Source organism: Oncorhynchus gorbuscha, linkage group LG14, assembly GCF_021184085.1.
Source record: "Oncorhynchus gorbuscha isolate QuinsamMale2020 ecotype Even-year linkage group LG14, OgorEven_v1.0, whole genome shotgun sequence".
Taxonomy (NCBI): domain Eukaryota; kingdom Metazoa; phylum Chordata; class Actinopteri; order Salmoniformes; family Salmonidae; genus Oncorhynchus; species Oncorhynchus gorbuscha.
In genome coordinates, this window is record NC_060186.1 from 22,389,167 (window position 1) to 22,532,560 (window position 143,394).

Sequence of the window (143,394 nt, forward strand, 5' to 3'; positions counted from 1 at the left end):
TAACCCAACCAAACTCAAGTCAAACTAAACCAGACCCAGCCTGACTAACCCAACTAAACTCAAGTCAAACTAAACCAGACCCAGCCTGACTAACCCAACTAAACTCAAGTCAAACTAAACCAGACCCAGCCTGACTAACTCAACTAAACTCAAGTCAAACTAAACCAGACCCAGCCTGACTAACCCAACCAAACACAAATCAAACTAGACCAGACCCACCAGAAACCAACCCAGACCCGTTCCAGTGTCCTTACCTTGAACAGCCTCAGTATATTGGCAACCATGATGGACACAGAGCTGGCCGCCGCCCCGATCACCCCCACGATCTTATCAGGCTTGGCGAAGATGGGCAGGTCGCCGTTGGCACAGCGTACATCCGAGCCGTCCTTCTCGATGAGGGCCTGGACAAAGGTCAACGACTGCTCCAGGGCGTAGGTGTCTCTGGAGCAGGTGTCCAGGATCCGGGCCCCCAGGGTGATGTTGGGGAGCAGCTCCGTGTCCTTGTTGATCAGGTCGATGGCGAACATCATGGCCTCAAGACGATGGATCCCTTTCTCCTTCTTCAGTTCCCCGCAGGGCATGCCACCGCCCCCCCGGGAGTGCACCGGGAACAGGCCACCCAGGATGATGTCGCCTTCCAATCGGATGGAGTGGGCGTACTCCTGATTGGGCGCAGTACCGATGGCGGGGTCCGTGATTCGCTGAGGAGAGGCCAGAGGGAGGAACCAGGAACATGAGGCAAGGAAGTGGAGAACGAAGTGGCGTGTGGCGAGGAAGGAAGGAAGGCGTTGGGATTCCGGCAACGCCATGGTAACAGTTGAGTGGCGGTTGTGGGAGGAGTTACTGAGGAGTTACTGTGGAGTTTGTGGGCGGGATCATGGGTGAAAGGGCGTCAGTGCCCCGGGGGAGGAGTTAGCAGGCAGCTCTAAGATGTCCCAGGCCCATGAGGCATGCATGTCCCAGTAGAGGAGAGAGAGAGAGAGAGAGAGCGAGAGAGAGAGAGAGAGAGGAGACTTTGGCGGCGAGTGCAGCTGCAGCGATTGTAATCCTGAACTCACATCTTCAGCAGACCCTGCAAGGTACACACACAGAGAACACGTAGCAGTCAGTGCCTCAGTTATCTAGCACACACAGTCTCTCCCTCCCTTCCTCGCTCGCTCGCTCACACACACACACACACACACACACACACACACACACACACACACACACACACACACACACACACACACACACAAATCACTGTTCATGCTGCAATGCCTGTCTGTCAGATTCAAGAGTAGAGAGATGAGCATTGGCCACACACACAGTACAGCCCCCCCCCTCTCTCTCTCTCTCTCACACACACACACACACACACACATAACCGCCAATCCTATCCCACTGATAAGTCCATCCTATCCGTCAGTGCCAAGCCTGTCAAACACAAAGTGCCAAGCCTGTCAAACACATCAACAATGGTCCAGAAGGCATTATTCACGTGGACAGAGTGAAGGTTACTCAGTGTGTAATCATTCAGTATAAACATCTACTGGTTCTACACCTGTTTGACTGACAGCTGCATGGGAATCAACACCTGGAAGGTGTCACCTCAGCTACCTAATCATTGTCATCAGAAACAGTAGAGTAATGATGTAGCAAGCCATCCTAGTACGTGAGTCAGTGAGAAGAGGCTTTCATGGAGCAGGTTCGGTTTAACGCTCTTAGTTTTCTTGCTGGTGTCCTTCACGAATGAAGTGATGTCATTGCTGGCCAATCAGATTAGGCTACTGGGTGCCCTCTTTGCCTCAAAGTATAATATCCACTGGCGGCCTAGTTTATCTGTAGCCCACTAATAAACTTTTATCATTCATATCACCACTCTATATTCCTCAGACAAAACAAAGGCATGAGGAAAAGACCATCATTGAGACAGACGAAGAGGACCTTCCTAATAGTGTTTGATCTGTTCTGGTTTGACCACACCCGCTTCCCCAAAATAGTCAAATGTGTGGATACTCTTCTGAGATAGATAGAAGAGCATATTAATAACACTAGAATGTGAAAATATCAAAGACATTCACATTCGTAGCTATAATGTATTGGCTCACTAAGTCTAAACTTCCCGCCGAGCGCCATGACCACTTTTGAGCGCGTCCGTGTGCGTTCCAAAAGGCACAGATGCTGCGCAGTATGCTTGTGTGGGCTGAACCGGCTGCACAATTCTAGGATGCTGAGATGCTAGGGGACTGCTGCATCATTGCATATAAATATCCTAATGTTTATTCGGACATCGTGGCAATATTTCTCCCTCCCTCCCCATCTATGTACCCATATTTCAAAGACGCTCACCTTTCCACACAAACAGCACTTTCAGATACATTACCCCCCCCCCTCTACCACCACCACCACAACCACATTTTACCCTCAGAACAGCCTCAATTCCTTGGGGCAAGATGTCAAAAGCGTTATACAAGATGTCGAAAGCGTTCCACAGGGAAGCTGGCCCATGTTGACTCCAAAGCTTCCCACAGTTGTGTCAAGTTGGCTGGATGTCCTTTGGGTGGTGGACCATTCTTGATAAACACAGGAAACTGTTGAACATGAAAAACCCAGCAGCATTGCGGTTCTTAACACAAACCGGTGCGCCTGGCACCTACTACCACACACCCTCTGAACGGCACACATACACAATCCACGTCTCAATTGTCTCAATGCCTAAAAATCCTTTGTTAACCTGTCTCCTCCCCTTCATCTACAGAGATTGAAGTGGATTTAACAAGTGACATCAATAAGGGATCCTAGCGTTCACCTGGATTCACCTGGTCAGTCTGTCATGAAAAGAGCAGGTGCTCATAATATTTTGTACAGTGTATAGTTCCTATGGTTGTCAATTATACACCTATAAAATACATGAATCATTTACCTTGAAAGGATAACATTACTATAGCACTTTACCAAGCACTTTAACAATTTAAAAAAATGTCTAACGCAATTGGGAAAGGCACAGGCATATTAATATAAAACCGTTCATCTTTGTGGTTAGGTTATATTCCTAATTGGCTATTCAGGCTCTATTCATGCATACACTTTAAACCCCAATGTGCTGTCATGTCAGAGACATGGTTGTTGAATTGATTCATTTTCAGTCCTGTGGCCTTCACCGAGTAAGTTCCTCTGTGAATGTTATCATTAAACTCTTTATGACAATACATTAAGTATAAGGCCTTATTTTGAGGTCAAACCAAATTCCAGTAACTTTCCCAGATTTTCAAAAAGGTCCGAGTTGAAGTATTTCCAGGAATCTTCCGACTGCAATTTCTGGAAAACCTGAGATATTTACAAGAATTTTGCGTCCCTAACTGCAAGTCATATAATGCTGGCTTGCAAAGTGATGTGTAATTCCTATTGGAATCCAGACAGAATTAGGACATCGAACAGCTGGAATTCACATTCACCTACAATCTGTATTCACAATGACTTGCAAGGATTCGGGAAATTATGAGGACTGCATTTAAACTGGAACAGTAATTTCAATAAGGGGTTGCAAAAATCAAGATCAATTATTAGATTAGTTTATAAAAAAAACAATGTTATTTATCTCTGTGTAGCATAAGATTTATGTATCCATCCCTGAAGGTACATGCAAAAAGGCTCGGGTTGGAACTTTTGACTCACTAATAAGAGATAATTGACAGAATGGTGGAAATTCCAGCAGTGTTATCATTATTGTTGACAGTAAGAAAAAGGGAGTATTACCCTGCGAGGCAGAGCCCGGCCCATTTAACTTTTTAATTTACACCAATCGCTATGTGTCAGTCTGCACCATCCTCTCTATTGGTCATGATATTAGGTGTCCTCGTGTGCAGAGACGTTCACTGGGGAGCGCACTGCTCTTTTCACAAAGTGATAGCTTTTCTCTCTTTTTCGCCTCTCTCTCTCTCTCCCTCCCACTGCTATTTTATCCCCCTCCCTCTGCTCGTTTCTCTCTCCTATCTCCCCGCCCGTTCCTCTCCCTCCTCCTGCTCCCCCTCCTCCTTAGTTTCCCCCTCTCACCGCACCCGTTGAATATGACATTTTTTTTTTTTTATGCAATTCCGATCACAGGCAGGTAAAGACACCAACCAACGGCAACGAATCAAACACATCCCAAATCCCTCCAACGGTTCCCCCCTAAATTGACTTGTGATCCTCACAATTCCCTTGACCCGTTCTCGTGGATGAGAGAAGCAACGGAACTCCTCACAGAAGACGTGGTGGAAGTGGTGTGTTAGTATGATTGCGTGGGTTTGTTGCGGGGATAGATGGGGATCCATGTGGGATACACCACCACCACCCTCTGATACATACGGATGATTAAAGCAGTGGCATGAAGCAGGAAGCTGCGCTATACAAATCGTGGTTGTGCTCCAAAGAGAAATAACCACCTAATGACGTCTTCATGGTAGGCTACATATAATTAGATAGAAACATTATCAACCCGTAATGTTTTTTAATTCAAGTTCAATATAACATTTCGTGTCTATAGATTGAGACAGCATCCTTCATGTGCGTGAAATAACGCGTCCCTTTTCAGTGAGCTCTCTGAAAATCACACTGGTGATATCCCAATTATTTTCATCTAATTGTCCCATATTAATTAAGATGAATTAGATCACAAAATAAGACGTTTGTGCTCCGGACGAGATCAGATGTATGGATCATTCCTAAATGCCGTCAGAGCGGATGCTGTTTCTTGTGGCGCGCGGAACAGAGCAGAGAGCGCATTCCTTTGGGTCAATATCGGAACTTCATTGCGGAGCTCAGCAGTTTCCTTTCCCAACACTGAACCCTTCTCATTTAGCTACAGGTCACGACTCTGATTAACGATACCGTGGACTGTCAACATCAACTATGCATGTCGATAATGAAAAGATAAATAGTTATTTAAGGATGATTTGCAGAACCATCGAGGGTAATTAATTTAACAATGAGGGAGAAGAAAAAGCAGATGGACGAAGAGCGATGGATTCTTCAGATAGAGGGAGAGAGGGGGGGAAGAATTATGTTTGATGGGACCTTCTCAGACATACGAAAACTATTGAACTAAATATGTAATTTTCAAAAATGCCTACCTGCTTTTCCGTGACTTGATTGAGTGATCCTCGCTCCTTCGCGTCCCACTCATAGATGCACGCGCCTCGGGTTTTCGGTGCTGAAAGGGACAGCGCATGCAGCCGTCCAGCCAAGCAGTCAGCGCGCGTCTCCGCCAAATGAACCCCCCCCCCCCAAAAAAACACCCACACAACAGCGATTGGTCTCCCTACTCTCTCTTTTTTCTCTCTCTCACTCTCTCTCTCTCTCCGCATATCCCCTTCTCTCTTTATCAGCATCGGCACCTTTTATATGTAACATAAATGACACAGAAACGGTTTGAAATGCAACATTTAAGCAGTCATATTCTGATGCATCTGCCCAGACAGATTCCCATTCAATTAATCCGTTATGATTGAGATCAATGTCTTAAAACAAGACGACACCAATAGGCCTACATCTACTTTCTGCATAATAGCCAACACAAAAACGCAGCCATTGGTTCCTCTCTGACGCTCACACCAACATACATGTGTTGCTACATGTCAATAGGTTCTTTCTAATCAATAGGCCTACTGGTTGCAGTGATCAATCTATAACTTGACTTGTGCAGATATATTGCAGATAAGCCGATGCTATATATTGGTGATTAACAACCAAAATTAATACGGACGGGGGTACGATCAAAAGTCAGACAACTGATTCATCAAGAAGAAGAAAGGCTTTCGCGTTCAAATGACGGTGATGTGCGAGACGTGATAAAATGGTGTCATGACTTTAGGAGCGAGCGCCTCACTAGATAGAGCACTACCGCCATCTAGAGTCGATTCCCGGGACCACCCATACGTAGAATGTGTGCACACATGACTGTAAGTCGCTTTGGATAAAAGCGTCTGCTAAATGGCATATATTATTATTATTATTATTATTATTAGAGTAACGTAGCCTACAGTAGGTCCAGAAACGAAACACCGGTCATGTCAATTTAGGGAAACTATTGACTCTGTTTAAAAAAAAAAGCCCATAGGTTGAATCAACCAAAGCATACTTGTTCAGTAATAGACTAACAATCCGCAAAAGCACTACAAATCCACCAATAATAGGTCTACTTAAATCCGAGCCTCAAGATCCACAGTAGCTTGGCCCGGTGGTTCTTAATAAAATGGGGTTCGGGGACGCCTGTGGGTCAGAGGAGGTACTGCAAGGGGTCCGCAGACTGATCGCAAAATACTGTATAACATTTTTTATTTTATTTTTTATTTTTTATTTCACCTTTATTTAACCAGGTAGGCTAGTTGAGAACAAGTTCTCATTTGCAACTGCGACCTGGCCAAGATAAAGCATAGCAGTGTGAACAGACAACACAGAGTTACACATGGAATAAACAATTAACAAGTCAATAACACAGTAGAAAAAAATGGGCAGTCTATATACAATGTGTGCAAAAGGCATGAGGAGGTAGGCGAATAATACAGTTTTGCAGATTAACACTGGAGTGATAAATGATCAGATGGTCATGTACAGGTAGAGATATTGGTGTGCAAAAGAGCAGAAAAATAAATAAATAAAAACAGTATAAAAAACAGTATGGGAATGAGGTAGGTGAAAATGGGTGGGCTATTTTCCTATAGACTATGTACAGCTGCAGCGATCGGTTAGCTGCTCGGATAGCTGATGTTTGAAGTTGGTGAGGGAGATAAAAGTCTCCAACTTCAGCGATTTTTGCAATTCGTTCCAGTCACAGGCAGCAGAGTACTGGAACGAAAGGCGGCCAAATGATGTGTTGGCTTTAGGGATGATCAGTGAGATACACCTGCTGGAGCGCGTGCTACGGATGGGTGTTGCCATCGTGACCAGTGAACTGAGATAAGGCGGAGCTTTACCTAGCATGGACTTGTAGATGACCTGGAGCCAGTGGGTCTGGCGACGAATATGTAGTGAGGGCCAGCCGACTAGAGCATACAAGTCGCAGTGGTGGGTGGTATAAGGTGCTTTAGTGACAAAACGGATGGCACTGTGATAGACTGCATCCAGTTTGCTGAGTAGAGAGTTGGAAGCCATTTTGTAGATGACATCGCCGAAGTCGAGGATCGGTAGGATAGTCAGTTTTACTAGGGTAAGCTTGGCAGCGTGAGTGAAGGAGGCTTTGTTGCGGAATAGAAAGCCGACTCTTGATTTGATTTTCGATTGGAGATGTTTGATGTGGGTCTGGAAGGAGAGTTTGCAGTCTAGCCAGACACCTAGGTACTTATAGATGTCCACATATTCAAGGTCGGAACCATCCAGGGTGGTGATGCTAGTCGGGCATGCGGGTGCAGGCAGCGATCGGTTGAAAAGCATGCATTTGGTTTTACTCGCGTTTAAGAGCAGTTGGAGGCCACGGAAGGAGTGCTGTATGGCATTGAAGCTCGTTTGGAGGTTAGATAGCACAGTGTCCAATGATGGGCCGAAAGTATATAGAATGGTGTCGTCTGCATAGAGGTGGATCAGGGAATCGCCCGCAGCAAGAGCAACATCATTGATATACACAGAGAAAAGAGTCGGCCCGAGAATTGAACCCTGTGGCACCCCCATAGAGACTGCCAGAGGACCGGACAGCATGCCCTCCAATTTGACACACTGCCTGTCTGGCTGCTTTGTAAAGTAAGCCACGGTCACGTGACTCACTCACTCTGTACGAGCGAACCATTTTCCTGATCGGGGTGATGTACCTAATAAACTAAAAGGCTAAACAAAAGCCTTTAAATTCCTTAATCAAATCCACTTCAATCATTGTAGATGAAGAGGAGGAGACAGGTTAAAAAGTGACATCAATAAGGGATCATAGCTTTCACCTGGATTCACCAAGTCAGCCTGTCATGGAAAAGGCAGGTGTTCCTATTTCTTTTGTACACTCAGTGTGTAATGCACCAATTTGTAAGTCGCTCTGGATAAGAGCGTCTGCTAAATGACTTAAATGTAAATGTAAATGTGTATAAAACGTTTACATTTTTTATGAATATACCTAGAAACAACAAGTTGAATGAATTTTGGGCAAGGAGTCCAAGGAAAAAAATTTGAGGGCGCAAACACAACATAATGTAATATTTTTCAACCAAATTAAATATTTAACCCATAGATGCACAACATTGGCCTGGTTCACACAGATATTGGTAGCCACATTAAACAGAGGCTGCTAGGGGGAGGAGCTATAGGAGGACAGCTCACTGTAATGGCTGGAAGGAAACAACATCTTTGACTCCAATGAGCCCATCCTCCTATAGCTCTTCCCACCAGCCTCCTCTGACACCAGTGATCAACTCAATTCGTGTATTACCTAAGAATGTTGTTTTGAACATAAATGCACTGTACTTTATGCTTTACACTGCAAAATTCTCTCTGGCCCATGGACAAGAAATGAGCTTTAAACGGCAAAAATATCTCTCTGATGCCAAGTGGGGAGGCCTTCAAAATGTTCGTTTTTTTCCTCAGGGCTCTAGACTTGATTTATCTGGCCATACACTGCAGAAGTCATAATAAAAACAGCTTGTATGCTATTTTTGTTGCACTCTAAAGCAGGGGTTGGAACCACAATTATTTTCCAATCGTTCTTTTCTTAGCCACAGAAACTGTGTGATGCCATCGCCTCAGCATGGACCAACATCCCCGGGGAACATTTCCGACTTGCAGAATCCATTCCCCTGAGTATTCAGGTTGTTCTGAAGGCAAAGGGGTTCTGACCCGGTACTAAATGGGTGTACCTAATAAACTGAGTGTATACTGATGAGAGGTCGAAGGAGCATGGCAAGAATCGTGTAAGTTAACAGGCGAGCCACAAACAGACGAATAACGACTCAATATAACAGTAGTGTGCAGAACGCTATCACATCGATCCTTGTCACAGATGGGCTATTGCAGCAGACGACCACACCGGGTTCCACTCATCGCCTGGTCCGACAAATTGTGGGTCCTCATGCTGAGGATGCTGATGGCAGAGATAGGATTTGGCGTAAGCAGCATGAGTGATGACTGGATATGATGCACCTGATAGGGAATCCTTGGTATGTTGCTAAACCCTAACCCCTACACTTACCTAACGCTAACCTTGAACCCTAACCCCTACCTAACGCTAACCCTAAACCCTACCCTTACCTAACGCTAATCCTACCCTTACCTAAACACAAACCCTAAACCCTACCCTACCCTTACCTAACACTGAACCCTACCCTTACCTAACGCTAACCCTAACCCCTACTCTTACCAAACACAAACCCTAAACCCTACCCTAACCTAAAGCTAACCCTAAAACCCTACCCTTAACTAACACTGAACCCTACCCTTACCTAACGCTAACCCTAACCCCTACTCTTACCGAATGCAAACCCTAAACCTTAACCCCTACCCTTACCTAAAGCGAACCCTATACCCTACCCTTACCTAACACTAACCCCTAACCTTACATAACACTAACCCCTAACCTTACCTAACACTAACCCTAACCTTACCTAACCCTAAAATGACCTAACACTAACCCTACATATCGTTAACCCTAACCTTACCTAACACTAACCCCTAACCTTACCTAATGCTAAACCTTACCTAACGCTAACCCCTACCTAACGCTAACCCTAACCCTACCTAACTCTAACCCTAACCTTACCTAACGCTAACCCCTAACCTTACCTAACGCTAACACTAACCCTACCATATCGCTAACCCTAACCTTACCCTAACCTTACCTAACACTAACCCCTAACCTTACCTAACGCTAACCCTAACCTTACCTAACGCTAACCCCTACCTAACGCTAACCCTAACCTTACCTAACGCTAACCCCTACCTAACGCTAACCCTAACCTTACCTAACGCTAACCCCTACCTAACAATAACCCTAACCTTACCTAACGCTAACCCTAACCCCTACCTAACACTAAACCCTACCCTACCCTTACCTAACACTAACCCTAACCTAACGCTAACCCTAACCCCTATCCTACCCTTACCTAAACTAACTCCTGACCTTACCTAACACTAACCCTAACCTAACGCTAACCCTACCCCTAACCTTACCTAACGCTAACCCCTACCCTTACCTAATGTTAACCCTAAACCCTTACCTAACGATAACCCCTACCCTTACCGAATGCTAACCCTAAACCCTAACCCAAAGCTAACCCTAAACCCTACCCTTACCTAAGGCTAACCCTAAACCGTAACCCATACACTTACCTAATGCTAACCCTAAATCCTACCCTTACCTAACACTAACCCTAAGTCCTAAGCCCTACCCTTTCCTAACCCTTAACTCCTACCCATACCTAACGCAAACCCTAAGTCCTAACCCCTACCCTTGCCTAACCCTTAACTCCTACCCATACCTAACGCTAAACCCTAAGTCCTAACCCCTACCCTTGCCTAACCCTTAACTCCTACCCATACCTAACGCTAACCCTAATCCCTACCATTACCTAACGCTAACCCTAAACCCTAACCTAATTCTAACCCTAAACCCTAACCTTAACCCCTACCCAACGCTAACCCTGACCTAACACTAACCCCTACCTAACTCTAACCCTAACCCCTACCCTTATCTAACACTAACCCTAATCCCTACGTAATCCCTACCTCTACCTAACACTAACCCTAAACCCTAACCTAACGCTAACCCTAAACCAATGCTAACCCTAACCAAATGCTAACCCTAACCCAACGCTAACCCTACCTTTACTGACCGCTAACCCTAACCCCTACCCAACACTAACCATAACCCCTACCCTTACCTAATGCTAACCCTAACCCCTACCCAACACTAACCATAACCCTAACCCAATGCTAACCCTACCCTTACCTAATGCTAACCCTCACCCCTAACCTTACCTAACGCTAACCCATATACAGTGCATTCAGAAAATATTCAGACCTCTTGACTTATTCCACATTTGGTTATGTTACAGCCAGCCTTATTCCAAAATGGATGATTTTTTTGCCCTCATCAATCTACACATGACAAAGCCCCAAACCCTACCCATGACAAAGCAAAACAGTTTTTTAGAAATGTTAGCAAATTTGTTAAAAATAAAATATTACATTTACATAAGTATTCAGACCTTTTACTCAGTACTTTGTTTAAGCTCCTTTAGCAGCGATTACTGCCTCGAGTCTTAGGGATGAGGCTACAAGCTTGGCACACCTGCATTTAGGGAGTTTCTCCCATTATTCTTTGCAGAACATCTCAAGCTCTGTCAGGTTGGACAGGGCGCTTCGCTGCACAGCTATTTTCAGGTTTCTAAAGAAATATTAGATCGGGTTCAAGTCCGGGCTCTGGATAGGCCACTCAAGGACATTCAGAGACTTGTCCCAAAGACACACCTGCGTTGTCTTGGCTGTGTGCTTAGGGTCGTTGTCCTGTTGGAAGATTAATCTTCACCCCAGTCTGAGGTCCTGAGCGCATTGGAGCAGGTTGTCATCAAGGATCTCTGTACTTTTCTCCGTTCATCTTTCCCTCGATCCTGACTAGTCTCCCAGTTCCTGCTGCAGAAAAACATCCCCACAGCATTATGCTGCCACCACCATGCTTCACTGTAGGGATGGTGCCAGATTTCCTTCAGAAGTGACACTTGACATTCAGGCCAAAGAGTTCTATCTTGGTTTCATCAGACCAGAGAATCTTGTTTCTCATGGTCTGAGAGCCTTTAGGCAAACGCCAAGCAGGCTGTCATGTGCCTTTTACTGAGGAGTGGCTTCCGTCTGGCAACTCTATCATAAAAGCCTGATTGGTGGAGTGCTGGTTGTCCTTCTGGAAGGATCCCCCATCTCCACAGAGGAACTCTGGAGATCTGTCAGAGTGAACATTGGGTTCTTGGTCACCTCCCTAACTAAAGGCCCTTCTCCCCCGATTGCTCAGTTCGGCAAAGTGTCTGAATTATGTAAATAAAGTATTTCTGTTTATTATTTAAAATAAATGTGCCAACGGTGAAGTTCACCACTAGAATGCCCTATAATCTTCCTCTTTTAAGAGTGGCCATTAACTACTTTCAAAGGTGTTTTTCCACGACTGCATTAAGAATGTTGAAGGCTACAATGACTGAGAATGCATGTTTCTCTCCCTGGGCGCCACCTGCAATTTGAAAGCACTGAGAGGAATATTATTTTTCCAAATAGAATGCAAAAGCTGACCAATTGAATAGGCAAACTATTATAATATGGGGTTGTATGATTTTGCTGTTGCTTAATCGTGTCGTTGGCTGAGAAAAATTACATAGATAATAAATATAAAAAAGGTACTGTGTCTCAGCTCCGCCTGGCTCTCATTTGGATCATAGGTCCTGGCAGAACCTGAACCAATTTAACCCCTGGTATAGCCTACTTTCTCTGAATTGGTGGCTTCTACGATTGTGGCTAGATGGAGTTCAGCTATGGACTTAAAGTAAGTTAGGAGAACTAACACAGCAGGTTAGGAGAACTAATGTAGCAGGTTAAGAGAATTAGATCAAGGTTAGGAAAAGGGTTAGGCTTAGCTAAATTCTCCAGTTGTCCCTGACGCGACAACTAGATGGAGATGTGCTAGCCACAACCGTAGAAGCCATCATTTCTAAAAAAACAACAGTATCATAACACCGTCATAATGAATTAATGAGGTGTGTGTGTGTGTAGGCCCCATGACAAGCAAAGCTGCATAATATGGCCTGGGTTTGAGACAGGGGGGGGGGCTATAACTAGTTCAAATGGAATAACCATGAACTGAATAGTTAATTCACAGCTTTCCTGACAAATGCTGAGGGTTTGATTATCTCAATTGATTCTTGCTGAAATACTGGTGGAAATGTCAATTTCACAACTACAAAATAAAAACACAAGAACACATTTTCCTTTTGGGCTGTTTATTATTGGGGTAACAGTTGATTTCTTCCAGATGGATTAATGGGTTACGTTATTTTCAACAGAAAACCTAACTGATCTACTCTTCTCCTTATCCTACGGAGGTGCTTCAGGTCAGCTAGTAGGCCTGGAAAAATGTCTCCACTCTTTTATATCTGAATGTAGAGGACCAGTAAGGAAAATCAGTCATGAAAAGGAAAATCACTTCATTTCCCTTCTTCTCGGTCGCCAAAAACACACATCTTCTCCTTTAAAGAAAGAAAGAAAACTCCCTACGCCATTTCATCATCTGGTTTTGACACAGTCGTATGAGTGAGAGTCTGAACGTAACAAATTCTTCAGTGCTTTGAACAAATAGAGGAAAACAAAATGTCTCACTATTCAGAGATACTGGAGCATATGCAACCAACAGTAGGCTATACAATATATCTACTTTTCAGGGAGATTGAAACAAAAACTATACATCACCTATACATCTGCCAATATATCTATTGTTTATACCATCCATATGATATTTTAACAAGCTTTTCCGTTAGAAAAATACAATTTGGTCTGTTTCTTTTCTACTGTGCCAAGGCTTTCTGACTGAACAAGACATAATTCAGATTCTACCCCCCCCCCCCCTCACTAATTGATTTCTTGACCAATCGGATCTTTTCGCATCATGGTTTTCATGAAACCATTTTTTTTTTAAAGTCTGTAGCAAATTGAGCTACAAAACCATGATGCATCTGCAAAAATTAACTATCATTCTGAGGACTAAGATATCTAGTTATTGGAAAGGTAACATTTTCCCTGAATTTTGTACATTTTCACCCCAAATTCTAATTTCCGAAATGTGTCCGGATTAAATTCTCAGGTGATTATAAATGTTCTTTAGAAAACCTAACACAAAATATGTTGCTGTACATATATCATGCATTTGTCCATAAATCATAAAAATGGATTAGTAGTTGAAATTTACATTAAACTATAATATTACATACAATACATACAAACAGTGTCTGTCTGAGGACGCGTTTCATTACTGTAATTACCGAATCAGCTAAAGAGCTCAAATTGGAAAGTCTGATTTAATTTTATAATAACTGAACAATTTCATTTGCAATATTTACATTTTCAGTGTTATGCTTAACTCAGGCCTTGTCATTAGGGGAGCAATATTAACAAATATTATAAATATATATAACTTTTTGGGACTTCAAAAACTGTTACGGTAATGAGAGTTTTGTGAAAAGTCTAGTCAAAATGCATAATATCTGATTTAAAAAAGTCGAATAATTATGAAATAGATAAGCACAGATCCTAATCTCAATGATTCAAGAGGAAATTCTGTGAAAAATTACACTTTAAATCATTTTTTTTACAGTTTCACGAGAATTGCCTATCAGAGCTTTTTCAGAGCTGATCTGATTGGTCAAAAGTCCAACTAGCGAGAAAAAAAAAGAAGTCAGAAGTGGGCTGCCTGTTTAAACACAGCCATAGCCACTCAATCAATCAATCAATCAATCGGTCACCGTCTCTTCAATGTGCCAGAGTATCGCTAGTCAGCTATCGACTTGTCTTTCTCTGTCAGATAATCACCCAAACTATATCTCTTGGAATGCCAGAAAAACTCAAGCCTATCTGGATGAACTGAGTTCATATGGAGTCCTTCCCAGTGGATGGATAGCTTACTATGAGTTGAGGAAATAAAACCACTAACATCACTACTGCTGGCTCTGGCTGGGCCAACTTCACAGCATACACATGGGGAGGTCTCTCCAACCCGTCCTGTAGGTTTTTCACCCCAACCCTAATCTAGCACACCTGATTCTAATAATTAGCTAGTTGATAAGATGAATCAGGTAAGACACCACTGGGTTTGGCGTGAAAACATACAGGAGGATAGCTCTCCGGGAACAGGGTTGGAGAGCCCTACCTTAAAGTCTAATCCTATAAAGCAGAACTGGAGCACCCTCTACTGGTCAGATATGGGACATCTATGGTGTGCTAAGAGCGCTCCCAACCCTGCCCTCTTCTCTTCTCTCCCCACCCCTAAGGTTTATACAGGCTCAAGTCTAGACCAGGTTCAGAGGTGTATATATATATATATATATGGATCTACATGTACATACAATGATGGTAACCTACACACAGCAGTGTGATAGCATCAGTGCCTCCGCAGATGGCTCCTAGTGTCCACTGACTCCACTCCTCTGGCATCACGTTGGCTCCCATCCCTCCTTCCAGTGTGGGGTTCCAACAATACTTTTGGTCCCTTAGATGTGAAGTCTCTCCTTCTTTCACCCCTTCTCCTCCCTCTCTCTCTCTGTTTCGCTTGCACCACTTTCCCAGCCCAGCTACTTTCTTCATCATCGTTAGCGGTGCTCTTTCATCCGTTGAGTCTCTCCTCTCAGGATGGAGGCTCCCAAGAACCAGGAGTGAGACGGGACTGGGGATCTGAGAGAGAGAGAGAGAGAGAGAGAGAGAGAACAGCAGCGGTTAGAAGGCGCTCGCCAGTCAATTAGAGCAGGTTTAAACACGGTTTCTGTGCTCTCTCCTCTGCTGTATCACTACCCCAACGACCAGCCTCCTCCCAGACATAAACACACTAATCAACTGTCTGTCTGGACACTCTCTCACACACACTTTAATCAGGTGTCTGTGCACGCTCCCTTTGATTGAAACCGTCAGTCGTCAGTCATCCGGGGGAGAAAACAAGTTCAACTCTCTGGAAGAGACGTGACACCTGAATCAGCCTGTGTGTGTGTGTGTGTGTGTGTGTGTGTGTCGTAGCAGACTGACCAAAGGGTTTAAATGATGTGTAATGTGTTAAAAAGAGAATGTTCTTCCCCTCTCTGTGGTCTCCTGACACCCCACTGAGCTACACACACAGTGACTGACACTGAGCTACACACACACACACACAGTGGTGGGGTTAGTTTAATCACAGCTAAAGAGGCTCATCCTCAGACAGACCACACAGAGCCCGGGGGAGTAAACCTGGAGGAGGACGGATTCGGCCTCATATCCGGGCCTGGCTACACAATCCATATTTTACTAGACAGAGTGAGTGAAGAGAGGAGGAAGCTTGAGGACATCTGTACTCATAAAACATTGTGATATACGATGGTATCGCCGCCTATTGGACAAAGCCCCCCCAACCCCCCTAAAGAACACTAAAAATCCCCCGTTGGGCTATAGCGCGAAATCACATGCTACAACTGGACGAATCATGACGTAAGATAATGTTGCGGAAAGCCCGGGCAGAGGCTGAGTGCGGGAAAAAAAATTCTAATATTATTGTCTGGTGGAGCTTTTGGCATGGAATGGGTTGGAGCACAGTGACAGTCAACTGATCAGGCTGTCTTGCCGTAGTTTGGTTCTAAATAACGGGCAGGAAAAGAAGCAAAGTCTGTCCTCTTCAGACCTGGATAACGTCAGCTCTATTTGGCACGTCCTCCTCTCTTAATATTGTTGGTTCGATCTCATAAAGCTGTGACCGAGAATAGCCCTTGCCTATAGACTCCCACTTCCATTAACTAACCTTTTAACTCACCTTCTTAGGCTGTTTCGAACATTTGGGAAAATCGGCTACGGTTCGTAACTTCAACGAGCAGGAGGATTGGCGTCGAACGGATTTCTCTGCGTCGCACAAATTATTTCTTCCTCCGTAAGCTTAAACTCGATTCAACTCGTCATTCCATTTCTCTATATTTGTATTCCCATTTCTCTATATTTGTTCTCCCTCATTATTACCCCGGCTACTTACGTTTCTTAGGCTATTCAAACAACTTTTTGAGATGAAAGCGTAGCCGAGCCCAAAGCATTATGCAGAGCCTGTCGAAATGGGAATACAGCCAAAAGAAACAGCAAGATAGATGAGGACTAGCTGTCATGTAATGTGTACAAAACATTAAGAACACCTGCTCTTTCCATGACATACTGACCAGTTGAATCTGGGTGACTTCGATCAGTGTCGATGAAGGGGAGGAGACAGGTTAAAGAAGGATTCAGAGGGTGAATGGGCAAGACAACATATTTAAGTGCCTTTGAACAGGGGTATGGTAGCAGGTGCCAAAGGACAACCAGCCAACTTGACACAACTGTGGAGTCGAGATGAGCCAGCATCCCTGTAGAATGCTTTCGACACATTGTCAAGCCCATACCCTGATGAATTGAGGCTGTTCTGAGGGCAAAAGAGACGGAGAGAAACAATATTTGGAGGACTTCTCCACTCTATATAACATATTGAACTAGGCTATACCCGGAATAGGATATTACTCGGTAGGTCACTCCGTGTGGTGCCCTGCTGTGCACCCCCCAGTCAAGTTCAAATAGGCTAAACCAAGTTCAAATAGGCTGTCGATCATCGTCAATAGATGTAATATCGCCCCAACCCCACTCTCCTGGCTCCATCTCTATTAGTCCGCCCCCACCCCTCCCTCTCTCTCTCATAACAACCCATATCACACAGAACAGTTCCTCTCAACAACAAGATATCGACAAAGACAACCATATGTGTAGTGAGGCTCACCAGAGCAGTGCCTTGGACCGAGTGCTGACCCCCTTAGCCCTGGCGCCGCTGGGCGGCGTGCTGACCGGTGGCGTGGCATTCCGGTGGCTCCTCTTATGGGACTCCAGGTAGAGTTTCTTGGCGAAGGCCCGGCCGCACACGTCACACGCGTGGAGCGAGAAGTTCTTGGTGACACGCACCTCTGTACTACTGCTGCTCTCCTGACGCGTGTGGAGGGGCGTCGGGGCGGAGGTGTCGGGGAGTTGTTTGTCGTTCTTACGGGAGACAGGTGACCCGGTTTGGGCCTCCTGCTGCCTCTCCTGTCTCTCCTGGTTGCGAGTGACCGGAGTGGAGGAGGTGGAGGAGAGGAGGTCCTGTTTGCGTGTGACTGGGTAGGAGGAGTTGTTGAGGAGCTCCTGTTTGCGTGTGACCGGGGGCGTAGGGGGAGACGAGTGGCACCCATTCACCTCCTCCTTGACCGTTGTTCCTCCTCTCTTGTTGTTGTTGGCATTGGGGGCAGAGTTGAGGACCACCTCAGCCGGCCGCTTGACCGCACGCGACTCCAGCTTGGGCACGATCTTGGCCAGGTAGCCCGTCGACTTCTTGTGCACCACCGTCACGTGGCGCAGGACGTCGCGCTTGCGCCGGGACTCGTAGCGGCAGAGCGGGCAGCGGTAGAACTTGATGAAGATGTCCGTGCCGTCCGTGTGCAGCTCGATGTGCTTGGTGAGGTTCTGGCGCGAGCTGAACTGACGTTTGCACAGCTTGCAGAACAGCTGCTTGAAGTCGAAACCCACCGAGAGCTTCTGAGGGGGTCTCCCAAGAGTCCCACTACTAGTACCACCGGTGCTGTTGATGGACGTGGAACGAGTCCATGTCTTGGGGCTGCCGCCACCCTCTTCCTCTTTGATCTTTTGACCTGCCTTGGTTGCCACGGCAACGCCCTTCCTGTCCGTGTCCCTCCCGTCCGTGTCGCCTGGCGTCGAGGCGGGGCTGGAGTCGGGGTCGTCCCAGGGTTCCACCGCCTCCTCCTTCACGCTCAGGCTGTTGATAGGGGTTCTGTTGCTAGGGGTGCTGTCAGTGTTGGTCGCTGTTTTGCTGCTGTTGTTTTTGTTGGTCGCCGTGGTTGCGGCCGTGGTCATGGAGACGGAGCTAGCGTTCTTGAGGTTCTTGAGATTGTAGATCTTGTGGACGATGCGCATGTGTCTCTTTAACATGACCTGGGAGCTGTACTTCCTCTTGCAGAGCAGACAGCGGCAGGAGGCCAGGTTGTACAGGGCCGATGCCAGGAGAGAAGGGGCAGGGGGCGCCGCGGTGGAGCTTTTGGGGGGCTGAGGGGTGGTAGCAGCCGCGGCTCCACCGCTCTTTGGGGTGTGACCTCTCGTGGGTGAGGAGTTGGCGCTCTTGCGGGGAGGCGTGGCCTCCAGGGACAGAGGCTGGCCGGGGCGCGTGGCGATGTCCGGCGTGATGGTGTCCCGGCGCAGGCCGCGGTGCACCTCGTCAAAGTGGCGCCGCACGTTGGCCTTGGTGGCGAAGGACTTGAAGCAGACGGGGCAGGACTTGCCGCTGGGCGTGTGCATGGGGCGAGACCGACCTTTGACCATGGAGAGGAGGCTGATGGGAACGGTGCGCGTCTCTGTGAACTTCCGGAGCTCCTCCAGCTTGGTCTGGTGCATCTTGCGACAGTGGCGGCGGATGCTGCGGCGAGAGTTGAAGTCCTTACCACACAGGCAGCACGAGATGGTAACGTCCTCCACCTAGGGGGAGAGAGACAGAGGGAGAGTATTACAGTGAGCGTTGGTGTGTGTGTGTGCGCGAGCATGTGTCTGCTTGCAACCTTTCTCCTGTATGTACCCACCCCGCTCGTAGACCCCTCCTCCTCGGGCTGCGCCGCCTCCTCTCCTCCCTCCTCCTCCTCCTGGTCACTCCTCCTCCTGTCCTCCCCAGTCTGTCCATTCTCCGGCGTCCCTCCCTGCTCCCCCCAGGGCTCAGGGCTGTGTGTGTGGGTCCCTCCAGGGGTGTGTGGAGCCCGGGGGAAGTGGGCCAGCTCCTCCTCTGAGGACATGAACTGGAACACAGCGTTATTGGAGGTCTGGATTGGCTCCAGGCGCATCACGTAGTCCGGCCGGTCCTTCCTGGGGTAGATGGCCTCCAGGAGGTCCTTCATGGCCCCGCTCTGCTTGTCACCCTCGCCCGCTGGATCTAAGAGGTCAGGGGGGAGGAAGAGAAAGGCATTAGGAAAATAACGTTTTCAACCAGACACCAATATTTGCTCCCAAACGTGATGTGTTTTGAGCCTAGATACGTCACAACACTAAGGAACATTCCGACAGAAGGAACATTTTTTAACTTGCCAAAGGGAGAAACAAAAACACATCATTTCTTCTGTTTCCAAATAAGATATGTAATGAGCACATTGTGGCAACAGCAACCACGTTTCAACCATATCATTAAATAGCAATTGAATGTATCTTTGTGTTTTCACAGACATGGTCTTTTTTGTCGTTGTAGTTCAATACACAGATGAGATAACAAGAGGATTTTCTACATGACTGGTATTTCTACATATAGACAGAAGTCAGAGAGGAAGAGTAGTGGCTAATGAGGCTGGATCAAAGACAGAGGCTGGCGCATGAAAGAGAATTTAGTTAGTTAGAGTATAGGAGGACAGGAGAGAAAGGAACCAACTACATTAGGGAGAGACAGAGACATGGAGAGACAGGGAGAGAGACATGGAGAGAGACAAAGACATGGAAAGACAGGGAGAGAGACAAAGACATGGAGAGACAGGGAGGGAGACAAAGCCATGGAGAGACAGGGAGGGAGACGTGGAGGAGAGACATGTCGCTCTGGATAAGAGCCTCTGCTAAATGACTTAAATGTAAAAAATGTATGTAGAGAGAGAGAGAGAGAGAGTGAGTGTAGACCAACGAAGACCGTGAGTGAGTGAGTGAGTGAGTGAGTGAGTGAGTGAGTGAGTGAGTGAGTGAGTGAGTGAGTGAGTGAGTGAGTGAGTGAGTGAGTAAAGTGGGTGACAGAATAAAAGAGACAAGCATAGGCATTAAGTGGGAGACAAGCATTGACAAAGAGGGAGAGAGACAGACAAGAGAACAAGAGAGCGAGATGTAGCCACGTACCGTCCGGCTTGGACAGTCTGGTGAGGCAGTAGTACTCTTTGTGGGTGATGAGGTTGGGCAGGCCCCGGAACAAGCTGCGACATGTCTTACACTCAAAGATGGTGTCCACCTCATTCAGCAGCATGTGCTTCAGCTGGGCAGTACCTACACAGAGACACCACCAGGGGGCAGTGTTAGGGAGCGCTGGCGGAGACAGACAGACAGGACAAATAGGACTGGGCCATCATCAACTCCTAGAGCCTAAAACCCTTCGGTGTTTGCATATCGGAAGGAATATAATAGGTGTGATTAAATAGATTTGGTTTGCTGGTCGAGCGATCACTATTTTCCTTCAGATGTGCAAACATTGAAAGAGTAGAAGCTAGGTGCTGCACTTGAGTCATGTTTCATCACAAAACGTACGACTGTGTCGTGATTCCTGATTAAAAGACCTCGGTGCAGTCGGAGTAGCATGACTAGATGTTACCTGAGCGGAAGACCTCTGTGATCTGCTGGATGCCAGACTTGGAGGTCTGGAGCTGCAGCTGCAACAGAGGAGGGTCACCCGGCTCCACGCAGTACCCTGCAGAGGTCACACACTTCAATACAACACTTCACTCTGCCCTCAGCCATGGAGTGTGTGTGTGTGTGTGTGTGTGTGTGTGTGTGTGTGTGTGTGTGTGTGTGTGTGTGTGTGTGTGTGTGTGTGTGTGTGTGTGTGTGTGTGTGTGTGTGTGTGTGTGTGTGTGTGTGTGTGTGTGTGTGTGTGTAGAGAGTGGCTATTTCCTATAGGAAGTGACTAGGATGGGTTTGCTGCCAGATCCTGGGCATATAAGTATAGAAGTGGTGGCAGCCCCTATACAATGACAGTGGTGGGTGCAACGTGTGTGTCAATGAGAGTCAGAGTGTGTGTGTGTGCAAAACGTTTACTCCAAGCGGAAAACGCAAACAAATAATTTGGTTAGGTCCCTCCCAGTTTTACTCAGTTTGCTTCCGTTTGGTTCTTAGCGGTTTCCGTAATGAATACACTCCAGTTCACCCCTTCCGCCCCGCTAGAGTCGGACAAACAGGAAATATGCGTGTGTGTGTGAGAGTTTTATGCAACAGACAGACAGTTGATGCAACAGATATTTCACACGTTCGCTACAGTTAGTGGGGTCTCTCTCTCCAATCCCAAATGGACCCCTAAGAAATATGGTGAAACTTCCACCTAAAATATCCGAGGTGGAAGCTATTGCCACATTGCTTACACCTGTCAAATCCTCTCAGATCTCCACAAGTACATAGGGGTCCATCTGGGATTGGGCCCTGGACTGAGGCTTCACCTGTCTCCGGCTGCACGTCAATACTCCAGCATATCTTCCTCTCCTCTTCTCCTCCCCTTCATCTGACGTGAAGGATGTGGACAGGCTTCAGCCATACTGCTTTAGGGCTTTTCCATGGAAAAGGAGCCACGAGCACCAACACGAGAGGTCAATAGGAGCGAGTGTCAAATGAAAGCTAAGAGTCTGTTTTTGTTTCGACACCGGATGTCCGCAGACATTGAAAAGTAGTTGACATTTGGTGGCCTTGATTTCAACGTCCACAGATGTTTCTTTTGAAACGTTCCGGATCGGCTTTCATTTCAACGTCCACGGATGTTGTTTCTTTTGAAACGTTCCGGATCGGCTTTCATTTCAACGTCCACGGATGTTGTTTCTTTTGAAACGTTCCAGATCGGCTTTCATTTCAACGTCCACGGATGTTGTTTCTTTTGAAACGTTCCGGATCGGCTTTCCTTTCAACGTCCACGGATGTTGTTTCTTTTGAAACGTTCCGGATCGGCTTTCATATTAACGTCCACTGATGTTGTTTCTTTTGAAACGTTCCGGATCGGCTTTCATTTCAACGTCCACGGATGTTGTTTCTTTTGAAACGTTCCGGATCGGCATTCATTTCAACGTCCACGGATGTTGTTTCTTTTGAAACGTTCCGGATCGGCTTTCATTTCAACGTCCACGGATGTTGTTTCTTTTGAAACGTTCCGGATCGGCTTTCATTTCAACCTCCACGGATGTTGATTTTTGGTCCGGTCCCGACCGGCCTTCATTCGGCCCAATAGTCGTCCATGATTATTCAGATTTGGTCAAGTCTGGACCAGACCACACTAATGTACTGTACGGCCTTGGTCCCTCTCCTCTCCCCGGTCCCTCTCCTCTCCCCGGCCTTGGTCCCTCTCCTCTCCCCGGTCCCTCTCCTCTCCCCGGCCTTGGTCCCTCTCCTCTCCCCGGCCCCTCTCCTCTCCCCGGCCCTGGTCCCTCTCCTCTCCCCGGCCCCTCTCCTCTTCCCGGCCCCTCTCCTCTCTTCTCCTCGGTCCCTCTCCTCTCTTCTCCTCGGTCCCTCTCCTCGGTCCCTCTCCTCGGTCCCTCTCCTCGGTCCCTCTCCTCTCTTCTCCTCGGTCCCTCTCCTCTCTTCTCCTCGGTCCCTCTCCTCTCTTCTCCTCGGTCCCTCTCCTCTCTTCTCCTCGGTCCCTCTCCTCTCTTCTCCTCGGTCCCTCTCCTCTCTTCTCCTCGGTCCCTCTCCTCTCTTCTCCTCGGTCCCTCTCCTCGGTCCCTCTCCTCTTCCAGTCTCCTCGGTCCCTCTCCTCGGTCCCTCTCCTCTTCCAGTCTCCTCTATCACTCTCCTCTATCACTCTCCTCTCCCTCTCCTCAGCCACTCTCCCAGTCTCCTCAGTGAGGACAGACTGGCCAACAATGACTGAATAAATATATTGTATCTAGTGCTCCGCAGTGTGTTTGAAGGACTTCAATCAAACTAACGGTAGGTTGGTGTAGACAAGCGGGCAGTCTTACCCGGTGTCCTGGGGGCTGCGTCGGGGCCTGGGTTAAGGTCAGTCATTGGGTTAGGGCTGCTGGGCTGGGGCTCGTCTGTCTGGCAGCACTGGTCTCTGGTAACGTGGCTCTCAGGCTCAGGTTGGGGCTCGTCCTGTAGGATCTCCTCCATCTCCACCTCCATCCTGCTGGAACTCTGATACGTAGACAGACAGAGACAGAGAGAGAGAGAATGGTGAAGTTTACCTTTTAAACCTCACAGACGTTCCTGGGCTATACGATGGTCAGGGAAACACTGGGACAGAGGGTATGGGGTGCAGAGTTGGAAAAAGAGGTATGGATAAATTCAACACAGGTGTGGCGCCTGAGTTAATTAAGTAATTAACATCCCATCTTGCCTACGGCGATGTATAAAAATGACCAGTTGCCCATTATTTTGACTACCATGGCTAGAAGAAGAGATCTCAGTGACATTGAAAGAGGTCTCAGAGGAGCACAGGGGGTTTAAAGCTGTTCTGGTTGCTCGTGGTGTCCCAATGCCCTAATAAGACACATTATGTTGGTGTTTCCTTTATTTTGGCGGTTACCTGTACATCTACAGACACTCTCTACTACTCTACAGACACTCTACTAGCCTGTGTAACACCAAAGCTATAAGTGTTATGGGAGAACCCTACTTATATAGGAGACAGAAATACTGCACACGGCACTACGGAACCGCCTCTATAGCTGCATAATTGGTCTGAGTAAAGATACCTAATGACTCATTATGCCAAACGCTATTTGATCAGCAGTGGTGTTGCTGATCTCGACACCTGCGGTGTCACGTGGCATTGTTTGGTTGGGTCTGATAAGGGCGGGTGGTGGTTCCACTACTGGCTGGGTGAGACTCTCGCCTTGTCTGTCTTTCTGTTTCTCTCTCCAGGGTGATGGAGATGTTTCCCAGCACACCCAGCTAACACACACACACACTAGGCTGTCAGAGATAAGGGACTCTACACTGACCCTTGGCTTCTCTCTCTCCCCCCTCCCCTCTGAATACTTTCTGAAGGCACTGTAAGTCTGAGGAGAGAGAGAGAACTTGTCATCTCTCTCACTGATTGATGAGTAAACAGTGAGGATGACTGTCTGTATTCAACTGCTGCATGACAGACGCTGTGAAAAGGAAAAGGGGAAGACGGAGTGGGCTGGAAACAGGGAGGAGTAGAGGGATGGTACCTGGACTCAGTGTGTAGATTGGGAGTCAGGATATAAACATAGTACACTGGGGGTGAGGGGCTATTGTTTAGGAGAGGAGGGGATAGTATATATTTGGGGTTCTATTGGGACTGTGTACTGGTAGGATATATACGGGGGGGGCTGTCTTGTCTCTACCTTAGTGTGTTGCTGAGAGGTCTTCCTCGGAGCGGATTTGGCCTTCACCATGCTGCTCTCCCTCTACACAAACACCTGCAACAACACTGGAATGAGCCCATGTTTCAGTGTGCGTGTTTCCCCATCATCGCCAAACCATGTTTCCATGCCGTCACAGAGGTGAAAACAGAGGTAAAGCCCCCTCTAGTGGTGGTCCCAGGCTAGTGCAGTTCCATCCATCACATCCACCTGCCTGACTGTCGGCACACTTCCAAGTCTTCATGTATTATTCCAAGTAAAGAGTGTGTGTGTCTCTCTATCAGAAACAGCCCAAACCCATATACCACCCCTGAAGAGTCAACCCCCCCTGTCCCGAGTCTGGTTCCTCTCTAACTCCCTTCCAGGTAGTTTTTCCTGGTCACCGTGCTAGTGCTTGCTGACTCACTTTGGGTGACCGCAAGGCACTTTGCAAATGTTTTGGTTAAGTCGGTGAACCGGTCCTCAATTTGCACCGATTCGATCAAAACTAGGTTTTCAGATTTCTATTCTTTACAAACCTATAGCCTAATGCATTAGGAGGAAGATGGTCATCGCCGTCTCAGAGCGGGGAGAAACACGAGAGCATGTTCAATGAAGGGCTCAGCGGTAATGCTCTCTGACAGCATCAGAACGGACGGCCGGGTATCACTGGAGTCAACCCAAAGTCGTGAGGCTCAATCAGAAAACATGCAGCTATCATCAGAGAGGTGACCTGGTGGCGAAGACTTGGTAACACGCGCGGGCGTTTCCATGGAGACAGAGCCAGAAGTAGTTGTTCCTACTCAGGTAATATGATGAAGTGTGTATTTATCAGTGGGCCTGTAGAGACAGACACTGCTACCAGAACAAACTCACCAGAGAGTCATTTTAAAACGGGAAATCTGTGATTGCTACATCATTATTTAGTTTTTTGCTTTTAAAATTCATGACATACAAGTGCCCCATTGATTCTTGAAGAATACAACTCAATTATCTCATGACCGTAGTTGGCTGAATTGTCTTACCCCATCAGAAACCAAAATATACGCTCGTTTTACGCTAGTTAACAATGTTTCGTAGACAAACACGGTATAGCTTCAAAACATGGTTAAAACTACAAACAAATGTTGTTCTCATGGATGGTCAGTCCTTGCACCTATAGCTTTGTTTATGATTTTAAGAGTGGTCACATTTCTCCAGCCCTATCCCTAAGCTATTTACCGAATCCGTGGCGGGGGTCATCGATGTGTTATTTATTTGAACTGCAGATTGCCCCTTTAACGTGGTCTGATAAGATGTACACTGATGTGAAAGTACTGAACCCACACCTGCACGAGACTCCTGCAGCAAGGCAGTGAACATGATTGAATGAAGAAATGACGGGAAAAGTTCACAGCAATTATTTCTGTGTGTAAAAGGGATGAGTGTATAAGAGCTGGAATAAAGAACGGATGCCTTGGTTCACGTTGTAACCCGTGTGAGACACTATAACCTCACATGGAGACTGGCTGCTGCCCTCATAATCACACCCACTAGATAGACCACCAGCACACCATAACCTCACATGGAGACTGGCTGCTGCCCTCATAATCACACCCACTAGATAGACCACCAGCACACCATAACCTCACATGGAGACTGGCTGCTGCCCTCATAATCACACCCACTAGACAGACCACCAGCACACCATAACCTCACATGGAGACTGGCAGCTGCCCTCATAATCACACCCACTAGACAGACCACCAGCACACCATAACCTCACATGGAGACTGGCTGCTGCCCTCATAATCACACCCACTAGACAGACCACCAGCACACCATAACCTCACATGGAGACTGGCTGCTGCCCTCATAATCACACCCACTAGACAGACCACCAGCACATCATAACGCAGGTCTGCCCTTATAGTGAGTGATTCTCAACTTCCTCAATCTAAACCCTATCTGACCATAACAATAGGCTGGCCTTGGGATGTTTACATTCAGTTGTTAGGCGACCCTCTCCTGATCGTTTTAATTCATCTGAAGAAGAATTTGACAAAAAAATATACATCATAATAGCTTTATATAGGCATACTTTCTCTTGCCCTCGGCTAGTCTTCTTAAAATGGGCTAGAAATCCGTTTCTAAAGTGGGCACTGTAGAGGCATATACTTTAAAAGCATAACCCACGTAACCCAACATTACCTAAATATCTCCACATGCTAAAAACGGTCAAATTAATATGCATTCAGGTGATTTTCATTAAAGTCGATGAGAAAATAAAATACTACTTTTTGTTTGAAAGCAGAAAATCACCCGAGACAAGTGTAACTAACATGCGCAGTGCCCAACGGGGCGCAATAACAAAACCAAGCGTTCAGTTGGACAATACGCCCCACTCGGGACGAAACCAGAAATGGCACTGCTTTTCCCCCGCTTTAATCAGAAAGGATGCCTTATTTGTATGATTCATTATCTAGAATTTTATGTATGCGCTATTCGTAAGGGCTTTACGGTCGAACAAAATGTACGTTTACCATACTGTGGAAAAATATACCCATATTTTGAGAAGTCGCGAGATATCGACACCAGCGACTCCACAATGGGTCTCGTCAAACATGAGGGACGAAGTGAACTGCCCTCGCTGACTAACAAAAGTCCCTGTGAGCCTGCCAGCCACCATCCCCTTACGCATTCCACGCAAAGGGGGAAGAAATTTTGCCATTCCGTAAAATAAAACACCATAAAACGATGCCTACACTGTTCAATTTCATCTCCAATTGCAACTCGTCTCCACTAGCAAGCGCGCATTGATTGTTGGCGTTTGGTTCACAGTTATCTTTCAGCGGGTAGCAGTCTCCATTAGCAACTCCATATCCCATGGGCGTGCGAGGGCCGCGGGCTGTGACGCAAATGCCACTTGTGAATTGCAAATTTGACATATCTAATTCAGTGTGGCTGGATGACTATTCACCCCGCATTTAAAACTATAACATCCCCCCCTGCCCCCGTGCTGGGAGATGTGGCGATGCCAATAGCCACTAGCCAGCATATTATGTTAGGATTCGTTGCATAACTCGCCAGCCCAACTTAATAAATTGTGCACCGAGAGCGAACGGGTGCAGTAGCCAGTCAGGATATTGTTACGTTTTGAATATGATGGCACAATCAACACAATTGCATTACAATCTGCGCGAAATGACACGGCGACTTATGCGATGTGTACACGAGACATGGAAAGCGAGTGGCCTCGGTAAACGTGGATCTATGGTAGCCAGCACTTGGCTACGTTCTGCTAGGACGCATGCAGCTGACAATCGAGAGGAGGGCAGGGCAGCCAGCGAGTGGAACTTGGGACTGCATTCATACATAGACCATACGGCCGCCCGGATAAAGGGCTGCATGAATACTGTATTGTGTGCTCCTTTCTCCAAAAGTACCCAAGTATTTACAAAAGGTTCGCCCCAAAAATATTGTGGCGAAACACAGGTGGTTTCAGCAGCTGCCGATATATATGGAAGCCCGTTCCCGCCACCGAACATTTTTTTAAAGTCTACCATCTCAACATTTTGAGAGATACCTACATCAACATTTTGAGGTAGATCATACATATATAGGTCATTTTTCTTTATTTGTTGCATTGTGTGGCGATTTCCATCTATCCACGTTGCAGAGACCGGAACAGCAGGGACACCAGCAAGCTAATGGTCAGCTGGCATTTGCTTATCACTTTTGATTTGGTTTAATAACAAATATTGCACAAAAAAAGCACTGAAAAGATGGGACAAAGTAGCCTACTGTTGTTTAGACTGATTTGCCTCATGATTTGTCAACTTTTGCACAATTCCTCGGTGGTTCAGTCTGATCAACTGTAGCCTACCCACTGGGCACACGCTGGTCGAATCAACACCGTTGAAATGACGTCGAACCAACATGGAATAGAAGTTGAATTGACGTCTGTGCCCAGTGGGTACTGATAACAACCACCACCACAGCACACATTTGGTTAATATGCAAACTTTAGCTGGCTAGGCTACCTAGACATTTTCAATTCAAAATGATTGATTGGAATGTGATGTGTGATTAACTTTTCAATTACACATGAAAAGGGCTACATGATGCAACCCTGTTCGTTGTATTGTCCAATTGCAGTTGTGTTTGTCTGTGTAAAGGACTTCCCATAGTTCATTTAAAAAATACATAATTCATCTTAACAAGTACAAGGTTGCTGCAGTTTGACAGCGTTTTGATAGTTTCATCCTCACTAGGGCCCAAAGTTTAAAAAAATATAATAAAAAAACACATGACCTGATTAGTCCCATCATAGCCCATATAAAACTGTTTTACAGTTGATTTATTACCAGATCATACCCTACAACTAGGGTCCAGAGTTTTACCTATTTAGGTTTGCCTACCAGATCACGCAGCACATACGCTAGCTGTTAGAGCTTTGGACCAGTAATTGAAAGGTCACTGGTTTGAACACCCAAGCAGACAAGGTGAACAATATGTGCCCTTGAGCAAGGCACTTAACCCTCATTTGCTCCAGGGGTGCTGTACTACTATGGCTGACCCTGTAAAACGTTTCACTGCACCTATCCAGTGTGTGTGTAAAATAAAACTTTTTCTTCTAAGAATCATTCTATATAGGCCTCGGGATCTATCTCGAAATGTCAACTTAGCATCTCAAAATGTTGATTTATTTAGGCCTATTTCGAATTAGTAGCTGAACATATTGAAATATCCAATTGTTCAGATACTATCTCATTTGTTGTGTATAGTATTTTGAAATGTTGAGATAGTAAGGCCGCCTGTTGACATTGTGGGAATGGGCTTCCATAGATATGTGCAACGCAGCATATCGTTGCGCAGCACTGAACTTTCCCAGTTTAGTGCAAACTACGTGATGTTCCAAAGGACCATTTTATTCAGGCTGTCCTCACTGGCAATCTGGAAGCCAGAGCGCAGGGCATTTTACCGTTCTCATGGCACGATTTGCATTGCCTCATTATCCCCGAAAATCTCCTTTACACGGTTATATTGTCAGCCTCAAAACGCCAGTATGTTGAGCAACAAAAGACCAGCTTAACTTGATCAAAGCAGAAGCCAAGTACAAAATGCACCTTTCAAGCCGTAAAAGAGAGAGGCCCCTTCTACATTTTGCAGCATGGCAGGGGAGTGCGGCGTAAAAACGGGCTAACCCATACAAAATAAATACAACGAGAACGTACAACACTCACATAAACACATCCATCACCATTTTAGGGAAATCCCTAAACCACTCTCAGATATTTGGCTTTGTAAAGACTCTCCCGAGTGGACGATATTACGAATGTAAAACGCTGCGCTTTGCGGCTCTGTGCCACCTTTTCCAAGAAGCAGCTTGGCGCACAGACCGGTGACCCTTCCGGCTTTGCGCGTCTTTATAACGACTAGATTTTTACCAACAAATCTAATTTTAGCAATGAAATATGACTAAATACATCTAGTTGTAACTATCATCGTATTTGAGGCCCTGGAAATATTATTTAAGGGCGAGTTTGAGTCGCCGAAACCAATTCCTCTCCCCTCCATGGACAGGCAGAACAAGAGAACGATGACGCCATTTTCTGCAAAAACAACCACGTTCGGGGAGCCAAGGCGAGGGCTTTTACGCTTCCATAACGCGTTCCAGGTCTTCGATTAGACATTTAGGGCGAATATAAATGTGTTAAGAATAGTTCTTACCTGTATAAGTCTTAACCTGACGATGGAATCCGGTTTCACGGAGTAAAGCTACGGGCTTGGGCCGGGGAGCGACTTCGAGTCCGCGTCCCTGTCTGTAGCTAGCCGGGGGTTGTTTATTACGCCTCTCAGCGCTCGTCTCTCGCACTGAACAGTTCCTCCAGCAGCTGCCTTTGTGCACTCAGAGGGGACCGTTCAGCTAAAGGCGGCCGCTGCGCAAAGGTGCAGCACTTCTACTTTTCTTTATAAATGCCAGTCTCGTTGGCACTTTGGGGGGTAGGAGAGGAATAGTTGACCCCCCCCCCCCTCGTGATCGAGGAACACTGTTGCCAAATTCAGGCCGTTTAGTGCTCCATTTACTAAGCGCGCGCACAGGCTTTCCAGAATCCAGGACACACAAATTAAACCGAAACGTTAGGTCGTTTTGTTCTCTTCTGCGCATTTTTGTCGTTGATAAAAGTGCATTATTCCTTGGGAAAAGTCGTAAAACGCTAAACGCAGAATGTAAAATAATAAACTGATGATTTGGAACTGTTGGAAATGTTGCACCATGGCCATTTATAATTTCTGTGTTTTGAGTTTATTTAATAGTAGGGCAAACAGAACAATGCCACAATTTTGAGGAAAAAAAACATTTATTTCAATAAATCTAAGTTAATTATCTTGCCACCAAAACGCAACCTACAATTGTTCACCTGTGGGTTGAAGTGAACGAGTAGCTTCATATCATGACCAAGACTTGGCATCTATAAGGTCTTATTTATGCATACATGTAAGCAATGACATGAGAAATATATATATTATATATTAGATACACACACAAAACTAGTCAAAAGTTTGGACATCCAGTGATTCATTTGTTTCATTAAGGATCAAATATATTACTTTCATAAGTGATAAGATAGGCCTATATTATAATAATGATACATTTATATATTTCAACATTTCCCTTGATACACAGGAAGACAGGATTTCCCCTAAAGCACGCATCATCTACAGCCCTTTTGATAATCTCATTTAATTAAAAAAAGTTTAGTCTAGAACATTCCAGTAGCCTATTAGATAAGCCTACATTTTCGTATTGCATAACTAGTCCTACAGCATAGCCACAATTAGTCAATGCAGATTATGAATTGTCGTGATATGTTAATATTGGTTGCAATAACGCATGGCCAGCATCGGCACCAGCCTGGTCTCATAGACTAGACACAACATAGTAAATCCGGGACACTCAAATTGTGATATGTTATGTTTGGTATGGTTACATAAGACAGAAGGTTACTAAAGGCAAAAATAATGGGGTGGTTGGTCGGGTGGATGGGTGGGCATATAACTGGATAATCTAGCAACCCAAAGGTTGTGTGTTTGAATCTCATCAAGGACAACTTTAGCATTTGAGCTAATTAGCAACTTTGCAACTACTTGCTACTTTTTAGCTACTTTTCTACTACTTAGCATGTTAGCTAACCTTTCCCCTAACCTTAACCCTAACCCCTAGCCTAGCTAACGATAGCATTAGCCACCTAGCTAACCCAGCTAACATTAGCTACAACTAATTGGTATTCGTAACATATCATACATTTAGCAAATTCGTAACATATTGTATGAATTGTAATTTGTAACATGTTGTATGAAAGGGATGATGGACATCCACAAATTAATACATTCTATATAAAACACAGTGGAGGCTGGCGGGAGGAACTAGAGGAGGACGGAGTCATTGTAATGGCCACGTTTGACTCCATTCCATTAATTCCATTCCATCCATTACAATGAGCCCCTCCTCCTATAGCTCCTCCCACCAACCTCCACTGATGAAAGGTAACATATCATACTAACTCTAGTGTTACGGATGTACTTTTACTCTGTTACGTCTACCCTTGTGTCCAGGTTGCCGGCACACAGTCTGTGAATTTTTGTTTTCATGGATAGCCAAGTAGAATGTTGGCATAAAAGCAACCTTGCCAAATATGGATTACCCATATGGATTGATAAAATGTTGCTCAAATGTAATAAAGTTTCTACAACATTTGGTAATTCATCAAGGAAAATATGATTTTCAGCATTAAATGTTCTAGTGTGCTTAATAGTGAAAGAGCTAGAATAGGTGGAGAGACGGGGCTACTCATAGGTTCCATGGAATGCCTTCTCGCAGGTGCTGCAGCATTTTGTTGCTATGTTACCGCAATCTGTCGTGAATGCCGAAAATGTCGCTTAGCTAATCACGTGCTGAATAAACATGTGGACATGGCAAACAGTGCACTCTAGGCCGAATACCACGAAGATTTGCGCAAAGATCGTCTATTATTCACTATAAACTCGGTGGTTCGAGCCCTGAATGCTGATTGGCTGACAGCCATGGTATATTTGAGCAATAAGACATGAGGGGGTGTGGTATATGGCCACGGGCTGTTTCACAAGACGCAATGTGGAGTGCCTGGATTTACAGCCCTTAGCCATGGTATATTGGCCATCTACCACAAACCCCAGAGGTGCCTTATTGCTATTATAAACTGGTTACCAACATAATTAGAGAAGTAAAAATTAATGTCCGCAACTCCGCAATGCGTCATGCCTAAGAACAGCCCTTAGCCGTGGTATATTGGCAATATACCACACCTCCTCACGCTTTAATCGCTTAATTAACTCATAAATAGCAATAATATTACGCTAATCATTCAAACATAGGTCTACAAGTTATGGCTGTAGGCCTGCAATATCTCACCATGTGATGTGTGTTTTAGACATGATTTTAGATTCAGTAGAACAGGTATTATAGGCCTTCATATTGTTTAGCCTACTTCCACATAATACAGTATTAATCACCAGTCTAAAAGTAGTCGGAACAAACTTCTAGCGTAGGCTACAAATTGGGGCTTCTGAAAAATATAGTTGTGGTATTTGAGTAGACCTCTAGAGTTATAATCCCCGAGACCAGACCCTGTCCTTTAGGCCCAGTGAGAATTACAACAAAAGGTGGCCACCGCTATCGGCCAGACAATTAACCAAAGGACCAGCATTAAACCATTATCATAAGAATGCTGTTTGCGATGGGGGGGGAAAGCCCTCGGAATTCATTGACATGCTGCATAGTGTTGGAAACCTTTTATGTCATCAATTACATGCAAGCTGCCTTTCCCATTTTACCTACTGACATCTTTTTGACATTTTGGAGCGCTAGTTTCTCTATTTGTGTTGCTATAATAACCACTTTACAACACACAAATAGGCCTACTTGTGGGCAGTTAGGAACTATTCCCTTTTGATTTTAAAAGTGAACAGAAAAGGCTCTTGTGAGGCCTTCCAGCAAGCCTACCAATTCTTGCGATGTGGCGGCACCTGTTGCTACACTAGACAGTCTATAAGCGCAGAACTTTTTACAGGTGGACGGATAGGCTACTGTGAAGAATAGGATGAACACAGCTCTGTAGTAGCCATCCCTACACACCAGGACTTGTTGTTCACGCAATGTATTACGAACAGAAGGATGCTCCCTGCTGAACACAGTTCCAGATGCCAGTGTTTGTTCACCAACATAATGATCAGGTCTGGTTTCAAAATGGATTCTGGCTCACCTACTAGACTGTATACCAAGTGATCGTTTGTGGTCATGTGTACAAGGGGACTCAAAGATATCCTAAACATCAGCACTACACCCACCCTGGCCTTTACTCACTGCACCAGTCCATGTGGCACAATCCATTTTTATATTAGGTAGGCCTTTAAAAGTGCCACCCTTGCAGGAATGAGGGGAATGGACTTTGCAAGTGTACAGAGGATGAATTCAAGTAAATGGAAATGTATGGGTGTCTGTCCCTCTTTCAGGCATAATTAATTGTGTACATCTCTTGCCGCCCCCCCGCGGGAAACAAAGACATCAATTGCATCCTCCTCGCATCCTCTCTCCTTTCCTCCTTCTAAAAACCCATTGGAGGAGAAGGTCAGAGGGGTGGGACCTCTGACTTCTTATCCAAATGGGTATTGAGGAGGCAAGGAGAGAGGACGCGAGGAGGATATAATTGATATTCTCCCACGGAATTACTATCCTGCTATGCTGAATCATGCACCTGGGTGAAGTTATTCCATCAAGAAGGGACAGGACAAAACAGCAGGTAGAAAACATTTTATATATCCTTTTTTAATCCAAAACATAGTCAAACCTGAAAATACACATCTAAATGTGTTCAAAACACCATGGTGACAACAGGATAAAAGAGTCACCCAGGAGTAGAAAGCACATGATGGACGCCACCACAGACTGATAAGGTGAACCAGTGACTATTTCATAGTAAGATCTCGACAAGGACCAGGTTCTGCTTTATTTACAGTGAATACAAAAATAAGGCCTTACTTACAGAGAGACATCCATGTCCTGGGTGAGTAGCGGGGAGACTGCACTGAAACACTAGTCTACGTCATTCCCTATAGTGCACTACTTAGGCACTGTATTCCCGATACAGTGCCCTTGTTTTGCCCAGGGCACTTATATTAGGGCATTGGTCAAAAGTAGTGCACTACAGGGAACAGCGTGCCATTTCAGACCAACACGTAGGGAAGACCTCAATTGTATTCTCCTCGTGTCCTCTCTCCAGCCGTCATTCTCACAACCCATTGGAGGAGAAGGTCAGATGGGCGGGACTTTTGGCTTTCTTATCCAATGGGTTTTGAGAAGGAGACGAGGAGCGAAGAAGCGAGCCGTATGCAATTGAAATCTTCCCATAGTGTACTGCTACTCCCCATAAACTTGAGTCAGCCTCTGAGGCAGTTGAACTAGATGGCATATTTGCTGCTCCACACTCAGTGAAAATAATGAGGGGAGGAGAAGCAAAGTTAACATTCAGGAATACTACCTAGTCAGTCACGTGCCGTTTGTGAACCTAAATGACTGGAGAGGGGCATTGCTGCCTCCTGACGGGACTAACCATTAGAGCAGTGCACACATTTTTCAGTGATCGAACAGTAACTGGTAATTGATGGGAGTTATAAACTGATATTCTGTAAGCCTAATACTATGTTGGGAAGAAGTTACATGTCGACATTGACCACTTGCAGAAAGCGAGCATATCTGACCGAGATGGTGAAAAAGAGACAATACCTTCACCTATGAGCACTTATAGAAATATGGAGGGCCTAAGGACTTGGAAGAGTGTGCACTCCTGCAGAGGCAGGGTCTGAAGACAAAACGGGCAGGCATAGAAACCTTCCCCCACGGTACCTCCCCCTGGACCAGGCAGATAGTGTTTGTGACTTCCCTTAGCCATGGTGACAGACACATTCTGTCTTGAGATTCAGATAGCCTACACCTTTCAAACCTAATCTCTGGACCTCAAAGCCAGTTTCAATGCATTGTTTTTCCCCATCAGTCCCTGATTTAGACCTGGGACACCAGCTGGGTGCAATTACTGATCAGGTAGAACAGAAAACCAGAAGGCTCCGGCCCTCGTAGGGTCAGAGTTGAGTACCCCTGGCCCACACTACACAGGTTTATAGAGGGGATTGACGTCACAAGGAATACAGGCCTAGTCTTTATATTTACTGTTGTTGACAAAACACCTTTACAAATGTATACAGTGCCTGGTGAAAGTCTACACACCCCTAGCAGTCTTCGCATTTTGCAGTCTTACAATTCCCTCTAAAAAAAAGGGAATACATTGGATTTTTCCCCCTGCCGATCTACAAAACCGTCAACATTTTCAAAGTGAAAGAAAAACAAAAGAGCATTTTCGAAATTCATTAGAAATACAAAAAAACAAAAAAAATTGTCTTGATTGTGCGCGTCCTCCCACCCCAGAGTTCATACTTGGTGGCCAGCAAATATCTATAGAAATGGAAGTAGATTTAATGACCTGGGCATATGAGGAAAAAGTGCGAAAGAGAGGATCGGAAAAAGCAGTATTCTACCTTCAGGCAAACACTGAACAGACTTCCCCACCTACACTATGCAACAGTACCACTGCCACTGTTCTGAAATACGCATCGAAGTAATCTAAAGTAACTTCCTACCGCAAGAACTCGCTAGACAGAAGTCTTAATTCCTGTCCGGCAACCACCACATTTGTTCTAAAGGCCACCGTCGTTTTCAGATCAGGAAAGACAAAAAAGGAGGAGACGAGGAGAAGATGCCACTTAAGACTATTGAGATGCAGCCCATGTCAGTGACATCCCTGTAGTGTGTCCATCCTTGACAGAATAGAAGAACACAGCGCAGTGGACCCAGCGATATTCAAAGAAGATGATCATCATTTCTGTAATGTACATATCATATAGAAACATTGGAAGAAGTGTGAAACGAGAGAACCACCGGCAGAGGACCCTTGAAAATACTAAGCATCGTATTAAGAGCGCACACGTCACCTGGCAGGTAAAACACTATAGCTTCGGTTCTTTTAGTAAGGGGAGACTAATAATAAATAATAGAATATATGTACACATTTTCAACAATAACTATGATTATAATAATACTTTTTAAAATTGACATACAAATATAATTTTGCTCAACGTTTGTAGCTCTACTCTGGTCAGTAAGAAAATGAAGTAATTATAAATTATTATACATTTTTAAAAATCCAACACCATCATTTTTTCCATTTAGGGTGTAGGTCCTGACACTCTGTGTCGCAACATTTGAGACGAATAGTAAAAACAATCCTCGATAACCTGAATTGTTCCTATTTTGCAAGCGATTTCATGAAAAAGTGTCGGTATGAAGTCTTCCCTTGTGTGACAGACAGGTTGTTGTGTAGCCTCCAGGAGGAGAGCAAGTGCACTTTGAACTCTGGCATGCTGGAGAGAAGGGTGTGTGTGTGGTGAGGAAGGGAGGTCTGCTGGGGCTGTCAAGACAGGACTGTCTGAGGAAGTTTTTGGACATGGGAATTCCTTCCTGGTCACCTGACCACACAGGAACAGGAAGCTACAACAACAAATGTCTAAATGCATGTAGAGTGGTGATGAAGATGCCAAACTAAAGCAGGTTCCCTTTTCAGTGGGCAGTTTGTGATGATGAGTGTCTTGATTCATGGAGACTACCTCTGCAAAACCGCCCATTGGCTGATCAATGTGTGGGCGGGGTGACGTCACTGTTCAGAGGTGCAGGACCCTGTGTTACTGACATTGGGTCAAAGGTCACAGATTCTAGTCCACGCAGCTGCCCAGCATTCTGTCCATTTCTCCTGTTATTGTCAATGATGCAACTTGGACTGCAAGAGGAAAGAGAGAAACAGGGGGAGAGGAAGAGCAGAGGGAAGGCAAGAAAAGGAGAAAGATACAAGTTGACAGTCAAGCTCTACCCATATCCAGAAACTACATCAATCTGTATAATCCGTGACAGCAAAAATAAATATGAGGCAGTCTATTTGTATTTGAGCCAAGCTAACGTGAAGCTGTCAAGTGAGGTGAACTACCATGTCAGTAACCAGGTGAGTTAGTTAGGTGTGTTTACCTGTCGAGGTGACTCGGGGCCTGAGGCCAGAAGTCCAGTGCTGTTCCTCCTGAAGATGCCGTCCAGCCCTGCTGCTGCTTTGGTCACCTTACTGGGCTTCCCTCCTCCTCCGTACGCACTGGGGTTCCTCCTCTTTCTCCCATCCACCCCTCCTCCGTGGGCCAGGGGGCTGGGTGGAGGCAGGGGGCTTTGGTGGTCCGTAGTGAGGGGGTAGGGTGTGGTGGTGGTTGGGTCAGGGTTGGAGTACCAGTCCTCGGCCCTGACCCCCACCTCACTGGCACTGTGTCCTAAGGTCTTTCTCCTACCACTAAGGGGGGGCAAGCCAGAGCTGAGCATGGGGGTGGGAGTCAGAGTGTGGTAGCTGCTGTTGTTCCCCCTGAGAGTGTCAAAACTAGATGGAAGGGTGGTCCTCCTCTTCTTGGCCGCGACACCAGTGGCCCCTGGGGGCCTGATGGGTTTGGTGGAAGTGCCGTTACGTGGTTTCCCTAAGGCGGAGACAGGGGCCAGGGAGGGGTCCCTGATGCCAAACAACCCTGCTGCTGATTCATTCTGGGGCAAGGCTGTGGTGTAGGATCCAAGGGAGAAGGCTCCGTTGGTGGAGGGAGGGAAGGAGGGGGAGGAAAGGGGGGGAGGAGGGGTGAGAGAGCTGGGGGAGGGAGGGCTCTCAGCAGCCAGGGGCACCTTTCTGTAACACAGCAGAGGACAGAGACAAGCAGAGGCAGCGCGTTAGGAAAACCAGAGCCATAATGAAATACTGACCCGTAGATTTACAGGGGTTCAGAGACATTACTGTCTAGAATTTGAGCTGACGTCCTATTCCAGAGCCTCAGCAGATCCAGGTCATACTAACATCTGCCATTCCACACCTATTAATAGTGTCTATGAGTCTCTGTGTGTCTTCCCTAGACAGCTGAACCCACTTTCTCCATAGGGCATCTCAGAAGTCTTAAGCTGGATGTAAATACATTGGAGTTTGTCCCAGAGCCCCAGAACACGGGCCGACAAATCATTTAGACTGGTACAACAACAGACCCCCCCCCCTCCTCACCTCCACATCTGAGCGTTGACATGTTTCTCCACCATGCAGTGTAACGCCAGCCTCATCCTGTCCCACCGCCGGTCAAACACATAGTGACCACGCCCCATCAGCCTGCTGTTGAACGCACAGCACTGAAACATGGAGGGAGGGGTTAACACAGTCGGAGAAAAGAGATCAAATCAGCCTGTATGGATGGGCTTCAAGCTAAGGGGTGTAACGGTTCACCAAACCCATGGTTCAGTACGCATTGAGGTTTTTAGGGGTCATGGTTCAGTACGCATTGAGGTTTTTAGGGGTCATGGTTCAGTACGCATTGAGGTTTTTAGGGGTCATGGTTCAGTACGCATTGAGGTTTTTAGGGGTCATGGTTCGGTTCGGATTTTCAGGGACAGTGGGAAGATTAAATGCCATTCACACTGTTCCGCATTCACACTGTTCCGCATTCACACTGTTCCGCATTCACACTGTTCCGCATTCACACTGTTCCGCATTCACACTGTTCCGCATTCACACTGTTCCGCATTCACACTGTTCCGCATTCACACTGTTCCGCATTCACAATGTTCCGCATTCACAATGTTCAGCATTCACACAATGTACAGCATTCACACAATGTACAGCATTCACAATGTTCAGCATTCACAAATGTTCAGCATTCACACAATGTACAGCATTCACAATGTACAGCGTCACAATGTTCAGCATTCACAATGTTCTTGGCATTGTCTGTCGTGACAGGATTGTTATGTCGGGCCTCTCAGGTTTCCACTCTGACGCTGCGTTTGTGACCATGTGGGAGGTGGGAATTCACCAGTTGGATGTGTTCATGTGATTTGAACTCACTGAGAGACGCAGATTGGCTAATGGCTAAACTAAAAGTACAGCTATTATACAGTTCCAAATCCACATGAATAGCTTATTATTATTTATTTTTTAAAGCAATATTTCGTTGTCGTATTGAACTGCTGAAAATGCCGTTAGGGGTCATTTCCTTAGTAGGTGAGGTCAAAGGTCAGTATGCGGGAGAAGTGGGAGCTCAGGAGTTTCCCACTAGTAATAACCAGTTGGAGGGTCGTTCAAGTGGCAAATTCCAACTTCCATCTTGGTAACGAACGCACCATGACACTGCATCCTTCAGTGCCAGATACGCACTTGTGGCGCTCATAAAGGGGGCGTTTCTGTAGCACGGTACATCTCCCACTCCGGGGTTATGCGATGTGATGACACTTAAGTGCCAATTCATTGAACACTATTGGTTTTTGTATGCTTATATAGAGCGGGTGCTACCTGTTTGCTGAAATGGGTGCAAGAGGGAAGTTTGTAGTGTGGCTCGAGCACTATCACGAGGTTCTGAAACCCTCTGTTCTCAACCACCGAGAATAGGCACATATCCGCGGCTATGAACCGAAGACTGTAAAAAATATAAACATAGCCTACCTCTCTCTTGGTCAGGTCAGAATCTGCTCCCAAGGGCTGCTTGCATGCGGTATACTGAGGTGATGTCAACATATTTGAGGTGTTGCCAGCTGCATAAGCTATTCTCGTTGAGCGTGGCGACATACTGTTAACGTTTTACCCACAACTCTATGTCCATCGCTGTTGTAATCTACTAGGAAGCTAAAATGTTCCCAAACGGGAGATTTAAACGATGGAGGATCCTCCAATTCTGGTTTATCGACCCCACCATAGAACTAGTTCCCCGGCTGCGCCTCAGAAAATAGCATTTTCAAATGCCCCAATTAAGATTTTGATTTTGATTAACAAGCGCATAGCTTGTTTTAACGGAATAGCCTGAAATGTTGTTTTTCCCGTTAATATTTACTCAAGAGGTGTAGGCCTGTAAACAAAGCGTACGTATCATATCTTCCGGCGCCAACAGAGATGGTCGCTTCGTTTCGCGTTCTTAGGAATCTGTGCAGTATTTTGTTTTTTTTATGTATTATTTCTTACACTGTTACCCCAGGAAATCTTAAGTCTTATTACATACAGCCAGGAAGAACGATTGGATTTAAGAGCAACGTCAACTTACCAACATTACGACCAGGAATACGACTTTCCCGAAGCGAATCCTCTGTTTGGACCACCACCCGGGACAATGGATCGGATCCCGGCCAGTGACCCAAAACAACGGTGCCGCAGGAGGGGCAGGAGAAGCGGTCTTCTGGTCAGGCTCCGTAGACGGGCACATCGCGCACCGCTACGGAGTTTACTACTCGCCAATGTCCAGTCTCTTGACAACAAGGTAGACAAAATTTGAGCAAGGGTTGCCTTCCAGAGAGACATCAGAGATGGTAACGTTCTTTGTTTCACGGAAACATGGTTCACTCAAGACACGCTATCAGAGTCGGTACAGCCACCCGGTTTCTTCACGCATCGCACCAACAGAAACAAACATCTCTCTGGTAAGAAGAAGGGCGGGAGGGTATGCCTTATGATTAACGAGTCGTGGTGTGATCATAACAACATACAGGAACTCAAGTCCTTTTGTTCACCTGACCTAGAATTCCTTACAATCAAATGTCAACCGCATTATCTACCAAGGGAATTCTCGTCGATTATAAATCACAGCCACATCAAGCAGACATGTCGATGGCCCTGAATGAACTTTATTGGACTCTATGTAAACTGGAAACCACATATCCTGAGGCTGCATTCATTGTGCTGGGGATTTTAACAAGGCTAATCTGAAAACAAGATTTTATCAACATATCGAATGCGCTACCCGGGCAGAAAGAATCCTGGACCATTGTTACGCTAACTTCCGCGATGCATACAAAGCCCCGCCCTACTTTTGGAAAATCTGACCTCGACTCCATTTTATGCTCACGGCCTATAGACAGAAACTAAAACAGGAAATGCCTGTGCTCAGGTCTGTTCAACGCTGGTCCGATCAATCTGATTCCATGCTTCAAGATTGCGATCACGTGGACTGGGATATGTTCCGCATAGCGTCGGACAATAACATTGATGAATACCCTGATTCGGTGAGCGAGTTTATAAGCAAGTGCATCGGTGATGTTGTACCCACAGCAACTATTAAAACCTTCCCCAACCCATCTGGACAAGAGGAATAACTATGTAAGAATGTTGTGCATCGACTACAGCTCAGCATTTAACACCATAGTACCCTCCAAACTCGTCATTAAGCTCGAGACCCTGGGTCTCGACCCCACCCTGTGCAACTGGGTCCTGGACTTCCTGACGGGCCACCCCAAGGTGGTGAGGGTAGGAAACAACATCTTCACCCCGCTGATCCTCAACACTGGGGCCCCACAAGGGTGCATTCTCAGCCCTCTCCTGTACTCCCTGTTCACCCATGATTGCATGGCCATGCACTCCTCCAACTCAATCATCAAGTTTGCGGACAACACTACAGTGGTAGGTTTTCATTACCAACAACGACCAGACGGCCAACAGAGAGGAGGTGAGGGCCCTCGGAGTGTGGTGTCAGGAAAATAACCTCACACTCAACATCAACAAAACAAAGGAGATTATCGTGGAATTCAGGAAACAGCAGAGGGAGCATCCCCCTATCCACATCGACGGGACAATAGTGGAGAAGATGGAAAGTTTTAAGTTCCTCGGCGTACACATCACGGACAAACTGAAATGGTCCCCCCACACAGACAGCATGGTGAAAAAGGCGCAACAGCGCATCTTCAACCTCAGGAGGCTGAAGAAATTCGGCTCGTCATCAAAAACACTCAAACTTTTACAGATTGCACAATCAAGAGCATCCCATCGGGCTGTATCACCGCCTGGTACGGCAACTGCTCCTCCCACAACGGTAAGGCTCTCCAGAGGGTAGTGAGGTCTGCACAACGCATCACCGGGGGCAAACTACCTGCCCTCCAGGACACATACACCACCCGATGTCACAGGAAGGACAAAATGATCATCAAGGACAACAACCACCCGAGCCACTGCCTGTTCACCCCGCTATCATCCAGAAGGCGAGGTCAGTACAAGTGCATCAAAGATAGGACCGAGAGACTGAAAAACAGCTTCTATCTCAAGGCCATCAGACTGTTAAACAACCAACACTAACATTGAGTGGCTGCTGCCAACACACTGACTCAACTCCAGCCACTTTAATAATAAAACATTGGATGTAATAAATGTATCACTAGTCACTTTAAAACTATGCCACTTTATATAATGTTTACATATCCTACACTACTCATCTCATATCTATATACTGTACTCTATACCATCTACTGCATCTTGCCTATGCTGTTCGGCCATCGCTCATCCATATATTTTTATGTACATATGCTTATTCATTCCTTTACACTTGTGTATAAGATAGTTTTTGGGGAATTGTTAGATTACTTGTTAGATATTACTGCAAGGTCGGAACTAGAAGCACAAGCATTTCGCTACACTCGCATTAACCGGTTACTCCTACCCCCTACTTTTTAGAACAATCGCGCAACATTTCAGCGCCCTGCTGCTCATGCCAGGAATATAGTATATGCATATGATTAGTATGTGTGGATAGAAAACACTCAGACGTTTATAAAACTGGTTAAATCACGGCTGTGACTATAACAGAACGTGCGTTTCATCGAAAAGCGCAGGAAAATCTGATCACTGAAAATGGGAAAATATATCAATGCGCCACTTGCATGAATTGTCTATGGGAAAGCAAATTACCTGGAGCCGAGATTGCAATTCCTACAGCTTCCACACGATGTCAACAGTCTTGTCATTTGCCTAGGCTTTTTTTCTTGGTCAAACGAAGAAGAGACAGCCGATTTCTTCAGGTCTCGGACCGGATATTTTGGTTGAGATTTACCCGGACATTATTTCCAGACATACCCCTATAGAATACACATCGCCTCGTGATCAATTTGATCCCTTATTAACGTTTACTAATACCTAAAGTTGCATTACAAAAGTATTTTGAAGTGTTTTGTGAAAGTTTATCGTCGACTTTTTTAATTTTTAAAAATGACGTTACAAGACGCTATTTTTTTCAGTTTATCACACAGTCTTCATAGATCGATATCTAGGCTATATATGGACCGATTTAATCTGAAAAAAAAGACCCAATAGTGATTATGGGACATCTAGGAGTGCCAACAATGAAGATGGTCAAAGGTAATGAATGTTTTATATTTTATTTGTGCGGTTTGTGTAGCGCCGACTACGCTAATTATTTTGTTTACGTCCCCTGCGGGTCTTTTGGGGTGTTACATGCTATCAGATAATAGCTTCTCATGCTTTCGCCGAAAAGCATTTTGAAAATCTGACTTGTTGCCTGGATTCACAACGAGTGTAGCTTTAATTCAATACCCTGCATGTGTATTTTAATGAACGTTTGAGTTTTAACTAGTACTATTAGCATTTAGCGTAGCGCATTTGCATTTCCAGATGTCTAGATGGGACGCCTGCGTGCCAGGTGGGAGCAAGAGGTTAACATCTGCTAACCATGTGTATGTGACCAATAAAATTTGATTTGATAGCCTATAGGTTTAGTGTTTACATTTTGTCACATTTGTATGTATTCATTCGTGTTCACAGTGCGGACCGAACTGAGGTCCCCGTACCAAACGGTTCAGTACAAATATGCGTATCGTTACACTCCTACTTTTTCACATTTTTAAATGGAACCTTTATTTAACCAGGTAGGCTAGTTGAGAACAAGTTCTCATTTACAACTGCGACCTGGCCAAGATAAAGCATAGCAGTGTGAACAGACAACAACACAGAGTTACACATGGAGTAAACAATAAACAAGTCAATAACACAGTAGGAAAAAAGGAAAAAAAGGAATCTATATACATTGTGTGCAAAAGGCATGAGGAGGTAGGCGAATAGTTACAATTTAGCAGATTAACACTGATAAATGATCAGATGGTCATGTACAGGTAGAGATACTGGTGTGCAAAAAAGCAGAAAAGTAAATAAATATAAACAGTATGGGGATGAGGTAGGTAAATTGGGTGGGCTATTTACCGATGGACTATGTACAGCTGCAGCGATCGGTTATCAGTACAGCAGTACAGCGCCCTTAACCACTGCGCCACCCTTAACCACTGCGCCACCCTTAACCACTGCGCCACCCTTAACCACTGCGCCACCCTTAACCACTGCGCCACCCTTAACCACTGCGCCACCCTTAACCACTGCGCCACCCGGGAGGCCCTTCTTTGGATGTTTTTGTTCTAAAAACATTATTTTGTCAACAGTAATGTCCGTTAACGTGCTTTCTGCAATGAAAGTACAGTCTCTTCCTAGTCCCTGTTTTCGCTACCCAGTTTCACTCCCTTTCCCCACCAAGTCAATGGACAGGTGCTTTCTGATAAGCACAGGCATACAGCCACTCATCAACATTTCAAAATGTCATTTTTGGGGAAAACAAAGTTTTTAAAAACGTATTTTGCCGTTGTTAAAAAAAAGGACATTCTCAGCTTTATGTGAGCATATTTGTTCCTCAGCACTCAACATTGAGGAAATAACAGCACTTTGCAGACAGAGTATGTGATTGAGATGATGCGCCGACGGATCGTGCCGTTTGCAGTCAATACATCAAGTCGTCTATAGATGCCTGCCAATGGAGAGTTTTTGTTGAGGCATTACATTTACTGTTAGGTCCGTTACATGGCCATCTAGCAACAATGTCATATAATTAGGGTTAGCAATGTGTGTTTTGACTTCTTACTTCCTCAGGTGGTGAATTATGTGTCATATTAACGAGGGCAATATGCACCAACAAAAAAAAAAGATGCAGGCCAAATAATCTATAAATAATCTATAAATAATCTATAAATAATCTATAAATAATAAATAAATAAGAAGAAGAAGAAATCTGATCATTCTGGATCCTATTTTGACCGGTTGCACATCAAAATACCCCTCATGCATTCACTGAACATGTTAGATGAAACATTGTAGCTAACTTTCATGTCGGTCTTGGCACTGGCAAAGTCGAGACCCCTGCCACTAATGGAAAGTGACTGTGTACTTATCGTTATCGAGCAAAATGGGTCAATTTATTGCACACACACACACACACACACACTGTAGAGATTTGATTGTGTAAGCAATATTGTGGAAACCTCAGCCGGCATGCCTGATGATAATACTATAGGGCTATGCCTTAGTAATGACTGAGGAGCTATTGCCATGTCACCGTACTGAGTGGCACAATGGTCTAAGGCACTGCATCCCAGTGCAAGAGGCATCACTACAGTCCCTGGTTCCATCCAGGCTGTATCACAACCGGCCATGATTGGGAGTCACATAGGGCGGCCAAATTTGGTCCAGCGTCGTCTGGGTTTGGCCAGGGCTGGCCATCACTTGCCTAGTTAAATAAAGGTGATATATATATATTTTTTTAAATAATAAACTACAGCGCCAGCTGTGCCACCAGAGACTCTGGGTTTGCGCCCAGGCTCTGTCGTAACCGGCCGCGACCGGGAGGTCCGTGGGGAGACGCACAATTGGCCTAGCATCGTCCGGGTTAGGGAGGGCTTGACAGGTAGGGATGTCCTTGTCTCAGCGCGCGCACCAGCGACTCCCGTGGCGGGCCGAGCGCAGTGCGCGCTAACCAAGGTTGCCAGGTGCACAGTGTTTCCTCCGACACGTTGGTGCAGCTGGCTTCCGGGTTGGATGCACGCAGTGCGGCTTGGTTGGGTTGTGTATCGGAGGACGCATGACTTTCACCCTTTGTCTCTCCCGAGCCCGTGCGGGAGTTGTTGCAATGAGACAAGATAGTAGCTACTAAACAATTGGATACCACGAAATTGGGGAGAATTTAAATAAATAGAAAATAAAAACATCCAAAGTAACGTTGTGTAGCATATTCACCGAAAATTACAGATGTAACCAAAATGCGCCGGTAAGAGGGCAATGTCCAAGTCGGTAGTTTTCTGTTTATCTTCCTAGCTCTAGGGAAGGGGCGTAGGGTTGATTTCAGTCGGGGTGTTAGACAGATAAGGGAACGTTTTATAAAGGATTTACAAGTCCTTTATTAGGTTTACAGATATTTTAGAAGCAGCTGAAATGTAGCAATTTCTTACACACCCTTTGTACTAATTATACATATTTTTGCACATAGCTACCTTAAATGTTAAATGTTGTGTATACAACGCATTTAACCTACATTTCTCCTGTAAGTGACCCTGGAAAAGAGCGTCTGTTAAAAGGCTAAAGGTACATACCCCCAGCGGTCGAGGGTGGTGAGGGGAGTAGTGGCAGGATGGTCGGTCTCCGTCTATGTCTCTGTCAGGGTCCTCCGGTGTTCCTGGGTCGCCCTCATAACTGGACAAACGACCGTCCCTGTCCTCTCCTGCCCTCTGCCAGACAGGGGCTGGGGGGTCCTGGGTCGAGTCTGGAGGGACGGGGGTGGAGGATAGGACAGCAGCACCCCCACCACCTGGTACCCTGCACACAGAGGGGGAGAGAGAGAGAGAAAAAGAGAGAAAAGAGAGAAAGAAAGAGGAGAAATGTTGAAAGGTAGAACATTTTTAGAACTTGACACTAACATGACCTACAAAACGAACAAGTGTCAAAATCCCCTTGTTTCATTTGAATTCTGGATTCTTCTATCAACAGTAGCTTACATCACCCCCTAGTGGTGTGAGTTTGAACTGAGTGATTAAAAAAAGAATCCAATCAAAGTTCATTGGTTGCGTACACAGATTTGCAGGCGTTATAGCAGGTGCAGCAAAATGCTTATGTTACTAGCTCCAACAGTACAGTACAATGTATTGCAAATATGCAACTTTGGTCTAACTTCGGTCTAATGTTCCTGAGAAGCAAACACAGCATCTTTATTGAACAAATATCCATAACAAGTATACGATTCCATTGAATGAATAGAAGCTATACATTGACGTTGGCCTCAGTGCTGCCCCCTACCTGGGTATGTGTGCATTAGCCAGCCGCAGTTTGAGAGTGGAGACTGTTCTGCCATTGTGGCAGTGGGGGGGCAGGGTGGAGGGGGTAGTGTCATTGGCAGGGCTGCTCTGACTGCCCCCCTGTGACTCCCTCCTCTGCCCTCCCTCCTTCTCTTTCTCCTTCGCTCTGCCCTTGTGTTCTGCCAGGAGGATATCAAACTCTTTCTGCCTGCCTGGGACGGCCCGCCGGTGGATCAGGGAGTGAGTCTGGAACACACACAATATAATAACAAAGACAAGTGGGCATAAGAGGGCAATAAAATCACATTTAAATGAGACTTCAAATGTAGCTTTCCCTGGTATCAAGGAAAATAAAGCACACTAGGTAAAATAAAGTAATGTGAACTGGTGGTCAGAATAAGCTGTGTAGCCAATGGGAAGTGAGGTTAGAGGTCAGTGTGTCTCACCTTGCAGGTGAGTGATCGCGTGCAGGACCGTTTGCTCTCCGGGTCCTGGACTCCACAGTGCTTGTTCGGGTCAAACACCCTCCCTGTAAACACCAGACGGAGAGAGAAAAAAACAAACCAGGTCATCACGGCTGATTTCAGAATTTTGTCTTCCGGAGTACCACGAAGACATCTTTTGCCAATATATTGTGAATGACAGGAGAGAAGTGTCTTACAAAGTGGTGTTATAGGACCTACAGTAGACTGTTGTTCGACTGAAACTTCCCAAATTCTCCTGAGAAGTTTTCCCCCTGAGTTAAACACTTCAATTGTCCCTGTAATCTTCCACATGTCATCTCTATAATCTAGCTAGGTAGTCTGAGTTGTGGGAGTGGTTGGGAGTGTGTGTGTGTGTGTGTTTGGGAGATGAGTGTATGTGAGTATGCGGGAGATGAAAAGTGTCCGTGTGTGTGTGTGTGTGTTAGTGCGTGTGTGTTACCGCTTGTGTGGGAGATGAGAAGTGTGTGTCTCTCTCTCAGGAGTATGTGTTTAGGAGATGAGAGTAGATGAGGCCAGTTGGGAGTCCCAAGCGGTGGGAAGGTTTTTAAGGAGCAGACGCCTTGGCAGCAGTAGCTCATGAATTACACTTACTTCTAAATCATAGAGTCGGAGGGACGCACAGAACAGAGACAACAACATACGGAGAGACTGGGACGAGAGAGAGAGAGAGACTGGGACAAGAGACAGGAGAGAAGAGTAAAGGAAGAGCGGAAAGAAAGGAGAGAGAGGAGAGAAGAGAGAGAGAGAGAGAGAGAGAGAGAAAGAAAGAGAGAGAGAGAGAGAAAGAGAGAGAGAGAGAGAGAGAAAGAGAGCGCAAGAGAGAGAGAGAGTGAAAGAGAGCGAGAGAGAGAGAGAGCGAGAGAGAGAGAGAGTGAGAGAGAAAGAGAGAGCGAGAGCGAGAGCGCGCGAGAGAGAGAGAGAGAGCGAGAGAGCGAGAGAGCGAGAGAGCGAGAGAGCGCGAGAGAGAGAGAGCGAGAGAGAGAGAGAGAGAGAGAGAGAGAGAGAGAGAGAGAGAGAGAGAGAGAACAAAGACATAGGAGAGCTGGAGAGAGAGGTACGAGGGAAGTCTCCTCCACAGTAGAATTAGCAAGGCCCCAGTGCATAGGATTAGTGTTGAGCAACAGCCTCCAGTCTCTCTTCTTTCAAAACAGCCCCCACCCATGCAGAGTTCCTAACCCATCAGATGAATCTGTTCATGCCCCATCACTCCCATGACTGGGCAGCTTTCAAAGGTTAGGGGAGATAAGGAATATGGAGGACTTGTACACTTGGAAACATATTTCCAAGTGTCGCCCTGGGGCGGCAGGGTAGCCTAGTGGTTAGAGCGCTAGACTAGTAACCGGAAGGTTGCAAGTTCAAACCCCCGAGCCGACAAGGTACAAATCTGTCGTTCTGCCCCTGAACAGGAAGTTAACCCACTGTTCCTAGGCCGTCATTGAAAATAAGAATTTGTTCTTAACTGACTTGCCTGGTTAAATAAAGGTAACATTTAAAAATATATATATATATATATATATTTATACCAAGACCTTTTATGGTGCTTAGCCGACAAGGTACAAATCTGTCGTTCTGCCCCTGAACAGGAAGTTAACCCACTGTTCCTAGGCCGTCATTGAAAATAAGAATTTGTTCTTAACTGACTTGCCTGGTTAAATAAAGGTAACATTTAAAAATATATATATATATATATATTTATACCAAGACCTTTTATGGTGCACAATCCTGGTGGAAGAGTTTAAGCTGATACACATTGCATACCAGATGAAAAGGTACATTAATACATTGTATGTTCTCTCCATCGGTCGTTGTATCTATTCACCTTGGAGGAGGATGAAGTTGGCTGACCTCTGGTCAGTTTTGATCCCTGATTATAATACTGTAGATATAATGTATGCCATTTAGCAGACGCTTTTATCCAAAAAGCAACTAACATCATGCATTAATACAATTTCCGTGTGGGTGGCCCCAGCGGGAATCAAATCCATGATCACTGGCGTCGCAAGCACCATTCCACCAACTGAGCCACACAGGACCATGATAATGATTAAAAAGGTAGGATTGGGAGTAGGGTAAACTGATCCTAGATCTGTGGTTAGACTATGTTCTCACCTGACAGTCTCCTGTGAGGCCTGGGGGTCTTGGTTCCATTCTGCTGTTTCCTGTCCAGGGGGCATGGGGTTGCAGGGGTCCGAGGGGAGAGGGAGTGGGAGTGGGAGGCGGAGGGTCTGCGGTGGTCCAGGGGGGAGAGGCTAGAGGGCCGTTTATCCACGGGAAAGCGTGCCGGGCTGGGCCGGCGGTCCACCGAGGGGGGTGTGGAGGAGCAAGGGGCGGTGGGGCCACGACCGTTCACCAGCATTTCCTGAGACCCCCTGAGGGGAGCTGGGGGGGTCAGGGAGGGTTTGAGGGAGGAGGGAGAGGAGCAGGAGGGGGAGGAAGAAAAGCAGTGGCCTCTGACATGTGTTCCGCTCTCTGCCCGGCCCAGACATGGCATCTTCTCCAGACTCACTACTGGCAACGACACACTGGAGAGAGAGAAAGAGGGATGGAGCGACAGATAAAGCAAGAGAGAGGGATGAGAGAGAGAGAGGGGGGGGTGCTAATTGATTGAGTGGAAAGTTCAGGATTTTTTAAAAATTTAAATAAATTAATAATAATTAATAATAACCATGACAGGGTTCAATGCAAGAAATTCAATGCAGGAAATTCAATGCAGTAAAATTCTGGATGTTCACAAGATTTGGCCAGTGTGTGTACTCACCATGTCTTACTGCGGACACCCTTGGGAGGGTAGACAGCGAGCGGGGCCTTGTTGAAGCGGGAGTGCGGGTCGTCTCTGGGGACCCTGAAGGGCAGAGGGGGAGAAGGACCCGGGGTGGGGGACACTGCCACATTGGGCTTCACAGAGGCCACTGGACCTCTGGAGGGACATGGGGAGCCGTGCCGACGCTCTGAGAGACACACACACACACACACACACACACACAAAGAGGGTCAGGAGAAATACAGACTGAACATACACAGCGAGAACACATCTTGTAAACACCCAGCACCATGAGAACGTCTTAACGCTGTAGATCACGGACTAGTCAGTTATTCACACAATGGATCTGTGATGTTTGCAAGTGATCCATGGCTCCATTTGACTAGGCTGTACAGGTTGACCTTTACTAGTCGTCGCATCGGTGCGAGTCGCACATTCTACACTGTCACTCACTCAAACCTTCCTCTTTTGTTGGGCAGCTAAAAGCACAATTTGGTCAAACAGTAAAGTACATTATACAGTAAAGTACATTATACTCATGATTCCTATAATGTAAGTGTCTGTTTCACTGGGACCTATGACGTGATGAGCAAGCCACTTTCCTCTCCAGAAAAAAAAAGTGTTTTCCGATTGTAAAACATTTCAAAATCCAATTGCAGGAACAACACAGCTTTAGAAGCAATTACGGTTGTCCATGTTGAAGAGAGTCTCAGCTTTTTATAGAAATCATTTTGTTGGGTTACAGCCTGAATTTAACATGGATTAAAATGTAACAAAAATTGACACTGGCCTACACAACATAATGTCAAAGTGGAATAATATTTAGCAAAATGTTTACAAATGAATTAAATGTGAAAAGCTGAAATGTCTTGAGTCAATAATTATTTAACCCTTTGTTATGGCAAGACTAAATACATTCAGGAGTGAACATAATAACAAGTGTCATGAACTCACTCTGTGTGCAATAACAGTGTTTAACATGATTTCTGAATGACTACCTCATCTCTGTACCCCACACATACAATTATCTGCAAGGTCCCTCAGTCGAGCAGTGAATTTCAAACACAGATTCAACCACAAAGACCAGGGAGATTTTCCAATGCCTGACAAAAAAAAAGGGGCACCTATTGGTAGATGAGCAAAAAAAAAAGCAGACATTAAATATCCCTTTGTTGATGGTGAAGTTATTAAATTACACTTTGGATGGTGTATCAATACACCCAGTCACTTCAAAGATACAGGTGTCTTTCCTAACTCAGTTGCCAGAGAGGAAGGAAACCACTCAGGGATTTCACCATGAGGCCAATGGCGACTTTAAAACAGTTAGAGTCTAATAGCTGTGATAGGACAAAACTGAGGATGGATCAACTGAGGATGGATCAACAACATTGTAGTTACTCCACAATACTAACCTAAATGACAGAGTGAAAAGAAGGAAACCTGTACACAATACAAATATTCCAAAAATTATGCATCCTCTTCACAACAAGGCACTAAATACTGCAAAACATATGGCAAAGCAATTCACTTTTTGTCCTGAATACAAAGTTATGTTTGGGGAAAATCACATTACTCACCATTTTTTCAAGCATAGTGGTGGCTGCATAATGTTATGGTTATGCTTGTAATCATTAAGGAACGAGATGTTTTTCATGATAAAATAAATAAATAAACGGAATGGAGCTACGCACAGGCAAAATCCTAGAGGAAAACTTGGTTCAGTCTGCTTTCCACCAGACATCGGGAGACAAATGAACCTTTCAGCGGGACAATAACCTAAATCACAAGGCCAAATCTACACTGGAATTGCTTACCAAGAAACAGTGAAAGGTCCTGAGTGGCCGAGTTCCAGTTTTGACTTAAATATGCTTGAAAATCTATGGCAAGACCTGAAAATGTTTGTCAACTTGACAGCGCTTGAAGAATCTTTTAAAGAAAAATTGGTAAATGTTGCACAATCCATGTGTGTAAAGCTCTTAGAGACTTACCCATAAAGACTCACATCTGTAATCGCTGACAAAGGTGATTCTGACATGTATTGAGTCAGCGGGTTGAATACTTATCTAATCAAGATAGCATCATATTTTTTTTTTTAAACAAATGTTCACATTTTTCTTCCACGTTGACAGGCTATTTGTTGTAGACAATTAAACCCATTTTAATTCCACTTTGTAACAACAAAATGTGGAAAAAGTCAAGGGGTGTGAATACTTTCTGAAGGCACTGTATCCCTCTCATTATTACCTTAGGCCTACCATATTTGTAGTTTTTTTTTTTTAAACGTAAAACTTTGAGATAGCCTAGAACTCTGTTAGATATATGAATTGCTTGAACATGAAATAGCGGGGTGGGAGAAATCATCCACTATTGGAGAGAGAGAAAAAATAATCACATTTTCTGACTGGACATTTAGCGCGCTTTGGTGAAACTAGGCGATGTCTTCATTGTTCTCTTTCATTCTGTAAATATAAGGTATTAATTGAAATAGACTACAGCAAATAGGAATATAGACAGTTTCCTCGGAATGTCACCTACGCACTGCCCTGCACCACCGGACTCCGCTTCTCTCTTTAAAACGGCCAGTCAAGTTGAAATAGGTTAGGCATCGTCTGTCACATTATGTCGTCGTCACCATAGACAATGGCTGTCGATCATCCTCGATAGACGATACTATCATAATATCGCCCAACCCTAGTTACAAGTGCATCCTTAAAAGCTGCCTGGGTTTAAACTCCTTCTCTTGTACAAAAAGTGAATAGCTCAATTGATAGCAAGAGAGTTACACATTGTAGGCCTACTCGATTACCTCCCTAGCAAAGTACATTTTTTGACTTTGAGGCTATAGAAATTCGTAGCTCAGCCTCTGAATATCAGAGGCAAACGGAAGATATTCCCATACCCAAGAGTCTCGTCTTTCTCGTGCATTTTGTGGCTCGTTTCTAGCATCAGAGGAAAGCACTGTTAAAGATCAGTTTTGACTTCTTCAAAATCTTAAACTAAACAAAGGGGTAGGCTTTTTGCAATTTTCTTTAACAAAGTAGGCTATGGTATACCCTCACATAGACCTGCCCCCTTCATGGTTTTAACTTAACATACAAAGTCCTTGACCGACACAGAGGTATTGAAGGAGTGGTGACACAATTGAAGGAATTGTCCGACAAATCTAAACATAGCGTATAATTGTCGGCCAAACAGGTAGGCCTACCTCTTATTTCTTAAATAGGAAGAAATAGGCTCCAACACAAAGCATTCGTTGTTAGTTAATTAGTGAAAAGTTTTTTATTTTATTTTTACAATTACTCAAATTAGCGTAATTTCAGCACCATGTGCTTTCCACCTCCCGATTGATTGCACAGCGGCTGCAGCTTCCCATTACAGCACCACAAAGCTGTCATGGAAGTTACTCGACACGGGTTTATTGTGAGGTCAATTACGCTGATAAAAAGCCTCATCATGGGCAATGAAACATGTTGTTTCGCGGCGTTTGGAAAATATGAAGTGTGACGAATAGGAGCCCGGAACAAAGCAAAAAAAAAAGTTACCCCCACCCCCCAGTAATTTTCTAACTGTCCCCTAATGCATATAGAGATGTAGACAGATTCATCTCCATAAAATGAAAAATAACATCTGAAGCCCTATTTTGCCAGTAAAATATAACAATATCCTAATAAATCCATGACAATCACTAGATTAGGTTGCACATGAAAATATCTTGAAATCATGCATCCCTGCTTGGACATGTTGAATGAAACAGCTTATTTCTTCAATAGTAGTAACCTATTACATGTATTAATAAAGCACTGGGAATTACTTGATACAATTACTATAAAAATATACAGCACCAGTCAAAGGTTTAGACACCTACTCATTCAAGGGTTTTTCTTTGTTTGAAATAACACATATGGAATCATGTACAAACCAACAACAAGTGTTAAACAATATATTTTAATTTTATTGACGTTTTCAACGTTTGCCGTGACAGCTTTGCACACTCTTGGCACTCTCAAAACCAGCTTCACCTATGCTGAGCACTTGTTGGCTGCTTTTCCTTCACTCTGCGGTCCAACTCATCCAAAACCATCTAAATTGGGTTGAGGTCGGGGGATTGTGGAGGCCAGGTCATCTGATGCAGCATTCAATCTCTCTCGTTCTTGGTCGAATAGCCCTTACACAGCCTGGAGGTGTGTTGGGTCATTGTCCTGTTGAAAAACAAATGATAGTCCCACTAAGCGTAAACCAGATGGGATGGCGTATCGCTGCAGAATACTGTGGAAGCCATGCTGGTTAAGTGTGCCTTAAATTCTAAATAAATCACAGACAGTGTCACCAGCAAAGCACCCCCACACCTCCTCCTCCATGCTTCACGGTAGGAACGGAGATCATCCGTTCACCAACTCTGCATCTCAAAGACATGGCAATTGGAACCCAAAATCTCAAATTTGGACTCATCAGACCAAAAGGACAGATTCCCACCAGTCCAATGTCCATTGCTCAAATTTCTTGGCCCAAGCAAGCCTCTTCTTATTGGTGTCCTTTAGTAGTGGTTTCTTTGCAGCAATTCGACCATGAAGGCCTGATTCACGTAGTCTCCTCTGAACAGTTGATGTTGAGATGTGTCTGTTACTTGAACTCTGAAGCATTTATTTGGGGTGCAATTTCTGAGGCTGGTAAATCTAATGAACTTATCCTCTGGAGCAGAGGTAACTCTGGGGCTTCTTTTCCTGTGGAGGTCCTCATGAGGCCCAGTGTCATCATAGCACTTGATGGTTTTTGTGACTGCACTTGAAGAAACTTTCAAAGTTTCTTGACATTTTTAGTATTGACTGACCTTCATGTCTTAAAATAATGGACTGTTGTTTCTCTTTGCTTATTTGAGCTGCTGTTGCCATAATATGGACTTGATATTTTGCCAAATAGGGTTAGCTTCTGTATACCACCACTACCTTGTAATAACACAGCTGATGGCTCAAAAGCGTTAATGAAATAAATACCACAAATTATGGCACACCTGTTAATTGAAATGCATTCCAGGTGACTACCTCATGAAGCTGGTTGCGAGAATGCCAAGAGTGTGCAAAGCTGTCATCAAGGCAAATGTTGGATACTTGGAAGAATCTCAAATATAAAATATATTTAGATTTGTTTAACAGCTTTTTTTCCATATGTATTATTATATTGTTTTGATGTCTTATTCTACAGTGTAGAAAATAGTCCAAAGAAAGAAAAATCCTGGAATGAGTAGGTGTGTACAAACTTTAGACCGGTACTGTAGTCATGGCCAAAAGTTGAGAGAATGACAAATATTAATTTCCACAAAGTTTGCTGCTTCAGTGTCTTTAGATATTTGTGTCAGATGTTACTATGGAATACTGAAGTATAATTACAAGCATTTCATACGTGTCAAAGGCTTTTATTGACAATTACATGAAGTTGATGCAAAGAGTCAATATTTGCAATGTTAACCCTTTTTTTTCAAGACCTCTGCAGTCTGCCGTGGCATGCTGTCAATTAACTTCTGGGCCACATCCTGACTGATGGCAGCCCATTCTTGCATAATCAATGCTTGGAGTTTGTCAGAATTTGTGGGGTTTTGTTTGTCCACCCATCTCTTGAGGATTGACCACAAGTTCTCAATGGGATTAAGGTCTGGGGAGTTTCCTGGCCATGGACCCAAAATATGGATGTTTTGTTCCCAGAGCCACTTAGTTATCACTTTTGCCTTATGGCAAGGTGCTCCATCATGCTGGAAAAGGCATTGTTCGTCACCAAACTGTTCCTGGATGGTTGGGAGAAGTTGCTCTCGGAGGAGGTGTTGGTACCATTCTTTATTCATGGCTGTGTTAAAGGGCAAAATTGTGAGTGAGCCCAGTTGGCTGAGAAGCAACCCCACGCATGAATGGTCTCATGATGCTTTACTGTTGGCATGACACAGGACTGATGGTAGTGCTCACCTTGTCTTCTCCAGACAAGCTTTTTTCTGGATGCCACAAACAATCGCAAAGGGGATTCCTCAGAGAAAATGACTTTACCCCAGTCCTCAGCAGTCCAATCCCTGTACCTTCTGCAGAATATCAGTCTGTCCCTGATTTTTTCCTGGAGAGAAGTGGCTTCTTTGCTGCCCTTCTTGACACCAGGCCATCCTCCAAAAGTCTTCCCCTCACTGTGCGTGCAGATGCTCTCACACCTGCCTGCTGCCCTTCCTGAGCAAGCTCTGTACTGGTGGTGCCCCGATCCTGCAGCTGAATCAACTTTAGGAGACGGTCCTGGCGCTTGCTGGACTTTCTTGGCCGCCCTGAAGCCTTCTTCACAACAATTGAACTGCTCTCCTTGAAGTTCTTGATGATCCGATAAATGGTTGATTTCGGTGCATTCATACTGGCAGCAATATTTGCATTAATTTCATGGCAAAGAGGGACTTTCAAATTAATTGCAATTCATCTGATCACTCGTCATAACATTCTGGAGTACAGTGGGGCAAGAAAGTATTTAGTCAGCCACCAATTGTGCAAGTTCTCGCACTTAAAAAGATGAGAGGCCTGTAATTTTCATCATAGGTACACTTCAACTGTGACAGACAAAATGAGAAGAAAAAAATCCAGAAAATCACATTGTAGGATTTTTAATGAATTTATTTGCAAATTATGGTGTAAGATAAGTATTGAGAAACTTTTGTTATTGACCAAATACTTTGTTATATACCCTTTGTTGGCAATGACAGAGGTCAAACACACACACACACACACACGGTTTTCACACACTGTTGTTGGTACATTGGCCCATTCCTACATGCAGATCTCCTCTAGAGCAGTGATGTTTTGGGGCTGTTGCTGGGCAACACAGACTTTCAACTCCATCCAAAGATAATATAATATAATAATATATGCCATTTAGCAGACGCTTTTATCCAAAGCGACTTACAGTCATGTGTGCATACATTCTACGTATGGGTGGTCCCGGGGATCGAACTAACACTAAGATGTTCTATGGGGTTGAGATCTGGAGACTGGCTTGGCCACTCCAGGACCTTGAAATGCTTCTTACGAAGCCACTCCTTCGTTGCCCGGGAGGTGTGTTTGGGATCATTGTCATGCTAAAAGACCCAGCCACATTTCATCTTCAATGCCCTTGCTGATGGAAGGAGGTTCTCTCTCAAACTCTCACGATACATGGCCCCATTCATTCTTTCCTTTACACGGATCAGTCGTCCTGGTCCCTTTGCAGAAAAACAGCCCCAAAGCATGATGCTTCCACCCCCATGCTTCACAGTAGGTATGTTGTTCTTTGGATGCAACTCAGCATTCTTTGTCCTCCAAACACGACAAGTTGAGTTTTCACCAAAACATTATATTTTGGTTTCATCAGACCATATGACATTCTCCCAATCTTCTTCTGGATCGTCCAAATGCTCTCTAGCAAACTTCAGACGGGCCTGGACATGTACTGGTTTAAGCAGGGGGACACGTCTGGCACTGCAGGATTTGAGTCCCTGGCGGCGTAGTGTGTTACTGATGATAGGCTTTGTTACTTTGGTCCCAATTCTCTGCAGGTCATTCACTAGGTCCCCCCGTGTGGTTCTGAGATTTTTGCTCACCGTTCTTGTGATCATTTTGACCCCTCGTGGTGAGATATTGCGTGGAGCCCCAGATCGAGGGGGATTATCAGTGGTCTTGTATGTCTTCCTTTCCCTAATAATTGCTCCCACAGTTGATTTCTTCAAACCAAGCTGCTTACCTATTGCAGATTCAGTCTTCCCAGCCTGGTGCAGGTCTACAATTTTGTTTCTGGTGTCCTTTGACAGCTATTTGGTCTTGGCCATAGTGGAGTTTGGAGTGTGACTGTTTGAGGTTGTGGACAGGTGCCATTAATACAGGTAACGAGTGGAGGACAGAGGAGCCTCTTAAAGAAGAAGTTACAGGTCTGTGAGAGCCAGCAATCTTGCTTGTTTGTAGGTGACCAAATACTTATTTTCCACCATAATTTGCAAATAAATTCATTAAAAATCCTACAATGTGATTTTCTGGATTTTTTTATGATGTAAATTACAGGTCTCTCTCACCTTTAAGTGGGAGAACTTGCACAAATGGTGGCTGACAATACTTTTTTGCCCCACTGTATATGCAAATTGCCATCATACAAACTGAGGCAGCAAACTGTGAAAATTAATATTGGTGTTATTCTCAGAACTTTTGGCCACAACTGTATATTGCGTGCCAACGTTTTTTTTATGGGTGCGACAGAATCATGAGCTGGTGCCACCAAGTGAAAAGCTTTGTCTGAAACGCTGGGATCCATATTGCAGTAGAGTGCATTGGAGAGGAGAGGAGACTTACGGTTCTGGCTATGCATGTCTTTGGGAGGGGAGGGTGAGGAGGAGGAGAAGGAGGGTGGGGAGGTCCTTTACTCTCTCTGCCTCACTGGGACTCTACTCCCCAGACACCTAATCAGGACAGAGGGACATGTCAAAAACACAACACAGCCACACGGGCACTCCCACACACACACACACACACACACACACACACACACACACACACACACACACACACACACACACACACACACACGCACACACGCACACACGCACACACGCACACACGCACACACGCACACACGCACACACGCACACACGCACACACGCGTCCTCCCACCCACCACAAACGTGCTCTCACACACCCACACGTGCGCGCGCGAGAGCACACACCTCATTAAATGCTTGTTGTAGATCTACTACTCATGCAGACTTTGCACTAAAGTTTGTGTGGAAAGCTTGTGAACTGTGCAGTGGGGATACAATAATGCATTATATCACTGTCGGCAAATAAAAATATTTGTGATTATTCATTTTGGAATCAACATCTTTGTTCTGCCCTGGCAATTTCCTAAATAGACTTGGCCCCGGCAACACAGCCATCCTGCCAACTGTCCTCAGCCAACTACTGTCTGACAGGCTGCATCACCCACACCACAGAACCTGTCTCATTGGTCACAGCTTAGTGATTGACAGTGTGAGGAGCCAATAAGATGACAGTCTGTGGGAATGACAAGGAGATTGCCTTACCCAGCCAATGAGTGCTGAAATACCAACAGCTCGTTAGAACAATACGGATGACTGAGCACACAGATTAAGCAGGCGTCAAGGCCTCTGTGTGTGTGTGTGTGTGTGTGTGTTCCAGGTGTGTGTGAGCGTGTAACTGCGTCCGTCAGGCAGGTGAGTAAATAGGCAAGGTAAAGCAGAGGGGGCAGCTGTATTGGGAGCTAGGATTAAAGTCCACCTCATTCAGATATGTAGTAGTAGTAGCAGCAGTAGTTACACAGCAGCCCATCCAGATTGGTTACTTACAACTGTAGTTTAGCGTACATCTAACAATGCACCCAAGTCTATGTCTTGTGCTTCTGCCCTTCCAAGGTACAAGTTACCACATTTCATTTTTTACATTTTTAATTTAACCTTTATTTAACTAGGCAAGTCAGTTAAGAACAAATTCTTATTTACAATGACGGCCTACAAAAAGGCAAAAGGCCTCCTGCTGGGACTGGGATTCAAATAAATAAATAAATAAATACAATGTAAATATAGGACAAAACACACATCACAACAAGAGAGACAACACTACATAAAGAGAGACCTAAGACAACAGAGACAACACTACATAAAGAGAGACCTAAGACAACAGAGACAACACTACATAAAGAGAGACCTAAGACAACAGAGACAACACTACATAAAGAGAGACCTAAGACAACAGAGACAACACTACATAAAGAGAGACCTAAGACAACAGAGACAACACTACATAAAGAGAGACCTAAGACAACAACATAGCAAGGCACCTAACATAGATCTAGGGTCAAAATACCCTATCCTAACCTTAAAAACATGATTAAGGGCTTTTAAAACTAGCTGACCCTGTATCAGTGGTTAGGGGCAACAACTACCTAGTCCCTCAAGCCTGTTGCCATGACATTGCCAAGCGAGCGAAACGGTGGCTAGCGTGAGAGCCCTGTGAGGCTAGCAACCACAGGAAGTAGGAAGCTCAGCCTCAGCTTCTCAGAGCTCAGCTGGGTTTGTTTACATCCGCACCACCAACGCTAGAGGAAGACACCCACCAGAGAGAGAGGAGAGGAGAGAGTAGAGAGAGAAGAGGAGAGAGAGAGAGAGACAAAGAGAGGAGAGAGAGAAGAGAGAGACAAAGAGAGAGGAGAGGAGAGAGAGACAAAGAGAGAGGAGAGAGGGAGTAGAGAGAGAAGAGGAGAGAGAGAGAGAGACAAAGAGAGGAGAGAGAGAAGAGAGAGACAAAGAGAGAGGAGAGAGAGAGTAGAGAGAGAAGAGGAGAGAGAGAGAGAGACAAAGAGAGACAAAGAGAGAGGAGAGGAGAGAGAGAGAGGAGAGAGTGAAGCGCCAAACCCTTCTGCAACAGCCAATACCTTTCATATCGCGACACAGACAACGCAGCACATTACTAAACTACTCTACACAAGTCAGCACTACACTAAACCACACACACAATCACTGCCGCTCCTTCAACACCACACACAACAGCTGCCCACACTGGAACCAAAGCAAGCACACAAACAACTAGCTGCCTCGCCAACACACTGCACTGCAGTGAGTGCCAAGCCCACACATCAAAGTCAGGAAACGAAACTAAGCTGAGAGGACAGAGCCTGCAAGGAGTTCAATTAATCCAGGACCATACGAGCAGAGTCACCAGACAACAACACACACTATGAATAACAGTCTAGCACACAGACATTCTCGGAATGACACACACCCCACCTCTGAATAACACACAAAAGCTTTTCCGTTAAACTGCTTAATCAGCCTCCGCCGCCAGCTACAGATGTGTCTGTCTGACTCCTGCAGCCTGGCTGGCAGAAAGAGTATTTCTCCACACACACACACACACACACACACACACACACACACACACACACACACACACACACACACACACACACACACACACACACACACACACACACACACACACACACACACACACACACACACACAGGAGGAGCATAGCTGAAAGGCATTGACCCCTGAGCAGACCTGACCTATTCAGAGCCTGTCAATGAGCAGCTGTTGTGAGAGGAAGCTTTCCTGTTTCCCCTAAGCACAGATCTAAGGTCAGATGTACATGCGTTATAACAATTTAGTGGTTAGGAAAAAGTCTAGGTCCTGTCTGAGAGGACTGCAGCTGGAGGCAGCAACCTGCAGGGGGCAGGAGAGAGCACTCAAAGTGGGTCGTGTGTGTGTGTGTGTGTGTGTGTGTGTGTGTGTGTGTGTGTGTGTGTGTGTGTGTGTGTGTGTGTGTGTGTGTGTGTGTGTGTGTGTGTGTGTGTGTGTGTGTGTGTGTGTGTGTGTGTGTGTGTGTGTGTGTGTGTGTGTGTGTGTGTGTACAGACAGACTCCTCTCTCTAGGACATGAGCAGCCAGCAGCAGAGAGCAGATGTAAGCACGCTCCGCTCACTGGGGATCAACGAGAACGTAAGCAGAGGGACAGACAAGAGCTGGTTTTCAATTATTATTTTTAAAAATTTAACTTTAACTCTGCATTTTAGGAAAAGGACCCGTAGGTAACCATTTCCCTTTTAGTCTATGAAGCATGTGACAAATAAAATGTGATTTTAATTTGGTCCAGCACTGACCAATGTTTAAGGGGCTCTGACTGTGATGGGTTAGAGTTAGGGGTCTTACTCTCGTGTGTAGGGGTTAGGGTTCTTACCGTAGTGGGTGAGGATGCCCTGGGGTTTGACCACTTGGTTGCAGACATTGCAGACGACGAGACAGAAATCCTCCTGGTTGGGAAACTGGCCAAACACGTGCATCTCTGCAGGACACAGAGACGGGAACAGGGACAGGGGGTGAGCTAGGAGAAGGACCAGAAAGCTGCATTGATCTAAGGGCAGCTTGTTGTTTCCTCCCATGGTTAATGTTGGGAGGGGGAGGGGGTTCAGCTGATCCAATCAAAATGTCTCTTCCTACTTCCAAACAGGCATGCTTGGTGGGTATCTAACTGAGGCGGTACTCATGCTGTCCCAGACCGTCCGGAGATCTTTGGCTGTACACTTTGGGGAGAAGGGGATGCTGCCTCAGAGCCAGTCAAGATCTCATGGAAGCGAGGACTGAAGCATCACTCTGGCTAACACTAAACATACAATCAATCAGCAGGCATTATTGTATGTCTTTGTATTTTAAGATGTGCGTGACTGTGCTTGTCCACCTGTGTATCAGTGTTGTGTTACTTGTCATGCTCTGTGATTTGTGTGGACCCCAGGAAGAGTAGATGGTGCTTCTGCAAAAAACGAAATGGGGATCAAAATAAACTAAATCGAGTGGATCTGGTCCAGATTGTTGCTTAGACATAATGGTTAAAGGTTAGGATTGGCGGAGGGTTATTCTGATGCTAGATCAGTGGTTAAGGGCAACCTTGACCTCCATGGTCCAGCCCCTACACTGTGTGGAGCATCAGACCACTCCGGTAGACCAGCCGCTCTGCTCCAATGAAAATAGCCCATCTTATATATTTTTTTTAACCTTTATTTTACCAGGGAAGACATCTTTTTCAAATGTGCCCTACAAGTAAAACATCACAAATCACGTAGAAAAACAGCTACATCCCTCCACAAATAAATCCCCAACCAATACTCTAAACTGTACCAGAACATCAAGACCTTTCGGTTACTGGCCCAACGCTTTCAACCTATTTATTTACAAATTAACAGTGAAAATGCTTTACACGTACATGTAATTATCCACGTGACATTGTTAAATACAAGGATGACATTGAAAATGGTTTCATTCAATGAAACAAGCAACTTTTTAAAAGTAGGGTTCATGGCGTTCACCCCCAAAGACGTCTATGTTGGCAGCCCACACACCTTTCACGCTTGGTGATTTTTTTGTCGGCCAATCAAAGCTGCTCCACAGTCGGAGGTTCCGAGTGTAGCAAGTGAAGTGAGAGATCTCTAATCAATGCAAACATGGAATTAAAATGACAGAATTCAAAGTGAGCTAAATAAGAAGGAGTGGGCTACGACAAACAACCAAGAGGTGGGCTGTTGTTTAATCTGAATCACGGTGTTATCCATTTCTTTACAAGGACGAGGAGTGCAGTAACTGTAGCCTCGGTTAGCTCGTTACCTAGCTAGTCACCTAACGTCGATGTGACGCAGTCAAAACAGGCTCTGTCGTGTCATGATGAATAAGCAGCAGCTAACTGGGCCAGCTTGGCTACTTTGTAGTCTCTCGCACGCACGCACGCACGCACGCACGCACGCACACACACACACACGCACACACACACACACACACACACACACACACACGTCCTTCCTCCTACAAAAAACAAAACAAAAAAACACGTATTCCAACCCTCCAGATATCCAAGAAAGAAAATCCTGATATTATTCTAATAGTGAAATTATTTCAAATGTCCACATCCCTAAACCAGAAACAACAAGTATAGCACTTAAAAACTGGTGCTTTTATTTTCATCTGTCTCTGCCAAGACAAATGAGAACAGTGTGTAGCTTACTGCCTCGCTCGCCTGCCAGAACAACAGAAACTGCCAAAACACTGCTGCTAAAACAATCTTGTCTTTCGTGAATGAGCGCTACCAAGGCAGAGAGAGAAACACACTGTCTGTCAGACACCCACTGAGAAAATAGTTTCAAGCGGGGATAACATTTTTCTATATATTTCTGCATTGTCAAGTCTCACTTATCCTCTAAACAACATTGTCAGATAATGAATTGAATTATAGACTGCATCAGCTGTTGACCTATGTAGCGGAGAGAAGGCATAATGCTGAGTTCACCATATGACTATGGGCATAATCGCTGTCTGGCACTAATCTCAGAGATGATTAGGCATTGGTCTGTAATGACGTCACCCAGTTAGCTATTACTGTCTGCTTGACACATGGTGTGACCTCATCGGCTGATGGTGTGACTGACTTGAGTGTGTGTGTGTGTGTGTGTGTGTGTGTGTGTGTGTGTGTGTGTGTGTGTGTGTGTGTGTGTGTGTGTGTGTGTGTGTGTGTGTGTGTGTGTGTGTGTGTGTGTGTGTGTGTGTGTGTGTGTGTGTGTGTGTGTGTGTGTGTGTGTCTCACAACCTGCCTGACTCTTGGCCGGGGAACAACAACACTGGGAGACTCCATTCTGACTGAGTGAGTGGATCTCCTTACCTTATCCATTATGGGGTCCAGGGCAAACACAACTGGCCTTAGATCAGTGTCTAAAGGGCAAGTCAATCTTCCTCTGTCTCAGTGTGTTGGCCTGGGATCAGCAGTCAGAGCATGTTGGTGATTCCAGTCTGGCTGGGACTGAGAGAGGCTGCTTTGGCACTCAGCCTGACTGAACTGAAGACGGGGTAGTTAGTACTGAAGTGTACTGCACTTGAGTGTAGCTCCTGTCTGTCACTCTGGGTGGCCCACCAACCCACAGTTATCAAATCCCCTCATTTGTACATTGTAGGTGGAGCCAAGAACCTCTAGAGTACAAACTCGTAGGTAAGCAGGAAGGGAACATAGTCATGCACGTGACATTTCCTGCTTGACCAATATCATGCCACTAGATATCAATTAGTTTGTAATTAACAAAATGCTGGAGTGACACCTGGAGCGTCATCAGTCCACAAGAACGAGGCTCAGGTGACAGTCACCACAGCACGTTTTGATCAACCTCACCTTCTTTGCTGAGTTTAGTTCCTTCCCAGTTGTTGTACAGCTCTTTCAAGCGGTTTCCGACGAGCGAGTCTGTATTTGAATAATATCAGAAAATAAGGTTAATATTGGAGTTAATGTACTAGAGGTTAGTTGGTGCTTGAATTAGAACATACATCTCACGCACGCCACGCTGGAACGTGTCATGACGTCCAGCTCGATAACTAGGTCGCAGCTGTAACGTTAACTGACGAGGTGCCTTGACAAATCAAGCAAACTGTCACCAACAAGCAACGGAAAGTTATCCTGGCCAGACAGCAGTAAACTAACCCATGTACATCACGAACATGTTGAGAATGCATCAGAGAAATGAGTACACAGCATTTGCAAAATATGAGTTTTATCGATCTGTTATGCATTTGGTAACTAACTTAATGTGGTTGTTATCTTCCAGTTTTGACAGATGCATGGAGGACACGGCTGGCTAACTCAATCTCAGTTCAACAACACTGTTCGCACGTGACATTTTTATAGAAATGGACGACAAAATCGACGTGCACTTACTGTCAGAATAGTGTAATTTTGCTGCGCTGATAAAAGTCGACCAAGGTTTGCACAGGAACGTATCCGGATTTGGTAGTTGGCGATCCAATGTCGCCATTGCACTTCCTTCTTGTTGCTTGCTTTTTTCCCTCTCCTTCGCAGTACGCTAAACGAGACAAGCGGAGCACCTGACGTCATTTTCGTCACGTTCCGTCTTCACTCGGGCTCTGGCGGCAAGGAGTTGAAAGGTTGCAAAGGGGTGTGTGGGCCTCTGAAGTTCAAACGTTTGTTTTTCTGATACATAAATGACACGTGTGTTGTTGTTTTTCTCAAAATTGCATTTCACCCATTGTTGATTTGCTGAAATATATTCCGATGTCTTATATATTCAATATGTTTTAGTTAATATTTCAGTAATAGTTGACGATTTTAGGCTTTGCAATAGCCAAATTACAGCACATTTGACCAATATATGAGCAATATTACAGTATAATACATTACAACAACGTGCAGTCGTTGTGAAGCAGCAATATCCTAGTCGGTCAATAATACTTTTTACTACAGACAAGAATATTGTACACTTTTGCACTACACAAACAAAATACCTTTTGCTGCCCATACACATTATTATATAAAATATCACTTTTGCTGATCACAAATTTGCCATAGGAATCCTATACATTGTTCCAAGAGCTCTTCAGCGCAACAACAAAATATGACTCAGCATTGACCTCTTGTGGTTGGAATTGAAAATTGCGTCTCTACTCAATGATGGACAGACAGTGGCCTACAACATTGGCTCATTGGTATGGTGATGTCGATGTTTGTGAAAATATCCATACAGTCAGTACCCATACATCATTCAACAAGTGATTGTTGGAGAAATGTATGGAAAAATGTGTGGATGAGTGGTCAAACTTGTGTTATAGCTGCAGACTGTGTTATAACATTAGTTATAGGTCAGTGATAGTAGGCTGGTGTTGAACAGGAACCAAAGCCAATAGGGCCGCATGACTTCAGCACGTGTCAGTTTGGACTACCACAGACCACATGACTGAGCATGTAACAGTGGTTCTCTAGCTGCAGGACATCACTGGGAGGAATACTTGAGCCATGTTCCAATAGGCTACTATAATATTGCATAATTTCATCCTTCCGTGAGGTAATTGTCACCCTCAAAGACAGTCTGGTAGGTCTAAGCAATGATCACATAGATTTAAATTATCCAGTCATGTCAGATGAGCACTTAAAGGAAGGGAGGAATGATGCATTAAGGGTGCCAGTGATCAGCTCAGACACACCGGAGCAGCATTACCAGATCATATCCTGTTTGTTCTTCAGACAAACGGTAAACAGTGAGGTCACTAGACAGACCATGAAACAAAAGCTGCATTATGTCTTTGGGGTCAGAAATCTCCCGCAACCTCCCCAGTATGGCTTGTAAAAGAAGTCAATATTACCAGAGAGAGAGAGAGAGACCTATTCTATTTTTATACAAAAAAGAGAGAATGTAGGAAATGCATTGTTTTTTATTCCAAAAGAAAGTAGACATTCATGATTCGCATGTTGTGGAAAGGACAGCTCCGTCTCTCTCCACAACAGGGCAGATACATACAGATCCTCCATGAAGCTAAAGTTGCTCTGATGACTACAAGAGGAAGACAGAGGCATAACCAGGATACCAGACATTACAAACACACATGCACACACGCAACATGGGTCTTCCATACACAAGCACCTCAAGTTACACTTTTATTAGATCAAAGGTAATAACAGAAAATAGATCAGAAATGCAAAGGTAATGGCAGGGACTAATAATTCATTAAGCAATCTAAAAATGTTTTTAAAAAACAGGAGATTTCAAAACATAAAGCCAGCACATGCACACTTTCTTAGTGGCTGAGGTTCAACAAACAAGATAATACGAAGTACAAAAACCATGGCAGACTAAAGAACATCATTTTTTTTTTTAAATCAGTCTTCGCAACAGAAGATGATATTGAAAGATACACGATCAAGACTGAAAAGTTCTACTTATTTTCAAGTGAAACAAACATTCAAATGTGTGTATATATATATATATATATATATAATTTAAGAAAGCATATGGCCAGCAGTACAGTCAGAGACACATGCATCCTTGTGTAAACGGTGTGAAATGGCTAGCTAGTTAGGGGTGCGCGCTAGTAGAGTTTCAACTGGTGACGTCACTCGCTCTGGGACCTTGAAGTAGCTGTGGAGCGATAGATAATGATGCTTCGTGGGAGGCAGTTGTCGATGTGTTCAGAGGGTCCCTGGTTCGAGCCCAGGTTGGGGCGAGGAGAGGGACGGAAGCAAGACTGCCACACTTAGCAAAAAGAGGCAAGTGAGGACAGATCAGGATTCCTTCTAGGCCATGAGGCGAAAGGACACATTGTTTAAGAATCTGAATTATCCCAGGTTAGGGTTTGGTAGAAATGCCCAGAACAAAGACACTGTAGTTGCCGGTCAAAGTGCACAAATGCTGTCAATGAGTCTGTACCACAGCTTAGGAGAAAATACCAGCGGTTCGTGAGATTTACTGGTAAGAGAAGGCACCGGTTTAGAAGTTAAAGAAGGCACGAGGAGAGAAAGCATTAGCATGCAAAGACACAGAAAGGCATGGCCCAAAATTGGGACCGGTATTGAAGGCACAGATATATTCGACAAAGCATAGATATTGATAACTATGGCACAGCAAAAATATTGGCGGTTTCCACCCAGACAATCAGCAGGCAAGATGAAGCTGCCTATTACCATAAAATGTATAGTGTATCTATCCAATCCTCTCAGAGCTACAGGAGTACTTAGGGTGTGTAGGGGCTATTTTGGCCATTGGAAGTGGAGTAGAGTATTAGATAGCAGCAGGGACTTGTTGACCACGCCCGGCCCCGGCCCCTGCCGGGCAGTGTACTTCTGAGAGTGGCAACGGGTCTCCTTGTACACAATCCAGGCATTCCCAGCCCACACCATCAGATTCAGGTACCCAAACACCTAGAGGAGATGAGACCAAGAGTCAGAGTGAGACCAAGAGTGGTCAAACAGAAGTGAGCATGGCAAACACAGTATTTCTGTTGGATGTGCAGAAAAACTGTTACATTTCACCTCTTTTTTTACATCTATGTGCGTATCATGCAATTCAAGTGAATGTGAACTTGATACATTCTGATGAACAAGCATCGTCTATAAGAAGTTTTTTTTTTTTAAACGTTCGAGTTACTCACCACAGAGACATTGAGGGTGCGCATGTTGGCGAAGTCAGTGACCTCGCAGGACACGTCGCTCTCCTTGCAGAGTGCCAGTGTGGAGGTGATGTCCGCCGTCCCGGTGGCATCCTTCACGTTCTGCAGCCCCTTGGCCCATGCTGACGAACACACGAGCCACAGGAAGGCAATCGCTGCCGTCAGGCCAAAATCCTGGGGGAAGAGAGGGAAGAGGGAACCCAAGTCAACCTCCTTCACTTTGTCCCCGTGTGAACCACTTTGCTTCAGCATGGTTTCAAATGGACAAGGGAGTACATTCAATTGTAGCCTGATCCCTGATCTGTTTGTGATGCCTTGCTTGGCGTGACAATGACCAAAAGGAGTTATCAAGACAGAATAAACAGTTGTAGGTCCACGCCAAATTAATTGTTCACATCCTACTGGAAGATGTGCATGAATAACTCAAGAAATTGGCTTAAAACACAGCTCGGCGGTCGTCGTCACAGGTCTACTAGCTGCCACAGATTATTTTTCCCTTTTCTGTTGGTTTTGTCTGGATTGTTTTCACCTGTTTCTGGTTAACCGTTTATTCAGGGCGATTTAAGCCTTCAGGTCTGCTTTTGGGGCGGCTTGTATATTTTGCTGTCGTGTTTTATGGCTTACGGTTTGTTTTCGTTCCTGTTTTTGTGGTCATGTGTGCCTGTTGTTTTTGGCTTGACCCATATTTGGAATAAACATTCTCCTTTGGATCGTTGCTCTCTGTGCTTGACCCCACACCCACCAATCCTAGCTATCCTGACACATGTGACTAACAGAAATGTAATAATGTGTTCCTAAACAAAGGGGGGGGTCAAAATCAAAAGTAACAGTCAGTATCTGGTGTGGCCACCAGCTGCATTATGTACTGCAGTGCATCTCCTCCTTATGGACTGCACCAGATTTGCCAGTTCTTGCTGTGAGATGTTACCACACTCTTCCACCAAGGCACCTGCAAGTTCCCGGACATTTCTGGGGGGAATGGCCCTAGCCCTCACTCTCCGATCCAACAGGTCCCAGGCGTGCTCAAAGGGATTGAGATCCGGGCTCTTCGCTGCCCATGGCAGAACACTGACATTCCTGTCTTGTAGGAAATCACTCACAGAATGAGCAGTATGGCTGGTGGCATTGTCATGCTGGAGGGTTATGTCAGGATGAGCCTGCAGGAAGAGTACCACATGAGGGAGGAGGATGTCTTCCCTGTAACGCACAGCGTTGAGATTGCCTGCAATGACAACAAGCTCAGTCCGAATATGCTGTGGCACACCGCCCCAGACCATGACGGACCCTCCACCTCCAAATCGATCCCGCTCCAGAGTACAGGCCTCGGTGTAACGCTCATCCCTTCCACGATAAATCCGAATCCGACCACCCCCCCTGGTGAGACAAAACCGCGACTCGTCAGTGAAGAGCACTTTTTGCCAGTCCTATCTGGTCCAGCGACAGAGGGTTTATGCCCATTAAGCGACGTTGTTGCCTGTGATGTCTGGTGAGGACCTGCCTTACAACAGGCCTACAAGCCCTCAGTCCAGCCTCTCCCAACCTATTGCGGACAGTCTGAGCACTGAGGTTTTGTGCGTTCCTGGTGTAACTCGGGCAGTTCTTGCCATCCTGTACCTGTCCCGCAGGTGTGATGTTCGGATGTATCAATCCTGTGCAGGTGTTGTTACACGTGGTCTGCCACTGTGAGGCCGATCAGCTGTCCTTCCTGTCTCCCTGTAGCGCTGTCTTACGCGTCTCACAGTATGGACATTGTAATTTATTGCCCTGGCCAGATCTGCAGTCCTCATGCCTCCTTGCAGCATGGCTAAGACACATTCACACAGATGAGCAGGGACCTTGGGCATCTTTCTTTTGGTGTTTGCCAGAGTCAGTAGAAAGTCCTCTTTAGTGTCCTAACTTTTCATAACAGTGACCTTAATTGCCTACTGTCTGTAAGCTGTTAGTGTCTTAATGACTGTTCCACAGGTGCATGTTCATTAATTGCTTATGGTTCATTTAACAAGCATGGGAAACAGTGTTTAAACACTTTACAATGAAGATAAGTTATTTTGATTTTTACGAATTATGTTTGAAAGACAGGGTCCTGAAAAGGGGATATTTCTTTTTTAGCTGAGTTTACATACATCAGACATAAAAATAACAGAAGTCAGGACATACAGTCACATTTTATTGATGTCAATGGGAGACTTCTGTTTCAAAACTGATTAGCAGTATATATTCAGGAACAAATTACCATGTCGAATCAACCAAATCAAGGACAAACGTTTTCTAATACACTTGGAAAAATGGACAGCTGATATTTGTTTAAACCTAAACTTAGAACCAGGGGTTGGAACCGGTTCAAGGAACAGAACCCAAAACGGTAAAATAATGACATTTTTCAAGGAACAGAACCAGAACCGAGAACGAAGGTCATCTAATACGGTTCCGGAACAGAACTGTTATTTTAAAAGCATGGGAACCAGTTAATAATGTTCTGGGCATTTTTCTTCAGTTCCACAAAAATCGAAACAAAGTGCCTATGCAAAGCCCTCACTCTGCTACTCATAAATTCAGTGTCTGCCTGCCTGCCAGCTGAAAATCTTTGCGTGTGTGTGTGTGTGTGTGTGTGTGTGTGTGTGTGTGTGTGTGTGTGTGTGTGTGTGTGTGTGTGTGTGTGTGTGTGTGTGTGTGTGTGTGTGTGTGTGTGTGTGTGTGTGTGTGTGTGTGTGTGTGTGTGTGTGTGTGTGTCGTCTAACTGCCCCTTCCCTTGCTTCAAAACATAGTCTACTGTAGCTACTGACGTTACACGAGTGTTTCAGAAATTAGGGAGAGAGATTTTTAATTTTCAATGCTAGTTAAGGATACTATAGTTATCACGTTTCACATTGGATTTATTAACAAAAAAGGTAAGATCTGTTCTTGTGCCGCTCTGCTACACAAACTTGTCTAGCTCTCAAAAACTCTAGGCGGCATTATGGGTAATGTATTGGAACTGAGAGTCATGATCAAGTGCTAGCTCTGGCCCAACGTTAGTCCAACGTTAGTTAAGCCAACTCTTTGAAGTTCAAAGACATTCAAAGTTCCTTCATAGATGTCACTCCTCCTAGGTATAATTCTGTGGGCCTAATTCAGATTATACATGTCGTAACAACAAGATGCCGAGCGCTTTATGGCCAGCGCTCTTCTCACGGGTAAAGTTTCAGTCGTATATTACACCCTACTTGTCTGTTCCCTGCATGTACATATTGTAGATGCCTGCTCCATAACAAGCTGCTCTATCTATTGGTGAAGTCATTTAAGGTCAAGCTAAATATAGATTTAAAAATGATTTCAGAGGTTTAAAAAGAAATGTGAAAAAACTATACAAACCCTAACTTTTTTGGCTGTTCGAACCGGTTTAGAACTGTATTTTGTTGGAACAGTGGAACGGATTTTTTTTTGTAATGGTTCTGTTCAGAACGAAACGATTGGAAAAATATTTTTTTGTTCAAACCCCTGCTTAGAATGTCAACTCTCATCAAAGAGAACTACACCCTTGAACCGTATGTCTATCTGAATCTAACAAAAAGCCAAAGGTCAGTTCCAGCCCCCTCCCTCTGGCTATAGAGATGGGTAGATCTAACAGATCGCCTGAAGAAAAGAGCACTTGCCTAATGTGTGATCTTGGGGAAATCTAAAACAAAATCCAGGTTGTGTTTTATTGCCGTCTGTATATTAATCTCAGATGTTCTGAGACATTCTTTTTTGTAACATTTTTGGTGATAACCGTGAAGTATTCTGGCTACGAGACAAGCAGAGGCTTAAATTTAGTTTCAGACAGGATGTGTTTGAGATTGAAAAGTTTGTTCACAATGCCTAGAGGAGAAGGAGAAATGTACTGTTTGTGTAGTGTGGCTGGATGGTAGCTGTACTTGCTATGATTATTGTATGCGTATAATTTGTTAAATATTATTTTGATTTGAGTACAAGGAAAATGGTACTCTGTATAGTAGTGTCTTGTAAGCCCATGTGGGCTGGGCAACAGTAGGTGTATGACACTTACATACAGTGCCTTGCGAAAGTATTCGGCCCCCTTGAACTTTGCGACCTTTTGCCACATTTCAGGCTTCAAACATAAAGATATAAAACTGTATTTTCTTTGTGAAGAATCAACAACAAGTGGGACACAATCATGAAGTGGAACGACATTTATTGGATATTTCAAACTGTTTTAACAAATCAAAAACTGAAAAATTGGGCGTGCAAAATTATTCAGCCCCTTTACTTTCAGTGCAGCAAACTCTCTCCAGAAGTTCAGTGAGGATCTCTGAATGATCCAATGTTGACCTAAATGACTAATGATGATAAATACAATCCACCTGTGTGTAATCAAGTCTCCGTATAAATGCACCTGCACTGTGATAGTCTCAGAGGTCCGTTAAAAGCGCAGAGAGCATCATGAAGAACAAGGAACACACTAGGCAGGTCCGAGATACTGTTGTGAAGAAGTTTAAAGCCGGATTTGGATACAAAAAGATTTCCCAAGCTTTAAACATCCCAAGGAGCACTGTGCAAGCGATAATATTGAAATGGAAGGAGTATCAGACCACTGCAAATCTACCAAGACCTGGCCGTCCCTCTAAACTTTCAGCTCATACAAGGAGAAGACTGATCAGAGATGCAGCCAAGAGGCCCATGATCACTCTGGATGAACTGCAGAGATTTACAGCTGAGGTGGGACACTCTGTCCATAGGACAACAATCAGTCGTATATTGCACAAATCTGGCCTTTATGGAAGAGTGGCAAGAAGAAAGCCATTTCTTAAAGATATCCATAAAAAGTGTCGTTTAAAGTTTGCCACAAGCCACCTGGGAGACACACCAAACATGTCGAAGAAGGTGCTCTGGTCAGATGAAACCAAAATTGAACTTTTTGGCAACAATGCAAAACGTTATGTTTGGCGTAAAAGCAACACACCATCCCCACTGTCAAACATGGTGGTGGCAGCATCATGGTTTGGGCCTGCTTTTCTTCAGCAGGGACAGGGAAGATGGTTAAAATTGATGGGAAGATGGATGGAGCCAAATACAGGACCATTCTGGAAGAAATTCTGGAAGAAAACCTGATGGAGTCTGATGGAATCTGATGGAGTCTGAAAACCTGATGGAGTCTGCAAAAGACTACAAGAAGAAACCCAGCCCAGTCACGGACCAGGATGTCTTGCTCCCAGGCAGACTAAATAACTTTTTTTGCCCGCTTTGAGGACAATACAGTGCCACTGACACGGCCTGCAACGAAAACATGCGGTCTCTCCTTCACTGCAGCCGAGGTGAGTAAGACATTTAAACGTGTTAACCCTCGCAAGGCTGCAGGCCCAGACGGCATCCCCAGCCGCGCCTTCAGAGCATGCGCAGACCAGCTGGCCGGTGTGTTTACGGACATATTCAATCAATCCCTATACCAGTCTGCTGTTCCCACATGCTTCAAGAGGGCCACCATTGTTCCTGTTCCCAAGAAAGCTAAGGTAACTGAGCTAAACGACTCGACTACCGCCCCGCAGCACTCACTTCCGTCATCATGAAGTGCTTTGAGAGACTAGTCAAGGACCATATCACCTCCACCCTACCTGACACCCTAGACCCACGCCAATTTGCTTACCGCCCAAATAGGTCCACAGACGACGCAATCTCAACCACACTGCACACTGCCCTAACCCACCTGGACAAGAGGAATACCTATGTGAGAATGCTGTTCATCGACTACAGCTCGGCATAGTACCCTCCAAGCTCGTCATCAAGCTCGAGACCCTGGGTCTCGACCCCGCCCTGTGCAACTGGGTACTGGAGTTCCTGACGGGCCGCCCCCAGGTGGTGAGGGTAGGCAACAACATCTCCTCCCCGCTGATCCTCAACACGGGGGCCCCACAAAGGTGCGTTCTGAGCCCTCTCCTGTACTCCCTGTTCACCCACGACTGCGTGGCCACGCACGCCTCCAACTCAATCATCAAGTTTGCGGACGACACAACAGTGGTAGGCTTGATTACCAACAACGACGAGACGGCCTACAGGGAGGAGGTGAGCACACTGTCATTGACACTGACCCAACTCCAGCCACTTTAATAATGGGAATTGATGGGAAATTATGTAAATATATCACTAGCCACTTTAAACAATGCTACCTTATATAATGTTACTTACCCTACATTATTCATCTCATATGCATATGTATATACTGTACTCTATATCATCGACTGCATCCTTATGTAATACATGTATCACTAGCCACTTTAACTATGCCACTTTGTTTACTTTGTCTACATACTCATCTCATATGTATATACTGTACTCGATACCATCGACTGTATGCTGCCCTGTACCATCACTCATTCATATATCCTTATGTACATATTCTTTATCCCCTTACACTGTGTATAAGACAGTAGTTTTGGAATTGTTAGTTAGATTACTTGTTGGTTATCACTGCATTGTCGGAACTAGAAGCACAAGCATTTTGCTACACTCGCATTAACATCTGCTAACCATGTGTATGTGACAAATAACATTTGATTTGATTTGATTTGACCTGAGACTGGGATGGAGATTTGTCTTCCAACAAGACAATGATCCAAAACATAAAACAAAATCTACAATGGAATGGTTCAAAAATAAACATATCCAGGTGTTAGAATGGCCAAGTCAAAGTCCAGACCTGAATCCAATCGAGAATCTGTGGAAAGAACTGAAAACTGCTGTTCACAAATGCTCTCCATCCAACCTCACTGAGCTCGAGCTGTTTTGCAAGGAGGAATGGGAAAAAAATTCAGTCTCTCGATGTGCAAAACTAATAGAGACATACCCCAAGCGACTTACAGCTGTAATCGCAGCAAAAGGTGGCGCTACAAAGTATTAACTTAAGGGGGCTGAATAATTTTGCACACCCAATTTTTCAGTTTTTGATTTGTTAAAAAAGTTTGAAATATCCAATAAATGTCGTTCCACTTCATGATTGTGTCCCACTTGTTGTTGATTCTTCACAAAAAAATACAGTTTTATATCTTTATGTTTGACGCCTGAAATATGGCAAAAGGTCGCAAAGTTCAAGGTGGCCGAATACTTTCGCAAGGCACTGTAAATAACATCAATCAAAATCAAATCATATCAATCATATTCATTTCAAGTCACGTATGAGAATCTCAATCTAGGTTTTGTCCCTTTACTTTCCCAATACTCACAAACATAGGGCCGAAGTCAGAGTCCTTGTACACGTGCATGTAGCCCAGGTAGACGAGCAACGCCACTATAGAGTACAGGAAGCAGATGATGGCCACGCCCACAAAGAACTGGACCGAGGAGGCGGAGTCTCCCACCAGGTGGGTGACGGGCACGGAGTGGTTACACAGAGTGGTGTTGCTCTCCACTAGAGCAACCAGGTTTAACCTGGGGACACAACGCAGCTTAACACTTCAGTGTACATCTCTACGTGATATAGCAGAGTTATCCAGAGTATTTCTGTAAGAGATCAATGTCACACTAAATATACTGAACAAAAATATAAACGCAACATGCAGCAATTTCAAAGATTTTACTGAGTTACAGTTCATAAGGAAATCAGTAAGTTTAAATAAATTCATTGGGCCCTAATCTATGGACTTCACATGACTGAGAATACAGATATACATCTATTGGTCCCAGATACCTTTAAAAACAAGTTAGGGGCGTGGATCAGAAAACCAGTTTGTATCTGGTGTGTCTACCATTTGTCTCATGCAGCGCAACACATCTCCTTTTCAGGCTGTTGATTATGGAATGTTGTCCCAATATCCAGCGGAGTTGCTGGATATTGGCAGAAACTGGAACGCGCTGTCGTACACGTCGATCCAGAGCATCCCAAACATGCTCAATTGGTGACATGTCTGGTGAGTATGCAGGCCATGGAAGAACTGGGACATTTTCAGCCTTGTGTACAGATGCTTGTGACATGGGGTGATGGCGGCGGATGAATGGCACGACAATGGACCTTAGGATCTCGTCACGGTATCTATGTGCATTCAAATTGCCATCGATAAAATGCAATTGTGTTCGTTGTCCGTAGCTTATGCCTGCCCATACCATAACCCCACTGCCCCCATGGGACACTCTGTTCACAATGTTGACATCAGCAAACCGTTCGCCCATACAACGTGGTTGTGAGGCCGGTTGGAAGTACAGACAAATTCTATAAAATTACGTTGGAGACGGCTTATGGTAGAGAAATTAACATGACATTTTCTGGCAACAGCTCTGGTGGACATTCCTGCAGTCAGCATGCCAATTGCACGCTCCCTCAAAACTTGAGGCATCTGTGCCACTTTGTTGCGTGAGAAAATTGCACATTTTAAAGTGGCATTTTATTGTCCTTGGCAGAAGGTGCACCTGTGTAATTATCATTATATTTAATCAGATTCTTGATATGCAACAACTGTCAGGAGGATGGATTATCTTGGAAAAGAATAAATGCTCACTAACAAGGATGTAAACAAAGTTGTGCACAACATTTTAGAGAAATAAGCTTTTTGTGCATATCGAACATTTCTGGGATCTTTTATTTCAGGTCATGAAACATGGGACCAATACTCCCCCTATGTTGCATTTATATTTTTGTTCAGTATACTTATACCCAGGGGATATAGAATGACAATAGCAAGAGGAAGGAATGGAGACTTTTATTGTCAACATTTCAGCTGCTAATCATCCTGATTGACAATGAAAAACTATTCATTGTCTCATCTATTTTAACCTGATACATCTTCACTGTACAGGTCACTTCCTGTTTGTGTCATACTACACCTGGAATAAACCCCAGTCATTACACTGCACACGAAAACACTCATCCAGATTAATGGGGGAAATAATCAGTTGAGGTCATGGGGTCAAGTTGTTTCCTCCACCACGAACATCCTTCTACAGATGATATCTATACAACAACTTCCTTCCTAGTTCCAGCAGGATATCTGATAACACATCAAGGCATTTCAAATATTTCAAAAGGGGTCTTTTTTTGCAGTTGGGTCTAATCGTTGTATGGGTTATCAAACACAGTAACACAGAGAGAGAGAGAACTGACTGACACCCACCTGAAGGGATAGCTAAAAGTAGCATTCAGTGTCTCGTTCCTTCCTTCGCTGCAGAAGAGTGACACGATAGTCCTTCCAGAATACCCCCCACAGCTCCCAAATGCAAAGATGGCTGTCAGCTGTTTAAAATAGAGAAAGAGAGAGAGATATCACGTAAACTGTTTTAGCTGAGCAGGGAGAAGGGAGAAACATTGCTTACACTGGACATACTGTGAGATACTGTAGTAGACCAGCTCAGGGGAGGGTGTTTGGATAAACGGACTGAGAGAATTGAAGAGACTGCATGCAGCATCACACCAAACAGCAAGCTTGCCAAGAGAAAGAATGATCTAACGGTGTACATAAAGATCTGTTTTGATCCTCTTCTCGTTCTCTCTGCTGCAATCCATGTGGTTCTCTGTTGATGCTCTCGCTCTCTCTCGATGTAGGCTATTAGATCAGTGTCTAGGGGGAAACGTAACGCTACTTCGTGACTGTGCCTCCATTTTGCTTCCGGAGAGGCCCTTCCTTCTCACCCTTCTCCAGATGTTTTCATTTCACAGTGTGGCAACTTCCTGTTGGCCGACGACCTCATTGCAGCAACTTGTGCCATTTCACAGCAATTAACATCTAGTGAGCACTGCAAATGCAGAGACGGAGACAACAGCCTGCTATGGTCAGATGACTTGGGTGACTGGGGTGGTGCTGCCTGTCTGGTTGCTGCCTGCCTTGCCTGCAGCCTGTATCTTGAAGGATTTGCACAGTGAGAGAGAGAGAGAGAGAGAGAGAGAGAGAGAGAGAGAGAGAGAGAGAGAGAGAGAGAGATAGCGAGCTAGGAGAGAGAGAGAGATAGCGAGCTAGGAGAGAGAGAGAGAGAGAGAGAGAGAGAGAGAGAGAGAGAGAGAGAGAGAGAGAGAGAGAGAGAGAGAGAGAGAGAGAGAGAGAGAGAACAGCTGAATTGTTAACCTCATTTCCTCCTGCATGGCTACACAGGATTCCTTTGACCGAGTTATGCAGGCAAGTCGGTTAAACTTGATTAATGAATTCTCTCCAAAAGCATGGCTTCTCAGGACAACATGGTTTCCAAAGTGGAAGGAATGTAACCCTGGCCTAAAAACAATATCACACCACTTCAGTGCTGATTAACTCTCTAAAAGTCTAAGCCCACTACTACTACAGCCCATAGAAACGCATTGATAACACATTCATGACAAAAAAAATGAATGAAACGGAATAAGGTTTTGAAGTATCTGTCCTTTATCTCGAAGATACAGCCTAAGAAAGCACAGGAAATATGTGGTTTTTGGACACATATTTAACCCCAAAACGACACCCATACTTCCATTCATTCTTTAAACTGGCACCCGGTTTGGAGGTTCAGACATTACATGTGAGAAGAGCGATATTCAGAGATGGGGAAGGCCGACATAAGCGGATGGAGTAGATTGAGACTCATCCCAGATATCTCTAGGTTAAATTGACAGATTTTGATGAGTATTTGTCTATTATGTTACTTAGTTTGAGTCAGTAGGGTGCGTCAATATGGTCTCAAGGATTTTTAAGTTCTGCAAAAACCTGTCAGCCCGATTGGGTGCAATTTTAATTTCATTTTCTTCTAAGTGTCAGGTTATGTCAGGGGCACAGAGCTTCCTGGCCCCAGATCTGCATGTTCCCTTCCAGATATGGATTGTATATGCTGGGTAACATTTAAGTGAATTATTAATGAGACATGAATTAATGTATAACACCTCTTGCCTTTCATTTGAAAGGAAGGAAAAGGTTTTTGAACAGGGACATTTCAAAACCATGCCAGTACAAACTGATCCAGCCCCTAGCCAGCTACTGTAACAGACTTTGCTGAAATGGAGAGTTGAATGAATGTCATACTGTCGGCTATCATTATTTTGTCATTGCAGAATCAGGAGAAGAGAGACTGACAAAACAAAACTGTGACCCATTAGTTTATGAAAAAAATGATGAAAGCTTGTGTGGTTTGCTCCAACATGCAATACGATTGAAATGCAACAAAAAGCATGATATACAGTACATGTCTTTTCTATTTGATTTTATCAGGCCACAGCCCCGAACTAAAGTGAAAAATCCCTCGGCTATTAGAACTGTTGAGCTGCATATTTTCTCCAGTAAGATTCTGGACAGTGTAGCCTACTTACCCATTCTATAAATTTGATGAATCCCAGCGGTTCCTTGAGAGGCGCCAAGTTCAGTCGAAATCCTGTTATCATCTCCCCCGACTCCCCAACTATCTAAATATGATCTGAATGAAAATTAAGTATATGCTGCTAGAAAGTAACGAAACAAGTTTCAATAAGTTTGACAGAATGACGTGGTACTGCGCGCAATGGCTTTGTGCGCTCTGTTTTGGTGATCCCTGTCCCTCCTACGCAAATGCCGGAGGCTAGAGTAGAAACAAATGATGAAAAACGGTCAGTTTGCCTTTTTAGATTAATTTTTACTCTCTCGGTAGATAGTTGCAACTTGAATCAACTAGGATTAGGTCGATTTAAAAAAATCCTAAATTGGCTAAACAATTGATAGACCAATGATGGAAAGTAACGGTTCTCTCAACTGCGCGTCTCGAATTTCTTAACACAAAAAAACACTGTGTAAGCCTGCAAATGACTGTAAAAAAAATTATGTCTGTATTGTACTCGCACTAAGCTGTTGAACCTTCGGTCTCTGTTTGGAAAAATCTTCGCTCTCTTGTTGCAAGTTTCTGCTACTCTAGTCATATGGCCTGAAAGCAAATCAAGGCCGTCATTGTAAATACGAATTTGTTCTTTAACTGACTTGCCTTGTTAAATAAAGGTAAAATACATTTTTAAAAATGTAAAAAAAATATATATATATATATATATATATATATATATATATATATATATTACAACATATTGGATGACTCTCATTCACATTCCATTCACCCAGTTCAATTTAAAATCGATAGGTTTAGGCTACTACATGATACTCACATTTTACTCACATTTTCCCTATACCCATCATGAGGTTGCTGCAACCTAGCCTATGAATGAAAGTGTACAATGTACAGTTGAAGTCGGAAGTTTACATACACCTTAGCCAACTACATTTAAACTCAGTTTTTCACCATTTCTGACATTTAATCCATGTTTTAGTTCAGTTAGGATCACCACTTTATTTTAAGAATGTGAAATGTCAGAGAAAATTATTTAGTTCAGATTTGATTTCTTTCATCACATTCCCAGTGGGTCAGAAGTTTACATAATATATGCCATTTAGCAGACGCTTTTATCCAAAGGACTTACAGTCATGTGTGCATACATTCTACGTATGGGTGGTCCCGGGATCGAACCCACTACCCTGGCGTTACAAGCGCCATGCTCTACCAACTGAGCTACAGAAGGACATACACTCAATTAGTATTTGGTAGCATTGCCTTTATATTGTTTAACTTGGGTCAAACATTTTGGGTAGCCATCCACAAGCTTCCCACAATAAGTTGGGAGAATCTTGGCCCATTCCTCCTGACAGAGCTGGTGTAATGAGTCAGGTTTGTAGGCCTCATTGCTCGCACATGCTTTTTCACTTCTGCCCACACATTTTCTATAGGATTAAGGTCAGGGCTTTGTGATGGCCACTCCAATGCCTTGACTTTGTTGTCCTTATGCCATTTTGCCACAACTTTGGAAGTATGCTTGGGGTCATTGTCCATTTGGAAGACATTACATTTACATTTAAGTCATTTAGCAGACGCTCTTATCCAGAGCGACTTACAAATTGGTGCATTCACCTTATGACATCCAGTGGAACAGTCACTTTACAATAGTGCATCTAAATCTTAAAGGAGGGGGGGGGGTTGAGAGGGATTACTTATCCTATCCTAGGTATTCCTTAAAGAGGTGGGGTTTCAGGTGTCTCCGGAAGGTGGTGATTGACTCCGCTGTCCTGGCGTCGTGAGGGAGTTTGTTCCACCATTGGGGGGGCCAGAGCAGCGAACAGTTTTGACTGGGCTGAGCGGGAGCTGTACTTCCTCAGTGGTAGGGAGGCGAGCAGGCCAGAGGTGGATGAACGCAGTGCCCTTGTTTGGGTGTAGGGCCTGATCAGAGCCTGGAGGTACTGAGGTGCCGTTCCCCTCACAGCTCCGTAGGCAAGCACCATGGTCTTGTAGCGGATGCGAGCTTCAACTGGAAGCCAGTGGAGAGAACGGAGGAGCGGGGTGACGTGAGAGAACTTGGGAAGGTTGAACACCAGACGGGCTGCGGCGTTCTGGATGAGTTGAAGGGGTTTAATGGCACAGGCAGGGAGCCCAGCCAACAGCGAGTTGCAGTAATCCAGACGGGAGATGACAAGTGCCTGGATTAGGACCTGCGCCGCTTCCTGTGTGAGGCAGGGTCGTACTCTGCGGATGTTGTAGAGCATGAACCTACAGGAACGGGCCACCGCCTTGATGTTGGTTGAGAACGACAGGGTGTTGTCCAGGATCACGCCAAGGTTCTTAGCGCTTTGGGAGGAGGATGGTTGTCAACCGTGATGGCGAGATCATGGAACGGGCAGTCCTTCCCCGGGAGGAAGAGCAGCTCCGTCTTGCCGAGGTTCAGCTTGAGGTGGTGATCCGTCATCCACACTGATATGTCTGCCAGACAAGCAGAGATGCGATTCTCCACCTGGTCATCAGAAGGGGGAAAGGAGAAGATTAATTGTGTGTCGTCTGCATAGCAATGATAGGAGAGACCATGTGAGGTAATGACAGAGCCAAGTGACTTGGTGTATAGCGAGAATAGGAGAGGGCCTAGAACAGAGCCCTGGGGGACACCAGTGGTGAGAGCGCGTGGTGAGGAGACAGATTCTCGCCACGCCACCTGGTAGGAGCGACCTGTCAGGTAGGACGCAATCCAAGCGTGGGCCGCGCCGGAGATGCCCAACTCGGAGAGGGTGGAGAGGAGGATCTGATGGTTCACAGTGTCGAAGGCAGCCGATAGATCTAGAAGGATGAGAGCAGAGACGCAAGCTTTAACTTCCTAACTGATGCCTTGAGACGGTGCTTCAATATATCCATATAATTTTCCATCTTCATGTTACCATCTATTTTGTGAAGTGCACCAGTCACTTCTCCAGAAAAGCACCCCCACAATATGATGCTGCCACCCCCATGCTTCACGGTTGGGATGGTGTTCTTCAGCTTTGCAAGCATCCCCCATTTTCCTCCAAACATAACAACGGTCATTATGGCCAAACAGTTCTATTTTTGTTTCATCAGACCAGAGGACATTTCTCCAAAAAGTACGATCTTTGTCCCCATGTGCAGTTGCAAACCGTAGTCATCCTTTTTTTATGGAGGTTTTGGAGCAGTGGCTTCTTCCTTGCTGAGCGGCCTTTCAGGTTATGTCGATATAGGACTTGTTTAACTGTGGTTATAGATACTTTTCTCACTGTTTCCTCCAGCATCTTCACTTTGCTGTTATTCTGGGATTGATTTGCACTTTTCATGTCAAAGTAAGTTCATCTCTAGGAGACAGAACACATCTCCTTCCTGAGCAGTATGATGGCTGCGTGGTCCCATGGTGTTAATACCTGCATACTAATGTTTGCACAGATGAACATGGTACCTTCAGGCGTTTGGAAATTGCTCCCAAGGATGAACCAGACTTGTGGAGGTCTACAATTATTTTTATGTGGTCTTGGCTGATTCCTTTTGATTTTCCCATGATGTCAAGCAAAGAGACACTGGGTTTGAAGGTAGGCCTTGAAATACAGCCACAGGTACACCTCAAATTGACTCAAATGATATCAATTAGCCTATCAGAAGCTTCAAAAGCCATGACATAATTTTCTGGAATTTTCCAAGCAGTTTAAAGGCACAGTCAACTTAATGTATGTAAACTTTTGACCCACTGGAATTGTTATACATTGAGTTATAAGTTAATTAATCTGTCTGTAAACAATTGTTGGAAAAATAACTTGTGTCATGCACAAAGTAGATGTCCTAACCAACTTGCCAAAACTTTAGTTTGTTAACAAGACATTTGAGGTGTGGTTAATTGTGACGACCCTCCCACTCTGTCTGCCGTATTCTGTCTTTGTTCTTGTTTCCTTATTAGGATACCGGTGGGCGGAGTTGAGAGGGTCGTCAGCTACATGGGAAACACCTGGGCCAGGTGTCTCCCAGGATAAATAGACCTCTTCCACATTCATGGAGGAGACTCTCTCTCCATGCAGACACCCTTTGTAGATTCTGTTGTGGTTCTTGGTGGCCTTTTGTTTGTTTGTTTGCTTTGGCACCTTTCATCACCCTGCATTATCACATTCATGCATGCAAAACACTCACGTACACTACTGATTACACACACCATTGTATATTTTCCTTAGTTGCTTTAGTTAATAAATATATATTTTGATACTCCTTATCTCCACGTTGTCTCCCTTTGTTACGGGCTTTGAGCCGGTTCGTGACAAGTGGGGGCTCATCCGGGATCTTTGAACTATTGGTTTGGGAGACCGTGGAGGTACGTGTTTGGTTTGAATATGGTGTTTGAGTGTGATCGGCCCAGTATTGGTTGCCTTTATTGTTTGGTTTGTGTGCTGCGTTGGAGAGAGTATAATGGTTAGTTTCCAGGCCTTGCCTAGCCTGGAAACTCTTGTTCTACTTTCTGTTGGGAAGTCAGTCTGAGGAGGTGAGTAAATCGGCTGTGTACCTCGGTAGGAGATTTGTGTAGGATAGTGGAACTTGCTACCCGGAGCTATAGCCTTTTTCCCCTGATAGGCTTAGCGACGTGTTTCAATTTTGGACATGTTGGGCATGGTTAAATGTTTGTTATTTTTGTGTGGTGTCTGTGGACTGAGCAGTTGTCTCGGGGGCACGTCCGTGGCTTGGTGGAATTTGCCAGCATGCTGGGGAGTTCTATTTCCTTGCCAGCGGGTTACAGTGCGTAAATACCCACCGCAAATCTGCACGAAGACTAGGGTTGAGTTATTGTAGGTTTTGGGGAAGCTCCGTATCTCATCTCTCTTCTGTGGTGCTCAGGGTGATTGTCATTTTCTGGTTGTAGTCTGATGTGCTCAGCAGAGGGGTTGAGCAAGATTACTTACTTATGACTATGGTGTCTCATGTATACAAGTTCATTCGCTTTCCATCAGAGGACCTGTTAGAATTATGTACTTAAGAACAGCTGTTGAAGATCGCTGAACACTACAAGCTTAAATGATTGAAATGAGTGAAATTCTGTTTCGTTGGAAGTGACTATGAATCGTTGGAAGTGACTATGAATCGTTGGGAGTTGTAAAAATTAAGAAGGACCCTGATGTTCTTTTCGTTGGAGTTTGTAGCTGTTGGTCTTTTGTGCCATGTTCCTGAATGTTTACGTGACTGACCATTGTTTCGGGTTGTCATGTTCTATCTTTCCTGTCTGTTCCCTCCTGGTCTTGTGTTCTTTCCTCTTAAATATTGCTTCCTATGCGCAAAGGTTGCTGAGGTCTGGGGAGGAGGAGGTTGGATGGGGCAGGTGGAGGTGTGAACACATAACCCCTCACCAATTTGGGAAGCGGGAGGCCTGTGTCAATTTGGGAGGCCTGTGTCAATTTGGGAGGCCTGTGTCAATTTGGGAGGCCTGTGTCAATTTGGGAGGCCTGTGTCAATTTGGGAGGCCTGTGTCAATTTGGGAGGCCTGTGTCAATTTGGGAGGCCTGTGTCAATTTGGGAGGCCTGTGTCAATTTGGGAGGCCTGTGTCAATTTGGGAGGCCTGTGGGGAGGCCTGTGTCAATTTGGGACCTGCAATTTGGGAGGCCTGTGTCAATTTGGGACGGGGAGGCTGGTATGTTGTTCCGGGGTCCTTGTTGGTCCCCGGTTTTATGGGGGGGAATGTGACGACCCTCCCACTCTGTCTGCCGTATTCTGTCTTTGTTCTTGTTTCCTTATTAGGATGCCGGTGGGCGGAGTTGAGAGGGTCGTCAGCTACATGGGAAACACCTGGGCCAGGTGTCTCCCAGGATAAATAGACCTCTTCCACATTCATGGAGGAGACTCTCTCTCCATGCAGACACCCTTTGTAGATTCTGTTGTGGTTCTTGGTGGCCTTTTGTTTGTTTGCTTTGGCACCTTTCATCACCCTGCATTATCACATTCATGCATGCAAAACACTCACGTACACTACTGATTACACACACACCATTGTATATTTTCCTTAGTTGCTTTAGTTAATAAATATATATTTTGATACTCCTTATCTCCACGTTGTCTCCCTTTGTTACGGGCTTTGAGCCGGTTCGTGACATTAATAAACGAGTTTTAATGACTCCAACCTAAGTGTATGTAAACTTCCAACTTAAACTGTATGTTCACACAGGTCAGGTATGTTTATGCCTGTTTTGTTCCGTTTAAGAAATGTTATCAACAGAATCGGCAGAATGAATACACCCCTGATCACCTGTAAACACAGTTCACTTTCATAGCAGCCACGTTGTATTCCTTCTCGCATCTATGCGCTCTCCTCCTCTCACCTCTTCCCTTCGCTTGTGGACTTCAATGCACAACACATCAGCTGTATGTGACCAGGAGAAAAAAACTTTCCAAACCAAACCACTAAACACAGCCTACATAGTTGTCACCATATTAGCTAAAGTAATATCATAGTCAGCATAGCTAATATAACTAACTCGTCAGTAAACATACTACAATTATGCAGTAATGTAAGTGTACAATCAGTAAGCAGTTACACCGGTGGTCCCCGGTGGCAATAATTAATAATACCAAAAGCTTAGCTTGACTTGTTGTGAGTTTAAGAGTTTAAGTGTTGTGTTGGAAAGTCATATCCAGCTAGCTAACATAGCATCTGTCTGTTTGATCAGGATGTTTCAGTAAGCTAAAATAGCTAGCTAGCTGTAGCTTATGCTTCCAGTACTAGATTAATTATCTGATCCGTTGATTGGGTGGACAACATGTCGGTTCATGCTGCAAAAGCTCTGGTAGGCTGGAGAGGGTCCCCTGGAATTTGTCATAATTACTGTGTAAGTCTATAGAAGGGGGTGAGAACCATGACCCTCCTAGGTTTTGTATTCAAGTCGATGTACCCAGAGGAGTGTTGTGGAAATTCTGCACAGGGACACTCAAAGTCAATCAATCTTTATTATCAGCGCGCTGGAGAAGTTCCAAACAACTCAATGCATCAAGTACATCATATCTTTACCAAGCACAGGCAGGAACCAAGGATTATTTATGACACTAACACAAGATTAACATTTTCAAGGCTATCTTTTCACAAGATAAAAATGTCCATCACATTCCATCCTCTTATATCTATAATTTTAATAAAGATGGCGCTGATGAACATGGCTGACGTTTTACATTCAAACCAACCAATTGTGCAATTTTGTGCGATTTTTTTTTTGCGTTTTGTGTAACTTATTTTTGAACTTATTGTGTACATAATGTTGATGCTACCGTCTCTTATAACCAAAAGTAACTTCTGGACATCAGAACAGCAATTACTCAACGTGGACTGCAAGAAACTGTAAGGATATCACGCTTTCAATGGAACAGGCCCAGATCCCCGCCTTTTGCGTGAAAAAATATGCAGGAAAAGGGGCCTCAGATCGGGCAGCCTTCTGAGAATCCGTAGGCGAGCGTGTAAACTCCCACTGCCATCTTTTCTTCTTGCTAATGTGCAATTGATGGCCTACGATTAAGATTATCCTACCAACGGGACATCAAAAACTGTACCATCGTATGTTTCACCGAGACGTGGCTGAATGACGATACGGACAAAATGGAGCTAGCAGGATTTTCCATGCACAGGCAAAACAGAGATGCTACCTCTGGTAAGACGAGGGGTGGGGTGTGTGTCTATATGTCAATAACAGCTGGTGTGCAATGTCTAATATTAAATACGTTTTGAGGTATTGCTCGCCTGAGGTAAAGTATCTTATGATAAGCTGTAGACCACACTATCTACCAAGAGAGTTCTCATCTGTATTATTCGTAGCCGTCTACTTACCACCACAGAACAAAGCTGGCACTAAGACGACAACTCTCAACCAAGTATATAAGGCCATAAGCAAAGAAGAAAATAATCACCCAGAAGCGGCGCTCCTAGTGGCCAGGGACTTTAAATGCAGACAAACTTAAATCAGTTTTACCAAATTTTTTACCAGCATGTCACATATGCAACCAGAGAAGAGAAAATCCTAGACCACCTTTACTCCACACACAGAGATGCATACAAAGCTCTCCCCCGCCCTCCATTTGGCAAATCTGACCATAATTCTATCCTCCTGATTCCTGCTTACAAGCTAAAACTAAAGCAGGAAGTACCAGTGACTTGCTCAATACGGAAGTGGTCAGATGACGCAGATGCTACACTACAGGACTGTTTTGCTAGCACAGACTGGAATATGTTGCGCGATTCATCCATTGCCATGGAGGAGTACACCACCTCAGTCATTGGCTTCATTAATATGTGCACTGACGACGTCGTCCCCACAGTGGCTGACTGTACGTACATTTCCCAACCAGAAGCCATGGATTACAGGCAACCTCCACATGGAGCTAAAGGCTAGAGCTGATGCTTTCAAGGAGCGGGAGACTAATCCAGACGCTTATAAGAAATCCTGCTATGCCCTCAGATGAACCATCAAACAAGCAAAGCATCAATACAGAATTAAGATTGAATCCTACTACACCGGCTCCGACGCTTGTCGGATGTGCCAGGGCTTGAAAACTATTACGGACTACAAAGGGAAACCCCGACGCGAGCTGCCTAGTGACGCGAGCCTACCAGACGAGCTAAATGCCTTTTATGTTCGCTTCGAGGCAAGCAACACTGAAGCATGCATGAGGGTACCAACTGTTCTGGATGACTGTGTGATAACTCTCTCAGTAGCCGATGTGAATAAAACCTTTAAACAGGTCAACATTCACAAAGCCGCTGGGCAAGATGGATTACCAAGACGTGTAGTCAAAGCATGCGCGGACCAACTGTCAAGTGCCTTCCCTGACATTTTCAACCTCTCCCTGATCAAGTCTAATACCTACATGTTTCAAGCAGACCACCATAGTCACTCTGCACTAGACCCACTCCAATTCGCATACTGCCAAAACAGATCCACAGATGACGCAATCTCAATCACACTCCACACTGCCCTTTCTCACCTGGCCAAAAGGAACACCTATGTGAGAATGCTCTTCATTGACTACAGCTCAGCGTTCAACACCATAGAGCCCACAAAGCTCATCACTAAGCTAAGGACTCTGGGACTTAACACCTCCCTCTGCAACTGGATCCTGGACTTCCTAAAGAGCTCCCCCAGGTGGTAAAGGTAGGCAACAACACATCTGCCACACTGATCCTTAACACTGGGGCACCTCAGGTGTGTGTACTTTGTCCCCTCCTGTATTCCCTGTTCACCCATGACTGCATGGTCAAACACGACTCCAACACCATCATTAAGTTTGCTGACAACACAACAGTGGTAGGCCTGATCACAGAAAACGATGAGATGGCCTATAGGGAGGAGGTCAGAGAACTGGCAGTCTGGTGCCAGGACAACAACCTCTCCCTTAATGTGAGCAAGACAACGGAGCTGATCGTGGATGACAGGAAAAGGCGGGCCGAACAGGCCCCCATTAACATCAATGGGGCTGTAGTGGAGCGGGTCGAGAGTTTCAAGTTCCTTGGTGTCCACATCAACGACAAACTATCATGGCCCAAACATACCAAGACAGTCGTGAAGAGGGCACGACAAAACCTTTTCCCCCTCAGGAGACTGAAGATTTGGCATGGGTCCCCAGATCTTCAAAAAGTTCTACAGCTGCACCATCGAGAGCATCCTAACCGGTTGCATCACCGGCTGGGATGGCAACTGCTCAGCATCTGACCGTAAGGTGCTACAGAGGGTAGTGCGAACGGCCCAGTACATCACTGGGGCCAAGCATCCTGCCATACAGGACCTATATAATAGGCGCTGTCAGAGGAAAGCCCATAAAATTGACAGAGGCTCCAGTCACCCAAGTTATAGACTGTTTTCTCTGTTACCGCACGGCAAGCGGTACCAGAGAGTCAAGTCTAGGACCAAAAGGCTCCTCAACAGCTTCTTATCTATGCATAGTCACTTCCCCCTCACCTACATGTACAAATTACCTCAACTAACTTGTACCCCTGCACAGACTCGGTAACGGTGCCCCCTGAATATAGCCTCGTTAATGTTATTGTGTTACTTTCTATTATTACTTTTTATTTTAGTCTACTTGGTAAATATTTTCTTAACTCTTCTTGAACTGCAATGTTGGTTAAGGGCTTGTAAGTAAGCATTTCACTGTAAAGTCTACAGTTGTTGTCACGCCCTGACCTTAGAGATCCTTATTTATTCTCTATGTTTGGTTAGGTCAGGGTGTGACTCCAGTGGGGAAATCTATGTTTTCTATTTCTTTGTTGTTTTTGCCAAGTGTGGTTCCCAATCAGAGGCAGCTGTCTATCATTGTCTCTGATTGGGGATCATATATAAGTTGTCATTTTCCGTTTGGGTTTTGTGGGGTGTTATTTTCTGTTTAGTGTCTGTGCCTGACGAAAGTGTTTGCTTTTGTTTTTGTTTGAGTGTTTATGGAAAATAAATATCATGAACACTTTCTATGCTGCGCTTTGGTCCACTCTTCCTTCCACCGACGACGGAGGTTACAGTTGTTGTTGTAACGGGTGTCGTCGGATGAGGAATAATCAGACCAAAGCGCAGCGTGGTAAGTGTTCATGTTTTTTATTTAAACTGAACACTATAACAAAATAACAAAGAGAATAAACGAAACCAAAACAGTCCTGCCAGGTGCAGAAAACACTAAACAGAAAATAACTACCCACAAAAACCCTATGGGAAAAAGCTAGCTAAGTATGGTTCCCAATCAGAGACAACGATAGACAGCTGTCCCTGATTGAGAACCATACCCGGCCAAAAAAAAGAAATACCAAAACATAGAAAAAGTAACATAGAATGCCCACCCAAATCACACCCTGACCAAACCAAAATACAGACATAAAAAGCTCTCTAAGGTCAGGGCGTGACAGTTGTATTCAGTGCATGTGACAAAGTTGAATTTGATTTGAAGCATTTAGATTTTAGCTTCTATATCAAAATATGTCATTATAATAAATCATAATAAAGATTATACTTCTATTAATGGGAGTGAATCTAATTTAATTTATAATCATCATAAAGCTAAAATCTACAATCAAATGAGTAAATGAAAAAAATAAACGCAAAAAATGGAGACTTAACCCTTCATTCTTGGTTGTACAATCCAACTTGCAAAATCATGGCTTAAGACATTCCCTTCATACATTTCCACATATGCTTCATTACACAATTTCATGTATAAGACAGATTGGTATCTCAGTCCATTTCTAGTCTAAAGTACTATACATTTTGCAATGTGCAGACCTCCACAATCAACCTGAAACCCCATATAAACCATTTTGGATAAACCTAAATTAATTATGGGCACGTTGACCACCCACCCCCCTACCTCCCGGCACTCATTATTCTGCTGTTTCAGTTTGTCCTCCCAATGGCACATGTTCAAAGTGGATGGCCCTTGATAATGTCTCTCACCTGAGTCGCCACTGTCCTTTACAGTCCATTATGTCTTTGTCCATTTTCCTACCATACATGAGAGAAGTTGGACGGGATCTCGTCCATGCTCTCTCCACATTGGACTCATGTCGCACTCCTGAGAGAAAAGGCATGAGAGAAAAGGCTGGGTTTTTCAGCACATTTCTTATCAAGGTGGGTTGTGTGTGGGTGCTGGCGTGTGTGTGGTAAAAATTGTAGGGTAGCAATAAACAGAATGGCCAGGCCTTACTTAATTTGGGAGCTCCCTCAACAGCTGGATGCGGGCACCTTTACACTGCACAGTACACAGTCTCAATAGCGTCTCTCCTAAGGCACCTTCAAGAAACCTTCAAGAAGCCCCTCAAAGGGAAAGACAAAGATCCATTGGCAAAAAAAGAAAGAAATAAAATAAACATCTTAATCAGTCATAAAAAAAGATTTAATCTTTATCGAGTTTACTGTATCTTGGGCAGGAACAGGCACCTTCCAAAGTCAAAGAACCCCTCTCTTGTAATCATTGTCATTTTGCATTGACATACAGTTCAGTACAAACTGTCCCTGGGACATCAACTAGTTAAAATATGAAACCTATTGTTTACCAAATCTGCTAGGACCTTCAAATAGTTGGTGCTGGCTTATCAGCTCAATATTTGGTACTAAAAACATTTACTTGGATCTTCTTATTCTGGACACAGTTCCACGTAATGGAAACAGATTGTTGTTTTGGATGACACTACCTTCTTACTTAAATCACTGGTGCTACCCAAACTATAGAATTGACTCATCAAAATTAGAACCTGTCAAAAATGTATCATTTCAATTATTCATACCTCTGTCCCAAATTTCCCCACTGTGTCCCTTACAGACAGTTTTTTGTTCAGTGAGTACTGGTGGCTATCTATTGTTCCACAGCAAACGTATCTCTAACCCAAACACCAGATGGTGGCCTCTAATTTAATATCAGTCCCAATGCTCAATCCCTCTGTTCGCAATGTAACAGCATATTGAAAGACTTACTTCTTCAATTTACTAAGACATTGCATATCTGATATTACCATTCTCTTTGTTACCTTCACTAGTCTCCATATCTGTTTCCTTCAACTAAAAACCCTTCTACTCTTTCCAGTTGAAAAAAAACCCATTCTCAATCACTACTCCTAATACACACCGATTATTTAGTATATATATAAAGATAAGATTAAATCAAGAAAAGTCTGATGGGTGACCATATTAGCCAATCAATTGTGAATTATATAAACTCAGCAAAAAAAGAAACGTCCTCTCACTGTCAACTGCGTTTAAAAAAAATTTAACATGTCAAATCAAATCAATCAAATCAAATTTTATTAGTCACATACACATGGCTAGCAGATGTTAATGCGAGTGTAGTGAAATGCTTGTGCTTCTAGTTCCGACCGTGCAGTAATATCTAACAAGTAATCTAACAATTTCAAAACAACTACCTTATACACACAAGGAATTAATAAGAATATGTACATATAAATATATGGATGAGAGATGGCTGTGCGGCATAGGCAAGAGGCAGTAGATGGTATAGAATACAGTATATACATATGAGACGAGTAATGTAGGGTATGTAAGCATTATATAAAGTGTCATTGTTTAAAGTGACTAGTGATACATTTATTACATCCAATTTTTTATGGCTGTGATGGCTGTGATGGCTGTTAAAAGGCAGGGTAGCCTAGGGGTTAGAGCATTGGACTAGTAACTGAAAGGTTGCAAGTTCAAATCCCTGAGATGACAAGGTACAAAATCTGTTGTTCTGCCCCTGAACAGGCAGTTAACCCACTGTTCCTAGACCGTCATTGAAAATAAGAATTTGTTCTTAATTGACTCGCCTAGTAAAATAAAGGTAAAATAAATTTAAAAAACAGTCTGATGGCCTTGAGATAGAAGATGTTTTTCAGTCTTTCAGGTGGTGTAGGTTTCCTGGAGGGCAGGTAAGTTTGCCCCTGTGATGTGCTGTGCAGACCTCACTACCCTCTGGAGAGCCTTACGGTTGTGGGCAGAGCAGTTGTCGTAGCAGGCGGTGATACAGCCCGACAGGATGCTCTTGATTGTGCATCTGTAAAAGTTTGTGAGTGTTTTTGGTGACAAGCCAAATTTCTTCAGCCGCCTGAAGTTGAAAAGGCGCCTTCTTCACCACGCTGTCTGTGTGGGTGGACCATTTCAGTTTTTCCGTGATGTGTACGCCAAGGAACTTAAAACTTTCCACCTTCTCCACTACTGTCCCGTTGATGTGGATAGGGGGGGTTGCTCCCTCTGCTGTTTCCTAAAGTCCACGATCATCTCCTTTGTTTTGATGACGTTGAGTGTGAGTTTATTTTCCTGACACCACACTTCGAGGGCCCTCACCTCCTCCCTGTAGGCCGTCTCATCGTTGTTGGTAATGAAAACCTACCACTGTAGTGTCGTCTGCAAACTTGATGATTGAGTTGGAGGCGTGCATGGCCACGCAATCATGGGTGAACAGGGAGTACAGGAGAGGGCTGAGAACGCACCCTTGTGGGGCCCCAGTGTTGAGGATCAGCGGGGTGGAGATGATGTTTCCTACCCTCACCACCTGGGGGCGGCCCGTCAAAAAGTCCATGACCCAGTTTCACAGGGCGGGGTCAAGACCAAGGGCAGGGTCGAGATCGATGCTGCCATCAATCCACAGTTTCTGGTTGGGGAAGGTTTTAATAGTCAACATGGGTACAACATCACTGATGCACTTGCTAATAAACTCGCTCTTTGAATCAGCGTATACATCAATGTTGTTGTCTGAGGCTATCCGGATCATATCCCAGTCTACGTGATCGAAGCAATCTTGAAATGTGGAATTCGATTGGTCGGACCAGCGTTAAACAGACCTGAGCACGGGCGTTTCCTGTTTTAGTTTCTGTCTATAGGCTGGGAGCAACACAATTGAGTCGTGGTCAGATTTTCCGAAAGGAGGGCGAGGGATTGCTTTGTGTGCGTCACGGATGTTTAGAGTAGCAATGATCCAGAATGCTGCCAGCCCGGGTTGCGCATTTGATATGCTGATAAAATTTAGGCCTTGTTTTCAGATTAGCTTTGTTAAAATCCAAAGCTACAATAAATGCATCCTTAGAATATGTGGTTTCCAGTTTACATAGAGTCCAATGAAGTTCTTTCAGATTCGTCGAGGTGTCTGGTTGCGGGAGAATATACACGGCTGTGATTATAATCAAAGAGAATTCGCTTGGTAGATAATGCAGTTGAAATTTGATTGTAAGGAATTCTAGGTCAGGTGAACAAAAGGACTTGAGTTCCTGTATGATGTTATGATTACACCACGTCTCGTTAATCATAAGGCATACCCCCCCACCCTTCTTACATTTACATTTACATTTAAGTCATTTAGCAGATGCTCTTCTTTCAAGAGAGATATTTCTTTCAGTCGGCCCAGTGCGTGAAGAAACCGGGTGGCTGTACCGACTCTGATAACATATCCCAAGTGAGCCATGTTTCCGTGAAACAGAGAATGTTACCATCTCTGATGTCTCTCTGGAAGGCAACCCTTGCTCGAATTTCATCTACCTTGTTGTCAAGAGACTGGACATTGGGAGTGGTGAGGGATCTATGGAACCTGACCAGAAGACCACTCTGTCTGCCCCTTCTGCGGCGCCGTTGTTTTGGGTTGCCTACTGGGATCCAATCCATTGTCCTGGGTGGTGGTTCAAAGAATGGATCCGCTTCGGGAAAGTCGTATTCCTGGTCGTAATGTTGGTCAGTTGACGTGGCTCTTATATCCAATAGTTCTTCCCAGCTTAAGATTTCCTGGGGTAACAGTGTAAGAAATAATACATAAAAAACGCAATACTGCATAGTTTCCTAAGAACGCGAAACGAGGCGACCATCTCTATCGGCGCCATGTGTAAATAGGCCTCAGTGTAACGCTCTTCCCTTAGACGATAAACGCAAATCCGACCATCACCCCTGGTGAGACATAACCGTGACTCGTCAGTGAAGAGCACTTTTTTGCCAGTCCTGTCTGGTCCAGCCATGGTGGGTTTGTGCCCATAGGCGACGTTGTTGCCGGTGACGTTGTTGCTGGTGAGGACCTGCTTTACAACAGGCCTACAAGCCCTCTCTCAGCCTATTGCGGACAGTCTGAGCACTGATGGAGGGATTGTGCATTCCTGGTGTAACGCGGGCAGTTGTTGTTGCCATTCTGTACCTGTCCCGTAGGTGTGATGTTCAGATGTACCGATCCTGTGCAGGTGTTGTTATACGTGGTCTGCCACTACGAGGATGATCAGCTGTCCGTCCTGTCTCCTTGTAGCGCTGTCTTAGGCATCTCACAGTACGGACATTGCAATTTATTGCCCTGGCCACATCTGCAGTCCTCATGTCTCCTTGCAGCATGCCTAAGGCACATTCACACAGATAAGCATGGACCCAATGCATCTTCTTTTGGTGTTTTTCAGAGTCAGTAGAAAGGCCTCTTTAGTGTCCTAAGTTTTCATAACTGTGACCTTAATTGCCAACCATCTGTAAGTTGTTAGTGTCTTAACAACCATTCCACAGGTGCATGTTCATCAATTGTTTATGGTTCATTGAACAAGCATGGGAATCAGTGTTTAAATCCTTTACAATTAAGATCTGTAAAATTATTTGGATTTTTAAGAATTATGTTTGAAAGACAGGGTCCTGAAAAAGGGACGTTTCTTTTTATGCTGAGTTTATTATCACTTGTGAATAATGCCCAGCATAAGAAGCAATGCATTTTTTGGGGACTTTTTCGAATCATAATTGCACACCTCATGTAGCCTAGCCCATAGTCCTATATGTTTTATTAAGGTTTGTATCACAGTGGCCAAATAACTTCTTAAAAGTAAGAACATTAATCTGCATTACAAGCGTGTAGAGCCTAACTGACATTTATAAGCAGCGCGTGAGTTTCAAGTTTGGGGAAGATAATTTTCACCATAAAAATGCACCTTTATAATAAAAACATTACATGCACAATTGCATTTGCGGTCACTTGATAATCGGTTACTTTTGATAATCCGCTAATGGAACATTTGCGATTACAGCCTACTACAATGTGCACATTGCTGCGCTTATAATGTGAAGAAATAGCCTAATAGTTTATCAACATTTTAAACTAAACGTTGTGATCTGTTGCGTCAACCACATTGCGTAAGGTGTTTTGATGCAAGTGGTTGTATTAATTTGAGATCTATCCGTGCCGCAAAAGGCGAGGATTTGTTTAGGGTTACCGTCACAAAGGGGATGCCAGCCGTGAAATTCGAGGCATTATCAAGTGCTTGTCAAATTGTGAATGAGAGACTATTGGAGTGTGTACAGCCTGCGCAGAAAAAAAAACAAAGCAGAGCGCATGCCTTTCAAGCAACTTTATTCAAGTCATCATTAGAATCTCACCATGCAGCCTTACAATGTATTGTCAAAATCAAAACATATAGCCCAACTAAAGTTATATTAAATTAACCATATAGGAGCACCCATTTCTTTGTTAACCGCTCAACTTAGAATAGCCCCGTGGGTGCACTCCCTCAAATCGTTTGGAGACAATGCTTCTATTTTATTCAGTTTTGTTCAAATGTATTCTTCATACTATAAAATAATGCCACGGAATTATAAGCAAATCTTGTCTGCTAAATAAACGAGTGTAGCCACACAGTCATATGGCATAGCCACATCAGGACCTAAAATAAGGACAACTCAGAGTATGCTATTATTTTATTCTGAAATAGTCTACATTTCCTTCATATCATGCTTCTTTAGACCTGTCTAAAATAAATTCCGTATTTATCGTGACTGTGTAGGCTATATTAAATGTATTTATTAGACATTTTACAATGTCTTGGAGGGTGTGTGTGAAAGCCAGGAGATGCTAAATGTGTTTATGTTGATTAACGGTAAATTACTGTACATGTAGTCATATTGTTTGCTTGCCAATCACCAGCTGACTAAATTGCACAGCCCTATGTATTACCAGGGTGGAGGACATCTCATAAGCGTTTGTAGTTTTATTGGTTAGGGGCAAGTCCCGTACAATGCTTTAACCTTATCTGTACCCTTATCTTATCTTTAACCTCATCTTATCTTTACCCTTATCTTATCTTTATCAAATGATCCATAAAGGGACCACTCTGAACATTTCTCAGAATATTCCTTTACACCGCTTACGTACGTTCATTTGTTACTTCATCAGATCTCTCGTAACCCATTTACACTCCATATTATGTTGCGTTTATCTCTAGGGACCTATTATACACTTGTGTTACATCACAAACTCCTCCTCTACACCAGTGTTCTATTCTTTTAGGGGTTTAAATATTCACTCTAGTGTCCTACTTAACAGTATATTCGGGAATAGACATATCTTTCGTTCCTATCTTTACATTCACTTTTCCCTATATAACTATACTTAGGTATTCACATCCACACCACTCCATGTGCATCCTATGCACCATATGTGTCTTCAACGGTTCTCTAGCCTCCCAGAGACAATGGTACAGTGGTCCCAGACCACAAAGACAATTCCCAGAAATGCCTGTAGAACGCTACTCCCTATACATATAAAACAATAATAACAGGTGCTATTATTAGTAGTCCCAGACCATGGACGTGGTGGACACTCTAGCCTTCTGTCATATGTATTACTGCCATGGTTCCTCTATAGTCCATACAGCATCCACAGTATCAATAGTTTATATAAGTTATGGCCTCTATAGTCTTGCCGCATACATATAGAATAACACACACTTTCACTCAGTAACTCCACACACACACACACAACTTTCACATCCACAACTCACATCAACATTCGATTCGTGCTATGACTTGACTTAAGACTAGTGGTATCCTCCATTTTTATTATTATAATAAATAAAAAAATATTTTTAATACAAATTCATTTAAATGTACTTTCTGAAATCAGTTGCCATGTCCCTCGTTTGTTTGTGGATGACGTGTCACCTCCTGGGCAGCTCAGAGTAAGGGTCTGGTCTGGGTGGCTCCTCGTCCTCTTTTGGTCAGACAGGAATTTCCCTTCACGCTTCATAAAATGTTTTCACCGGTTTTCTTCGCAGACCCCCAACTGGAAAGCTCTGCAGGCCGAATCAATCATCCTGTTTGTGACGCCAAATAGTTGTAGAAATTCTACACAGGGACACTCAAAGTCAATCTTCAATGAATCATTCTTTATTATCAGCGCGCTGGAGAGGTTCCAAACAACTCAATGCAGTCCCGTTATCCCTTATATACTGGTTACAGACATTAAATATGCATAGTTCATAGGGTTGGTTCCAGCATGTGTCTAGCACTGTCTCCTATCTTTAACTTAAAGAACATACTCTGGGCGTTCTGCCAGATCGTCCTAAGGAGGAGGTCGTGTGTCCCCCCCCACCCCATATCTTTACCAAACACAGGCAGGAACCAAGGATTATTTATGACACCAAGACAAGACGGACATTTTCAAGGCTGTCTTTTCACAAGATAAAAATGTCCATCACAGGAGGATGGAAGCCAACTGTCCTCCAACGACACAACAGTGCAACCCTACAGAGTGCTGTTGAGGCTACTGTAGACCTTTGCAAAAGTGTTTTAATCAGTTATTTTGGTGACATGATTATATTTAGTATAGTTTTATCTAAAAAGGATAACTTTTAAAATGTTTTACAATATAAATGCTCTATGAAATTCACTGAGGAGGATGGTCCTCCCCTTCTGGCCTCCACTGAATTGTACAGTACAACTCTGAGGAAAATACTGGTGCAGATGACTATCTGCCTTTACCAATGACAAACATATGAATGAATATATGATGTCTATGGAATTCAATCATGAGGGGCCCATTGGAGGGGCCAGGCCAATAAACAGAATAGAACACAAATAGTTTTTTAATCCAAAGATTCACACAAGTTGTAAATATTTAATTTTCCAACATGTGATATCAATATTATTTAATTAAATGCTAATGCATTAAGGAAACCATATTATACTGATTTGACAGCAGCTAGAGAAGAGATTCCCTTGTATAACAAAATATTAAATCAAGGGCCTCCTGAGTGGAGCTGCGGTCTAAGGCACTGCAGCGCAGTGCTTGAGGCGTCACTACAGACCCGGGTTCGATCCCAGGCTGTCAGAACCGGCCGCGACCGGGAGTCGCACAATTTGACCAGGTTAGGGGAGGGTTTAGCCGGGGGCGCTTTACTTGGCTCATCGTGCTCTAGCTACTCCTTGTAGCGGGGCCGGGCGCCAGTAGGTTGACTTTGGTTGTCAGTTAAGCGTTGTTTACTCCGACACATTGGTGCAGCTGGCTTCCGGGGTTCAGCGGGCGGGTGTTAAGAAGCGCAGTTTGGCAGGTCATGTTCCAGAGGACGCATGAGTCGACCTTCGCCTCTCCCAAGCCCGTTGGGGAGTTGCAGTGATCAGACAAGATCGTAATTGGATATCACAAAATTGGGGAGAAAAAGGGGGTAAAATACACCAAAATATATATATATTCCATCAAATATTTCAAATCGACAGGATGGTGCTTTTAATATGTAGACATTGCAACAGTAATGTTAGAGTAAAATATCAGATAATATGGGACAACCAACATATAACAAAACAAAAATAGAAATCACAAATATTATTTTCAATACAGCATTCACACAAGACTACACCAGGATTGCAAAATTCCATTAATCACAAAATCCTGTTTGGAGGATTCTGGATTCCCTGCGTATTCCTTCCTTGATTCCCGGAATCTTTCAATCTGGGTTTCTGGAAAAGTTACCTGAAATGTAACACTATTCTACACACAAACAAACATTTGCTAAAACCTGACATAACACGTCATACAACAAACAAGCAGTGTGGAAGATTCTGGTAGAAAATGGGAATTAGACAAAAATAATAATAACACTATTTCTCCCTACTCTGTCCTCTCGCAGTATAATTCAGTCGTTATATAGGCGTGAGAAGACAGTTTGGCCACATCCCTTGCAAATATGAAGATTTACTGCAAATATTCAGCCAATATTTAACTTCTGTCATAACAAATGATGATTTCTGAGGTAAGAACCAACCAAGACGGTATCAAAATAGTTAAATCAAGCTCTACGGAAATGTTCCCCATAATTCAATATCAGAGACAAATGCCTTCTTGTTCTTTAAAGCAAAGAAAAATATATGTGTAACAAATATTTGTACTTTTACACAAATAAAAAAAGGAGCCACAAAGAGAGAGGTTGGACTCCGCGAGTCCAAAATGGCGCCCTATTCCCTATACGGTGGACTAGTTTTTACTGGTCAAAAAAAGTGCACTATAAAGGGAATAGGGTGCCATCTCAGACATACAGACTGTGTCCTGCAGTTCTGCAGACAGTGTTTTAGCAACATGATTAGTTGGCTTCTAGATGGCGACTTGCCCCACGTGTGGGCAGTGTCTTCTAAAGACCCGGGGACAAATGTGTTTAAAAAAGGACAAACAACTTAAAAAAGGTAGAGTATGTGTTCCCCTGATCAGCACATTCATTTGCATAAAGGAATACAACGTTCCTTTACGAGGAAGAAACTGTCAGCACGCACACACAAACATCCACACTCAGGAACATTAAACGTATACCTCTCAGTTCTAGAACCACACAACGTTCTGGAACTTTCCTGAACACAGTATCTCCTTTCCTGTGATCAGTTTATAGCGACACTTGGTCAGATAAACACTAACGTAACCGCAGTTTAAATGATTTCTATCCCACGATATCATTCCACCCACCACTAAAAGACAATGCTAAATAGATGATTAATTACTTTAAACAGCTCTGTACACACAACACAGGGTACAGTCAGTGTGTTTGTTTACATCTCTTTCGCTCTCATTTATCTCACTCAACTTCCTTTATCACTTACTGGTTTCACTCACTCCCCTCTCCCTTTCCCCATTCTCCTCTCTCCCTTTCCCCATTCACTCACTCCTCTCTCCCTTTCCCCATTCACTCACTACTTTCTCTATCCCTTGGCCTTCACTCAGGTGTGGGTTTGGACGTGTTTGTGTGTGTGTGTGTGTGTGTGTGTGTGTGTGGGGGGGGGGTCTACTCTCCTCTCCAGTGGAGGACAGTGCTTCTGGGAGGGTGGGTGGAGGTTGAGGGAAGGGGTCATTGGCAATATGCCGCCTCCGGTGGGGTGATGGAGGTCAGAGGTTCAGGCGTCAGCGGCCCCTCAGTGGAGGAGCTCCTTGAGGTCACTGTCCGTTATCTTGGCATTGTCTCTGACGTCATCGAATGTGTACGTCTTGACAATTTTCCCGTTCTGAAACACTGTGTGTAACAGGTCCTGGAGAGGGAGGGGAGGGAGGGAGGGAAAATAACAAGTAAATGTCAGTGAAGAGTCTCATTAAATAACCTCAAAGGGTCACATTTGACAAACCTCAATAACTAAAACAACATTTACTTACAAAAGGCTATTGGAATGCATTGACGTGGGAGTAAGATATGATATGTGGACTCAACTCACCACGCCGTACTCCTCCAGGTCTCCCTTGCCCTCCTCCAGAGTGACAAAGTCCCCGCTCGCTGTCCGGTGCAGAGACAGACGACCTTTCTTTGACCTTTTGTTAGGGTCCGCCACCGGGTCCTTGAACACATTCACCTGGCACCAAAATGTAAATCAGTTACACTTCTCCTTCCAGTGAAGGTAGGATGTGTGTCTGTTAAGAGTCCTGCACGGGACAGTTTTTTGGAGATGCTCCCGCTCTCGCCAGCCACGTCAATTCCGAGCCCCACCTGGCATCAGGGTAGATTTTTCTCCGCAACCACGACCCACCCGCCAAATAATAATTTATTCTATTGTTGGCTCCAGAGTAATATAGGCTATTCCCCTTTCCCGTTGACTCCAGAGTAATATAGGCTATTCCCCTTTCCCGTTGACTCCAGAGTACTATAGGCTATTCCCCTTTCCCGTTGACTCCAGAGTACTATAGGCTATTCCCCTTTCCCGTTGACTCCAGAGTACTATAGGCTATTCCCCTTTCCCGTTGACTCCAGAGTACTATAGGCTATTCCCTTTCCCGTTGACTCCAGAGTACTATAGGCTATTCCCCTTTCCCGTTGACTCCAGAGAACTACTATTCCCCTGTCCCGTTGACTCCAGAGGCTATTCCCCTTTCCCGTTGACTCCAGAGTACTATAGGCTATTCCCCTTTCCCGTTGACTCCAGAGTACTATAGGCTATTCCCCTTTCCCGTTGACTCCAGAGTACTATAGGCTATTCCCCTTTCCCGTAGACTCCAGAGTACTATAGGCTATTCCCCTGTCCCGTTGACTCCAGAGTACTATAGGCTATTCCCCTGTCCCGTTGACTCCAGAGTACTATAGGCTATTCCCCTTTCCCGTTGACTCCAGAGAACTATAGGCTATTCCCCTTTCCCGTTGACTCCAGAGTACTATAGGCTATTCCCCTTTCCCGTTGACTCCAGAGTACTATAGGCTATTCCCCTGTCCCGTATCAATTGATTTGTCTGCATGTCTATTCAACATTTGGATAAAAGGAAAGCATGGCATGAATTAAGAACCTTATCTTCTTATCTCACTGTGAAAATAAGAGTCTTCTAATTGAAAGCCTAAAGCTGACATACATTGAATATCGCTCGATAATCAAATTGTTTAATTGAACCTTACATAAACAACTCCCAGAATCAAATAGGCTATAGGCTGCGAAATTAGCATTCATTTATTTAGTAGGGTATACTCAAACTCTTACCAGCCCGCACAGGTTTAAAATATATATGACCTGCAATATGGTCTCAATGAACAAAAGCCTGAATTAAATGTAACAATTAACTGATAATTAACCGAATTATAGGAAACAAATACCTGCAGGATGTGTATTTATCGACCCGATTGTTTTCATCCAACAAATTAAGTTTGCTAAAGAGCATTGGCACTTGAATCGGAACCAGTGCTTTGGTCAGATGACCTGAAAATAGAGCTGGTTCACCACGCACACCAGTGGTGGGTTCGGTGGCGTAATGAGAACGCGCGAGCAGAAAAGAACCCCATTGTAAAATATGGTGGTGGATTTCTAATGTTACAGGGATATTTTGCTTCCACTTGTCCTGGGGCCCTTGGTTACCGGCATCATGAATTACCAGGTTATTTGAAGATTCTGTATGGAGGAACGGTCTAAGATCCCTCCCAATGTGTTCTCAGCGCCGTTATTCTGGCAAGGTGAGGTACTGAAAACAGGGTGCCAATCATTTTGACCCCTACCTTGAGAAAATGAAAGCGCTACTTGTTAAACAAATCTCTTTCTTCTCTGAGCAATTACATAAGCATAAAATAATGCCTAAATGTTTTTTAGCATACAATTTAGCTCAGTATTTGAATGATTGATTTTATACAGTCATTTCTGCTCATTTTTATCAAAAAAAAAGTGTCAATCATTTAAGACCCCACTGTAATATAGTATGCATGCGTATGTGATGGTGTGTGCAAGCGTGTCATGCTCTGCTCACCCCCAGGCCGTTGGTGACCACGTAGCTGCATTTGAAGGAGCAGTTGAGCAGATCCCTGGTCAGTTTCTGCAGCAGAGCCCCTCCAGAGCCAAAGGCAATGTTCTCAATGCTCCACCGATGCTGCTTCATCCCCTCCACGATCTACACACACAGATTTGATTTATTTGATTTTGATTTCACCTTTATTTAACCAGGTAGGCCAGTTGAGAACAAGTTCTCATTTACAATTGCGACCTGGCCAAGATAAAGCTAAGCAGTTCGACAGATACAACGACACAGATGGAGTAAAACAAACATACAGTCAATAACACAGTATAAACAAGTCTATTTACAATGTGAGCAAATGAGGTGAGATAAGGGAGGTAAAGGCAAAAAAAAGGCCATGGTGGCAAAGTAAATACAATATAGCAAGTAAAACACTGGAATGGTAGATTTGCAGTGGAAGAATGTGCAAAGTAGAGATAGAAATAATGGGGTGCAAAGGAGCAAAATAAATAAATAAAAATAAATACAGTAGGGAAAGAGGTAGTTGTTTGGGCTAAATTATAGGTGGGCTATGTACAGGAGCAGTAATCTGTGAGCTGCTCTGACAGTTGGTGCTTAAAGCTAGTGAGGGAGATAAGTGTTTCCAGTTTCAGAGATTTTTGTAGTCCGTTCCAGTCATTGGCAGCAGAGAACTGGAAGGAGAGGCGGCCAAAGAAAGAATTGGTTTTGGGGGTGACCAGAGAGATATACCTGCTGGAGCGTGTGCTACAGGTGGGTGATGGTGATGCTATGTAGACCAGCGAGCTGAGATAAGGGGGGACTTTACCTAACAGGGTCTTGTAGATGACATAGAGCCAGTGGGTTTGGCGACGAGTATGAAGAGAGGGCCAGCCAACGAGAGCGTACAGGTCGCAATGGTGGGTAGTATATGGGGCTTTGGTGACAAAACAGATTGCATAGACTGCATCCAATTTGTTGAGTAGGGTATTGGAGGCTATTTTGTAAATGACATCGCTGAAGTCGAGGATTGGTAGGATGGTCAGTTTTACAAGGGTATGTTTGGCAGCATGAGTGAAGGATGCTTTGTTGCGAAATAGGAAGCCAATTCTAGATGTAACTTTGGATTGGAGATGTTTGATGTGGGTCTGGAAGGAGAGTTTACAGTCTAACCAGACACCTAGGTATTTGTAGTTGTCCACGTATTCTAAGTCAGAGCCAGAGTAGTGATGTTGGACAGGCGGGCAGGTGTCTGTTTAACTGATACATGTCTGTTAAAACTGACTCTCACTCTCTGTGTGTGTGTGTGTGTGTGTGTGTGTGTGTGTGTGTGTGTGTGTGTGTGTGTGTGTGTGTGTGTGTGTGTGTGTGTGTGTGTGTGTACCTCTTGCAGTGTGTTGATGTCCACTCCGTCCCCCTGTATAACTCTGATATAGGGCGGCAGAACTTTGTAGCCTTTGGAGTTCTCCGTAGGGATAAACTTCTTCCCCAGGATCTCCAGCACCTGAGTGGAGGAACCACAACGTTTAAAAAATAAAAACAAGAATGCTAAAATCTGTATGGGAGGAACATACAGGACCGACTGAGAGGGCTTCCATAGGGCTCAATCTCAAACTACAGAAGCCCGGTCATAGCTCAAAATACCACCCAAATCATGCACCCTCCGTAAGCGCAGTTGGTAGCGCAAGGGACTTGCAACGCTAGGATAGTGGGTTGGATTCCTGGGACCACCTGTACATAAAATGTATGTGTGCATGACAATAAAAGCATCTGCTAAACGGCATATTATTATTACTACACTTATATCAAATGGCAGATTAACATGGACGTTGAATTTGTGGGCATCTTTCTCAGCGGACCTGATTGGGACCTACCTTCAGTACGTTATCCACGTGGATCCCTAAGTCGGGCAGACCATGTGGGGTTTATGGGGGTAGATTTAGGGTTTAGTTAGGCCTGGTGTTACCTTCAGTACGTTATCCACGTGGATCCCTAAGTCGGGCAGACCATGTGGGGTTTATGGGGGTAGATTTAGGGTTTAGTTAGGCCTGGTGTTACCTTCAGTACGGTATCCAGGGGGATCCCTAAGTCGGGCAGACCATGTGGGGTTTATGGGGGTAGATTTAGGGTTTAGTTAGGCCTGGTGTTACCTTCAGTACGGTATCCAGGGGGTTCCCTGAGTCGGGGCAGACCATGTGGGGTTTATGGGGGTAGATTTAGGGTTTAGTTAGGCCTGGTGTTACCTTCAGTACGGTATCCAGGGGGTTCCCTGAGTCGGGGCAGACCATGTGGGGTTTATGGGGGTAGATTTAGGGTTTAGTTAGGCCTGGTGTTACCTTCAGTACAGTATCCAGGGGGTTCCCTGAGTCGGGGCAGACCATGTGGGGTTTATGGGGGTAGATTTAGGGTTTAGTTAGGCCTGGTGTTACCTTCAGTACGGTATCCAGGGGGTTCCCTGAGTCAGGGCGGACCATGTGGGGTTTATGGGGGTAGATTTAGGGTTTAGTTAGGCCTGGTGTTACCTTCAGTACGGTATCCAGGGGTTCCCTGAGTCGGGGCAGACCATGTGGGGTTTATGGGGGTAGATTTAGGGTTTAGTTAGGCCTGGTGTTACCTTCAGTACAGTATCCAGGGGTTCCCTGAGTCGGGGCAGACCATGTGGGGTTTATGGGGGTAGATTTAGGGTTTAGTTAGGCCTGGTGTTACCTTCAGTACAGTATCCAGGGGGTTCCCTGAGTCGGGGCAGACCATGTGGGGTTTATGGGGGTAGATTTAGGGTTTAGTTCGGCCTGGTGTTACCTTCAGTACGGTATCCAGGGGGTTCCCTGAGTCGGGGCAGACCATGTGGGGTTTATGGGGGTAGATTTAGGGTTTAGTTCGGCCTGGTGTTACCTTCAGTACGGTATCCAGGGGGTTCCCTGAGTCGGGGCAGACCATGTGGGGTTTATGGGGGTAGATTTAGGGTTTAGTTCGGCCTGGTGTTACCTTCAGTACAGTATCCAGGGGGTTCCCTGAGTCGGGGCAGACCATGTGGGGTTTATGGGGGTAGATTTAGGGTTTAGTTAGGCCTGGTGTTACCTTCAGTACGGTATCCAGGGGGTTCCCTGAGTCGGGACGGACCACCAGTGGGGCGTCAGCGCTGCGTGACTCAATGAGGCTCCTCAGGTCTTCGCCCCAGATCTTCTCACAGGCGTTGTAGATGTCATAGCTGTCACTGACGATCGACACGGGCACGTTGGGGAACTGCCTCACGATGTGCTCAAAGGCATCTCGCTCGTGGTCCTTCCCCCACGCCGTGATGGTGCTGGAGAGAAGGAGGGAGAATACAAAGTTATCAGATCTACTAAAGACAACAACAACAACAACTAAACGTATCCCTCTCCCTGTGAACTCATCCACGTAGAGCTGCACTACCACCACTAGAGGGCATCCTTATCAACGCTTTGCAGAGACTGGACTTCCAGAAGCTCATGTCCACAACAGTGCACTGTAGCTGGCTAGCGGTGTCCTTTTAGTTTCTTTCGGAATCCATCTGTGCATTTCCCTTGTCTCGGTTACAATTTGAGCTTTATTTTCATGCTATCAAATCAAGCCTACCCGTATTAGCAAAGAAGTGAGGCGGTGTATCTCTAAACGCATTGATACCACCTCGGAGAACCCAGAGAGTGGTGGTCGGAGGGGGGCAAGAGTACTGTGTGTATCATATGGAGAGGAGCGAGACTGTGTTGTGATTCCGTGAACACAGTGACCAGGCCAGGGACTCTGGAGCCAAACTCCTAGAAACCAACGGGGAAAATGAACAGTGCAGTGGAGCAGTGGTACAGCCAACTCAGCTAGAGACGTACTGTAATATCCTGTGTGTGTGTGTGTGTGTGTGTGTGTGTGTGTGTGTGTGTGTGTGTGTGTGTGTGTGTGTGTGTGTGTGTGTGTGTGTGTGTGTGTGTGAATGCAATTGATATTTGGATATCAAAGCCACCGCCTCCTGCTTGCTTTCTGGGGCTAAGAAGCCCTATACAAGTGTAATTTGATTGATTCGGGACCAAGTAAGAGATGTTGGTGTGTTAACTGTGTGGTCACTGTGTGTCTTGACTGTATTACCTGTGCTCTGCGGCGGGCACAGAGAAGCCAGGCACGGGGTCTTTGGTGCCGTAGTACTTCTTAATCACGCCGATGCCAGCCACCGTGTCTGTGCCCTTAAAGTTCACCAGGTGGGCGGAGGCTCCGATACCTGCCGTCTGAAATGGGGAAGAGAGACGGTGAGTCAAATGTCACACACACACACAACACACACACACACACACAGTATTTAAACCCCTCGACTTTTCCCACCTTTTGTTACGTTACAGCCCTGTTCTAAAATGGATTTGAAAAAAATATATATACGAATATACACACAATAACAAATCAAAAACAGGTTTAGACATTTTTGCAAATGTATTTAAAAAACAAAACTGAAATATTACATTTACATAAGTATTCAGACCCTTTACTCAGTACTTTGTTGAAGCACCGTTGCCAGAGATAACATCTTCGAGTCTTCTTGGGCATGACTCTACAAGCTTGGCACACCTGTATTTGGGGAGTTTCTCCCATTCTTCTCTGTAGATCCTCTCAATCTCTGTCAGGTTGGATGGGGAGTGTCGCTGCACAGCTATTTTCAGGTCAGTTCTTCGATCGGGTTCAAGTCCGGGCTCTGGCTGGCCCCTCTACCATAAAGGCCTGATTGGTGGAGTGCTGCAGAGATGGTTGTCCTTCTGGAAGGTGCTCCCATCTCCACAGACTAACTCCGGAGATCTGTCAGAGTGACCATCGAGTTCTTGGTCACCTCCCTGTCCAAGGCCCTTCTCCCCTGATTACTCAGTTTGGCCGGGCAGCCAGCTCTAGGAAGAGTCTTGGTTGTTCCAAACTTCTTCCATTTAAGAATGATGGAGGACACGGTGTTCTTGGGGATCTTCAATGCTGCAGAAATATTTTGGTACCCTTCCCCAGATCTGTGCCTTGATACAATCCTGTCTCGAAGCTCTATGGACAATTCCTTCGACCTCATGGCTTGGTTTTTGCTCTGACATGCACTGTCAACATGGGACCTTATATAGACAGGTGTGTACCTTTCCAAATCATGTCAAGTCAAATTAAGTTACCACAGGTGGACACCAATCAAGTTGTAGAAACATCTCAAGGATGATCAAGAGAAACAGGATGCACCTGAGCTCAATTTCAAGTCTCATAGCAAAGGGTCTGAATACTTATGTAAATAAGGTATCCGTTTTTTTGTATTTTTATAATCGCTTTGTCATTATGGGGTATTGTGTGTAGATTGACGAGGGACATTTTTTATTGAATCGATTTTAGAATAAAGCGGTATGTATCGTAACAAAACATGGGGAAAGTCGAGGGGTCTGAATACTTTACGAATGCACCATATATAACACCCCGCCCCCACACACACACCCTGTTCCTCTACCTCTTGTGAGGAGACTCCCCTGTAGCCGAAGTCGTGCAGCTTGTACTCCAGCTTGTCCAGGTTGCCAGAGGTCTCCAGCAGGTACTTGGCCAGAATCTTCTTCTGCTCCCTGGAGTTGGTCGCCACGGTGATGGGGTACCAGACCTGAACAAGGATGGTCTGGAGGGGAGGAGGAAGAGGGGACAAGAGGAGGGGGTTAGTAGATGGCCATTCTAGAATGGGCCCAAGTCTGGAGCTATCGAAGCACAGCTTTCAGTGCTTTCGAGGAGTCTCCTCATTCCTGTCTCCCTGCATCCATCTTCCCTACCTCTCTCATCCCTCCCTCTCATCCATTTCTGATCCCGTTCATTACACTCTCTCCATCTTCCTTGAACCGTAGTGTTCCTGTCCATGTCCCTGCCCTGGACCGCGAAAAATTCCTCTGACCCCACCACAGCCCCATCAACACCCTCCAGTCACCCCCATCACAGTGTAGTGAGCTGGAACATGAACCCAAAACCAACCCTCTTGACAGACCCTTTATCCTGCGATGTGGAAGGGGAAGTAGGCTGTTTGGGAGGCTCAGGGGACAGACCCATATTCCCTGGGAAAGGGACATGGAGAGGGCAAACACTGGGTTCGATGGGGGGGGGGATTCCCCGCACGGCAAGCCCAGGACAGAGTTACTTAGCCGTGGCCCACTGGCAGCTAGAGATGCCTGGGTCGTTGTCTCAGTCCAGTCATCGTTGAACAGACGAGTCAATATTATCACGCCATGTCCGAGTGTGTGTTTTGTCATATTTCTCCCTCTAGGAGCTGTGTAGTGTGTATGTCCGTGAGAGTGTGTACGCGCGTGTGTGTGGAGGGTCGTCTGTACGGTCTACAGGGTCAGAAACACCTTGTTAACCACTAGAAGGTGATCACTACCTCTATACATGCAGGGTTACCTGACCTCTCACATGCTACCACAAGATGTTGCCAGCCACAGCTCCAAAAACTACAACACAATATGTGAAAATGATCAGAATAATCTAGAAACACATGAATCATCTTTAAGGAACTGAGGCCATACAGGCCTACTATATGACTGGTTGCATTCCGACGCATGCATTGATGCTGATGTGGCCGTGATCTACAGCAGTAATGCCAGCTGGAGACTGAGGGGGGCGCCATTGAGCACCGTAGTGTGGATGGGGCTAACAGAGCCACATCCTCAGAGACAAACCATAATATACTGTATAATACAGTGGTCTCCAACATTTTCGGAGTCAAAAAGCAAGCAGAGATCTACTGCTCAGAAGAAAATAAAACATGACTTCAAAAAATGTAAGTCAATGCAACATTAACTTGCAAGGCACAGCTGAGCATAAATGGAAATAATTGGCTTTTTAAATGTTTTAAACATTTTATTTCATTGGAGATACCTGCATCTGAGGGAGCAACCCGCTGACCAGAGATAAGCCTGCTGGCGAAACTCTAGTCGCTAGGTATTATTCATGCACAAATTCATGCTGTTCCTATGAGCAGAGTAAGTGAAATATTCCTCGATATTAAAATTAGAGGTCGACCGATTAATTAGGGCCGATTTAACGTTTTCATAACAATCGGAAATCGGTATTTTTGGACACCGATGCGGCCGATTTTAAAATATATATATATTTTTTACACCTTTATTTAATCTTTATTTAACTAGGCAAGTCAGTTAATAAGAACACATTCTTAGTTTCAATGACGGCCTAGGAACCGTGGGTTAACTGCCTCGTTCAGGGGCAGAACGACAGATTTTTACCTTGTCAGCTCGGGGGATTCAATCTTGCAACCTTACAGTTAACTAGTCCAACGCTCTAACCACCTGCCTCTCGTTGCACTCCACGAGGAGCCTCCCTGTTATGCGAATGCAGTAAGCCAAGGTAAGTTGCTAGCTAGCATTAAACTTATCTTTTAAAAAACAATCAATCATAATCACTAGTTAAATACTCATGGTTGATGATATTACTAGTTTATCTAGCGTCTCCTGCGTTGCATATAATCGATGCGGTGCGTATTCGCGAAAAAGGACTGTCGTTGCTCCAATGTGTACCTAACCATAAACATCAATGCCTTTCTTAAAATCAATACACAGAAGTATATATTTTTAAACCGGCATATTTAGCTAAAAAGAAATCCAGGTTAGCAGGCAATATTAACCAGGTGAAACTTCTCTTGCATTCATTGCACGCAGAGTCAGGGTATATGCAACAGTTTGGGCCACCTAATTTGACATAATTTTGCGTTATTATGACATACTATTGAAGGTTCTGCAATGTAACAGGAATATTTAGACTTATGGAAGCCACCCGTTAGATAAAATACGGAACGGTTCCGTATTTCACTGAAAGAATAAACGTCTTGTTCCCGAGATGATAGTTTCCGGATTCGACCATATTAATGACCTACGGCTCGTATTTCTGTGTGTTATTATGTTATAACTAAGTCTATGATTTGATATAGCAGTCTGACTGAGCGGTGGTAGGCAGCAGCAGGCTCGTAAGCATTCATTCAAACAGCACTTTCATGCGTTTTGCCAGCAGCTCGTCGCTGTGCTTCAAGCATTGAGCGGTTTATGACTTCAAGCCTATCAACTCCCGAGATGAGGCTGGTGTAACCGATGTGAAATGGCTAGCTAGTTAGCGGGGTGCGCGCTAATAACGCTTCAAACTTCAATCGCTCTGAGACTTGGAGTGGCTGTTCCCCTTGCTCTGCATGGGTAACGCTGCTTGGAGGGTAGCTGTTGTCGATGTGTTCCTGGTTCGAGCCCAGGTAGGGGCGAGGAGAGGGACGGAAGCTATACTGTTACACTATAATAAAAGATTGCCAATGAGTGGTGGATAACAACAGGTAGGCTCTGTTCATTGCCGATAGGAAACATGTTTAAAGTGGTCGAGCCGCGCTTCACTATTCCTTCCAGTACACATTTTGCCCAGACATTAATACCTGCCTTATACAAAAAAGAACAGCTTGAGAGCGAATTGTCAGAAATGCGGTGTGTTGCTCTAACTACAGACAGTTGGACATCTAGAGCTACCTTACTATAACGGCTCATTTCATTACCGCAGAGTGGGAGGTAAAAAAAAGCCATGTCCTTAAAACACGTCCCCTTGAGAGGAGTCACACCAGTGTAAACTTGGGGGAAGAGCTAAGGAAAGTTGCTGCAGTGTGGAAGTTGGAGGGATAACATGTAACGATTCCTGTGACACCGCTAGAAATATTGTAAACGCAGTCGCACTAGTTGGGGCCACAGAGAGGATGCTTTGCTCACGTTATTCATCTGCATCTCTAAAAGCAATGTCAGTGAATCCAATCTCTCGCCTCCCAGCAAAGATCAGGAAGGTGGGATCCTTTCATAAAAGCACAACTGCCGCCGCACATGTTTTCAAGACAAAACAGTGAGACGCTGGAGCTGCCAAACCACAAACTAATCCAAGATGTCCCCACGAGATGGAATTCAAGCCATGACATGGTCGAGAGATACCTGGAGCAGAACGTTGCGGTGTACTCTACACTGACTGATCAAGCTGTGAGGAAGAATGTCAAAAGATATTGTGACTTTGTTTGAAGATGACAACAACGTCCTCTCCTCTGCCAGTCTGATCAAAGTGTGCAAACCTCTCAAAACAGAACTCACAGCAGAGATTGTGACCAGTATACAACAGGTATTGTATCTATTTTGTTCATGTGACATTTATTATTTTTATTAGTTAGTGATTTAACAGTTAATTGCAAAGTAATAATTGTCATAATAGTGTCTGATATATATTTCTAACAACAAAACATATTTTTAAAGCTCTTCAGAGATAGTCATTTTCATGTCATTTAATTCCGCAGGGTCAAGCCACAGGAGCCAGCCCCTCTCCAAAGACGGTAGACGACAGGGGTTGTCCTCCACAAAAGAAGTCTGCAACGAGGGAGCTTTTTGGGGAGTTGTTCACGACCCAGGAGCAGGGAACCAAGTCAAAGGTCAAGGTCATAGAGGAGCTGGTGACCTCATACAGGGAAGTGGACTGTATTCCCATGGATGCTGATCCACTTACACTTACAGACCAAAGATTTAATATACCCTCATGTTGCCATGTTAGCAAGGCGCTACCTGGCTGTGCCTGGGACCTCTGTCCCTGGCGAGAGGCTATTCTCCACAGCTACCTGGCTGAGCCTGGGACCTCTGTCCCTAGCGAGAGGCTATTCTCCACAGCTACCTGGCTGAGCCTGGGACCTCTGTACCTAGCGAGAGGCTATTCTCCACAGCTACCTGGCTGAGCCTGGGACCTCTATCCCTGGCGAGAGGCTATTCTCCACAGCTACCTGGCTGTGCCTGGGACCTCTGTCCCTGGCGAGAGGCTATTCTCCACAGCTACCTGGCTGTGCCTGGGACCTCTGTCCCTGGCGAGAGGCTATTCTCCACAGCTACCTGGCTGTGCCTGGGACCTCTATCCCTGGCGAGAGGCTATTCTCCACAGCTACCTGGCTGAGCCTGGGACCTCTGTCCCTAGCGAGAGGCTATTCTCCACAGCTACCTGGCTGAGCCTGGGACCTCTGTCCCTGGCGAGAGGCTATTCTCCACAGCTACCTGGCTGAGCCTGGGACCTCTGTCCCTAGCGAGAGGCTATTCTCCACAGCTACCTGGCTGAGCCTGGGACCTCTGTCCCTGGCGAGAGGCTATTCTCCACAGCTACCTGGCTGAGCCTGGGACCTCTGTCCCTAGCGAGAGGCTATTCTCCACAGCTACCTGGCTGAGCCTGGGACCTCTATCCCTGGCGAGAGGCTATTCTCCACAGCTACCTGGCTGTGCCTGGGACCTCTGTCCCTGGCGAGAGGCTATTCTCCACAGCTACCTGGCTGTGCCTGGGACCTCTGTCCCTGGCGAGAGGCTATTCTCCACAGCTACCTGGCTGTGCCTGGGACCTCTATCCCTGGCGAGAGGCTATTCTCCACAGCTACCTGGCTGAGCCTGGGACCTCTGTCCCTGGCGAGAGGCTATTCTCCACAGCTACCTGGCTGTGCCTGGGACCTCTGTCCCTAGCGAGAGGCTATTCTCCACAGCTACCTGGCTGTGCCTGGGACCTCTATCCCTGGCGAGAGGCTATTCTCCACAGCTACCTGGCTGAGCCTGGGACCTCTGTCCCTGGCGAGAGGCTATTCTCCACAGCTACCTGGCTGAGCCTGGGACCTCTGTCCCTAGCGAGAGGCTATTCTCCACAGCTACCTGGCTGAGCCTGGGACCTCTATCCCTGGCGAGAGGCTATTCTCCACAGCTACCTGGCTGTGCCTGGGACCTCTGTCCCTGGCGAGAGGCTATTCTCCACAGCTACCTGGCTGTGCCTGGGACCTCTGTCCCTGGCGAGAGGCTATTCTCCACAGCTACCTGGCTGTGCCTGGGACCTCTGTCCCTGGCGAGAGGCTATTCTCCACAGCTACCTGGCTGTGCCTGGGACCTCTATCCCTGGCGAGAGGCTATTCTCCACAGCTACCTGGCTGAGCCTGGGACCTCTGTCCCTGGCGAGAGGCTATTCTCCACAGCTACCTGGCTGTGCCTGGGACCTCTGTCCCTAGCGAGAGGCTATTCTCCACAGCTACCTGGCTGTGCCTGGGACCTCTATCCCTGGCGAGAGGCTATTCTCCACAGCTACCTGGCTGAGCCTGGGACCTCTGTCCCTGGCGAGAGGCTATTCTCCACAGCTACCTGGCTGAGCCTGGGACCTCTGTCCCTAGCGAGAGGCTATTCTCCACAGCTACCTGGCTGAGCCTGGGACCTCTGTACCTAGCGAGAGGCTATTCTCCACAGCTACCTGGCTGAGCCTGGGACCTCTATCCCTGGCGAGAGGCTATTCTCCACAGCTACCTGGCTGTGCCTGGGACCTCTGTCCCTGGCGAGAGGCTATTCTCCACAGCTACCTGGCTGTGCCTGGGACCTCTGTCCCTGGCGAGAGGCTATTCTCCACAGCTACCTGGCTGTGCCTGGGACCTCTGTCCCTGGCGAGAGGGCTATTCTCCACAGCTACCTGGCTGAGCCTGGAACCTCTGTCCCTGGCGAGAGGCTATTCTCCACAGCTATCTGGCTGAGCCTGGGACCTCTGTCCCTAGCGAGAGGCTATTCTCCACAGCTACCTGGCTGAGCCTGGGACCTCTGTCCCTGGCGAGAGGCTATTCTCCACAGCTACCTGGCTGAGCCTGGAACCTCTGTCCCTAGCGAGAGGCTATTCTCCACAGCTACCTGGCTGAGCCTGGGACCTCTGTCCCTGGCGAGAGGCTATTCTACACAGCTACCTGGCTGAGCCTGGGACCTCTGTCCCTAGCGAGAGGCTATTCTCCACAGCTACCTGGCTGAGCCTGGGACCTCTGTCCCTAGCGAGAGGCTATTCTCCACAGCTACCTGGCTGAGCCTGGGACCTCTATCCCTGGCGAGAGGCTATTCTCCACAGCTACCTGGCTGTGCCTGGGACCTCTGTCCCTGGCGAGAGGCTATTCTCCACAGCTACCTGGCTGTGCCTGGGACCTCTGTCCCTGGCGAGAGGCTATTCTCCACAGCTACCTGGCTGTGCCTGGGACCTCTATCCCTGGCGAGAGGCTATTCTCCACAGCTACCTGGCTGAGCCTGGGACCTCTGTCCCTGGCGAGAGGCTATTCTCCACAGCTACCTGGCTGTGCCTGGGACCTCTGTCCCTAGCGAGAGGCTATTCTCCACAGCTACCTGGCTGTGACTGGGACCTCTATCCCTGGCGAGAGGCTATTCTCCACAGCTACCTGGCTGTGCCTGGGACCTCTGTCCCTGGCGAGAGGCTATTCTCCACAGCTACCTGGCTGAGCCTGGGACCTCTATCCCTGGCGAGAGGCTATTCTCCACAGCTACCTGGCTGAGCCTGGGACCTCTGTCCCTAGCGAGAGGCTATTCTCCACAGCTACCTGGCTGAGCCTGGGACCTCTGTCCCTGGCGAGAGGCTATTCTCCACAGCTACCTGGCTGAGCCTGGGACCTCTGTCCCTAGCGAGAGGCTATTCTCCACAGCTACCTGGCTGAGCCTGGGACCTCTGTCCCTGGCGAGAGGCTATTCTACACAGCTACCTGGCTGAGCCTGGGACCTCTGTCCCTAGCGAGAGGCTATTCTCCACAGCTACCTGGCTGAGCCTGGGACCTCTGTCCCTGGCGAGAGGCTATTCTCCACAGCTACCTGGCTGAGCCTGGGACCTCTGTCCCTAGCGAGAGGCTATTCTCCACAGCTACCTGGCTGAGCCTGGGACCTCTATCCCTGGCGAGAGGCTATTCTCCACAGCTACCTGGCTGTGCCTGGGACCTCTGTCCCTGGCGAGAGGCTATTCTCCACAGCTACCTGGCTGTGCCTGGGACCTCTGTCCCTGGCGAGAGGCTATTCTCCACAGCTACCTGGCTGTGCCTGGGACCTCTATCCCTGGCGAGAGGCTATTCTCCACAGCTACCTGGCTGAGCCTGGGACCTCTGTCCCTGGCGAGAGGCTATTCTCCACAGCTACCTGGCTGTGCCTGGGACCTCTGTCCCTAGCGAGAGGCTATTCTCCACAGCTACCTGGCTGTGCCTGGGACCTCTATCCCTGGCGAGAGGCTATTCTCCACAGCTACCTGGCTGAGCCTGGGACCTCTGTCCCTGGCGAGAGGCTATTCTCCACAGCTACCTGGCTGAGCCTGGGACCTCTGTCCCTAGCGAGAGGCTATTCTCCACAGCTACCTGGCTGAGCCTGGGACTTCTGTCCCTGGCGAGAGGCTATTCTCCACAGCTACCTGGCTGAGCCTGGGACCTCTGTCCCTAGCAAGAGGCTTTTCTCCACAGCTACCTGGCTGAGCCTGGGACCTCTGTCCCTGGCGAGAGGCTATTCTCCACAGCGGCTGACATTGTCACAGCAAGCTGATCTGTGCTCACTGCAGATAATGTGGATAGACTAATCTTCTTAAAGAAAAACTTGAAAATCTGATATATATATATTTTCAAGTAACCAGTCTCAAGTGGTCCTATTTCGTTTAAGACGCTGCTGTGTGACTTAATGTTGATATATGCTGCTGGACTATGCACTCTGTTGAAGTTCTGTTTTAAATGACTTTTATTTCATGTTCTCAGGCACTGCTGTTACTCCGATGTCTCTTTGTTTCCACGTTCTCCTGGGAACTCAAGCTACCCATGTTTACTATTATAATAAACGGAAAATATAAATGCAAAATGACCTATTTCTCTGCCATTTCTTTTGCCGATGTATCGAAACCGTACCAAACCGTGACACCACTGTAACGTATCGTACCGAACTGTGAGCTTTGTGAACCAGTTTCACCCCGAGGGAATAGGGTGCCATTTGTGATGCAACACCCCTGGAAACCATCCTAGTCAGAGAAGCTAGCTAGTAACACTCCCGGCTGGACAGACAGAGGCAGGATACGTGAGGAGATTGTTTACAGATAGAGGGACTGATGGCTCTCATCATAAGTGAATTAAAAAGTGTAGAGTCACCGTGGCAGTGTTGTGTGGTGTGCTCTACGGGCAGGGCCTTGGGTCAGTGAGGAGCGAAGTTAAATGAATATGATCATTTATTTTAGATCAGGCAGTCTCCGAAAGCCCCACTGACTCGAAGGAGTCATTTGGAACAGACCGGAAAGGACCCAATCCAGTCACATTGAGGGAGAGACCTAACCTACCTCTAACCTGACTGATTCTGCATTCAATAATGCCATGTAAATCAACTCCATTTCAAAATGGCTGCTGCTCCCATCCACTCACACTCACCTCCACCCAGTTGGTGAGCCAGTAGCATTCTGGGTCGGTGCTCTCCACGGTGAAGAGGACGTTACCCCGTGGGATCACACTTCCCTCCGGCACCGCCTTGATCTCTATGGGTAAGTGGCCGTCATACTTCTGCAACACACACACACACACACACACACACACACACACACACACACACACACACACACACACACACACACACACACACACACACACACACACACACACACACACACACACACACACACACACACACACACACACACACACACACACACACACGTTACAGCAGCCATTGCAGTTAACACGCAACATTTACCCTAAAGCCCACGGTCTGATCCATTTCCTTTATCAGATTAGTACAAATAAAAGTATGGAGAAAAAAATGCAATAGGGCACTAATCAAATTAAAGTGACCCTGATCAGCACGAGTAACCCAGTGAGCAAAATTGATTGAAAGATGTCTTTTCCACCAAAAATACATATTTTCAACAGTACTCATAGGGAAGCATGATGTAGGCCTAATTGGGTAATAGTTCTACCACTAGGTAGTGATGTCAGAGTTCAGAGAAACATCTAATGTGATCTCTATGGCCTCTCCCGCAGTCCTTTACTATTCTCGTGGAGAAGGGTAAATAATGGATTGTGTCATTTTGAAGCCACTTTTATTGTAAATAAGAATAGAATATGTTTCTAAACACTTCTACATTAATGTGGATGCTACCATGATTACAATACATTATTTACCATTCATTTCTATTGGGCACAAAATCATCTGAAACACAACCAAAACAAACAGCACATGCATCCAACAAGGTTGCAGAATTGCAAGCTTGATGTAATCATTGTGTGTTAGGTACATGGGACCAAATACTCAACTGTTGACTACTTTAATACACATAAGTGAATTTGTCCCAATACTTTTGGTCCCCTAAAATGGACAAAAAGTGCTGAAATGTACTCCAAAGTGATGGAGTACAGAGGCAAAACTGTCCCAATACTTTTGGAGATCACTGTAGTAAAACAAACTTGTATGTGTACCTCCAGTATGTAGTTCCAGCCCTTCTCGTTGAAGACATCATCCTGGAAGTGTTCCCTGTACACCTCCTTCGCTTCCTGGATCTTCTCTGGAGTCACCACCTTCCCTGGAGGGGGAGGGAGGAAAGAGAGAGAGAGAAAGGAGAGCGAGCGAGCGAGATAGAGAAAGGAGAGCGAGCGAGCGAGATAGAGAAAGGAGAGCGAGCGAGCGAGATAGAGAAAGGAGAGCGAGCGAGCGAGATAGAGAAAGGAGAGCGAGCGAGCGAGATAGAGAAAGGAGAGCGAGCGAGCGAGATAGAGAAAGGAGAGCGAGCGAGCGAGATAGAGAAAGGAGAGCGAGCGAGCGAGATAGAGAAAGGAGAGCGAGCGAGCGAGATAGAGAAAGGAGAGCGAGCGAGCGAGATAGAGAAAGGAGAGCGAGCGAGCGAGAGAGAAAGGAGAGCGAGCGAGATAGAGAAAGGAGAGCGAGAGAAAAAGGAGAGAGAAAGGAGAGAGAGAGAGAGAGAGAGAGAGAAAGGAGAGAAAGGAGAGCGAGAAAGGAGAGAAAGGAGAGCGAGAGAGAGAGAAGAGCGAGAGAAAAAGGAGAGCGAGAAAAAGGAGAGCGAGAAAAAGGAGAGCGAGAAGAGAAGAGAGAAAGGAGAGAGAGAGAGAGAAAGGAGAGAGAGAGAGAGAAAAAGGAGAGAGAGAGAGAGAAAGAAGAGAGAGAGAGAGAGAAAAAGGAGAGAGAGAGAGAGAAAAAGGAGAGAGAGAGAGAGAAAAAGGAGAGAGAGAGAGAAAAAGGAGAGAGAGAGAGAAAAAGGAGAGAGAAAAAGGAGAGAGAGAGAGAAAGGAGAGAGAGAGAAAGGAGAGAGAGAGAGAGAGAGAGAGAGAGAGAAAAAGGAGGAGAGAGAGAGAGAGAGAAAGGAGAGAGAGAGAGAAGAGAGAGAGAAAGAAGAGAGAGAGAGAAAGAAGAGAGAGAGAGAAAGGAGAGAGAGAGAGAAAGAGAGAGAGAAAGGAGAGAGAGAAAGGAGAGAGAGAGCAGTTAAATCGTTGAAGCATCAGTGAACAAGTGGAGTGTATAGGATAGAGAGATGTGATAGTTTGTGATTGCAAAAGAGTGAGAGAAGGGGGAATAGAGAGAGAGAGAAGTGGGAGGAGAGAGAGAAGCATGGAATTCCAACAAACTCTAGTCCCTCCGTGTGCTATTAAATTAGTAGCGTCTCTCTCCCTCTTACAGAGCGGCTTTGTCCTGCTGCAGAACATGCTACAGGCTAGGGACACACACAATGTATACAGCTACACCTACACAGCACACCTACACACAACCACAACTTAACAGTTACACACACCAAAGTGTGCTTGATACGACCCCGTTGCAATAAAGTAACAAGGCTGGTATTTTTAAAAAGGTTATTTGAAGACAAAATAAAAACAAAAGTTGAGAAAATGTTATTCTAAGACTACTTATTGCGGGTCGAACTCTGTGTCATTGTAGTGAATATATGCTAGTAGCCCCTAGCACAGCTGCCCTTTGTGTTGCTGGGGTTCAAAGAGAAGACGCTCCTTTGTCTCCAGTCCACACTAGTCCTGAAACTCTCTACAGCACCTCTCTCTGCCTCGCCCGTAAAATCACGTTTGAGTTCCATTCTCTGATGCTGTGCGGAAGAATAAACACAGATCTAGGATCAGCTTAACCTTCTACAAATCCTAACCTTAGGGCAGGCACCATTAGGGTACGGAGTGAGAAACTGAGCTTAGATCAGTGTCTAGGCTGAGGCCGCCCAAGGTGGGACATCCGGTAAAGGGCCCTAAGCGCCCTTTACAATAACTGATGGCCAGAGGAGGAGCTATCGTCTAGGCCCTGTTCAAATACACTGAAAATTTAAAAAAAGAAGGTGTCCTCTTTCCTTACTTCCTACCGTGGAGTAATCCCTGACCGGACATTACTGGGTAGTGAAATACTAACCACTGACGGCAGGTCAATCACAAGGAAGGATTCCTTTTAAAAGTATTGGAACGTGATCCTGGGGAGAATCTCAATTGCATTTCCTTGATTCCTCTCTCGACACGTCTCCTTCTCAAAACCCATTGTATAAAAGTCCTCAGAAGTTGAGTGTTTGGTCCCATATTCCTAACACACAATGTTTACGTCAAGCTTTGTGACTCGACAACCTTCTTGGATTCATTTGCTGTTTGTTTTGGTTGCGTTTCAGATGATTTTGTGCCCCAATAGAAATGTATGGTATATAATGTATTGTGTCATTTTTGGAGCCACTTTGATTGCAAATGACACAATACAGTATTTGCCAATAACTTCTATTGGGCACAAAATGACTTGAAACACAACCAAAACAAACAGCAAACGCATCCAAGAAGTCTGCAGGAGTCACACGCTTGAAATAGTCACTGCGTGCTATGAATACGGGACCAAATAAAATAAAACTGTTAACTACACGAGTGAATTTGTCCCAATTCTTTCGGTCCCCAAAATGGGGGGACTATGTACAAAAAAGTGCTGTAATTTCATTGTATCATTTCAAATCGAAAGTACTGGAGTACAGAACCAAAACACTATCCCAATACTTTTAGAGCTCATTGTATCCTTATGGGGACCAAACAACTGGTTCTCATTTAAAATCCTTCAGGTAAGATCTTCACAGCAAGAGAACTGATCAACCATAACTTCCAAGTGAGGCAGAAAGAAAGGATTGCTTGTCAAAGTACTGAGACGTGATCCTGGGGAGGGACCTCTGAACTTCTCATTCAATGGGTTTTGCGAAGGAGGCGTGGAGAGTGGACTGCCGAGGAATCGAGGAAATGCAACTGAGATTCTCCCCTGCTCAGTCAAGATGCTACAGAGCCTCAGCTGCCGCCAGTCCATGGTGTAGAATTCATCTGAGCACCTATTAGATGATATGCTAGGCTTGATCACATGACAGGAATTCTCCTGCTGGCAGAGACAGGAAGGATCACTCTCTTCACTTCAACTCTGCAGACTAGTAGCAAGGCCGAATGGTAAAGAGCGTTAACTCAAAGAAGAGCTATTTATATAGGCTCTGGTGTCTTATTTTGCATTACATCAATGCAATCCTTACCTTTTAAGTATTTGTTGGTGATGTACTGCAGGCCGTAGAAGACCGTCGTCTCATACTTGACTTTTCTGTTCTTGGTCGGGTCAGGCCTCTTCTCGCGGCACTCGAAGTAGGAGTACACTTTACTGGTGTTGGGAGGGTACTGCTTGTAGTGTGTCACCTAGAGCAAAGATGGAGGAGACAACATGGATAAAACACATCAGGCTATAAAATGACAGTTAAAGAGATTGAATGGTACTCTGGTGACACCTCACTCGCTCTAGTTGCACCTGGGACACCCAGGTATGTGTAGAGAAGTGGAACAGAAGGGAGAGAGGATGGGCACATTGGGGACAGTTATAAAAAAAAAGAGAGAGGGACAGAGAGAGACGGGCTGCGGAGCAGATGGAACAGTAAATAACGCAAACACAGGGGAATGAGCAAATCTGCTGACGATGCTTTTATTGATTAGCCACGACTACTATGCACATAGAATTACACTGGCCTCTACAGCGGCATATCTGGCTGGCACAGTCCCGTGTCCTCGTCTCTGGGCACGCCCACATCAATCTCTCTCTCACTTTCCGGGAATTCAGTCAGCTGTAAAACGGTGGTACTTCTGACCCTCTCCCCATCCTACCTCTGGGCTGCACTGGCCTTGCGTATACAATGACATAGCCTACACAACAGGTCACTCGGCCTAGGTTATTAACCAATGTTGTCCCATCCATCACTAGCCCCCCACAAGACCTCTTGAACTAACCAGTAACCTAACCATTGAACCAAAGGTCAGTTTTGCATATCCCCCGATGGGTTGGCTGATCCTAGAACTGTGCCTACATCAATCAGTGCTGGCCTGGGAATCAGTCCACTAGGACCTCCGCTTTGACAGAGAGACGAGCCCCCTGCGTGTGATGAGCCCTGAGTGTCACTGGCTGCTGGATGGATGGAGCCAACCAGCTCAGTCTGAATGCACACATTCGGAATTTAGGGACACAACAGGAGAGAGAAAGACTAAATCCAATATTTTCATGAAGCACAATTGACCAAGATTAAAGCGAATGTTTGGAGCCGTTTGACTCCATTCTGTTCTGTTCACAAACCTCTCTTTTTGGTGGTGTTGTATTTTACCAGACCAGGGGTTGTGAAACAAAGAAACATAAGCTTTGCATGGCAAAGACGGAACACTGAGAATCCAATATTTCTCCATGGTTTTAGGATAGTGGTTAGGGACTTTAGGGCCTACTTTATGACCCTTTATTACCCTCTATCATGTTATGGTGTATCAGTCACAGTAGCGTGTCCCCTGCCTTTAGTTTCCCACCCTCACTCTCTCTATCCTCACACGCCCTCTAGTTCCAGATGCTGACAAGTCACTGTATGGCATTGAGCCCAACAGACAGATGTTTTTGTGCCACTCTACACACACACACACACACACACACACACACACACACACACACACACACACACACACACACACACACACACACACACACACACACACACACACTGATGCTGGCTCGTCAAATATAATAGGATTAATGTGCTTTGTGCAGCCTTTATTATTGTCCATCTGGTAAAGAGGAAACAACATATCAGTTCCACTGTGTTTATATAATGGTTTTGTGCCACAATGGTATAAAAATAAGACTATGCAGTATTGTGACCTGTGAGTGAGAGATTCAGTTGCTATGACAGCTTGGATGACAGGACATGGACAAGGGGCCACAAGGAAATAAATGCATTTCTCGTAGTATTGTAATCGACAAAAGCAGTCAGTCATAACTATAACATTTCTGCCTGCAAGGTCTATAAATTGTACCCATCAGCAGACTTTTTTTTCAAATAAAATAACATGTAAAACCCAGTCAAAAACAGACCGAATCATACAGCTCTCGTTTGATGTGCGCTGAATGCACTCATTCCACCTCCAACAATATCGACGGTCAAAAAAGGTTTGCAAAAAGACCTGGAGCGTATCCAATGGCTTACCAAAGTTTCGCTTTTGTTTCAGGAACTACCATAGTTTTTTTTCTCCCAAAATAAGCAAATGGATAGTAACACCAGTAGACGCTGGTCTGTTAGCTACGTCTCTTACAGAAGCTAGCCTTCCCTCGGCTTGGTAGCTAAATCACCCGCTCAATTCATTGCTTTCTTGCGCTAGCTACCGCCTTTCAAATGAGCTGCTATAGCGTTCCCATTCACAACACATAGTTAAGACTATATATCCACTGCTCATTCGTTAGCTGCCTGCCTAGCAAGCGTAGCTAGCTGCGCAAAAAAAAGGTGAGCTCTGCGTAGATTCGCCAGTGGCCACTCCGTCAGTCATCCGAGATGAAAATAGGCAAGAGGATCCTTTCAGACTGCGGTAACTTACGACCTTTTCTACCTGCCCCTCTCTCCTCCCCATTTGGCCTAGCGATCTGACACAGAAAGCGACCAAGGCAAGCGTGATGGCCTTGGAGGATGCAACCACCTTGGCTGATAGAATTCAATTCACACTGAACCTACTACTATAACATACCGGCGTCGCCCACTCACCTTATAAGAATCAGTAGCTAACAATATGTTGAAATGAGGGTCTCTGTGCTCCATCTTCCCCTTGGTTTCAGTCGGTCGCGGGTGTCAGTATTCTTGCTCCGTGTTGGGGACTCACAACCAAGCTCTGTCGCTGGGGAAGGGACGCTGAAGAGACCGGGGGAGGCGGGACTCGCGTCACACAAGCGGAGGGGTAGACGATAACGTCGTGTAGGGGGGCAAGAACACAAAGCAGGCTTATCATTTGCCCAAATTCTCAATCGTAAGGACTGTTCTAGGATCAGCGGCCCAAACCAACACTTGAACGACAATACATTGAGCGAAAATGATGGGAATTAGCAAATACTGTAACTAAAAATAAAATGTTACAATGATAATACCATCATAATGAAGATGTAAATTATTGTATATAAAAATGTATAGATACAAATATGAGACCGCGGTCAAATGAATTATTTGTGAAATTATTATTTTCTTCCCAGGAGTCACCATTATTGTTGTAACATCTCTGAAATCAGAGACGGAAGAGGAAGCGAGACATCCCACTATTTGTTACAGTCTATGCATCCCACTCTCTCGTTTTTTTCTGTTTCAATGGAAGTCTATGGGCTTGTTCGACATTGCAGCCGCATTTGCTGGATTCATTGAAACATAGGTGAAATGAAAACCACCATAACCAGAAGAGAGCGCTATTTTTCAACAAACACAAACCTCACTGACAGCGGTTGTAACCAGTGATGGAAATAAAGTTTACATACTTAGGTTGGAGTCATTTAAACGCGTTTTTCAACCACTCCACAGATTTCTTGTTAATAAACTATAGTTTTGGCAAGTCGGTTAGGACATCTACTTGGTGCATGACAGACGCCATTTTTCCAACAATTGTTTACAGACAGATTATTTCACTTATAATTCACAATATCACAATTCCAGTGGGTCAGAAATGTACATACACTAAGTTGACTGTCTTTAAACAGCTTGGAAAATTCCAGAAAATAATGTCATGGCTTTAGAAGATTCTGATAGGCTAATTGACATAATTTGAGTCAATTGGAGGTGTACCTGTGGATGTATTTCAAGGCTTACCTTCAAACTCAGTGCCTCTTTGCTTGACATCATGGGAAAATCAAAAGAAATCAGCCAAAAATTGTTGACCTCCACAAGTCTGGTTCATCCTTGGGAGCAATTTCCAAATGCCTGAAGGTACCACGTTCACCTGTACAAACAATAGTACGCACGTGTAAACACCATGGGACCACGCAGCCGTCATACCGCCCAGGAAGGAGATGCGGTCTGTCTCCTAGAGATGAATGTACTTTGGTATGAAAAGTACAAATCAATTCCAGAACAGCAGCAAAGGACCTTGTGAAGATTCTGGAGGAAACTGGTACAAAAGTGTCTATATCCACAGTAAAACGAGTCCTATATCGACATAAGCTGAAAGGCGCACAGCAAGGAAGAAGCCACTGCTCCAAAACCGCCGGTTTGCAACTGCACATGGGGACAAAGATCGTACTTTTTTGAGAAATCTCCTCTGGTCTGATGAAACAAAAATAGAACTGTTTGGCCATAATGACCATCGTTATGTTTGGAGAAAAAAGGGGGAGGCTTGCAAGCCGAAGAACACCATCCAAACCGTGAAGCACAGCATCATGTTGCGGGGGTGCTTTGTTGCAGGAGGGACTGGTGCACTTCACAAAATAGATGGCATCATGAGGATGGAAATTATGTGGATACATTAAAGCAACATCTCAAGACATCAGTCAGGAAGTTAAAGCTTGGTTGCAAATTAGTGTTCCAAATGGGCAATGACCCCAAGCATACTTCCAAAGTTGTGGCAAAATGGCTCAAAGTCACGGTATTGGAGTGGCCATCACAAAGCCCTGACCTCAATCCCATCAAATGTGTGGGCAGAACTGTGGGCGAGCAAGGAGGCCCACAAACCTGACTCGGTTACACCTGCTCTGTTAGGAGGAATGGGCCAAAATTCACCCAACTTATTGTGGGAAGCTTGTGGAAGGCTTCCTGAAACGTTTGACCCAAGTTAAACAATTTAAAGGAAATGCTATCAAATACTAATTGAGTGCATGTAAACTTCTTACCCACTGGGAATGTGATGAAAGAAATAAAATATGAAATAAATCATTCTCTCTACTATTATTCTGACATTTCACATTCTTAAAATAAAGTGGTGATCCTAACTGACCTAAAACAGGGAATTTTTACTGGGACTAAATGTCAGGAATTGTGAAGAACTAAGTTTAAATGTATTTGGCTAAGGTGTATGTAAACTTCTGATATACAGTGTATATATATATATACATATATATATACTGTATATCATTGGTTTTAACTGATGGGATTCAATAAGAACCCTCATCATGCAAAAACTGTTTAGCTTAGAATCTTTGCTAGTTTGATATAATAGTATGAAATAATACCTTGCGGGAGAAAAACAAATGCTTCTTTTTCTTTTCAGGAGAAAACGTTTTTAGTGAATATGACAATGGAATATGAATATAAATACATCAGTCTTGTCATGGAAACAATAACATAATTATCCCAGTTTATAACGGCAAAAAAAAGTAATAGTAATAGTTATGATTATGCAATGAAATTATTATTTGGCTGTGGGTTTCTGTAGTCCAGTTCCCTAAAACTACAGTTATGGCGACTCTGAGCGACCAATAGGAGCACAACATGTAGGCTTGCATGGGACTCTGCTTCACACATAACAGGGAGGGGTGAGTGGAATAGCCGAAAGAAAGTTTTAGTACCCCTTCATCGGACTCAACATGAACTACGGAGGAACTGGGACCATTGTAAAATTATTTACAAATGCCTAGTCACAAACCGTGTCATATTTCTGCTGGCGTTAGTGTGTTTAGGTCTACTGAGCGGTACGTTTTCTCCATATGGTTTTCTCTGGCTTTCATACTTTCCCTGGCGCATGTAATCGGCAATAAATGACCGTTACTTTCTGTTTTTGATATCTAACGGCTCTGGATTTGCTCATGGGAATCAATAATTATTGTATTTTTTTTTACAATGTCTGATTTTTTAAATATACTGTAGGTTTGTTTTTGTGGGCAGGTGTAGGAGACTTGTCAATTTCATTTCAAGTTGTGATAGAGTCATTTTTTGAAAAATGTTCTGAAATGACTAAGGTGTAATTTACAATGTTGCCAAATTCTGGTTACCCAATTTTAGTGCAACATTTCTCTACTTTTGATGAGTTGATAGCAATGACTGTATGGGGTTGATACTTGTTACTGCTGTCAGTGCTTCTTCTTGCTTCCTGCTTTGCAACTCCCTATGCAGAGAAGTTCATCTGAAAGAAGTTTAATAAGATTCACAAACACCATCACAGAACATAGAATTATTATGAGCACAACATATCATGAAACATATCATATCAACATATCTTATTATAGGCTATGTTGACAAACATGAGATACTTTTACATGCTACATTTAACATCCCTTATACATCCATCTATTCTAATCTAAACTGATATATTATATTCTTCATTGATAATAGATAACTCGTGTTATGGAACAGCAAGTGAGCGATGAAGAAGAACCTCAACCTGTCGTCCTTAGAGCAGAGAACCGGAGGAGGAGAAGAAAGATGAAAGCCTTCACCTCCACCTTCTCCGTGGCCGTGGATCAGATAGCCGTCGAGTTCGTCCTCCCCACCACCACTAAGAGTAGCCGCAGCCCGGACACCTTGCTCCTGGAGGTGGCTGGGAACTGGACGGTGGAGCAGGTGAAAGCCCAGGTGTGGCTGAGGGTAGTAGCCACCAACCTGTGCCCCGAGTTCTACCAGAAGTACTCCCCTGACCACTGCATCCTGCTCTACCAGAAGAAGGGCAACTGGTGTGAGATCTACGATAAGCACCAGGTGTTTCAGACCCTGGACTGCGTCCGCTACTGGAAAGGTAGAAGCTTTTATAAATCTGTCTTTTATATCCTTTAATTATTTGTATATTGTATATTTTATTCTGAGGTGTGTTGAGATGTTTTAATAAAGTTGTGTTTGAATCTAAAGCTCTGAAGAAAGATGTGGGGAAGATCCACCTGGCGTGCCGGCCTCAGCCCTCCGAGGAGTCCACACAGTACCAGAGGTACCTCAACTACCTGATTGGCTACGACGTCACCGACGTCAGCAACGTGCACGATGACGAGCTGGAGTTCACCCGGAGGAAGCTCCTCACACCCCGCAAGATCGAGCTGTCCGACCGGGACCCCAAACTATACTCAATGGACCCTTGGATCACATCCAAGCCCCTCCCGGAGTACCTGCTCACCAAGGTATGTAACCCCTAACCTGGCTGCCCCAGGGGTGTAGCTCTGCGGGGCGACCCTCTGCTTCTTGCCAGCTCCCAGGCTGTTCTGTGTTGGGTGATGTAGCTGGTTACTGGGACAGCAAAATATTGCCAATTTCCGTTGTCTCTGTATCAATAAAGATTGAATAATATTTTATTCTAGGTGACCAACAGCCACATCCTGCTGGTCATTCACAGGAACAAGGCCAGCCAGACCATCAAGGTGTCCATCGACGACACGCCCGTCCAGGTGCTCCAGACCTTCTTTACGAAGATCTCCAATAAGAGGGCTCTGCTGGGAGTTCCTGAGGATGTTTGTGAGGCAGACTACGTCCTGAGAGTGTGTGGCAGGGAAGAGTATATCTATGGGAACCACCCGGTCAGGGACTTCCACTGGGTCCGACAGTGTCTGAAGAACGGAGAGGAGATCCATCTGGTTCTGGAGTCGGCTCCTAATCCGGGTCAAGACCTAGTCCAGAGAGAGGACTGGGCACAGGTGGATGACTGTACTGGAGTGGCAGGTAAGCTAGCATCAACATTCCCATAGTAATCTTATCAGGATGTTTATGTGCTTTTCAAGTAAACAATTTGTGCCACAATAACCAATATTATAGCACATGATTTTACTGTGGGAAGTGTTTCTTTGATGATTAAGATGATCCATATTCCTCTGTTCCAACAGGCACCCATGAGCAGCTGACGATCGACGAGAAAGACCATGAGCGGGTCTTCACCATCTCTCTGTGGGACTGTCACAGGAAGTTCAGGGTTAAAGTCCTGGGCATAGACATCCCGGCTTTGCCGAGGAACCCTGAGCTGATCGTGTATGTGGAGGCCAGTATCTTCCATGGCCAGCAGCTCCTGGCTCAGGAGAGGACCTCCTCCAAGGCTTTCACTGAGGAGGTGCTGTGGAACGCCTGGCTGGAGTTCAATATACGCATCAGAGACCTGCCCAAGGGGGCTCGCCTCAGCCTACAGGTAAACTGGTCAGCTGTATAAGGTGTATTGGTTTAGTCTGGCAGCCGTATCTATATTTGCTTTAGCCAACATCTTTGTTGTGGGATTTTTTTGTAGAATACCAGTCTATTATTTGGAGAATATAACATGAATCACAACTTAATTCAATTCATTACAATTGAACTCTATTCTCTTTTCTCCTCTCCCCAGGTGTCCTGTGGGAAGGCCCAGACCCAGATCTCTAAGGGCACCTCCTCCTACCAGGACAACGGAGGATCCCCAGGTGAAGGTGGCAGCGGCAGCCATGATGGTAGCAAGACTAAGAGTCGTCTGCTGTACTACGTCAACCTGCTGCTGGTGGACCACCGCTCGCTGCTGCGCCAGGGAGAGTTCATCCTCCACATGTGGAAGATGCCTGAGAAGACCGAGGACAACAGCAGCGTCAATGCAGACAAGCTGACCTCAGCCACCAACCCAGACAAGGCCTCCTCCATGGCCGTAGCCATCCTGCTGGACAAGTACTGCTACCCAGTGGCCCTGCCCAAGATCAGGGAGGGCAAGGCTGCTGGAGGGGATGGGAGGGAGGCCGAGGGAGGGGAGAGGGGTCAAAGGGAGATGCCTAACCACCTGAGGAAGCAGTTTGAGGTAATTGTTGAGACCGATCCACTGCACCCTCTCAGCCAAGAAGACAAAGAGCTGCTGTGGCACTTCAGAGAGGAGTGTATGCATCACCCCAGGTAAGACTGACTGGCATGGTCATCTAATACTATATTACTGAATAACTTTGAGTAATCTGAGTTTATAACACAGAAGCACTTGTTTCATTCCAATTCCATCTTTCTTAATATGTTTTCTGTACGAGTATCACAGAGATCTTTCGGTGAATATGATTCAGTGCAATTTTTGGGAGTTTTATTGAGATGTCTCCCCCCAGGGCATACCCCAAGCTGCTGGGCTCTGTGCTGTGGGGTAGACAGGAGGCTGTCCTGGCCACTCATAGGCTGCTGGAGAGGAGCTCTGTGTGGGACCGTAGTGTGCTGGATGTGGGCCTGGCCATGCAGCTGTTAGACTGCCACTACTCTGATGCTCACGTCCGCTCCATGGCCGTACGCAAGCTGGAGACCCTGGGGGACGACGACGTCCTGAGGTACCTACTGCAGCTGGTCCAGGTGAGTTAGTCGGACTTGTTGGAACCAAAATTTGGCTGAGAAATGTCTGATGCGTTTCAGTCTTGGTTCTGTCAAGAGGAACCAAGTTTCGTTACCCAGCCCTAGTCATGCAAGTTGGCATTTATTGTCATGACTCTTATCCCGGAGGCAGAACAGAGTGATTTCACTTTAGATAGGCCCGCTGCAAAGTTAAAAGCTATATTGAAAAAATTCATAGAAGCAAACATTTGCTTTTTTGATCTTAATTTAAGGTTAGGTTTACGCATTATGGTTAGCAGTTTGGTTAAGGTTAGGTTGAAAATCTGATGCTATGACTTTGTGGCTGTGCTAGCGAGTGACCACTCTGCAGAGCTGCCTCCGGGACAAGATTCATGACGAGAATGACTAAATCGCCCTAGTCATATGTGGTTGGTCTACCTGTCTCTGAGTGTAGAAGCAAACATAAAAACAAAGTAGTTGTTTAATACATTGACCAGGAAAAAACACAATGACAACCTTTACAGACAAGACTACCTAGTATTTTCCCAGAAGGGAGCACCTGTAGGTAGTTTTGCATGTGCCATTCATCACTGTACAGTCAAATAACTGTCTCTATTGTCAACAATGATGCCTTGGTTAAACATGCAAAACAGTATGAGTATGAACAAATCCCCAAACTGGAAGATACTTTATAATGTCGCATTACAGTTTATTGAAACATTTAGCTTGCATTTATGATGTGTTTATGTTGAGAAAAACGCATATGTGTTTTTCAGGCTGTGAAGTTTGAGCCGTACCATGACAGTGCCCTGGCCAGGTTCCTGCTGAAGAGAGCTCTCAGGAGTAAGAGGATAGGTCATTTCCTTTTCTGGTTCCTGAGGAGTGAGATCGCCCAGTCCATACACTACCAGCAGAGGTACGCTGTGCTGCAGGAAGCCTACCTCCGAGGCTGTGGAGAGGACATGCTGCAGGACTTCAGACGCCAGGTGGGTGATCGTATAGCCGTGACCCCGGCCGAGAGTACGGTGTGATGTGTGATCGGACACAGTAGGAGTGGGCGAGGAGAGTTCCTCCACCGTATAATGTGACTGTAAGGTTTTGACGTCGTAGCCAGTCAGGTAATCGAGGTACCTCTGGTACTGTGTGGACTCCTCGGAGGGCTGAGGCCGGCACGTCAGGTGGATCTTCCCAACATCTTTCTTCAGAGCTTTACCTTAAAACATCTCAACACTTCTCACAATGAAATATACCGTATACAAATAATTCAAGGATATAAAAGACTGATTTTTAAAAAGACTAGGTCGCTAAAGTGTCAGATAACGAGGACCTGAATCAAGAATAATCCGATTCATTATCATCAACAGGTGGAGATGACAGAAGCCCTGCAGAAAGTCACCAGGGAGATCAAGGCCATGTCTGCTGAGAAATATGATGTTTCTGCACAAGGTGAGCCTGCCGCCTCAGGTCAACGTACCTCGTATAAGAGATCAAGATAAATTCCTATATAAATGAACATGTAATGAGTCCCGGTGTTACGTTCAGTTGTGTTCCAGCTGCGTCAGAAGCTGGAGAACCTGCAGACGTCTGGGCTGCCAGAGAGCTTCAGAGTGCCCTATGACCCGGGTCTACGGGCTGGTGCTCTGGTGGTGAGTGGAATAATACCTATCCAACTCTATTCTACCCCCCTCTTATTTTCCTCCACGTCTCTTCTCGCTTGTCTCCATCCCTTTCCTCACCATCATTTCCTGCATCCTCCACTAATTGTATTCTTACTCCTCCCTTCTCTCCTGCGTTTGACTCTAAACATGGGTCCCTCTCTTCAGATAGAGCAGTGTAAGGTGATGGCCTCTAAGAAGAGACCGCTGTGGCTACAGTTTAAGAGGGCTGACCCCACCACCCTGTCCAGTGACACCATCGGGGTGATCTTTAAGGACGGGGATGACCTCAGGCAGGACATGCTCATTCTACAGGTGTGTGGGCTTGCTTTCTCAAGGGGTTAGGCAAAACTGTCCACCAAATGTTCCATGACAAGGAAGTGCTCCTCTTTTTAGATTCTGCTGATCATGGAGTCCATATGGGAAGAAGAGTCTTTGGACTTGTCCTTATTGCCCTACGGTTGTATCTCTACTGGGAATAAAATAGGTATGTCAACTGACTTTACACTGTCATGACACATTAATAATAATATATTATAACATATAACATATACTGTAGAAATAATTATATACAGTGCCTTGCGAAAGTATTCGGCTCCCTTGAACTTTGCGACCTTTTGCCACATTTCAGGCTTCAAACATAAAGATATAAAACTGTATTTTTTTGTGAAGAATCAACAACAAGTGGGACACAATCATGAAGTGGAACGACATTTATTGGATATTTCAAACTTTTTTAACAAATCAAAAACTGAAAAATTGGGCGTGCAACATTATTCAGCCCCTTTACTTTCAGTGCAGCAAACTCTCTCCAGAAGTTCGGTGAGGATCTCTGAATGATCCAATGTTGACCTAAATGACTAATGATGATAAATACATTCCACCTGTGTGTAATCAAGTCTCCGTATAAATGCACCTGCACTGTGATAGTCTCAGAGGTCCGTTAAAAGCGCAGAGAGCATCATGAAGAACAAGGAACACACCAGGCAGGTCCGAGATACTGTTGTGAAGAAGTTTAAAGCCGGATTTGGATACAAAAAGATTTCCCAAGCTTTAAACATCCCAAGGAGCACTGTGCAAGTGATAATATTGAAATGGAAGGAGTGTCAGACCACTGCAAATCTACCAAGACCTGGCCGTCCATCTAAACTTTCAGCTCATACAAGGAGAAGACTGATCAGAGATGCAGCCAAGAGGCCCATGATCACTCTGGGTGAACTGCAGAGATCTACAGCTGAGGTGGGACGCTCTGTCCATAGGACAACAATCAGTCGTATATTGCACAAATCTTGCCTTTATGGAAGAGTGGCAAGAAGAAAGCCATTTCTTAAAGATATCCATAAAAAGTGTCGTTTAAAGTTTGCCACAAGCCACCTGGGAGACACACCAAACATGTGGAAGAAGGTGCTCTGGTCAGATGAAACCAAAATTGAACTTTTTGGCAACAATGCAAAACGTTATGTTTGGCGTAAAAGCAACACAGCGCATCACCCTGAACACACCATCCCCACTGTCAAACATGGTGGTGGCAGCATCATGGTTTGGGCCTGCTTTTCTTCAGCAGGGACAGGGAAGATGGTTAAAATTGATGGGAAGATGGATGGAGCCAAATACAGGACCATTCTGGAAGAAAACCTGATGGAGTCTGCAAAAGACCTGAGACTGGGACGGAGATTTGTCTTCCAACAAGACAATGATCCAAAACATAAAGCAAAATCTACAATGGAATGGTTAAAAAATAAACATATCCAGGTGTTAAGAATGGCCAAGTCAAAGTCCAGACCTGAATCTAATCGAGAATCTGTGGAAAGAACTGAAAACTGCTGTTCACAAATGCTCTCCATCCAACCTCACTGAGCTCGAGCTGTTTTGCAAGGAGGAATGGGAAAGAATTTCAGTCTCTCGATGTGCAAAACTGATAGAGACATACCCCAAGCCACTTACAGCTGTAATCGCAGCAAAAGGTGGCGCTACAAAGTATTAACTTAAGGGGGCTGAATAATTTTGCACGCCCAATTTTTCAGTTTTTGATTTGTTAAAAAAGTTTGAAATATCCAATAAATGTCGTTCCACTTCATGATTGTGTCCCACTTGTTGTTGATTCTTCACAAAAAATACAGTTTTATATCTTTGTTTGAAGCCTGAAATGTGGCAAAAGGTCGCAAAGTTCAAGGGGGCCGAATACTTTCGCAAGGCACTGTGTGTATATATATATATATATATGTGTGTACAATTTCTTATAAAATAAGCATCTCTCTCGCTCTCTCTCTAGGGATGATTGAGATAGTGAAAGATGCCACCACTATTGCCAACATCCAGCAGAGCGTTGTGGGAAGCACAGGAGCATTCAAGGACGAGATCCTCAACCAATGGCTGCGGGACAGGTGTGTGAGCGAGGAAAAGGTAGCTAGCTAGATTAACTCCCACGGTGCTGCAGCGTCTCAGCTGTAGAGGATGTAACTGCGGCGCAAAGGGGGAAGGAAACACACCTGCTACATTTCCTGTTTTTTTTTATTTTTTATTTTTACCCAGGGCTTTGTCTGCAGCACTATTCATGTATACTCAGACTGTGTAGGCTGAAGCACCTCCACATTTTCAGCTCTGCTATGTCTATTTTTGAATCGGCCGTTTAGAAATAGCCCAATGCAGCAGTCTCCATAGCTTTAGGGTGAAGGTATACCACAGAAGCTACCACAGAGCTAGCAGATGAATAGAGGAAGATGAAACACGGTTTGAGTCACTGTGTTTGCTCAAATGTTGTCTGTGGAAATAATCGAGCAGAGCTGGTTGCATGAAATTGCAGCTCACAAATTATCTTCATTTCCTCCACTCTGTCTCTATCACTTCCCTTCTCTCTCTCTCTCTCTCTCTCTCTCTCTCTCTCTCTCTCTCTCTCTCTCTCTCTCTCTCTCTCTCTCTCTCTCTCTCCTTCACTCGCCATCATTGTCTCTCCCTCTCTTTTGCTGTCTTTCTCTGTCTCTCCCCGTGTGTGTGTGTGTGTGTGTGTCTCCTCCCTGTAGTTCCAGCAGGCGGTGGAGAGGTTTGTGTTCTCCTGTGGAGGGTACTGTGTGGCCACCTATGTGCTGGGGGTAGGAGACAGACACAACGACAACATCATGATCACTGAATCTGGTAACAGAGCTCATCCTCATCTCCCTATAGCACAAACATGATTCAGTACTTGGCTTTAAGTGGCTGCAAAAACATTAGGAATACATTCCACAATATTCTATATATGTGGGTGAACCCATAGAAAGTGTTTTTTTGTTCATCTGAATGTAGTCATTTGTTTCTGATGTATTGGATGGTTAACATACTTTTTTCTCCCATTGACATGTCTGCCCTCAGGTAACCTGTTCCACATAGACTTTGGCCACATACTGGGGAACTATAAGAGTTTCCTGGGTATCAGTAAGGAGAGGGTTCCCTTCGTCCTCACCCCTGACTTCCTCTATGTCATGGGCACATCAGGGAAGAAGAGCAGCCCACACTTCCAGAGGTTCCAGGTACTCAGACTAACTTGTTGTCTAACTAGTAAAACTACAGACACACACACACTTAACTAAAGTATTTATCTCATCTAGAGTACTAACACATACCAACCCCCCTCTCTCCCAGGATGTGTGTGTGCGGGCCTACCTGGCTCTGAGGCATCACACCAACCTCCTTGTCATCCTGTTCTCCATGATGCTGATGACAGGCATGCCTCAGCTCACCAGCAAAGAAGACATCGAGTACATCCGCGAAGCGCTGACTGTGGGCCGGCCGGAGGAGGAGGCACAGCGCCACCTGCTGGACCAGATAGAGATCTGCAGGGACAAGGGCTGGACCGTGCAGTTCAACTGGTTCCTACACCTGGTGCTGGGCATCAAGCAGGGGGTGGATAAACGCTCGGCTTAACAGGCTCCCCTTGTGGTGTCAATTGCTTAGTGGGCTGGCAACACCAGTGTGATGGGTTCGAATCCCACAAGGGCCACATATGTGATAACTCTAAACCACTTTAGGTACAATTAATTACTATGTTGATTAGACTCCAAAATAAGGAGAGGGAGATATAGTCAAAGACCAAAGTCTGGTTCTAAAAGTTTGTCAACCCTTCTCAATTATGTAAGCAGCTGTTCCAATACATTACTCATTGACTGTACCATGGACTGTATACAGTACCAGTCTTATTTTTGCACTTTCAAGATCAAAACCTGATCTCACCATATATTTATGAGTTATACATAAATGTTGACTCCTGTTCGCTTCCTAGTGCACTGAATCCGATTGTATCATCTGTTAATATAACATCAGACTTGCATGACTGATGGTGGCAATACCAAAATAAACCTGATCGTAGAGAAATATAGTTATATATGACCTCCCGTCGCTAGAGGGCGACATGCAGATTTTAAACTGAGTGATTTACCAACACCATCAGAGGAAGAGGTATCTAGGAAACCAAAGGAAGCTTTTCCACACAAAGGTGAGTTCACGTAAACAATCAGAATTTCGGTGTTTTATCCTGGATGTAGTCAGTATAGTTTTACCATAAAGTGACCTTTCACTCATCAAGATAAAAGAGCTTGAGGATCAGGCGCGCAGTATCGAAGTAGACTAGCTAGCTACTTCAATTCATATGAAATGTGTGCAGCGTCACATTGAAGCCAGTGAATCCCAGCTAACCCAATTGTGTCTGTGTGTCCTGGACAAGTAGCCTCTTTCCATCTCTCAGGTCTTTGGTATGGGGATGCGGTTGCAGCCTCGGTGTCTGCAGCTGGACTCCGTACTGCAGACAGTGAGTGTCCTGGAGGCAGTGATCCGGAGGAGCTTTGGTCCTGATGGAGGACAGGTGCTGTTCACACGGGACACGGGGCAAACTCTGCTGACACGCCACGGAACACGCATCCTCACAGCCCTGCGGGTGGAACACCCGCTGGCCAGGTAACACAAGTTAGAGTATGTGAGTGGAGTTAAGCGTTCGGATATCTCGCTCGTTGCTCATGGAGCGATGCCTGCGCACAGCTCCAGCGCTCCACGTCCATTCAAACCGCCCACAATTAAACCAGCACCAACATATTTTGTTGACTACCTGGACCTACTATGTGGTTGTGGAGTATTGAAACCAAACCATGTGATTTGAATAAAAAGTACTTTAATAAACATGAAAAGGTGAATGTAAGACGTGCTCATAATTTCAAATTGGCTACATGTCATATTAAACAGCATATAAACACTCTAAATATGCCAGGAGCCAGACAGGGAACCTAAGAAGGAAGGAAAATGGATTATTTAGGCTTTATTAAAATTATTTCAAGGCTATACCCTACAAAGAAATATATTGTGAACACACTAGGCTGGTAGGGAGTCGGGGACATTAAGCACTCAGCATTTTAACAAAGGTTTGTTGTATTAAATCGTTATAGTCTATAAATTGTGCATATAAGCTGCGACTTAAATGAATGCCTTATTAGGCTCAGTCTAGAGTTCCTTGGAATTCATTTTTAGAAACACCAGTTTGGCCAGAGACTGGTTTCAGGCTCATGTGATGGTGCCTGGAGAGACGACCAGTGTCTTCAGGCTCATGTGATGGTGCCTGGAGAGCAGGTCAGCAGTGGAGAATATCCTCTCCAAGTTTGCAGAGCCACTGAGGATGCTAAACAACCTTTTGGCCACTCTTGCCAGGCTGGGCAGGGATGCAGAGTTCTTTTCTTCTTCTGTAGGTAGGCCTAAAGGTTTTTAGTCAAAACAACCCATTCAAAAACGTAAAGCGCCTTGAAGGTTGGAATATGAAAATCAATTATGGCCCATTGTATAGATAATCTAACAAAAATGAAGGAACATTTTAAGAGATCTGATTTGTTATGTATAAATACTTTGCTACATTGAAACTTAATTAGCTACTTTCTTTTAGCATGTGCACTTAGTTAAATACACCATCATGCTTTAGGGTTATGTGTCTTTTCAGATTCCACAATGATTCTTTAGTTACATCACTTCACTCCCTCTCTTGCTCTTGGTCCTCATCTTTGTAAGACACCTTGATTTAGCACCTGTGTGTTTTGTCAGTTTCTTTCTGAAAATATTTAGCGAACCCCGTGACAGTAGTTAAAGTAAGGGGCTGTAGCGGCACACAAGTAGACTACAAATGCATGCTGGGCCAGGCATGACCTGAGCTCGTGAAGTGATTGTACACTGGAGCGCTATTGGCTGTCTACACTGTATTCCTGATCAATTTGATGTTATTTTAATGGACAAAAAAATGTGCTTTTCTTTCAAAAACCAAGGACATTTCTAAGTGACCCCAAACTTTTGAATGGTAGTGTACATACATATATAGACACACACATTTTCACGCTTACAGTACTTTGTGAAATCTCAATCTCTATGTGTGTGTGTGTGTGTGTGTGTGTGTGTGTGTGTGTGTGTGTGTGTGTGTGTGTGTGTGTGTGTGTGTGTGTGTGTGTGTGTGTGTGTGTGTGTGTGTGTGTGTGTAGGATGGTGGTGGAGTGTGTGAGGAGACACAGCTCGGTGACAGGAGATGGCTCCAAGACCTTCGTCCTGCTGCTCGCCTCATTGCTACGGGAGATACAGAAACACACCCGAAAAGCCCGCCAGGAAGGCGCAGGCGCCAAGCGTTTGGCTGAAGCTCTGTTGGCCTTCGGATTGGACGAGCTCAGTGATGTCATCACTGTTGCAGTGGCTCCACATGGCTCCTCCCTTTCTGACCCACACACCCCAGGACAAACAGACACACACACTCTGTGCCGCCTACTCAGTGCTTTCCTTCACACCCGGATCAGCCCTACTCATGCTGAAATCATCAGCCAACTGACCTGTGAGCTGCTCTCGCATTGGAGCTGCCATGGCGACTTCATTAACGAACACTTCCCTGCTCTGCACACAGCAGTATCAGGCTTCCCTATTGGCTGTTCCCGTCTGCTGGAGGGCCAGGTCATACATGCAGATTTCTCTACACCCCTCCCACTCCGCGACCATGGACCAATCAGGGCCCTAGCGGTGACGGAACCCCTAGAACCCAGCCTGCTGATTGGTGGAACTGTGCTAGAGCTGGGTGGGGCTAATAGAGAGATAGAAAGTGTGTGTGTGAGATTAGGGAGGAGGTTAGACAGTGTGTGTGTCATTCTACAGCATCTAGGAGTGTCTCTGCTCCTCTCATCAGTCAGACAGTCGGAGGCCTTCCTGGCTGCAGTGGGGAGGTATGGGGTGTGTGTGTTAGAGTGTGTGTGTGAAGACGACCTCACCTTGTTCTCTGTGCTCAGTGGAGCCCAACCTGTCTCAGACTGGGCTGTGATTGGACAGGAACACGTTGCTACGATTACCTTCTGCCGGCCGCTGGTGCTGGGATCTCACAGGTATGGTAACAGGATAGTTACACACACACACACACACACACACACACACACACACACACACACACACACACACACACACACACACACACACACACACACACACACACACACACACACACACACACACACACACACACACACACTATTCTAATTATGTGATTTTCTCTCTCCCAGGTTCGTCAATGTGGGGTTTCCTAAGGCAGAGGACAGGGGCAGACCCCACAGTCTGGTTGTGTGTGGACTGACCGAGGGCCAGACGGAACAGAGTGTGTGTGCAGTACGAGATGCTCTACACATGCTGCATACTACCTGGGGCCCCAAACACAGGACTAGAGCTACAGAGAGAACGACACCCACAGACGTGATGGAGCCTTGTTGTGTCATTTCCGTGGGCGGGACTTTTGAGTTCCTGTTACACCACACACTTCTACAGCGCAAACACGGGCACACACACTCTGTCACACACAGGCACACACACACTCCGTCACACACAGACACGCACACTCTGTCACACACAGACACGCACACTCTGTCACACACAGACACGCACACTCTGTCACACACAGACACGCACACTCTGTCACACACAGACACGCACACTCTGTCACACATAGACACACACACTCTGTCACACACAGACATGCAAACACTCCATCACACACAGACACACACACTCAGTCAAACGCAGACACACACACTCTGTCACACTTGGACAACCCTGCCGTCTCGGGGATGCTAGCAGAGGCCCTACTGAGTGTGCCCAGACAGATCTACTCCCACAATCCTCGGCACTACCTGGAGGCTCACGCACACACTCTCAGTTGCATGCGTAACCATGGTAACTCTACGGACCCGCCGGAAATTAGTGCTGTTCTGGCAGCGGATGGTTCTAATATGGTCCAGGCTGACACTGGGTCAGGGTCTATGTCTGGGTCAGGATCTGGGTCAGGGGTAAAGGAGGTGACAGTTTGGTCAAGTTCTGGCTCTAGTTCAGGTGTGGAGTCAGTGTCCTGTAAGTATCAACTGATCCTGGCTGTTCTACAGTGTCTCAGGAGTCTACTGTCTGTGGACACTGTACTACACACTAATACCTCACACACACTCTCACACGCCTGTCAGAGAGAAGAGGAGGAGGGTGACTGAGAACTCATACTTGAATTCCTTTGTGTTTTTGTTTTATTGTTCATCCAAATGTTTCATATTCACTTCTTGAAAAAGCCATCTATTTGTTTGGTATGAATTTGTATGGTAGTAAATCTGATTTTTATTTGATGAAAAAGGAGTGTGGTTGTGTTACATTGTTACAGGACAGATCGTTTCCTTCATCGCCTCTCCTCTGCTCCATTGTAGAGAAAACACTCTGCCCTGTTTGTATCAATTACAAATGGAATATCCTTGTGTTGTGATGCCCAAAAAATCTAGTATTATGCTATACTGTCAATATGCATGACGAAATATATAATGTACTGATGTTAATTTTGAGATGGGTAAAATCACAATAGTTTCTAAACATTCTGTACTGTCTGGGGAAACGATGCTCCCAGTGAGATGGAGTGGTGACTGATCTGCTCACTGTTCTATTTCTATGATTCTGCGTGCGCAATCTCTAGATGGGTGGTTGTCATGGATACCTGGGTCACATGCGTGGGTTTCCTGAAGCCAGCAGCAAAATGATGCTAGCTAGCGTTTTTTACTGCCATTTTCATTCGGGTTTCATCAAAAGGCGGTAGCTAAATTAGCAAGCTATAGCTAGCTACAGATGAACAGAAATCGAGGATGGGTGTAACGTCAACAACATTTGTAACAAAAGGCTGTGTCTGTGGAATTATTCAAGTGAGCTGTCAACCGGTGCAAGCCTGAGCTGGAATATTATTTTTAGTAATTTTATTTGCCCGACTCTTAATAAAACCGATTAGAAATGAGTATTGAAATCCCAGACGGACTGACGGAGCTGCTGCAAAGCTTTACAGTGGCAGTGTTGAGGAATCAGCCAGGAGACCTTCTGGACTTTGCCTTGCAGTATTTCATCCAACTGAAGGAGAATCGGAGAGGATCCGCCTTTGACAATGCCCGAGATTCAGCTAACGGTCGACCTGGTGGTAATGTTAGCAGTGGAAGATCGGTCAATTTTGCCGAGGAGGCAATGCAAAATGATTCGGAAGAAGAAGAAGATGATGATGAGGAGGAATTCGTAGGTAGCTAACCTCACCGTTCTGCTAGAAAAGTCAGTACTGCCTGTGTGATGCTGCTAACCTTGATAGGTAGCTAACGACGTTACGGTGGCAGCCACTGAGAAAGTCAATCTCGCTAACGTTTTGCTACTACTATACTATAGTTACAGTAGTCAGCCCAGCTGACGTTAGCTACTGACCGTTTTACCATGAATCCCTCGTGGACAGAGGGAAGTGACAACTTTCGCGATAATTGTACTTGTGGGTAAACAGATGCCAGGGCGAGAAAAAGCAATTGAACTCACAATCACGTCTTGAAGGGAAATGGCTATCTAGCTACC

The 143,394-nt window shown here is 45.2% G+C and overlaps 8 protein-coding genes across 16 annotated transcripts in view; 3 read left to right on the forward strand and 5 right to left on the reverse strand.

The window, feature by feature from the left end:
- The window catches only part of LOC123994629 (metabotropic glutamate receptor 8-like), a 1,038,970-nt gene extending 1,033,757 nt beyond the window's left edge, over positions 1–5,213 (reverse strand). For all 3 annotated transcript variants that reach the window (XM_046297463.1, XM_046297464.1, XM_046297465.1), the window contains exons 1-2: positions 5,094–5,213; positions 255–1,072 (exon numbers count right to left, since the gene is read on the reverse strand). In XM_046297463.1, the coding sequence (XP_046153419.1) occupies positions 255–809 (555 nt within the window). In that variant the 5' untranslated portion in view covers positions 810–1,072; positions 5,094–5,213. The remainder of the gene's footprint in view (positions 1–254; positions 1,073–5,093) is intronic.
- A 7,688-nt stretch (positions 5,214–12,901) lies between these two features.
- On the reverse strand, positions 12,902–30,726 carry LOC123994640 (zinc finger protein 800-like). Of its 3 annotated transcripts, none has more exons than XM_046297484.1 (8): positions 30,417–30,726; positions 24,708–24,782; positions 23,355–23,529; positions 21,011–21,106; positions 20,545–20,688; positions 19,266–19,609; positions 17,429–19,164; positions 12,902–15,351 (listed from the first exon to the last, which is right to left on the reverse strand). In XM_046297484.1, coding segments are annotated over exons 2-8 (2,547 nt in total). In that variant the 5' UTR covers positions 24,759–24,782; positions 30,417–30,726; the 3' UTR covers positions 12,902–15,350. The 3 variants fall into 3 exon arrangements, with proteins under 3 accessions (XP_046153440.1, XP_046153441.1, XP_046153442.1); XM_046297485.1 differs by having other exon boundaries at positions 24,708–24,793; XM_046297486.1 differs by lacking the exon at positions 24,708–24,782.
- A 3,795-nt stretch (positions 30,727–34,521) lies between these two features.
- On the reverse strand, positions 34,522–66,370 carry atxn7l1 (ataxin 7-like 1). Of its 3 annotated transcripts, none has more exons than XM_046297487.1 (11): positions 66,236–66,370; positions 65,696–65,764; positions 62,732–62,836; positions 51,001–51,190; positions 50,352–50,764; positions 48,204–48,286; positions 47,759–48,003; positions 47,059–47,281; positions 38,900–39,021; positions 37,852–38,536; positions 34,522–37,609 (listed from the first exon to the last, which is right to left on the reverse strand). In XM_046297487.1, exons 1-11 carry the CDS (start codon positions 66,330–66,332, stop codon positions 37,592–37,594), a joined length of 2,250 nt encoding a protein of 749 aa, XP_046153443.1. In that variant the 5' UTR covers positions 66,333–66,370; the 3' UTR covers positions 34,522–37,591. The 3 variants fall into 3 exon arrangements, with proteins under 3 accessions (XP_046153443.1, XP_046153445.1, XP_046153444.1); XM_046297489.1 differs by lacking the exon at positions 66,236–66,370 and adding an exon at positions 59,334–59,440 and having other exon boundaries at positions 65,696–65,733; XM_046297488.1 differs by lacking the exons at positions 65,696–65,764; positions 66,236–66,370 and adding an exon at positions 65,195–65,368.
- Positions 66,371–67,725: 1,355 nt separating this feature from the next.
- LOC123995619 (synaptophysin-like protein 1) lies at positions 67,726–81,204 on the reverse strand. Its single transcript, XM_046299253.1, is given in 6 exon segments — positions 67,726–69,133; positions 69,136–69,226; positions 69,457–69,648; positions 76,668–76,872; positions 78,549–78,667; positions 80,699–81,204. Coding segments are annotated over 6 exon segments (726 nt in total). The 5' UTR covers positions 80,771–81,204; the 3' UTR covers positions 67,726–69,086.
- Positions 81,205–100,624: 19,420 nt separating this feature from the next.
- Positions 100,625–125,702, reverse strand: LOC123994644 (nicotinamide phosphoribosyltransferase). Its single transcript, XM_046297490.1, has 11 exons — positions 125,441–125,702; positions 122,921–123,077; positions 119,850–119,953; positions 118,809–118,937; positions 110,055–110,213; positions 108,689–108,825; positions 107,669–107,894; positions 105,975–106,094; positions 104,609–104,749; positions 102,610–102,744; positions 100,625–102,429 (listed from the first exon to the last, which is right to left on the reverse strand). The coding sequence occupies exons 1-11, from the start codon at positions 125,492–125,494 to the stop codon at positions 102,316–102,318; spliced, it is 1,476 nt and encodes a 491-aa protein (XP_046153446.1). The 5' UTR covers positions 125,495–125,702; the 3' UTR covers positions 100,625–102,315.
- Positions 125,703–128,163: 2,461 nt separating this feature from the next.
- LOC123994645 (phosphatidylinositol 4,5-bisphosphate 3-kinase catalytic subunit gamma isoform-like) lies at positions 128,164–137,433 on the forward strand. 3 transcript variants are annotated; one of them, XM_046297492.1, is made up of 16 exons: positions 128,164–128,337; positions 128,978–129,377; positions 129,488–129,750; positions 129,928–130,285; positions 130,447–130,742; positions 130,932–131,458; positions 131,656–131,890; positions 132,646–132,855; positions 133,234–133,315; positions 133,412–133,515; positions 133,693–133,839; positions 133,921–134,011; positions 135,797–135,927; positions 136,545–136,656; positions 136,873–137,030; positions 137,143–137,433. In XM_046297492.1, exons 2-16 carry the CDS (start codon positions 128,990–128,992, stop codon positions 137,422–137,424), a joined length of 3,384 nt encoding a protein of 1,127 aa, XP_046153448.1. In that variant the 5' UTR covers positions 128,164–128,337; positions 128,978–128,989; the 3' UTR covers positions 137,425–137,433. The 3 variants fall into 3 exon arrangements, with proteins under 3 accessions (XP_046153448.1, XP_046153447.1, XP_046153450.1); XM_046297491.1 differs by having other exon boundaries at positions 129,040–129,377; XM_046297494.1 differs by lacking the exon at positions 137,143–137,433 and having other exon boundaries at positions 129,040–129,377; positions 135,797–135,908; positions 136,873–137,014.
- Positions 137,434–138,250: 817 nt separating this feature from the next.
- bbs10 (Bardet-Biedl syndrome 10) lies at positions 138,251–142,556 on the forward strand. Its single transcript, XM_046299155.1, has 5 exons — positions 138,251–138,450; positions 140,004–140,882; positions 141,057–141,448; positions 141,622–141,796; positions 142,493–142,556. Exons 1-5 carry the CDS (start codon positions 138,251–138,253, stop codon positions 142,554–142,556), a joined length of 1,710 nt encoding a protein of 569 aa, XP_046155111.1.
- LOC123994646 (cAMP-dependent protein kinase type II-beta regulatory subunit-like) overlaps positions 142,417–143,394 on the forward strand; it is a 6,730-nt gene continuing 5,752 nt past the window's right edge. The window contains exon 1 of the mRNA XM_046297495.1: positions 142,417–143,077. Coding sequence (XP_046153451.1) covers positions 142,801–143,077 — 277 coding nt within the window. The 5' untranslated portion in view covers positions 142,417–142,800. The remainder of the gene's footprint in view (positions 143,078–143,394) is intronic.

What these genes read in the sequence shown, in the direction of transcription:
- LOC123994645 (XM_046297491.1), top strand. Translation starts at nt 128,276, where the DNA reads ATGCCTAGTCACAAACCGTGTCATATTTCTGCTGGCGTTAGTGTGTTT. An exon ending in CGGAGTACCTGCTCACCAAG is followed by an intron (nt 129,751 to 129,927) that starts GTATGTAACCCC and finishes ATTTTATTCTAG; the next exon opens with GTGACCAACAGCCACATCCT. An exon ending in CACACTTCCAGAGGTTCCAG is followed by an intron (nt 137,031 to 137,142) that starts GTACTCAGACTA and finishes CCTCTCTCCCAG; the next exon opens with GATGTGTGTGTGCGGGCCTA.
- bbs10 (XM_046299155.1), top strand. Translation starts at nt 138,251, where the DNA reads ATGGGGATGCGGTTGCAGCCTCGGTGTCTGCAGCTGGACTCCGTACTG. An exon ending in CTGGTGCTGGGATCTCACAG is followed by an intron (nt 140,883 to 141,056) that starts GTATGGTAACAG and finishes TCTCTCTCCCAG; the next exon opens with GTTCGTCAATGTGGGGTTTC. An exon ending in GCACACTCTGTCACACACAG is followed by an intron (nt 141,449 to 141,621) that starts ACACGCACACTC and finishes CGGGGATGCTAG; the next exon opens with CAGAGGCCCTACTGAGTGTG.
- LOC123994640 (XM_046297484.1), bottom strand. Translation starts at nt 24,758, where the DNA reads ATGGTGAAGGCCAAATCCGCTCCGAGGAAGACCTCTCAGCAACACACT. An exon ending in CCTCTCAGCAACACACTAAG is followed by an intron (nt 23,530 to 24,707) that starts GTAGAGACAAGA and finishes TCTACGTATCAG; the next exon opens with AGTTCCAGCAGGATGGAGGT. An exon ending in AGGAGGGGTCTACGAGCGGG is followed by an intron (nt 19,165 to 19,265) that starts GTGGGTACATAC and finishes CTCTCCCCCTAG; the next exon opens with GTGGAGGACGTTACCATCTC.
- LOC123994644 (XM_046297490.1), bottom strand. Translation starts at nt 125,494, where the DNA reads ATGGAGCACAGAGACCCTCATTTCAACATATTGTTAGCTACTGATTCT. An exon ending in TAGCTACTGATTCTTATAAG is followed by an intron (nt 123,078 to 125,440) that starts GTGAGTGGGCGA and finishes TCTTTGCTCTAG; the next exon opens with GTGACACACTACAAGCAGTA. An exon ending in ACCTGGAGGAGTACGGCGTG is followed by an intron (nt 102,430 to 102,609) that starts GTGAGTTGAGTC and finishes CTCCCTCTCCAG; the next exon opens with GACCTGTTACACACAGTGTT.
- atxn7l1 (XM_046297487.1), bottom strand. Translation starts at nt 66,332, where the DNA reads ATGGCGACATTGGATCGCCAACTACCAAATCCGGATACGTTCCTGTGC. An exon ending in GGGCATCCTCACCCACTACG is followed by an intron (nt 51,191 to 62,731) that starts GTAAGAACCCTA and finishes TGTGTCTCTCAG; the next exon opens with AGCGTCGGCACGGCTCCCCA. An exon ending in GCTAATGCACACATACCCAG is followed by an intron (nt 47,282 to 47,758) that starts GTAGGGGGCAGC and finishes CTCTGTGTGCAG; the next exon opens with GGTACCAGGTGGTGGGGGTG.